Here is a 114,678-nt window from a genome sequence, read left to right on the forward strand (position 1 = left end):
CCTTTCTGGAAAAAAGTACTGCACGACTTCCTGGAAAAATATTCCCACCTTCATAGGCATCAGTTTCAGAGATCTCTCATCTCACCATCGCCAAGATTCCCATTTTGCCTCTCTCTGTGTGTGCGTTTATGTTTGTGGGTGGATGGGTATCTTTTTACCACTCCCCCTCTCCAAAAAAGGAATTGCTTCTTCCTCTTGTCCCTACCCCCAAGCTCTTTGCAATCCCTTCTCTGTTTCTCTTTGCAAAAGTTTCCTGAGGGCAGGGAAGGAAAGGGTTAACCTCACCTTCCCCTGCTGTTGCACTTTCCCATCTTCAAAGCAGCCCTCCCCAGGCTGCTAAGCCCAGAGACCAAAAGCTCAGTAGATGCCCAATCACGGGTCTCCCAGTTCACTGCTTACCTGTGTACTCTCTGCTCTGGGCTTTTCCAAAGACTGGAATGGAAAGAGTAGAATTGCCTAATGAGCATTTGCCCATCATTTAGTTATTTATTTGCTGCCTTTCTGCCCAAATATGCTGCCCATGGGGTGAACAGCATATTAAAACATGATATACAGTAACGAACAATGAAATGAAATGCCTTCAGCAAAGCAATGTAAGAGAGCAGAATCACTGTAGGATAGGGATGGGCGAGAATTGGATTCAGTTTATATTTCAAACTGAATCTATCAAATTTGCACTTTCTGAAACAATATGAGAATTGAAACGCAGCCATCCTTCAAAATTTGCACTTACTTGAATTTTGCAATGCAGTTTGCCAACCAGCCAATGTTTGCAAAAATGCCTATGTTGTAAGGAAGGCTGAATGGATTGCCTTCAAGGTGATTCCAACTTATGGCAACCCTATGAATAGGATTTTCATGGTAAGCGGTTTTCATAGGAGGTTTACCCTATAGGATTGTAGTTTCAGACATCATGCTTCAGGATTCTTTTGGGAGAGGGCACGTGGTATGTAGCACAGCTGGAGGCTGATTACAGGGGGATAACCGGGGCTGTAGCCGGCTCATGATCATGACTTAGAACCAGAGCTTGGAAAAGTTACTTTTTTGAACTACAACTCCCATCAGCCCCAGCCAGCATGGCCACTGGATTGGGCTGATGGGAGTTGTAGTTCAAAAAAGTAACTTTTCCAAGCTCTGCTTAGAACCATAAAATACACAGCTTGTGGAGGGTCTCTGTGTTAATCTTTATTATCTCCAAGACCAGGCTTTAAATCTTGCTGTGAATTCCTGCTACTGCCCCTCCCATCTCTATGCCTCTTCTGGCCCTGAAATAATGCTTTTCCTTTTCCACTCTTCCAACAAAATTACATGCAGTGATGTCTGGTGGCTCCATATCAGTGAGGCAGTGGGATCCACTCCAGGTTTTAGTCTGAACTGTCAAGGATCTGCCCAAGGTGCTGAAGCACTGCCACAGAGCCACCGGCCACCACTGATTACATGCCATAGTTTTTGAGAGGAAGAGGGTATGATTTTTAAAAATAATTTCAGGAAGAATATTTTTAGCATATCACAAGTACACTCTTCACGGCCAGAGACAAGTCAACCATTTTTCCCCAGAAGGTGGCACAGGAGAGTCCTCATTGTCTACTATGGCTCATTTAAAGAAAAATGTTTTACATCTTTGTTATTCAATGAAGTATAACCACTATATGTTACAGCATATATTCAACATTCACAAGTGCACAAGTACATCAGTCGTACATGCTCTGGTAACCTCACGACTGGACTACTGCAATGCGCTCTACGTAGGGCTGCCTTTGAAGACAGTTCGGAAACTACAGCTTGTCCAAAATGCGGCGGCCAGATTAATAACAGGGACCAGGCGGTCGGAACACATAACACCTGTTCTGGCTCGCTTGCACTGGCTGCCAATATGCTTCCGGGCTAGATTCAAAGTGTTGGTTTTGACCTATAAAGCCCTATATGGCACGGGACCACAATACCTATCGGAACGCCTCTCCTGATATGAACCTGCTCGTACACTACGCTCCACATCGAAGGCCCTCCTCCGAGTTCCATCTCATAGGGAGGCTCGGAGGACGGTGACAAGATCTAGGGCCTTCTCAGTGGTGGCCCCCGAACTGTGGAACAGTCTCCCCGAAGAGGTGCGTATGGCGCCGACATTGCTCTCCTTTCGGCGCCAGGTTAAGACTTGCCTCTTTGCTATGGCGTTTTAATATGTAACTCGTTTTAGTTTTAAATTTTGTTGTAATTGTTTTTGATTTCTTGTTTTATATATGTTTATGCTGTATTTATTATGAGATCTGAGATGTTTTGTATTTTTATATTCTGTTGTTCACCGCCCAGAGAGCTAATGCTAGTCGGGCGGTATATAAATCTAATAAAATAAATAAATAAATAAATACCTAAGGTTCATTTAATTTGGGTTACTATTTGGCTGCAATCCTTGAGCTCCTCCAGAGACTCCCTCTTTACTGAGCATTCATCCTGATTTGCTTGCACAAAGCTTTCATGGAGTTTAGAGTATACCCACGTTTTATTGAGCAAATCACTCTGATTTGTCTGCGGGGAGCTTGTACAACAAAGATGCATTCATTCTGCATTCACCCTAGTTTGCTTGTGGGGTGTTTGTAGGTCTTTCCATTAATAATATGTCCATTCCACACTTTTCGATGCATTTTCCTGTTATTTTCCTAAATGCAAAAACTCTGTTATTGTTTTTAAGTACATTTCTTTTACTAGGGCCACAGAGTGCATTAATCCAGTTTAATTGTGCAAACCTTTAATTGTTGCAGAATACACTTACAATAAAACACCAGTCTGGAGGGGCCCTTAAATTTTCCAGTATGTGCTTGAATCTCTCCCACAAAATACTAAAACCTAATCCCCCCCCCATACCCACTCAGCTCAATGGAACTTTCTTCTGAGTGGGCATGAATAGGTAGTTGAAGCTTGTTTGACTACGCATGATACCAGGCAGTAACAAACAGATGTGCAGCATACACTGTGAGTTTTGACAGCTCTGTCATACCAGCTTCACCTTTTTATAAAAAATTTATCACCTATCTCCCAATGTAGTTTACATCTCAGAACTTCTCAAGTTCTTTTTAAATGTGGAGTTGGAAAAAATGTTGTGCAGTTTGAATAATGGGGGGAGGGGGAAATTAGACATGTGAGGCATACGTGTTCACTAAGCACTGAAATGACAGGCATTTAAAATTATATAAGGGAAGAATGCACTCATTCTTTACATACTTAAAGCAAACTGCCCAAGTCATATTAAAACACCTTCTTTTTGGCCACTTTCATCTTTGGCCAGATAATGCTCTATCGTATCCTCGCAAATACCCTCAAAGTCTTCCCTTGTTAGTTACTGAACTACAGCAGATATATAAATGAATTGTTGCTGTATAGTAGATAAGAACTACTACAGAGAAATCACCACTGATAAAGGGTGCAAGCAAGGAGCAAAGCAAGCAATGTGTTCATTTGGCTTTTTTTTACTTTTACTTTTTTGTGTGGGTGTCTGATGGGGAATTTGCATAGGTGGAAAATCTGCTTTTCAAAAAACCCTACAAAAATCTTATCACTTATCTCGAGCTTTTGTTTACTTCAAGGAACTTCTAGAAACTAAATATAGACTATCTGCGCTAAATCAGGACTCAAGAGTGAAGAAACTTCTTTAGCCTGAGGCTGGGGTCACACTGGTCGCTTCAAAAGCAGCCAGAATGGTTTTTCTGGCTGCTTTTTAAAGTGACACAGCCCTCTGCTGGCCACACACCCCTTCTCCACAGCTGACTCCAGACCTTTCAGGTCAGCCCACAACAAAACGGGCCAATCACTGTCTCTGCTTGAGCCTGCAGCAAAGCATTTCCATTGGCCACACCTGGAAGACAAAGAGGTTGATCTATCAATCAGTTGTGAAACCTCCCTGGAGCTGAATTTTTTAAAAAACAACCAAACATTGGAGCTGATCTGACAAGGTTTTGAGAGTAAAAAGGGGTGGCTTTTGACTAGTGCTGTGTGCCCCCATTTTGAGACAAGAGAGGTAGAGACACACTGGAACCAGCACAACAGTATTTATTTATTTAAAATATTTCTATCCCGCCCTTCTACCCTATAATAGGGCACTCAGGGTGGCTTACAAAAATAAAATCAAACATGAACATAATAAAATTGTAAACAGTAAAATCACAAAAACATTAAAATTAATTAAAATACATAAAATACAATTAAAATACATAAAATATTATATATATATATACATACACACACACACACACACACACAAAGACAGTATTGAAAGCAACAAACAGAACTTCACTCAAGCTTGCTCTGGATCACTATAAGGATTCCGTTAATCACCTAAAAATATATATGAACGTAATTGTGATTAACCAAACAGAGGTTTTTATTGTATTAACAAAACGTTTCGGCTTCCGCCTTCATCAGCTGCTAACATACAAATGCTGTTACCAAGGCGGCAGTAATAGAGCTTTGAGGATGGAATGCTCAGAGGGGCTTCATTTGCAGAAGCTAAGTAGTGGTGGTACTGTCATCCAGGTTCAGGCCATGTGGTGCCAATGTGTCCAGAGAGTAAATCCAAAAGTTCTCCCTTTTAGTCAGTGCTGCAGGATCTGCTGGCATCTCTATCGCTGTAATGGATAGACATATATATAGGGACTGGTACTAAAGGGACTACAAAGGTAAAATTTAACGTAGAAGGCATAAAATCAGTGTCAGTAAATGTGTTTCTACCCTGAAAGTTGCATTCCTTTGACAGCAACCTTCTGGGGCTGCATGGCAGTGGCAGTGGGAAGACAGGGGCAAAAGTGGATGAGGCACCAGATGTGACTTTTGCCCTTGCACAGTAGAAACATTTTAATGATGCACAAGCCAGAGGTTTCTATGTGCACACACACCACTCACCATCCTTTTTCTAGGGAAGCAAGGAGCATTATCACAGTCCGATGACACATTTCAGCCAGGAAAAAATGCCAGAGGAGAATGTGGAGCAAGGCCAGTGGAAGACATGGCTTGCAGAGAGGAACTGTGGGCTGAGAGAGTCTCAAGGGCTAGATAGAGAGCCTGGAGGGCCAGAGGTTCCCACCCTTGCGCTAAATCAACTCTTCCCAATTCTCCCTGTGGGTAGTAGTGGGTAGTAGTCCAAAATGTAATGGTACTACAAGCTCCACCCACCACAACTCCTCCTATCTACTTTGCCAGACTCCACCCTGGGAAGCCCCTTCCTGTCAGCCATGATAGCTAAGTGGAGCTTCCATGTTTAGAGGTAGTATACCCTTGAATATTGAATACAAGCTGTTGCAGACAAACAAGACAATGTGGCTGCCATCAAGATTCCCAGATGCATTTGACTGTCCACTATCAGAAACAGAAGCCTGGGCTCAAGGGAGGCAAGTAGTCACTTGGAGACATGGGGTGGTACTCAACTAGCTTTTTGCACTAGTGCTAGAGTTATCACTAGCACAACAGGGTTCCTTCCTCCTCCCCCTGCATGTGCCCCATGCCATCCCTAAATCTGCTCTGGAGGGTTGAGGGAACCCCCAGAACAGATTTGGGGTAGCACCAGGGGAGGGGAAGGGGAGAGCACTCAGTTGCACAAGGAAAAATCCTTGTGCTGACAGAACAATCTACTTAGCGCTACACTGAATACAACCCAAGGTCACAAACTGCACATGGCACAGGCAGTGTCTGAGCCCCAAACACCAAGTGCAGTCACCTGCCTCATATCCGCTGGTGCGATCTCTGTTTTTGCAGTAGACAAAGAGATCTGTGACTTTCTCAATCTAAGTTGCCTTGCCCAAATGGGAGGAGCCATAGCTTAGAGGTAGAACATTGGATCTGTGTGCCGAGGGCTCCAGGTTCAGTCCCCGGCAGCTTCATGTATTAGGCAGAGCTTGGAAAAGTTACTTTCTTGAACTACAACTCCTATCAGCCCAATCCAGTGGCCAAACTGGCTGGGGCTGATGGGAGTTGTAGTTCAAAAAAGTAACTTTCCCAAGCTCTGGTATTAGGTGAGATCCCATTGATACTAGACTAGATTTCTACTGGCTGGGGCTGATGGGAGTAACTGTCCAAAACCTCTGCAGGGCACCAAGTTGGAGAAGACCAGAGTAGGACACAGGAACATAGGAAGGTGTTGATGGTGGCGGTTCTTGCGTGACACAGCATAAGTTACGTTGGAGTTAAGTTGAGCAAGAAACTTCTCAGATGCATTAAATCAGGTTAAGAGTCTTTATTAAGACATTAGGGCCAACAGGCTTAAGAGTAAATACATGTCGAGTTTCTCCAGTCACCCCCCCCTGTCTAGTACATGTCTCTCCAAAGGTAAACACAGAAGACAACCTCTCAGTTCAGAGGCAATATGCAGAAGACACAACTTACAGACTCTGTTAGAACTTTCCCAGTTGCTATCTCACGTTACCATGACAACGGCTGGCCTTGGAGTGTCTGCTCTCAAGCCAGCAAAGACATAACAGTGTTACATCTCCAAACTTGCAGGCTTTATGGAAAACTACTAGAGACAGTAATGCCTATGGGTCAACAGCCCAACATATCTCCTTTATTCCCATCAAGACTGCAAAATACACATGAAGTTTAGCAATACATCTCCACAATACATTGGAATACAGTAATACATTACATTGCATCATACATTTCCAGTTTATAGTTCAGTACATTGCAGTACATTTCAGAACATCTCTGTACATTTAGCTAAAACTTTATTCAATCAAATTTCGGCTGTACACATGTCAAATACAATGTCTCAGGATCCAATTCAACTTGTTTATGCATACCTGGGCTGGTAATTACCCCCACAGTAAATCTTTCAGGCGGTTTTCCTATGTTTGATCTTGTAGAACATCTTAAAGGCACTAGGGCTTCTGCTCTCTCTGCCCCCCCCCATTTGTGCTTGTGCTTGGCACAGCGTGCCCAGGATCTTCCATTTCCTCAGCCTTACGTTTCTTCGATCTTCGTTTCCCACAAATGAGTTCATTTAACGCATCCCTAAGAGGAATTTGTGTGCCTTCCACTTTTATGTCAAGATCTGGTTTAAATGTTTGTGCTTGTGTTTGTGCTTGTGTGTCACTTGACCCTGTGAGAATGACTGTTTGCCTTTGATCCCAAGGCTTCTCTGCAACTTTAATGCTTCTGCTCAGGATTAATTGCTGTGTTTCTGGACACCAAACTCTGAAATATGCATTCTGTTGTGCTCTAGGTGCACGTTTGCCACATCTCTTACCCTGTGGCTTGTAAACTCGGCTGCGATGCACTCTTTCAGGCATCAGCCTGACTGCATTACATGAATACTGTGGCTGTGAGCTTTTAACAGCTGTCTTCTTACAGCTCTGACCATCATTCTCTTTCCGCCTCATTAAACTTAAGGTATCAGCACACTTCACACCCATGGACATTCTAAACTGCCCCTGTGTCATGAATCCCTGGCAGACAATGTTGCCTCTTCTCTGCACAAAACATTTTCCTCTGTCAAACAAGACTGAAAATTGACAACTCACCAGTTTTCTGACTGATAATACGTTATGAGCCAATTCTGGAACAAACAAACAATCTGAAAATATTCCAAGTTTATCAAATCTCACCAGTCCTCAAGCCTCCACATTCTTCTGTGATCCATCCGCAAGTAAAACAAAGTCCTGCACATCTTCTGAATTGTAAAACAAACTCCTGTCTGTGATTAATATATGGCTCGCACCGCTGTCAAGAAACCAGTTAACAGGTCCTAAATCTTGAGACTTCTGTTTACAAACAATGTTCACACTTCCCTGATTCCAGCCTCCGTCCCTGGAGTTTCGCTTGACTGCACAGTCTCTCTGGAGATGCCCACGAGCTCCGCAACCGTAACAAGCCTTTAGCTCCTGCTTGCTCCCGGCTGCCTCCTTCGGCACGGCACTTTTCGCCTCCTTTCTCCGCTGCCATTCCTGGGTCAGCTTTTCTTCAATAAATTCAACGTTCAGGCCTCCATCAGGCATGGCTTCGATTCCCATAACAAAATTATTCCAAGTCCCATCGAGTGAAGCCAGGATCAAATAGGTCTTCTGAAGGACAGAGTGTTCCATGCCTCGATCCTGCAACTCAGCAAATAGGCACCTGAATTCCATGAGATGCTCACTCATTTTGCACTCACCCGTGAAGCGCATCTGGTACAGCTTCCTTGCCAAACACAACTTAGATCCCACGGTCTGTTGCACATGAATGCCTTCCAACCGGTCCCACATCTGTTTGGCGTTTGTAACATCTCTCACGTGTAGAAGTTGAGAGTCTGATAGAGCCAGAATAATAAAAGCTTGAACTCTCTCGTCATTCCTAGTCCAAGCCGCTGTAAGGGGTGCAGGGGGTGTACCTTCAATAGCTTCCCATAAATCTTCCTTTACTAGGAAAGTACGCATCCTTGGCTTCCAACTGCCATAATTCTTTTCATTAAGTCGTTCCATCGGCAAGCCTCCAGACATGTTTACAGCAGCCATCCTGCTCACCTCTGTCTGGCACAATCAATCAAGCTGCCCTCTCTGGAACTCCGTCTGCCGTTCAGACCAGCCACTTACTCCTGTGTAATGTGCTGTGGATCTGGGCCCATAACCCTGTTGATGTTGGCAGTTCTTGCGTGACACAGCATGTTACGTTGGAGTTAAGTTGAGCAAGAAACTTCTCAGATTATCCCGAGTCAGACCGTTGGTACATCTAGCTCTGTATTGTCTATACTGACTGGCAGCAACTCTCCAGGATTTCAGAAAGGGTTCTCTCCCAGCCCTACCTGCAGATGCCGGGGATTGAAGCTGGGACTTTCTGCATGCAAAGCAGATTCTCTACCACTGAGCTACAGCCCTTCCCTAACTAGATGGACTGATGGTCTAAAGCAGAATAAGGCAACGTCAAGTGTTCCAGATCTCAGAATGCAGGGCAGAGGTGGAACCTGAGCCCTGAACACTAAACCTAATGACCACTTCTTTGCTCCCACGTTTGCTGGCATGCCAAGCTCTGAGGGCTCCTCCAGGCATCCTGTGTATTGAGCATTCATCTTAATATGCTTGCACAAAGCTTACATGCAGATTTTTTTTATTGAGCATTCATTCTGATTTGTTGGTAGGGAGGTTAGATGACAATGAACATTCGCCTTGATTTCCTTGCATGGTGCTTACACAGCTTCTCATTACTTATTTGTTCATCCCACACTTGCTAATGCATTTCCCCATCGCTTCCCTGACAAGGGGAAAAAAAGTATGTTGCTTTCTTAAAAGTGGATTTGTTGTGCTATGGCAACAAAGCATTTTAAACCGTTTGAATTGCACAAAACTCAATTTTCTGGTATGCTCTTGTTTGAATCTATCCTGCAAAATAGTGGCAGTCTGGAAGTGCCCTTAATCATGGTTCCTTATACCCATCTGCCCAGAATTCCCATGCTGCACCTCCAGCTGAAACAGGTAGGACTTTGAGAATAAAAGCAGAACATTTAAATCAGGAGAGGGGAACCTCCAGCCCACCTAGGGGTCCAACTTGTCCCATGAGGCCTTATTCCCCAAACACCACACCTACCTGCCCATCAGGTGACATCACTTGTGATGTCATCTTGATGGGCAGAAGGGCTGGGTTATATCTTGTGTTGGCTGCCTACTCTTGTTCCCAGTAGAGAACAGGAATGCACAAGCAAACTGAGCAGGATCTGACCCCCCCACCCCCACTCATAAGTGAACAAAGAGCACAGCCAACCTGAGCAGGATTTAACTCCTGCTCACAGGATTTAGATCCTGCTGATGCAAACCTTCTAGTGTGTGGAACTGCCTGTGAAAATGGAGAGGGGGGACTTTGTGATGTTCCTATATATTAGTGTATATATGGTAAGTGCTGGTTGTTTAGAGTATACATGGTAAGTAGTGAAAGAGGAGGGAGAGTGAATGGGCAATAGAATGCTTGATGATTGGCTGAATGTTTAAAATGGCTGACAGTATAAATGAAAGGATGACAGGTAAATCTGGGTGAATGTGAGGTGGTAAATTGTGGAATAGGGGGGAGAAGAGAAAGAGTGGATTGCTTGGTGGGGTTTAGAGAGTTGTTTACCAGGAGGGAGGTGGAGCTCGGATTAGTACTGAGTAAAACCATATGCTTATGTGCCTTAAGAAGAAATCTTGTTAATCTTGTTAGCTTTGTTATCTGTAATAAATACTTAATTTGGTTTACCAAAGGCCTGATCCTTGGCTGGGGTTTCACAGACCAGAAGGGAGGGTAAGGTAATGACCAAGGCTGAAGGGGGAACTGTAACAAATGGTGGCAGCGGTGAAGAGAATAACAATACCAGTATTCAGAGTCTCTGGGAATACTAGTATTGGGACGTTACTGGTGGTTGCCTAGCAGGGGGATCTGTTGAGATCTGTGCTAGAGCGGATAGGTAAACCATAAGAGAGTGTGGTCCGGACTGGTGGAGTCCCTGGTGGTGCCCAGAGACAGGCAGTAACCACGAGCAGGTAGGAACCTGACAGGGAGAGCCAGGGAAGGACGCATCATAGACTTCCTTTTAGCAGCCCCTTGCAAAGTGCTTTGAAGTCTCAACTTTGGGCCTTCAAAGCACCTTGCACCTGATGTCATTGTGATGTCAGGTGATTGACAGGTGAGCAGCCCCATCCATCTGTCAAATTTGTCCCATGAGGTTGATCGTGACAAACATCTAGCCCATGCAGCCAAAAAGGTTCCCCACACCTGATTTAATAGATAACAGGCTAGCCAGGCAACCACTACAGTGAAGCATTCTGTCTCCTTCCCTATCCTGTCCCTTTTTCACAATCATTGAACAACAGTACAAGTGCTTCTTATGCTACTGCAGCACTCTGGCTTCATTGTTAGATACATGCCAGCTCAGAAATGAACCTTGCATAAACCTTTTGTGCACCATTCCATTAAGCTTGCCCCACCTCTGCAAATCTCACCCCCCCCATTATTTATTCACATCTTTAGGTCCTGCACATGCAAAGTAATGCACACTATGATTTATTTGTTGGTTTAGGATGCACATTGATTTCAATGGTGGTGTAATATTGCACACTGTGCTCTGCATCTCAAGCTGTCAGTGCTCACCCCTGAATCCTTCCTAAAAACAATTCTCCTATGTGTCATCTGCTGTGGGGGTGCAAAGAGGGTTCAGTTGGCAGCTGTTTTGGCTATATCAACAGGATAAAAAAGCCACTATTCTTGCCAGGGGGTGGGCAAGAGAATAAGGGAAGTAGTGCTTTCTGGGCCTACCTCAGCTGACATGAGAGTGTGAAGATTTGAGGATGTGGTGAGGAAAGAAGTGTGGCAATGTGGTATGTATGTGTGGGTATGTGCATGTGCCCCAAGGTTGCCAAAAATATATTGGCCAGAGGTTTTTCTTTCTTTGTGGAGAGTTGTCAGAAGGCTGTCCATTCCCCCTCCCCCACATTTAACTGCTTTTAAAGAAAAACCTGTGTACACACACCATACATTTAAAATACCTGGCTTCCCCCTAAGAATTCTGAGAACTCTAGTATACGGAGCTACAATTCCCAGCGTGCTTAATAAACTACAGCTCCCAGGATTCTTTTGGGGAAGTCATGTGCTTTAAGTGTGCTTTTAATGCATGGCGTGTGTGCAGCCTTTGACTAGGGTGACTAATAGACCACTTTTGTGATGGGCTCCACCCCTAGACCTGTCCCATATCCTGCTGGAATCTTCTGATTTTGCTATATTTTTAGTCTAACCAAATGATGTACAATCAGCAGTGTGATGGCAAATTCAGAAGTGCAGGGTCCCTTCATGATAGTCACAGCCATACCCCTTTTTTTTTTGCTTGCTCTACTTCACACTCAAAAGTGTTCTTGCCTGGCTGGAGGGTGTCCTTGAATGCATCATGCTTGCCGGGATAGAAGACAGAGAGAGATGTGGAGGTAGGAACTTTGCTCTACAAAGGGAAATTTTAAATTCATTGCTGCACTCACTTTTGCCTCTGGTCCTGTCCACCACTGGCAAGTGGCCCTCAGAAGGTTGCTGAGAAGGGAATGCGGCCCTTGGCCTTAAAAAAAAACATTCTTCACCCCTTCTCTTGACTCTAGACTCCAGTGGGATAGAATGTTGGGAACAGCTGCTGAAAGGGATGGGGGGAGAACAACTCCCAACCAAACTCATTTGTCTGTCTACCCCTGTGAACAGCCATCCCGTTCATTCCATTATGCCAGAAGCCTCTGCTGTGCCTTACTGTGAAATCAAAGGAAGCTCAAAGTACATCACAGCACTCAAGTGTTCCCCCCCTTTTTAGTTATTTTTAATATGTACTTCTGAGCTACCCTGAGCATCGTCTTTACAATGGAAGGATGGTGATATAAAATATGGATGCGCCTGGACTGTTAACATACAACCTACTCCAAACCTACAAGTCCCTGTCCCGAGGACCGTACAGTCTAAACTTGGTGGACGGAAAGGTCGCCTGAAAGCAGTTTGTGAGCTAGCATCCCAACGATCAGGGACGACCCTGCCCTGCCTCTTTTGCAGTTTTGAACGTCCCCGATTTCCTCCCCAGTGCAGACGAAATTGGCCGCAGGAAGTAGTGCATCCTATCACCACCACCCCCGCCTCAAATAGCGGGGTGGCTTTTAAAATAATAATAACCCCATCCTTTACACAGCGCCTCCATCTCTTGCAAAGGGGAGACAAGTCCCAAATGCCCAGGATTTGGGAGTAGAAGAAGGAAGGGATGCCTATATGTATATTTGGTGTTGCGCTCGTGTCTCTTTAAACGGGGGCGCGCAGGCAGCTGAGCCCGGCTGCTGGCGCCGGCCATGGGCTTGAGGATGGAGCTGTCCCTGCCTCTGCGGCGGCTCCCCGGCGCTTGGAGCTTCCTCGCCGCCCTCCAGGTCGTGCCATTCCTCCTGCTGCTGCTGCTGCAGGCGCCCGGGTCCTGCCGGGGCAAGTACGTGAAAGGGAACATCAGCACCAAGGAGGTGAGGGCGCATCTTGTTGGGCTGGGGACGCGGGAGGGGGCGGGGGGAAGCGCGCTGTGCCGTCTTGGGTCTTGCAGAACCGAACCGGGCCGCCCCCCTCTCGGGCCCACAAGACGCAGGCCGCCGGTGGCTCCTTCGCCTCGACCACTTCCTTCCTTCTTTCCCTCCCCTCTCCAACCCCCCCGTGCGCTCTCGCTTACGATGCGCCTTATGCGGTACCGGAGCTGGCGCTGGCTGTGGCGGGGCATTGCTGCGGTCGGAGACCAAATGGGACCCCCCCCCTCGCCCGTTCTTCCAGCGCAGGAGCCTCCTTCCTGATTCTCGCCCCTTCCGGATGGGACAACCTCGGAGGTCTCGGTTTGGTCGAGGATCATACATTCTCCCACCCCCGATTTTATTCCCCCGCCCCCATGATGGGCTTCGGACATGGCGAGGTGGTTGCCAAGCCTGCTTCCCTTATGCCTTGACGGGGGGGAGTGAGACTATTTCAGGATGTAGCTGAAATTTGGGATGGAGTTGGGGGTTCCAACTGCCTTCCCCCGCCCCCCAAAAAACGACATAGAAAGCTGCCTTATATCCATAGCTCATTGGTCCATCTAGCTCAGTATTGTCTGCACTGACTGGCAGCAGCTCTCCAGGGTTTCCAGCAGGGGACACTCCCAGCCCTACCTGGAGATTGAACCTGGGACCTTCTGCATGCCAAACAGATGCTCTACCACTGAGCTAGTGTCCTTCCCCGGGGCCCTTCTTAAAGGAGGGAGAAAGACTCAATGAAATGCATTTGTTTGTCTACCCCAGTGAATGGCCATCCCTTCAATTCATTATTCCAGAAGCCTCTGTTATGCCTTTATGTGAAATCAAAGGATGCTCAAAGTACATCACTGGTTAAATAAAGAGTTAAATCCCTTGTTCAAGCTCATCTGGGGATTTTTGATCTGGCTGGAAGGATTGAGGAAAGGGTGCTGGAAGCCTTCTCTTCATTGGTGTGTGAAAACGGAGTCTGATGGTCATAACCCCAAATCCTGCACAGCAAGCACTTTCAGAAACCCACCCATCCCCAGCGTCTAAGGCCGAGGCTTCGTTTGGGATGCATTTCATGATGCTAACATGTTCGCACTCTTGGGCTTCTCCACCAGGCCGGTCTTTTAGAACACAGACTCAAGGCCACGTAAGAGGTCACTTGCCCGGTAGCACATGGTGACCAGCCTTGCGGTTCACAGTTCAGCTGGTAAAAGCAGAGTGGAGTGGGTGGGTGACGGGTGTTTCCATCTCCGATTCAACGCATGCTTATGTGTGGAATGAAAATGAGGAGGAGGGATGGATGTGACAATGACAGCGAGTTATTTTGGATGAACTAATCCAATGTTAGTGGAAGAGGCCGTGGCTCAGTGGGAGAGCATCTGCTTGGCATGCAGAAGGTCCCAGGTTCAATCCCCGACATCTCCAGGTAGGGCTGAGAATGTGCCCAATCAGAGACCTTGGACAGCCGCTGCCAGTCAGTGTAGACCATTATGTGCTAGATGGACCAATGGTCTGACTCAGTACGCAGCAGCTTGCTTATGTTGCTAAGTATTTGGTGTTGTGCCTCTTTGCTGTGTGGGAAAGTGTGATTATGGGCACTTCCAGGCTGCTGCTATTTTCTGGGCGGGATTCATTCACATACCAGCAAATTCAGGTTGTGCAGTTTTAGTTGACTGGGAGGTCTTGCGCAACAAACCCACTTCCCCAAAGGATCAGACTTTTTGCGAAAAGGAAAGTGTAGGGAAATGCCCTGGAAAGCATGGAGTATCACTTGGTTTGACATCTCATCTAACCTCCCTGCAAACAGATCAGAATGAATGCTCGTTAAATAGTCGATGTCATCTAATCTCCCTGCAAACAAATCAGGCTGACTGCTCAATAAACTGGTCGCCTGGATGCACCCTACATAACGGAAACAAACAACTTTTGGAGGGATAGCCATGATGTGATTCTCTTGTGCAATAAATAGCAAAGAGTCTCAGGGCACCTAAATGCCTAATAGATTGATTGTGGCATAATCTTTCACGGACTGGAGTCCACTTCATCAGGCTGCATGAAATGCATCAGTCAAACACACACACCTACACAGTCTAGAAAAAAAGGGGAGGAATGGGGCCCAGGCACAGTCTGTGACAATATCGTAGGAAGCCATGATCTTGCCCTGATACTTCACATAAACTAAGCCACAATAAGCATTAGCCTCTTTCTGTATATTTACAACCAGTGATGCAGTGTTACTGCTGTTGTCAATGATCACTTTACTTATCTTACAGCTTTATATAATATTGTCACAGACTGTCCATCTTACACTTCATTGTCATGTGGCATTTCCTCCCACCTCCCCCCCGTTCCCATATCTAAATATACAACATGCATCTGATGAAGTGGACTCTAGATCAGGAAAGCTTACTCTACAATAAATTTGCTAGTATTTAAGGTGCCACAAGATTTGGGGGCAGGTTAGGGCATAGAAAGGGCAGGTGGGTGGGCTAAGGGTGTTTTGCATTGGGAACAGGGGGACTACTCTCAACCCTCAGAGCCTCCTGAATGTCACTACTTGCTCAGGTGCCCTCTCTGAATACATCAGCAGCACCTCCCCATTTGCCTTTTGTACACCCTCGGGGCTGTTGTGAAGACTGGGCCCAGACGGAGAGGGCAAGTGAATAAATGGGCAATGGGGACATCACTCAGGAAGGAGATGGCTCTGCTTGGCCCCTCCAAAACCCAGAGCTGGCATTGTGTAAGAACTTTGCCAGGAACAAAAAAAGGAAAACCAACAATCTGACCCCACCCTGAGGACAGAAGTGTTCATTTCTAGGTTTGCGGCCTAGAAATAGCCCCAGAGATGAGAAAACTTCTAAAAAATATTTGAAACACCGGAATATCCCTTATATAGAGTCAGGCCATTCGCCCTTTTAAGTCAGTACTGTCTGCTAGCAAATAGGGTTTCAGACAGGAGCCCTACCTGGGGATGCCGGAGATGGATTTATTTATTTTTTTATTAGATTTATATCCCGCCCATCCTCCCAGTAGGAGCCCACTGCATGCAAAACAGATGCTCTGCTACTGCGCCGCAGGCTTTCCCACAACTTTTCCAGGGGGCCTGTTATCGTTGCCTGTCTGCAGGATGTGAGCCAGCAGGCCGCACCGACATTTTTGGGAGGCGGTGTTCCCCAAGCTTTTTATTGGGGGGCTGGGGCGGAGGGAGACTCAAGCCCTCGCAGGGCCACCGGCAACTGCATGAGGCGAAGGACACTGCATGAAATCCAGGGAGTGGGCCTGAATAGGAACCCCCCCCTCTGCCTTTTGTATTCTCCCCCCTGCATTTGCCCCAATTCTCAGATCTTGCTTGTTTCCTCCGCCTTCTTCAGCCTCGGGTACGGTTTCCGTGGAAACCTTGAGCATGGGTTGTTGCCATGGGAACACAAGGGGATTTTAAGGGGAAGGAGGTAGGCCTGAGAGTCGGACAGAGGAGAAAGAGGGGGGAGAAAAGAGGCTTGTTTCCTTAGATATCCATTTCCCAGAGAGCTCTGGAGTCCCTCATCTGACAATAGTTACATATATATTTCTAGACCTAGCAGACATGTCAACATACTGTACAATCTGCCCTTTGTACATCCCAAGTCCTTTGATCAGTCAAACATATCTTTCTTGCCCTCATCCTAAACCTGAATTATTTCCAACCAACCCCCCGCCAGGAAGCCTGAGTCCTCCCCCTTCTCTCTCAACTTAGTCTAGTTGTGGCTGTTGGCTAGTTGCTGTGGGGATGCCATTGACCCAGGAAACTGCAACATGGTGACTTGATATCTTTGGTGTCAGGTGGCTGAGAAGTAACAGTTAACTGCATTTTGGTGTGCTGTTGAGCAATGTAGTGGGAAGAGGATGAACACAGTTCCTTGGGAGAAAAGATAGCCCAATGGTTAGTTCATGGATGTCCACACTTCATTCCAGCATGAAACTCGAACAAACTTTAGGTTCTTCCTTCGCATTTACAACCAGCAAGGCAGATTAGAATTTGTACCATAAGGAATCTGAAAAAATGCTGGCAAGGAGGAATAGGATCTGAGCTTTTTAGGACTCTTTATCTGATTATGAGTATGAGCTCTGTCATATATTTGCCTTTGGGGGGATGCTCCAGGCAATCAAAGCTTAGGGTTTATGACCCAGGAAACTAACTTTTGCCTATTGGTTTTCCCCAAAAGAGGATCACTTAAAACTTTGAAATTTTTATCTTGACATTAATGTGGGTTTGAAAGGCAAAAGTACCTATGTGTAGATCATGCGTGAATAATGTAAAAATCATAATACAGTAGGGCCCCACTTTTCAGTGGCCTGCTTTTCGGTGTTCCAGTAATACAGTGGTTTTCAATTAGAGTAAGGCCCCACTCATACGGCGCTTGTTCCACTTTTATGGCATTTTTCAGGCGTCGGGTGCCATTTTATTTTTTCGGGTGCCATTTTATTGACAGGGTTCCACTTTTCGGCAGGTTTCGCTTTTCAGCAGGGGTCTGGAACATAACCCACTGTATGAGTGGGGCCCTACTGTATGGGTTGTATTCTGTGCTAGTCCTACTCAGAGTAGACCCATTGAAATTAATGGACATGACTAACTTAGATCTATTAATTTCAGTGGGTCTACCCTGAGAAGAACTAAGTTGAATGTAACCCTACATATTTCCATCTCTCTCTCTCTCCTCTCATGCTTTTCTTTCTCTCTGGTAGTCACCATTAAAGTTAAGTTTTTTTAAAAAGTGTCCCTGTTCCATCATAATCTATAACAAAGAAAAAGGGAGGCCCCAGCTTCAATGTTTAAATGAGGGGAGGGTAACCTGCAGCTCTCATAACAGATTCACACTGTACATGTAAAGCACATGGTTTCCCCCAAAGAATCATAGGAATTGTAGTTTTTTAAAGGTTGCTGAGAAGTTGTAGCTCTGTGAGAGGAAAACCACAGTTCCCTGGTTTCTTTGGCAGAAGTCCTGTGCTTTAAGTGTGCATCGGATGTGCTTTAAAGGTATGGTGTGGATACCCCTCAGTCTAATTTCACATGGCCATCAGCACCAACCAGCTCTCCAGATGTTGTAGGGCCACTCTTCTCTGAAAATTAGTTCCTCTTCTGCTCTCTGTGTGTGGGGGTGCCCATGCACAGATGTGCAAGAGAGAGATAAGGAGAGAGAGACTGAAAGAGAGGGAACAGAGAGACAGCTAAGCACTCCTATAATGCTGCAGACTCCACCCTCTTTGGGGTCTGGTTCTACCCACCATAACATCTGGCTCCACCCACTCTTGGTTTCACCCCTTCCTTGACTTTTCCATGGATCAATGGCCCTTCATAGGAAAATGTTCTCCACCTTTGTCTAAAACCCTTTAGTTGAGGGAGCCACTTTCCAGGAAACTGTAACAACACCTTTAACAAATGTGAAATGGTACATAATCTGCATTGAGAATGCATCTCAAGATTCAAGTACTCGACACTTTTAGGTTCTGTTCTCAGATCTGGAAGAGGCCATGCGGTTTAACAGATAGGGCCTATGAATCTGCACTTTTTACTGTTCAGAGAGGGCAGGTAAATGGAAAAGTCAGTTCTGGGACTCATTATTTCTGCCAAGGGCATATCTACACTAAAACCCTACAGTGCAGTGGCTGCTGGTGGTTCAGTACCTTGGAGAGCTCCTTGAAAATTCAAGCTAAAACCCAGAGTGGGTTCCACTGTCCCACTGCCTTGGACCACCAGCCACCACTGCTGCAGTGTAACTATTATAGGCTCCTCAAAAGAAACAAAGTATTGTATTAGCTAGGATATTGAGGATTCTTTATGACAAATCCCTGGCCAGCCCCCTCTGCCGACAATTCCCCGGGTTATTGGAGGAGAGAGAATGACTTAGGGCACTTCCAGATGACCTGTTTATTGAGTATTCATCCTTTGTTTGCAGGGAGGTTTATGATATTGCATCAAAGCAGGTGTTACCTCACATTTTCCAGTGCATTTTCTTTCTTTATTGCAAACAGTCCCATTTTTGCAGAAGGGGGTTTGTTGGGCAAGACCTCCCAATTTATAATTGCACAACCTGCATTTGCTGGTGTGAATCCCACCCCAAAAGAGTGCCACTCTGGAAGCACACTTGGATAGGTATACATTTGGGACACAGAAATGCCCACAGGTCTTTCTATTAGAAATCCCTTTAGAGGATTGCTCAGCCGACTCAGGGCAGCCCATCATTGCCCACCCAAGCCATTTTAATGCCCGCAGAGGAGTTCAAATTGCAAAATAGTGCCCTCCCCCACATTAGTGACAATACTTTATAAAATATTGCTGCACAATTGAGAAACAATTCCTGCCTTCCTCTGTCCCCTCCCCCCATCACCAGCACTGCCATTTGAAACATGCCACTTCACTTGGCTGCATGGCAGAGAGACTGTCCTGTGCCCATCTTTATTTGCAGGTTCTTTTTGAGCCTATACAGAGTTGAAGCCACTGAGGCAGACTTACCAACAAGCAGTTGGCCTATCCTCTTTAGTTGGTGCACTGCGCTCTATTAAATTAATGGGTATGACGTGAACCTCCTGATAGATTTCATTTTATTGGGATTGTTTGGGGTGTTATGTTTTCTTCCTAAAGGCAAGCAGTAAAATTTTATGGTTAACTGGTGGGAGCCAAGTTTAGGCTGCTGACACGTGAATAATTTTAAGGCTGGGTTGGGTGGGCTTACACAAATCTCTTCTGAAATATAATGTTCAGATTGTATTTGGCTCCTTCTTCTTCTCATGGGCTTGCATTGGACTGGATGCAAAGATCCAAACACTGCTGTCTCCGGGATTTGGGGGGGTCCTCATGCGATGGGGACCTTCACCTTTCAAGAGCAACATAGGAAGCTGCTGTGTACTTAGCCAGACCGTTAGTCCATGTAGCTTAATGATGTTTACACTGACTGGTAATGGGTCTCCAGAGTTTCAGACGTGGGTCTTTCCCAGCCTTACCCGGAGATGCCAGGGGTTGAACTTGCGACCTTCAGCATGGAAAGCCTGGATTTTTGCCACTGAGCTATAGTCTTTGATGTGCGGCATGCAAACGGATAATTCTGCCACATTGATCCCAGTCTTCTTAGCTCTTCTGTGCAAACAGAAAATGGTGCCCCACTGAGGATGGTGAGTCCTTTCTAATGCTGGGACCCCAGCCAACCACCTTGCCGACTTTTGGAGTCATCCACGGGCCCACATCCAACATCCAACAAAATATCCCTACATTATTCCTTGGTTCTCCCTTCATCCTTGGTATTCTTGATCCAGTATAGATTGACCACCATAGTCCATGCATCGGTAACCAAGACTCAGTTCCTGCAGTGCACTTTATGTGGGGCTGCCACTGTATCTGGTCCAGAAGCTGCAGCTAATATAGAATGCAGCAGAGCGTTCACAGGAGCTGACTGGTGGCAACGTGTTACTCCTCTGCTGAGAGAGCTGTACTGGTTACCAATCTGCAACAGGGCCCGTTCAAGGTTCTATACATCTGAAACCACCGCCTGAATCCTTATGCTCCGACTCTAGTAGCATAGCAGCAAATTCAGAAGTGCAGGGTCCCTTCATGTTAGTCACAGCCACGCCCCCCCCATTTTGCTCCTGGGTTGAGAATGAGATCCTTGTTAACACCGGTGTTATGTACACCGCCCAGAGAGCCCTTGGGCTTAGGGCGGTATATAAATTAAATTAAATAAATAAAAATAAATAAATAAATTCTCCCACAGCAACAGACATCTCTAGGAGCCAATAAGCATGAAAGGGGGGTAGTGTTAGCTACTGAAAAGAGTCTTCTCAATGGCTGACACCTCCTTTTACTCTGATTGGCTCCAATCAGCAGGAAAGGACAGGGAAGCATGTGGAAGACTCTTCTCAGTGGCTAGCACACTCCCCTTTCATGCTGATTGTCTCATAGGATGCTGGAGACACAGGGGCCCTGCTGGGACCCTGCTCCCCAAAAGGTAAAGGATCTAAGACCCTCCGAGAGCCTGGACGACTACACCCCCATCCACCTCCATCTCTGAGGTCTTCTGATAGGGCCTGACATCCACCATGGTATCCTTCTGGAGAGGCTTGCGAAGTTGGGAGTTGGAGGCACTGCTTTGCAGTGGTTCCGCTCCTACTTGGCGGGCCGTCTCCAAAAGATAGTGCTTGGGGAACATTGCTCGACACTGTGGGTTCTCCAATGTGGGGTCCCGCAGGGTTCGGTTTTGTCTCCCATGCTCTTTAACATCTATATGAAGCCGTTGGGTGCGGTCATCAGGAGTTTTGGAGTGCGTTGTCATCAGTACGCTGATGACACGCAGCTCTACTTCTCCTTTTCATCTTCTTCAGGTGAGGCGGTCGATGTGCTGAACCGTTGCCTGGCTGCGACAATGGACTGGATGAGAACTAACAAGCTGAGACTCAATCCTGATAAGACTGAGATGCTGTTGGTGGATGGTTTCTCCGGTCAGATGGTGGATATATACCCTGTCCTGGACGGGGTTACACTCCCCCTAAAGGAACAGGTTCGTAGTCTGGGAGTCGTTTTAGACTCTTCCCTCTCACTTGAGGCTCATGTAGCCTCGGTGGCACGGAATGCGTTCTACCAACTTCGGTTGGTAGCCCAGCTACGTCCCTACCTGAGTAAGGAGGACCTTACATCAGTAGTACATGCTCTGGTAACCTCGCGTTTGGACTACTGCAACGCGCTTTACATAGGGCTACCTTTGAAGATGGTTCGGAAGCTACAGCTAGTGCAAAATGCGGCGGCCAGACTGCTAACAAGAACTAAGCGGTCTGAGCATATAACACCTGTGCTGGCTCGCCTGCACTGGCTTCCAATACGCTTCCGGGCCAGATTCAAAGTGTTGGTGTTAACCTATAAAGCCTTATACGGCGCGGGACCACGATATCTGTCGGAACGCCTCTCCCGATATGAACCGGCTCGTACACTACGGTCTACTACGAAGGCCCTCCTCTGGGTCCCGACGCATAGGGAGGCCCAGAGGGTGGTGACGAGATCTAGGGCCTTCTCAGTGGGGGCCCCCGAATTGTGGAACAGTCTCCCCGACGAGGTACGCTTGGCGCCGACACTATCATCTTTTCGGCGCCAAGTTAAAACCTTTCTCTTCTCTGAGGCATTTTAATCTTAGTTAAAGGTTTGTAACTTGGTTTTAGATTGTGTAGTTTTTATATGCTTGTTGTATCAGATTCTGTAATTTTATTGTATTTTATGTTAACCGCCCAGAGAGCTATTGCTAGTCAGGCGGTATATAAGTTTAAGAAATAAATAAATAAATACCCCTGACGTTTGGCTGGCCTTTACTAGGGGCTGAGCTTTTAGTGTGGCTGGCCACGCCCTGCAGAGCACCTTGCCAACAAAAGTTCAGCAGGAGTCATTCCTACCTGTTTTTTAGACATCTAAAAACTATTATTCAGACGGGCCTTTCAAATATGAGATGCTTTGCCAAACAACTCTTACTGATGTGGTTGTTGCTTTTATTGTAATACTGCATTTTTAGTCTGTATACTGCCTTGTGATATTTTATATAAAAGTAAAAATTAATAGCACTCTCTCCTATTCTCCCCAGGACTGGGTCTTCTTGACTCGATTCTGCTTCCTTTCCGACTATGGGCGCCTGGACTTCCGGTTCCGCTATCCAGAGGTAATGTTACTACATTTAAATCATATTCTGGGTTATTTAAAAAGCCATCTCTTTTATTATCTCAAAAGCCTAACCCTTTTCTTGTATGTCAAGGATGGGAAACCTCTTGGGCCTCTGGATGTTGTTAGATTCCAAATCCCATCAGCCCCAGCCAGCATGGCCAATGTTCAGGGCTGATGGGAGTTGTAGTCCAGCCCCATCTGGAGGTTCCCTACTCCTATTGTATGGGACGTGTTTGCAATTCTGGGTCTAGACTGTTGCTGTTACTATCCTAACAGCCCTTCTTCTGCTTCCCTTTAAAGGCCAAATGCTGTGAGAACATCCTTCTTTATTTTGATGATCCTTCCCAGTGGCCTGCTGTCTACAAAAAGGGAAATAAGGTCAGTTTCATTGGCCATGCAGCTGCCAACAGACCTTCACTCTCAAGAGGTGTATTTCTCCCTGTGCGACAATTTCTTCTGTAACAGGCAGATATAATAACAGACATTGATGGGTCCATTATTGCAGAAATACATAGAAAACTGAGAGTGAATCAACACTCTAGGCCAGGAGCGTAGAACTTGTGGCCCTAGAGATGTTGTTGGACTCATGCACTCAATCACCCCAGCCAGCATGTTGTGTTATGTTATGGTTTATTTCTGTGCCTCCTTTCGGCCAAAAAGGCCCCTAAGGGTGCTCACAAAGAATACACACAAATACAAAATACAAGTAAGAAAAGCTCATCACAATTTACACAAATTTAAGACAACAAAACCTTAACATTTAAAGAAAGCAACAACAACAAAAAGCCAAATACCTTTATCTTCTTAGTAAAGTCCCCAGAAAGATGTCAGAAAGAGCAGTGAGAGGCAAGGCAGGTGAAAAAGCTTGCCCCTGGATGGTCCCAGCAGAATCTCACCCCAGCCAACATGGTGAATGGTCAGAGGTGATGGGAGTTGTAGGTGAGTAACAGCTGGAGGGCTATAGACTAACACTGGTTTTATACCTGTGAAGCTGTCATGGCTCCTCCCAGAGGATTCTGGGAACTGTAATTTGGTGATGGGATTGATAATTCTCTATTAGAGATACCCAGTTGCCTTACCAACACAGAACAACAGTCCCAAGTTTCACTGGGAGAGGGCATTTGTTAAAGCACATAAAGGAGGCAACCTTTTTCACACTTACGTAGAAACATTGGGGCCTTTGTGTAAAATAAATATCATATTGCATGTCTGTAGGGTAGATATGCCCTGACATTGGAGTATTGTTATTCTGAGAGCTTGCAAACTCAGAAAGCCTATTGGAAGGTAGAGCTATGCTACAAACTTAAACCCAGTTTTATACTGTCATGCCACCTCCTGAATCCTGGGACTTATACATTTTTGTAGGTGTTGAGGATTCTCCTTTAGATCCTTAATCTAACACCTTCTCATAGAATGACAGTTTCCAGGATTCCCTTGGGAGGGAACATGACAATGACTATTCAACCAGTTTAAGTCTAGTGTAGAAATGTTCCTGTTCAGATCTGAACGCACCTGTGATATTACTAGGACTTCAGTCCTATTCACACTTACTTGGGTGTAAGCCCGATTGGACGCAGTGAGACTTGCCTGCTTCTGAACAAGAACTGGACTGTGTGTAGGCAGGCCACTATCTCCCAACACAGCAACTCCCCCTGCCCCCCCTTTGCAGTTTAGGGATAATAATGCAGACCTACCTTGCAGGGTTGGTGTAAGGATTGCCGAAAGAATTTATCTAAAGTGATTTGAGCACTCAAAAAGCTATATGGAAAATGTGCTATTACATGCACGTTGGTAAACATGATTTTTACGGGCAGTGGTTTCTTCCACTCAGCAATCCCTTAGTAACCAAAGCTGCTTTTAAATTTGAAAGGGTCAAGATTTTGAGGTTTCTCTCCAAGATAGTTTAAGTCAGACCTGGCCAGGTTGAGCACTTGCAATTTCTCCAGCACAGAGGGACGTGTGGGGAAAACATTATTAGGATCTATAGAGCTGCAAAATATTTGCATATTTCAGCTGTACATAATTGACATAATTTCCATGATGATAACTTGATGTCAGGGAGCAGCTGGATCCTTTTCATGTGTGCTGTAATTTGTGCACTTTCTGGTGTGAGATTAGATGTGGCAGTTCCGGAGATATGAGCATCGGCTATCAGCAGAGGCTCATTAAGGCTCAGTGATGAAAAGTGTTTGCTCACAAACGTTCCTGCTGCCAGAGAAGTCAATGTAAGGGCTGGTTCTCAATGTGCAAAGAAAGATAGCATAAGGAGGTGGCAGCAGTTACTAGGGGAGACATTCAAGCCCCCTTCTGCCAGCCTAACTTATTTGCATATGTCTCAAAGCTGGGAGCATATTGTGGTGATTTGGCTGGGGAAGGGGAGATGTCAGATACAAGAGATGAGGTTGGTTTATCAATACCCAAACTTCATGTTGAGACATGCCGCTGTGCCATAAGAGAACTGTTAGTGCAGGGAGGTGGAAGCTGTGTAAGCCCAGCAAAATATGGTTAGATATCCTTGCGGTCATATGTCACAGGGCTGATCCATTGGTACCTGTCAGGTTGGAGCCAGGAATCAGAGGGTGGCATTCAATGCTAGTCCTACTCAGAGTAAAACCATTTAAGTTAATAGACACGGCTAACTTAGGTTCATTCATTTCAGTGGTCTACTCTGAGTAGGACTTAGTTAAATACAACCCAGGATTCAGGATTTTCTCCCCAACCTTTTCAAACTCGGAGCCAGCCTTGAAGTCTGTGGCCGGCACCACTCTTATAGTTCAGAATCCTTCACTGTCTACAGATGCTCCAACCTGCAGCTTTGTATACCTTCAGGGTTGTTTTGGATTACCAGAGATGAGATGCAGACAAGAGGTTTGCTTACAAAGAGTTAAAATTTATTGAGTAACTTACAGCATTCAGCCAAGTATTCCCAATAAAAGTGGATCAGTCCCACCGCTCTGCAGTAGCGGACGTCAGAGACTGAACACTCATGCTGGGCACAGATCATGCTTATATAGTATAAATCTTGGCACATATCATTGGCATACACATGGAGTTACATACATGATTAATGAGATTATACACTTTGAAGTAACATATGTTGCATATAATTGGCAGTTCTGACCTTTTCACAGAACACCTTCAAAGCAGACTAATTGCTAAAAACTATAATATCTTTCTTGGAGCACCTTGACATCTTCTTTTGGCAAACTATATGGCTACCATCTTTATCTTCATCTTTACTAACAAGCAAAGTTCTCTTTGACCGTTACTTGACTCGTGTCATTGACCGTCCTTCGACCCATCCATTGAATCTATGCCTATCAGGACTCTCTGAAGTCTAACAAGGTGCTTTCCAACACCATACTAGGCAAGCCAACTATAAACTGCCTACTAATAAACATATACTTGAACCTATGCCTAATTGGGCTCCTTTGATGCCTTTACACTTAACAAGATACATTCCCAGCATCATACTGGGCAAGCCTTCATATTCTCATTAAAACACCTAGATTAGACTGCAGGTGGCTATGAGGTGATCTGACATACCCAAAGATGCTGGGGCCTGAAAGGGGAATACAAGCCTCCAGGCTTTGCTAACAAATACATATTGAATATATATTGATTAACTTAAGGCTATAACAGCTTGCTTTAGGCCTCTACTTGCTGGCTGGAAATACCAAATTGGTACAGGGTATACAAGCTTTGATGGCTCAGCACAGGTTCCTGATATAGTGTATAACAAGAAATAAAGAAATAAAATAACTAAATGCTTGTGTGGGAACAAAGCACCCACCCTCAGAGGAATCTATCTGCTGTATCTCTGTGTGATTTGCTACCTCTTTTTTCTTGAGGTTTGACTGGACCATTTGCCAACTCCTGATTCAGCAGAATTGTGTTTTCTCAGAGGAGACTGCCTGTCACGTCTCTGCATGAGATGCTGTTCTGGGCTGGGACACTTTTCAGTTTGGAGGTTGTCTCAGAACAGTAACGCATGCAAAAACACAGAAGGCAGACTCCTTCGAGGTGTGATAGCTTACTCTTTCATACTCTAAACCAGTGGTGAGGAACCTATGGCCCTCCAGATGCCGTTGGACTCCAGCTCCCATCAGCTATTGCTGCCCAATGATCAGGGATGATGGGAGTTGTAGTCCAGCAACATCTGGAGGGCCACAGGTTCCCCTTCCTTGCACCAAACCTTTCAGGGGAGTAAGAGTGAACCTGCCTCCAGTTTTAATTGTGTGTGGGGGTTGAGGATACACAACTATTAAAGATACAGGATCATTGACTTCCTTTGCATTGGGTCATCCTATTCACTAGGATGCTAGGCCAGAACTCCAGCTCTGTCCCTTCTATCGTATCTCTCCATCTCCTAGGATTGTTTGATGAAGGAGTCTGTGATCCGTCCAGAGAACAATCAGGTGATCAACCTCACAACCCAGTATGCCTGGTCTGGATGCCAGGTAAGCATCTCTCTGAGTTGTAAGGGGTTAGAGAGTTCTGCCAACCTTTTCCCCATGCCATACGATGCTGTTTGTGTCCTTCATCTACCCTTTTTATTTCATTCATTTTTCGACTGACCTATCCCAAAGACTTGGATGTGATAATAATGAGATCAGACAAACATTCATACACAAACTTGGCAGGCACTCAGTGAAGATATAGGATGCTCTGAAGGAAACACAGCACAAACAGGCGAGGTCTCTCAACCTGCCTTTCCACATGAAGGAAGTCTCTTGCTGAGGGAGGAACAGGCCTTTCTGGCCAGGTGTCTAGCATCTTGGAGGCTTTGTCCTCTATTTTCTCCTGTCTCTTTGTAAGAGAAAAGACAGGGAAGTACGATGGGGTCATGTATCTAGGGCTGTGTGTAATCAAAACACCATTCCCAGGGAATCCCAATTCTACAATTCTGCACCAACTAGCTTAATTTTGCAACCCTGAACAACTATTGCAATTGGAGCATATTTGCACGAAGCCTCTTAGTTTCCACATTTTATTCTGTAATGTGATATTTTTGCATTTTTCTGTTTTGGCTAGATGAGGGAGAGGCAAGGACAATGACACCCACCTCTAGTCACTGAAAATCTTATTCAGCCATCACTCTGCCTTCTGAAATTGCATCTGGCCTTTCCCTTGAAGTAAATGCTGGCTACACTGCGGGCACATGCCTGTGGGCACATGCCTCCCTAAGGGGCTAATGCCCCTGCCGCCATCTTGGTTGGTGGCAGGCATGCGCGCACAGCACAGCCAGTATTCACTTCAAGGGAAAGGTAGGTGGAGCATGCAGGTGGATGCTGGGGCCCAGGACAGGCTGGTGTCCAAGGCCCCGGCATGCCTGATGCTGGCCCTGCCTCGGAGGCCTGACCTATAGACTCCTGTTATATTCCCATAGGAATAAAAAGCCCTCCTATAGAGAAAACATCTTGTAACGATCCAGGGGGTAACTGAAAAGGAGAAATACATCCTTCAGCGTTCCTTGTTGCTACACCACAGTTCTCTTTTCTGCATTCTCTTGCCTAGTTGGTGACAGAAAATTCCGTGCGGTATTTGAGCTGTGCAAGCGGCAGGAGTTTCCGCTCGGTCCGTGAGCGTTGGTGGTACGTGGCCCTCAGCAAGTGCGGGGTGAGTCTGTCGATTTCCCCCTGTGGCTCTGCCTTGATCCCTCCCCCCAAGAGCACAATGACTTTTGACTGCTTCTCCTGCAGGGCGATGGGCTAGAACTGGAGTATGAGATGATTCTGACCAACGGTAAATCACTTTGGACGCGTCACTTCTCGGCTGATGAGTTTGGTAGGTTTCCTACAAGGGCTGGTTCCTTGTCAGATTTGTGTGTGTGTGAAATTCAGATTCTGAACATGGTTCCTACAGAATGTTTGTGGAGGCCTGGTAGAGGACACTGTCAACTAGGAGAAAGACAGACAGACAGAATGTGACCCCAGCATAAGTAGAGGGACCTCTCTTGCACAGCCCTGTCACTGGAAGAAAGACACGATGGAGAAGCATTATTAAAGCCCTCCAACAGGTGTCTACGGTTACTGCACCTAGTATAGACCATGCTTGTGTGATTCTTATTAATGGATACACACTGTCCTCCCCAAAATGCTCCCAGGTCCACACTTTTATATCCGTATGTGGCCCTAGCTCCCAGCAGCATCCATGTTATATCCCACAAGAAGAGCCTGCTGGATCAGGCCAATGATCCACCTAGTCCACCATCCTGTTCTCACAGTGGTCAACCAGATGCCTGTTGAAAGCAGGACTTGAGGGCAACAACATTCTCCCCACCTGCGATTCCCAGCAACTGGTGTTCAGAGACATACTGTCTCAGACAGTGGAGGCAGAACATAGACGTTGTGGGTAGTAGCTGTTGTTACCTTTGTCCTCCATGAATTTGTCTAATCCTCTTTTCAAGCCACCCAAGTTGGTAGCCATCACTACTACGTGCTGTGTGAAGAGCTTTCTTTTGTCTGTCCCGAATCTCCCAGCATTTAGCTTTATTGGTTGTCCGGTTCTAGTGTTATGAGAGAGGAAGGACAAACTTTCCTCTCTCCACTTTCTCCTTACCATGTACAACTTTATACACCTCTATTGTGTCTCCTTTTCAGGGCCGGTGCCAGAGGACGGCCAGGTCGGGTCCTGGCCCAGGGCCCCTGAAGGGCTCCTTCTTAGGGTGGGTGGGTAGCACTCCCTTCCACGATCTGTGGCAGCGTCGGCTCCTGACCCTGCCATGGATCTCAGCGAGGGAGCTCCCAGGCACCCCCCTACTACCACGCAGACCCATGACGCACACCCGCACGCACCACCTGGCACCTGGTTGATGGCAGGCATGTGCACACAACATGGCCAGCATTCACTTCAAGGGAAATGTAGATGGGGCATGCAGGCAGGTGTGGGTCCCAGGGAAGGCTGGTGCCCAAGGGCCCTGGCATGCCAGATGCCAGCCCTGCTCCTTTTACTCACTTTTTCTCTCTGAGATCCCAGCATTCCCTGTGGCCCACTAGAAGTCCTGTGAGAGGTGGTTCTACATATGAATTGAAAACAAAATGGAAATGGGCTGCCTTCAAGTCGATTCCGACTTATGGCAACCCTATGAATAGGGTTTTCATGGTAAGCGGAATTAAGAAGGGGTTTCCCACTGCCTTCCTCTGAGGCTGAGAGGCAGCGACTGGCCCAAAGTCACCCAGTGAGCTTCATGGCTATGTGGGGATTCGAATCCTGGTCTCCCAGGTCATAGTCCAACACCTTAACCACTACACCACACTGGCTGTCTCTATATGAATTACCACCACCCAAACCACAAATGACTTGCAGAAGCTGGGGAGGGGGGAGTAACTGTGCTGCACATTTGATCATCTCAGCCTGGGAAGGAGAGTCCTTTCAGCAGCCTTCCCCAACCTGGTGCCCTCCAGATTTTTTTGGACTACAACTCCCATCATCCCTGACCATTGGCCATGCTGGCCGGGGCTAGTGGGAACTGGAGTCCAACAATATCCAAAGGTTACCAGGCTGGGGAAGGTTGCCCTTGAGTGTCTTTCATGTCTTCTGTCATTGTAGTTCTAGGCAGGGAATGGAAGTCAGCATCAACAGAAGCAAGAGAAGAGGCAAAGCAGTGGCCTGGGTTGATTGGAAACTTTGACTGAGGGGAAACTGAGGTTTTGTAAGCACAGACTAGACAACCACCTATCAGGGATGCTATAGCAGCAGATTTCTTCCACTGACAGAGGTTTGGACAGAGGTTTACATTGTTTGGTGCAGAGGGTTTGCCCCTTTGTCCAAAGTGTTGAGCATTCCTGTCGTTTAAAAATGAAATAGAGAATAGACTCTGTCAATGGATATTGCTTCTCACTTCCCCAGGTCAGCTTTAAAGGGTAATTTTCCTTTGGAGGAGAGAGCCTTGGAGACTTATTGTGTTTTGCAGTATTAGCTTGTTTAGAAATATACAGGTTGAGCAGGTGACAGCAGCAATCAAGCAGGCTAGTTCCTCAGCAGCACCAACCCTCGAGCAGCAGCAGTACCCCTGACACTCCAAACTGGAATGGTGCAGGGAGGGGGGGGAACTCCCACCTCCAGTTAATTTCCTGTCCCTTTCCTCCTCTTCTCAGGCATCCTGGAGACAGACATAACTTTCCTGCTTATCTTCATCCTGATCCTCATCATTTCCTGCTACTTTGGCTGTGAGTACCAAAGAGTCCCAGTCCTGATGCACCGTGATCAATGCTTTCTGTTTCTCATGGAATGTGGCTTATCCTGGTGGCAACCAGTGCCAGGCAAATAGTGTATTTCTCTGTAGGGATGTAGGACAGAGTGGCTCTTCCAGTCTCGGTCAGCTTCCCGCCATCCAAATGCAAGGCGTCATAAGAATATATGAACAGCCTGCTGGATCAGGGCAGTGGCCCATCTAGCCCAGCATCCTGTTCTCACAGTGGCCAACCAGTTGCCCACGGGAAGTTCACAAGCAGGACTTGAGCGCAAGAGCAACTGGTATTCGGAAGGAAGAGCCTTTTCCTCCATGGAAACAGGAAGGGAAGGCTGTCTGTTGCTCTTCTTTCTCCCCTCACTCTCTGCAATGGCGAGTAGTGGGCTCTATATCTCTTTAGGGCTAAGAAGCTCCTGTTCTGGAACAGAAATAAAGCCCAAAATGGCTTGGGACCCAAGTCCCTAAAAGCACACCTTCCCCATTATCAACCATCTTGGCCCTTACGATCAGCAGGGCAGGACTTGTCGATGGTGCCGCGGCTGGACATTAATGACAGGGCCTTTTTGGTGGCAGCTCCCCATTTGTGGAATGCCCTCTGTGATGCGTCCTTCCCTGGCTCTCCCTGTCAGGTTCCTACCTGCTCGTGGTTACTGCCTGTCTCTAGGCACCACCAGGGACTCCACCAGTCCGGACCGCACTCTCTTATGGTTTACCTATCCGCTCTAGCACAGATCTCAACAGATCCCCCTGCTAGGCAACCACCAGTAACGTCCCAATACTAGTATTCCCAGAGACTCTGAATACTGGTATTGTTATTCTCTTCACCGCTGCCACCATTTGTTACAGTTCCCCTTCAGCCTTGGTCATTACCTTACCCTCCCTTCTGGTCTGTGAAACCCCAGCCAAGGATCAGGCCTTTGCTAAACCAAATTAAGTATTTATTACAGATAACAAAGCTAACAAGATTAACAAGATTTCTTCTTAAGGCACATAAGCATATGGTTTTACTCAATACTAATCCGAACTCCACCTCCCTCCTTCTTCACGCTCTCCTGGCAAACAACTCTCTCAAATTCACACCACATCCACCTATCAACATCCACCTCTTTCTCTTCTCCCCCCAGATTCCACAATTCACCACCTCACATTCACCCAGATTTACCTGTCATCCTTTCATTTATACTGTCAGCCATTTTAAACATTCAGCCAATCATCAAGCATTCTATTGCCCATTCACTCCCCCTCCTCTTTCACTACTTACCATGTATACTCTAAACAACCAGCACTTACCATATATACACTAATATATAGGAACATCACACCCTCCTTGGTGAAGTGTGTCTTCTTCCCTCATTGTTAACATTCAGGAGGAAGTTAAAAACATTCCTGTTTACCCCCAGGCATTTGATGGCTGAAAAACACTGTTCCTGGCAACCATTATATTATTATTAGCTATGAGGATATGTGACTGTTTTAAACTGTTTTTAGATGTTGTTAATGTTTTGAAATGTTTACTTTAAATGTTTTTAAAGCTTTTTTTTTGTTATTGTATTGTTTTGCAGCATTGTTGTTTGCCGCCCTGGGCTCCTTTGGGAGGAAGGGCAGGATAGAAATTTAAAAGGCAACAACAACCCCCAAGGGGAGGTAATACGATTTCTAAGGAAAGGGGATTGTGCTGGCCCCGGGTTTTGTGGTGCCCTTGTGCAAGGTGCCCCCAGCAGGCTCCCCTCTGCTCCAAGACACTGTTGTCCACTCATCTGCCGACTCCCTCTGGGCCCATTCTGCACAACTGCCCAGAGGAGAGCATGAATAAGGAAGTGGAAGAAGCTGCTGTTATCTCCTCGCTTTTGTCATTGCTTGAAAGCTCAAAGTGGGCAGATGAACAGGCAACGATGGCAAGGAGAGGGAGCTGCAAGTTCAGGAGTCTCCAGAGAATGACAGTGGGCCCTTGGCAGGGTTGTGGGCCTTGGCAGGTGCCCAACAATGCTTACCTCTGGTGCTGGCCCTGGAAGAGGAATTCCTAAGAAACCCAATCTCCAATGTAGTTTAGGTGGCAGAGAGGCATAACGGTTGTATTCCAGTGGCGGAGAGAGTCAGCAGGGACAGTGCCTTTCTGATTTATCATTCCCCCCCTAAACCTCTCTATCTCTTTGTTCCTTCTCAGATCTGTTGAAGGGACGGCAACTTCTCCACACCACATATAAGATGTTCATGACAGCGGCGGGTGTGGAGGGTGAGTCGGGAAAAGGGGAACACATTTTGGAGAGAAAAGGAACCTGCAGCGCTGCCGAGACCAGTGGCTGGGGTTCTTTTTTTATTTGTTTAATAAGTATTTATGGCCCACCCTTTACATGCAGCCTCAGGGTGAGTTATACACAACTGAATACAAGTAAACCATGTAACATCTTCCATCCCCAAAGGCCTAGGGCTGTGCATTAAGGTTTTCAGCTGTTGCAGATTATTTTGGCAAGGAAAGGGGCGCCGGAAGGGATGGAAGGAGGAGCAAAAGATGGGGATTGTTATCCGATGGCCAATAGAGTCAATGGACAGAGAACAGTTGCCAGGGGTGAGGAAGGAGAGCTGTGCAGGGGACTGATACCCCATCCCCATTCCTTTCTGTATGTTACACACTTATCACCTGTTTTCCCCCACCCCTCCTTAGTGCTCAGCCTGATGTTCTTCTGTATATATTGGGGCCAGTATGCAAGTGATGGCATTGGGAACGGCAGCCTCAAGATCTTGGGTAGGTACCCCTTAGAAATGTGGATGATTAAGCAGTATATAAGTCTTAAATACAAACACACAAACACAGTAGTGTAGTGGCAAATTCAGAACTGCAGAGACCCTTCATGATAGTCACAGCCACACTCCCTCCCCCCCTTTTTTATTGCTGGGTTGAGAATGAGATCCTTGTTAATGCCTTCTCCCACAACAACAGACATCCCTAGGAGCCAGTAAGCATGAAAGGAGGAGGGCTAGCTACTGACAAGAGTCTTCTCAGTGGCTGACTAACCTCCTTTTACTCCAATCAGCAGGAAAGGACAAGCAAGCATGTTAGAAGACTCTTCTCAGTGGCTAGCACACTCCTCTTTCATGCAGATTGGCACATAGGATGTTGGGGACATAGGGACCCTGTTCCCAAAAATGTATGAGGTCTAAGACCACCACCCCGATACCCAGCCATGTACAAACATACATACAAAGAGGGAATCTGGAGTGAACATTGCCATTTACAACCTAGCCAGTTGCCATCTTGGCCATTGCTTATTAACTGTAGTCCTTGAGCCATTCAGAATAAATGTTGATGGACATTCAGTGTCATTCTTTCCTGCAAGTGTTCCCTGTCCCCTCCTGGCTGATTCACTCTTTAAACATCTGAATTCCCACATAATGCAGGACACCTGAGCCACATGAGACCCATATTGCAGAAGAGCCGTGTTAATGGCCTGGGCTTACCTCTGTTTCTCCCTCTCCCTATAGCCAAGCTCCTCTTCTCTGTCAGTTTCTTGATCTTCCTCCTGATGCTCATCTTGCTGGGGAAAGGATTCACTGTCACCAGGTACCAGCATGGCTGAAGGGGGATGGATTTTTCAGTGATGCGGGGTGGGACAGGGCTGTTCCTGCGCTGCCTGATAGTGAATTGCATCATGGGAGAGTATACTGAGGTCGTTGGTGGGTGTCCATACGGTCTGTGATGGAGGAGTTAGCTATTTCCTGTTCAAACATATATAACTGAGACTCAATTTTCTTTTTAATATGAAGAGCAGCTTCGAGGGAGGGAAATTTGCTGTGGAGAAGCATCCTGTAGGAGGGATGCTTAATGTTTCTCCTGCCCACTGGTTCTCTGCCCTAAATCACCCCCCCCCGAGGCTTTTTCCCCTGAAGGGTTCCAAAGGTACAATGCACAGTGGCTAACCCCCCCCCAACACCTCTTCTCCATTCTAAATAATCCTCCCTGAAGCAGATTTTCATTTAAAATAAATACCTTCACAGTCATAGTATGCTTCTGAACACTGCTTGCCGCAAACTGCAGGAAGGGAGAGCATTGAATTCTTCTTTCTACCTGGAAAAGAGCACAGGGCAGAAACGAACAGGTGCCCTGTTGCTGTTTATTTTATTTAAATAAGAGCTCTGGAAAAGATTACAGACGTGGGTTGCAGCACAGAGTTGAACTATGGCATTCGCTCCCACAAGAGGCAGTGATGGCCACTAACTCGGGTGGCTTTGAAAGAGGGTTAGGCAAATCATGGAGGAGAAGGCTATCAATGGCTACTAACTCTGTTGGCTTGGCGATGTTCCACCTCCACTGTCGGAGGCAGAATGCTTCAATGCTGACTGCTGGAAACTGCAGGAAGGTAGAGTGCTGTTGCGCTCAGGTCCATAGGCATTTCTGGCTGGCCACTGTGGGAACAGGATGCTGGATTAGATGGGCTATTGGCCTGATCCAGCAAGCTCTTCTTTTGTTCTTAGACAGTTACTATTCAATCACATACCAGCAAATCCAGGTTACACAATTAAAGTTGATTGGGAGCTCTTGTGCAACAAACCCCCCAAAACCAGCCTTTTGCAATAAGGATGCGGAAATGCATTGGAAAGTGTAGGATAACCTTAGCTTTGATGCAATGTCATCTAACCTCCCCACAAACAAATCAAAATGAATGCTCAATAAACTGGTCACCTGGAAACACCTCAAGATTTAAAAAGCATAATAAATTAGGGACTGTAGAAGAGAGACAGGCCTCTAAAATTTAATGTTTTGCCGATTACACCCACCCCCTACTGGCAAAGCCATTGAAAGACAACCAAAGAAGAAAAACTCTTGGAGCTCTCTTGGCTGAACCTCATACTTCATTGCAGGAGTGGGGAACCTTTGGCTCTCCCGGGATGTTGCTGAACTACAACTCCCATCAGTCTTAGCAAGCATGGCCAATGACCTGGAATGATGGGAGTTGTAGTTCAGCGACATCTGGAGGACTAAAGATTTCTCACACCTGCTTTATTGAGTGTACAGCCCAAGGGTATTCTGGTCCCTCTCAGAACAGAACAAACAACGAGAATGTTTTGGTAGGTGTCCTTGCCATGGAATGGTGGTGCAAAGTGTAGATATTCTTGGTTGATAGTAGAGACTGCAATGGAACATAAAGGAGGAGAAAGAAATCATTTAGATGTGCTTGGCCCATTTTGAGGATAAGAGGTATTTGGATGCGGGGGAGAGAAATATGCAGCTGAAGGACTAGACGGGGGCCATGTGACAGGTGCTTAAAAGACTTGGGGTCCAGGCCCATGACACAAATGTGCATCTAGGCAAATTACGCATGGTGGCTGGGACATTACTGGCACTGCACTTTGCAGCCTGCCCAGCCATCCTGTAAGCAAATTTGTGGTGTTTTTTTAAGGTTAAAATGAAAGGGAGAAGGGCCAGGTGATTCAGGGCCCACTGTAAAACACTCAGGATTCAGTCCCCCCCCCTTGCCTACCTTCTACTCACACTCCTGGGCAGGTGAACTTGTGCAGAAGGTTCCTGGGGTGGAAAATGCAAATGGTTTTGTGTATACAAGACATGGGCTTGTTGGCTGGGCTGCTGAAATGTACTATAGATTTGAACGATCTTAGGGTGGAAGTTAATGAAGGGGGAATACTGGGAAGTTGAGCGGTCAGAGGATTTGCAGTTGCAGCTTTTGAGATAAGAAGGTTGCATGCAGACAACTTTTAATGGGAGAAGAAGGGTGTCAGGAACTTGGGAGTGCGAGACAATGGTTCCTTCCCCCCCAAATCCCGGCTCATGGCTCCCTGTTTTGCAGGGGTCGGATCAGCCACACTGGCTCTATCAAGCTTTCTGTGTACATGACGCTGTACACTATCACACACGTTGTACTCTTCATCTATGAGGCTGAGGTGAGTGCCTGCCTATCCTTGCAGCTGCTTATGTCTTTGAGAGCCTCAGGCACTTAGGCCCCATCTGCACAATACATTTGAAGCAGTATCATGCCACTTTAAACAGCCATGGCTTCTGTCAGACCCCTACTCTGGGTCTGGTCTTGTAATGAATCTCTCGCACTGGCCCCAGCACAGGTCTCTCACGATCCCACTACTAGGCGCCACCACCTGACACCCTGTAACGCAATACTGCCCTGAGACTGTGCCTTCATCTCCTCCACAGATTGCTACGTAGTGTCTGGCTGCACTTACAGGCCACAATCCCTGTCTCTTTCTGCCTTTAAAGATGACAGCCCTGGGTTGCTTGGATACCTGCTGCTGTTACATTATCCCTTCACCGGTGCCACCCTTGATACTGTTCCCAGCTTTGGTATTGCTCTGCCCACCCTTCTGGTCTGTAATATCCCAGCCAAGGATCAGGCGTGTTGTTAAACCAAAACTATTTAATAACACAAGGAATAAACAAGATTACTTTAAGTTCAGTCAACATGCATGTGGTTACATAAAATAGTTTTCTCTTTATATCTCTTAGTCCTAAAACCTGCCTCACTACCTGCCTAAACACAAATCCACTCCTCCAAAACCCAGAACCAACCACCACCACCACCACTGTCATTCTCTCATTTATACCTTCAACCACCCAGACACTCAGCCAATCACAACTCAGCATTCCTCAACATTCCAGCACATGTACTCCCCCTTCTCACTCACTCTACTTACCACATTTACCCTACAAGACCAACACTTACCATAATTACTGTGCAACATTTACAGCGGCATTACAGCTTCCTCCAGAGAATCCTGGGAAGTGTAGTTTGTTAAGGGTGCTGAGAGTCATAAGAAGACCCCTGTTGCCTTCACAGAGCTACAATGCTCTGAGAAGAGGGGTTGACTTTTAAACCACTCTGGCAACTGTAGCTCTGTGAAGGGAACAAGGGTTTTCTTATGACTCTCAGCACCCTTAACAAACTACACTTCCCAAGATTCTTTGAGGAAAGAAGGACCAGAAGAGGGGATTGCAAGCAACTGGGGAGAAACTCACCCTCCATGTGCTTAGAGATGTATGGTTCAGCAACCCTGCCCTGAATTGCCAGTGCTACTTTTGGTGTGGCTTGTTGTGCCACTCTAGTAATCGCTTCCCCCAATAACTCACCCACTTCCTTCCTTTTCGGGCTCAGTTCTTTGATCAGGCACAGGTACTGTACACTTACGAGTCACCAGCTGGATATGGCCTGATCGCCTTGCAATTTGTGGCTTACATCTGGTTCTGCTACGCCATCCTTATCACTCTCAAGCAGTTCCCAGAGAAGCAGCCCTTCTATGTGCCATTTTTCGCTGCTTACACCCTCTGGTGAGTGAATTTAGAGGAAGTTATGGGGTTCCTCCACCCCTGGGCTGGGGGAATGTGACCGAGCACCACAATTGCTCCCTCTCTCTTGCTAGTCCGTGGCCACGACACATTTAGCCACTAGTCCAAGGTGCGGAAAGCCGTGCCAGTGGGATGAGACTTGAGGAAGGAAGACAAGCAGTTATGCCAGATGACACAAACGCCTGGCACAATGGAAGCTGTTCTTCCAATTACCCATATAATATGCACTAAATAGAGGGCAGAGTAACCCCCTGGGTCCCAAGAAGAGAAAATGGAGACAAAGATGATTGGGATAAAGCAGTAAAGTGGAAGGTGTTTTCCCTCCAGAACTGAAAGTCAAGCGTTTTATGCGAGGGAAATGAAATGTGTGGGATGTATGTCCTGAGCCCTTTCTCTCTTGCAGGTTCTTTGCTGTCCCGGTCACCGCGCTTATTGCTAACTTTGGCATCCCCAAGTGGGCCCGGGAGAAAATAGTCAACGGCATCCAGTTGGGCATCCACCTGTATGCCCATGCAGTCTTTCTGGTGAGGAACTCCCAGCCGCCTTGAGAAGCTCTCCTTGTCCTGGCATGCGCTTAGCTCTCAGGGCCAAACAACACATTGCAATGGCTGGTCTCCTGACTTTTTATTTTTATATACTAAAGAGCAGCCTGGGGCGGCGGTGGTGATGGGGAGGGGGGGATGGTCTATGAATCTGACCTTTTCCTGTGGGCTGTTTTTGCAGTCAGAGTTATTCCCTGCAAGCGACTTTGTTGCCTGCAGAGGGGAAAATACAGGGACCCTATTTTTCCCCCTGCGGGTGGGGACAAGGAAAGATCACGTCTGCAGGCCTCTTGGGATGCGGTGCAGCTTTCTCTCTCTCTCTGTTTGGAGACAGAATTGTAACTCTCCTGCATATCACATGTAGTTTGGCCCTCACACTAGTGCAGCCTTTGTCAGTCTGGTGCCCACTGCTGTGCCGGCTGGGGCTGATGGGGATTGTACTCCAAAATATCTGGAGGGCACCAGGTTGGCAAAGGCTGTACTAGTAAGAGGCTCTAACTTTCCCTCAGAAGTTTTATTATCCAAAGAAGGTCTGTTTCCTCTTCCATTTATTCAACTTCCCATGGTCTCTTGATTCACTTTTCTGACCCTCTAATACAGGAATGGGGAATCTGTGGCCCTTCAGATTTTTTTTGTTGGACTCCAGCTCCCATTAGCCCTAGCAAGCATTGCCAATAGCTAGAGCTGATGGGAGTTGTAGTTCAGTATCTGGAGGGTACCCACAGATCCCCATCCCTGCTCTCATACTAACAAGAGTCAATGTTGCATATTGATCAATAGAGAGTATGCTTCTGTTTGGGGGTTAGTCTTTGTATAGCCCCCGTTATGGGTCAGTTTTGGCAGTGACTTCCCTTCAAAGTGGGAGTCCCACCATGGGGGTGAGGAGGCAGTGGAAATAGAGATCCCTGTTGAATACAAAACTCTACCTCTGAACTAGTCATTTGCAAACATTGTCGCATGTATTCAATGCCTTTTCACAAATGTTTGTGGACTAGAAACTTGTTTCTTTGTTGAAAAAAATTATCGAGAAATTAAAGAGGAACAGGGTATTTCGCTTAGAGGAAAAGCATACAGCTGAGCTTGTGGGTCCATCCAGGTCCTTGTCCTCCACTCTCCTTCTTTCCTCAGATCATGACACGGCCCTCGGCAGCCAATAAGAACTTCCCGTACCACGTGCGAACATCACAGATTGGGATTGTGGAGGAGGCAGCTTCTGGTGCCAAGTTTCCGCATCATGTGTACGGCAACGTGACTTTCATCAGTGATTCGGTGCCCAACTTCACAGAACTCTTTTCCATCCCTCAGAGCACAGGAAGCAACACTAGCAATGTGAGCACCAGGAAAGGTCCCCTCTGAATTTCCCCTTCCACTTTTGTGTCTCAGTTTTTCCTTCTGCCACTGCTGTTAACAGCCTCCATGGAAGTCTGTGGCACTCTGGAGGAGTGGCAGCTTGATTCCAGAGGTGGATTCCAGAGGTGGATACTACTTAATCTCCATGTGAATCCATCCACTTCTTTGGTAGACACAAACTGGGCTCAGCTTTCAACTGGTGGTGCACAGAGTGATCAAAAAGAGCCACCCTGCATAGTCGTGGCTCCAGTGCATGCTTTGCAGTCAGCTCCCCTCTACCCTTCCTCAGACTGCTAACATTGGGCACTTCCAGACTGTTGCTATTTTTGGGTGGGATTCAACCACACACCTGCAAATCCAAGTTGTGCAACTATAATTGACTGGGAGCTCTTGCGCAACAAACCCGCTTCCCCAACAGATTGCACTTTTTGCAGTAAAGAGTGATGGGAAAATGCACTGGAAAGGAACATTCGCTTTGACGCAATGTCGTCTAAACTTCCCACAAACAAATCAGAATGAATGCTCATTCAGTAACCAACATGGTCTAACCTTCCTGCAAACAAATCAAGGAGAAATGCTCAATAAACTGGTTGTCTGGAAGCGCCTGTTGCCTCAATAGCCCGGCTGCCACTGTCCCACCTATGTGGCCCTGCTGTGTCTTCCTTCTTTAGCCACCTGATGAGGGACTCCAGGAAGCTAAACCTGCTGCTGTGCCCAGATGGTGCACCAGACCTCAGGCAAACAAACCTATCTCACTGCATGAGAAATCCTAAGATTGCCACTTCGATGGAACCACCCCTTCTCCCTGCTGCTTCAGTGTTTTGCCCCTACCTTACAGAATTCACATTTCCCATCAGCCAGGCAGACGATGGTCCTAGAATCCTACCCACCTAATTCCACAGCCTTAGACTACCCTGCCTCCATACCAGAGCTTGGAAAAGTTACTTTTTTGAACTACAACTCCCATCAGCCCAATCCAGTGGCCATGCTGGCTGGGGCTGATGGGAGTTATAGTTCAAAAAAGTAACATTTCCAAACTCTGCTCCATACTCCCTCCAGCTGGCTTATAAAGACTTCCAGGGAGTCTCCCCAGCTGACAAATGTGTGGGTTACCAGGCAGATCAGGCTGACTCCCTTCCTCTTGCACTAGGCTAGGTCTGGGCTACTTATGAACCGCCAAACTGAGTGTGTCTCACCAGCCATGCACTGTGGCTTGCCAGGCGCTTGACAAACCCGGTTCTGTTTTTGCTGTCCCAGACAAGTGGTGAAAACAAAGGCTTATCAGCCACCCTGTGGGCTGCCCTGTGTGGGTTGGGGGCGTTGTGCTAAGCTGTACAGGTAGGGACGGGGGAGACGGTCAATTCAGCTTGCATGTAAAGGCGAACTGACCTAATTTGCACTTTCCATAAGAAGATGCAGACAGAAACACAGCCATCCTTCGAAAGTCACACTTCTCCAAATTTTGCAGTGCAGTTCTCCAGTCAAGCAATGTGTACAAAAATGTGTACATTAGTCTGCAGTGTGTGCATGAAAATGCACATCTAAGTGAAAATGACATGCAAAAATGCATTGTATTTGGGAAAATTGCTTTGCAAAAATGTGTATATTAGGAGACTTTCACACTAAAATTCTGATGAATATTCATGAGGAATTTTTTTAAAAAAATTTTTTTACAAACTTGATGTCAAATTGTGGAGAATTGAATTTCAGATTGGAAAAATGAGAAACCAAAATGGACCTATTTGCCAGTCCCTGTGGGCAGGCCTGCACTATGCCTCATAAACCCCAAGTCTCCCCTTGCCTCTTGCTCCAGTTGCTTATGCTTTGTTTGGGGTAACATTATTTTTTTGTCTAGTATAATTTTATTTGTGTAAAGTACAGATTATTACAAAAAGGTTAAGACAGAGGTAAGCTAAATCAAACCATCACTTTAACAATTGGTAGAGACCGATCTTAGGAACTTTGTCCTGATCTGCTGGGCTGCAATGTTCTTTCGTTCACCCCTGCCGTGTCTCACTTGGCTATGCTTCTGCTTTTCCCATCCAGCCCAGCAAACAGGTGGAGGAGACGTCATCTGCTGACCGTAACCTGACCCCCAGCTGTGTGGTCACCACCTCGGAGCTCAGCGGCACCCCTGTCCTGCTGAAACCTTCCCCGGGGAGCGAGAGCCAGCCACCCCCCTATCAGCTCCACGCGCCTCAGCTTCACCAACATAACGGCTACACTGAGTATTTTAGCATGCACACAACTGGTGCCCGGCCTGTGTAGGGGTTTCCTGACTTTCCGGGTCCTTTGTGGCTTCCTCTCAACACTGTCTGGGGCTCTCTGCTCCAACCCCCCCTCCCCCAGTTTCTCCTCTGTGCCCCGTTCTTCCTTGCCCCCACTGCCATATTCTATTCCATTTGATGTCCTACAGTATCAGAGGGCTATTTCTGTCCCAGGTCTCCCTGGAAAGCTGCAGACCGCTCCTTTAGTGAGAAAATTGAGGCATCGGATGTACGGGGGTGGGATAGAATTGGTTCTTCTCCTCCCGCCTTCTCCCTGCCTACTCAGAATGACAGAGGGAATGACTCTTCTTCTGAACTAGTTAATTACTTATAGGGTGTTTGTAGGCTACATCTCTGTTCTTCCCCATGGGACAGTCTTAAGCTCCCTGCCTCTGGGGCTGGCTCCACTTGGGGAAGCCAGGAACTGGATGAACATGGGCCATGATTCTCTTTCCATTCCTATTTCAGTCCGAGCGACAGGCCTATCCTTGGCTGCCTTTTCCCTGTAGTGAGTGTGAACCCAAAGGAAGGTTGCCATAACCTTTTCACGACCGCCATTGTGGTTGAACGACTCTCGTGTCTGGATACAGATGGGAGGGACTGCAGACATCCCAGCCCAGACTGGCCTCGTAGCAATGTCTTTTTCTGTATTGCCCCCTTCTTAGGCTACCTTTCTGCTGCTACCATGTGGTGGTAGCAGGCATTCCCACCGTCCCTTTTCCTTAACCCCCAGGATGGTGATGTTTGCTCTCTTCCCTCCCTTGATGGTACCGTGGGTTCTGCTTCCTGATGACGGTGAATTTCTGAAATCCACCAGAGTGGTTTTTTTTTGTTGCCAAAATAAAGAGGATTCTCATGTTTTTATCTCACTGGGAAAGGCATGTGGCTATTTTGGGGAAACAGATGTGAAAGAAGGAAGAGGAATCTGGACATGGAAGACTTTAATCATCTACTTTTATCTGGTAAAACAGGTTGTTAACCACAAAGGCTGACACAATAAATCCTTTTGCTCTCCCAGGGCACACGTGCAGTACTGCCAGTTCCACACGGTTTTTAAATGACATGGCTTCTGAACAAGGAACCCTGTGAAATGAAACAAGGAACCCTGGGAACTGAAGCTCCCAGGACCAGGGAATACAGTTATATTGGTTAAAAACAGGTTGAAACTTGTAGCGTAGATGTGCCCAGTTTCACCACACCAGCACTGCTAGTTTTCTTATCATGGGGTTACCAAGTTTGCAATTCGTCCTTGTAGCTGAGCCTTCAACAGCAGCTTGATTTGCAGCAGTTAGCAGGTTATGTTTATCTCCATGCTGTGAAAAGCTTCTGCAGATCAAGCTGCTGTTAAAGGCACATGAGTGGCCAAGCTGTTTTTTTCTTCCTGGTCAGTTGGCACCCTCATATCTAACCCATAGATATACCCACTGGGGAAGGAGGGAAGGGGACAGGATCCAATCAACTTTTTTTCTTCCTGGTTCCCTCAAAATTCTGCACAGCAAAAACCTTCCACAAATGACCGGTTCACAGAAGGGTGCTTATTTTTCTTTGCCCTTAGTTACAACTTATCCATGATTATATGAAGGTTCCTCCAAGGACTTTTGTTGTGGCTGCTGGGTAAGCATTCCCTTTACAAAGCGGCTCTGTCACCATCTAACCTCCAGTCAAAGCAATAATGAGCAAAATGTAGCATGGACCAGAACAAAAGATAGAGACCCATCAAGCTGAACACATCTCGCCAACCAGATGTGATGGTTCACCAGAAGCTCCTGTCTATGTACCTTTCTCCTGTTTGGGGTGACTTCCCAGGCCTGCAAAAAGAAGGGGTGTGTCAATCACCTGGGTAGCAGCCACTATATATGGGTGAATCTCATTCATCTTGGGGAGTCATGAGTAATGCAGATCTCCCCGAGTCTGGATGCATTTCCCCCAAATTTTTGTCAGTGCCTTTTCCTGTGAGTGAAAGATGCATGAGCACCCAGATTCCTTTAGCTAGCACAAGTAGCTCAAATCTTATCACCTCTACTGAGAATGCATTAAAGCATCCAGGTCTAGAACAAGCTCATTAAACTTCAAAAATCCCCACAGCACTGCAACTGAACAGCCTCTTACCACTGCTTATTGGCTAATGCTGTTGGGGAAATTCCTAGGAACTGGTTAATTGCAATAAACAGAAATGTATCTGCAGAGACTTAAGCTCAAATTTCTCCCCTTCTCATGCTGAGCTGCTAATTATTTGTATTAAATCCATTCAATTTGTACTCCACAGTTGGATTCTCCAACTTTTGCCAAGCTTTCAGTCCAACACTGTGTGGTGGGGTGAATGCTGTCAGGAGATCTGCAGTGATCACATTAAGGTGCGGAATAGGTCCTTTCAGCGGTGCAGCACATGTGTTGCTTGAAGAAGTTCCTGGGTCCAATTCCTCACATTTTTTATCTAGAAGGATCTTGGGTAGTTGAGCTGCAAAAAGCTTTACCTGGATCCTTGAAGAGTTGCTACAATTTACAATTCTGTGATAGGTGGATCAATTATTTTATTTATTTATTTGATTTGTATCCTGCCCTTCCTCCCAGTAGGAGCCCAAATTATTTGATTTGGTGTAACGCAGATTCATTTTTATTTCATGGTTGGGTGGGATGGGAGTGAAAATCAATGGAAGGACAGAGTAGCAAGAGCTGAGTTCTTAATCCCTGCAGCTTCTCCTGACTTGGATAGCAGAGGAATGGTTGACGGAGAAGAAGGCAATATCTGGAGAATACCATGTTGGGAATGAATGTATTGCGTGCTATTCACGGTAAGTTTCAGAGTCATTTCCCTCCCCTTCCCCCTGAACAAAGGATGATAGATGGAAACATTATTATTATTATTAAATATGAAACAAAAAGTACAAATGCTAAGAGAAAAGTTACATCATTATCAATAAGAATCTCCAAACAGAGAAAATTAGTACTCCTAGGAGAAGACATTCCCTAACAGGCATTCCAATACTGTACAACAGGATCTCACTTTTCATTAACTTGTCTGAGTTCTGCCATTCCATATGTGTGCCAAGGCCATCAGCTTGTCCATTTCAGCTGTATTCAGAGCTTTTCTCATGGTGGATGGGGACACCTATTTGAAAGAAAAAACGGTTGCATTCTCTGTTTTCAAAAAGAAAAGTAAAAGTATCCCCAGATTCCTGAAATTGGTGGGCATTCAGAAGCATAACAAACCATAAACATATTCATGTCAGTCTGTATCATCCGCCTCTAGAAATAAGGGAGGAAATGCTGCTCTTCTACAAGAGGCAGTGACTTACAGTAAATGCAATATAATAATTAATGCAGGAGCTCAGTCTGGATCTGGACAAGGATAAAAAAAAAACCTCCTTACAATTCTTTTTAAAAAATGGTTACATCTCTAAAATATAGAAAACATCACTAATAACAACAAGAAGCGGCTGAATCCACTATAAGATCCATGTCCCAAAATCCTGTGTGAACAAAAAGACTTCAGCTTGCGTCTAAATGTCATCAGTGTGGAAAACAAGCATACTTTCCCACAGGGGAAAAAAGTGTTTTGATTTTAGTGTGCATGTTTGTGATGTCATACGTATGATACGACACACACGTGCACTAAGGACCTTCAGTGGTACATGTAACGTAGATGCATATATTTCCAGCTTGTTTCTAGAAGTGGGCATAACTAGCAGGGCCTCACAAGGGTAAGTCACTTTGCATATGCTCAAGAGTTCTTGTCCCATCTCTGCATTGTTCCCATGGTGTGTGAGGTACAATCACGAGATGATTGTAAACTATTTGGAACATGGCTTTCGCCCATGTTATTTTATGTACTTAATCATTATCATCATAATTCAGCTTTATGCCCTCTAGGGGGTGGTGGAAACCTTTCTCTCCGTTCAGGAAAAGTGAACTTTGTACATGCTCGGGGTCACTGAGCTCAGAAGGGCAGAACTGCCGAAATGTGACATCAACACCCTCATTGATGTTCTGACTTTCCCTCACGACCACAACTCATGTTCTTTACACACACCCTTCCAGTTGACATTACAACCACCTCGTCGCTCTAGCCTCTCCTTTCCATCAGCCTCTATGGCTGCACTGCCCTTCCCTTCCCATAGATACAGGAAAACTCTATGGTCTATACTCTATCCTACTGTCTATGCGCCACTCCTCCCGTGGCTTCTCTGGCCCCTCGTCTCGCTGGCCTCCTCGGTCCTGGACCGCTCCTCTATATGGGCCGCGGGGGCAGCTGAGTCGCCGGCAGGTGGGTCGTCGTGGGGGGCTTCTCTTGTTGCATGCACTGTGGTTTTCCCTCCGTAACTCCCGTAAAGCATTCCTGATATAAACCTGCCTTTATTCTTACCTTCTCCCTATATGGGTTCTCCTATAGATCACTGGTTAGCAAGTCACAGTCACCACAGCTTGCAAGATTTCTCCAAACCCCCCCCCATCAGCTATAGGGCTTTCCACGTGCATGTTCCTTTAAATATAGGTGCATTTGTTTTCTACAGACATTTCACGCTGTGATTCCTCTGGGCATCCATAGGATAATTCTCATAACCCCAAAGCCATAGTGGGGACCTCCCCACACATACACCTTTTAGGGTCTCCTCCTAAAGGACCTTTGATTCCAAAAGTCACTCTTTTTAATGTTCTGCTTCAGATCTAAGTTCCTTCCTTGGGGTTGTTTTGATTCCCAAAGCGGGACCAATTCCAGGGAATTTCGTACCTCTTGTTACGGGTTTCTTTTACTTTTCCCATTAAGCCTTTTTATGGTGGTCGTGGGAGTGCTGCTTTTATCATAGGTTGCCTCTTTCCATGTGAGTGCGCGCACACACACACGGCTGCTTTGTGGGGAGGGGGTTTGGCATCATTTTAAGGCAGCCTTTGCCAACCTGCTGTGCCAGCTGGGGCCGAAGGGAATTGTTGTACAAGACGTGTTGGCAAAGGCTGTTTTAGGACTTAATATATAAGCTGGTATGAATCTGAAGGCTGGGAGAAAGGATTACATTTCCCAGAACGCGGTGTGGGTGCGGGCTGCAGTTTGGAGGCATTGTCCTCTTTACTGCACATTTCTGTTATCTTTATACCCCACCCTATCCATGAGCTTAAGCTGGATCAAAGTCATTTCAAATCCACACCCCCGCAAAAGGATTTTCGATTTGAAAGTCGCTGGTTAGAATGGGTTGAGGAAACAAAGAAGAGGCCAACTAAAAATGAAACACATAATTTCTTTCCACTCAATATTTTCTAGCTTCCTTTCTCTCTAAATGCAGTTTTCTAAAAATACTCACTCTATTGATTTCCCTCCTTGTTGCCCCTCTCCCATTTTCAGATGTAAAGAGGTTGGGGGGGGGGGGAGGCAGAGACCCTGAGAGGAAGGAACCAATTCCTAATACCTGTGTACAGCAGTCATCAACTGAATAATTTAAATCACATCCAACACATTTAAAGCACATGACTTCCCCCAAAGAATCCTGGGAATTGTGATTTCCCCCTCACGAGGTACAACTTCCCTGCACCTTTAACAAAATACAGTTCCCATGATTCTTTGGGGGAAGTCGTGCGCTTTATATGTGTGTTGGATGCTCTTTAAATGTATGGTGTGGCTCTACGCTAAGCCATGTCTGCATTCAGGGGATGGGATATCTGTCATTCTATACCTCAACTGCAGTCTTTGCCAGGCTGGTGCCCTCCAGTCCAAGACATCTGGAGGGCATCAGGTTGGCAAAGGCTGGTCTACTCAGTAAGAACGTACTGCGCTGAATCATTGCACTACATTTCTCTTACTCTTAGTATACTGCTGAAATAATTTCATTGGCTGCCCATTAGCTACCAAAGCGTACAAAGCTTTGGCGTACAAAGCCCTATGCAGCTTGGGACCAGGATACATGAAAAATTGTCTCACCCCGTATATACCCAGTCAATTACTATGCTGTGCAGGTGAGGGCCTCCTGCGCATCCCATATCATCAAGAGGTCTGTTCTGCACAACATGAGAATTAGGCTTTTAGTGCTGTGGTACATACCCTTTGGAATTCCCTCCCTTTAATTATGAGACAGGTGCTGTCTCTGTTGTCTTTTCGGCACCTGCCAAAGACCTTCCTCTTTCATCCAGCCTTTTAAGTAGAGACTTTAGCTATTCTGCATCTGTGTTGGAATTGTGTTTTAAGCTGTTTTTAAAGCTGCATGTTTTTTTTTAAAAAAAAGCTGTTTTGTTTTAATATGTTTTAAAGTCTTTTGTTTTTAAGATGTTTTAGAGTGCTTTTAGTGTTTTTGTTTGCCGCCCTGGGCTCCTTCTGGGAGGAAGGATAGGTTGATGATGATGATACTAAGTATACTCTCAGGACCAAAGTTCCTCTTTGTTCTTTCAGGCTGGGCTATGGCGTTTCCTTCACATTTTGGATTGTGCTGACTGAGCACACTCTGAGTTGTGAGGGGATCCAGCAAAGATCATGGACCCCGTACCAGCTGGCTGCCTGAGGTTGCTAGTAACGCTGTTTTTAGCCTTGTGGAGGATCCATTGGGCCAACGGTGGTGACTGTAAAGGACACCGGCAGGTGCTGCACAGGGCATCGGGCTACGTGACGGATGGGCCAGGCAACTATTCAGTCAATGGCAACTGCGAGTGGTTGGTGGAAGGTGAGACTTTGAGGTTTACTTACTTATTAGAAGTATCTAAAATCCACCTTTCACCCAGAGGTCCCAGGGTGGAAACGTATAACAATCTACACGAAAAATGAAACAATATAATTGAAACATTATAAACCAAAACACAGACTTCAGTTACAAATAAAACCAGCAACGAAAGTTCAAATGCCCAATACATCAGTGTTGTGGTGAGATGCATCTCAGAAGCGAGGCTGTTCCAAAGGTGAGGGGCTATCATAGAGAAAGCCTGCACCTCACAAATCTCATTAGGAGTGGGGATCACCAGCAGAGCTTCCCATGCAGATCTTAAAACTCAGGCAACCCAGGATGGGATGTTTTTTCACATATTTGGACACGAGGACATTTAGGGCCATAGATGTTAACACCTTAAATTGGACCCAGAAGATAATAGGCAACCACTGCAATTGTTTCAGAACTGATGTTATATGTGAAAACTCCAGGGCAGCAACTAGTACCCTGGCAACAGCATTTTGCATCAGTTGCAACTTCTGGGCCGTTTTCAAGGGCAGCCCTGTGAAGAGTGCATTACAGTAGTCCAACCTAGAAGTTACTAAGCTGTTGCCAAGCTATCTCAGTCCAAGAATGGCCCTAGTTGGTGCATCAGTCAAAGATGGGCATAGGCGCTCCTGGCCACTGCAACCAGCTGTGCTTCAAGTGACAAAGATAACTTGAGGAATATCCCCAGAGTATGCACCTGTGCCTTTAAGGGAAGGGCAACCCATCTTGATGCCCCACCAGTTCCTGGACCCAAGAACCACGCACCCACAGAACCTCTGTATTTTCTGGATTCAGGTTCAATTTGTTGACCAGATGTGCACTGCCTCATCTGATTCAGATAGCACAGAGAGATATTATTCCCTTTCCTTTGGTAGTGGATGGCAGTGATGAGGAGACTCCTGACTTAGGAATGCCACCCTCTATACAAACGACAGGGCTTGGCCACTTATTAAAGCCTTGTTTGGGATCAATAGAGTGGGTTGGGCCTTACACATCACCCTCCTTCCCTCAGGTAAGGGTCGTCTTCATCACACTGTTAGTCCTGTGCCTAGTCGTCTAACGCCACTTTTGTACCCTGCTCAGCTCCCAGCAGCAGCTACCGCATCCTCCTGACCTTCATGTTCATGGACACAGAATGCACCTATGACTACCTCTTCATTTACGATGGAGATTCTCCCAGCAGCCCCTTGCTGGCCAGCCTTAGTGGCAGCACCCTGCCTCCCACCATTGAGGCCACCTCTGGCAAGGTACAGACTGTGGAGGTGGGAATGGGGTCCCGTTGCAGTTGCAGTCAGTAACAGAGGCCTAGATTAAGCCATCGGTGTGGAATGTCTCTCTGTCCTGAAGCTTTTACCCTGGGTTAGGGAGGTGGCAATTCCCCAGTGTTTGTTGAGGTGATGGAATTGGAAGTCGTTTGGAGCTCGTTGCACCACAGAGGGGGGAAACGGAGACTGCAAGGGAGATGCGGGTCATGTAACTGTGATCTTTGTGGGACACGTGGGTAATGTAACTCATCTTGACACCATCCCACCCCTCTTAACCACTTGGCAGATGCTGTTGCACCTGTTCAGTGATGCCAACTACAACCTGTTGGGCTTCAACGCCACCTACACTGTCTCGCTGTGTCCAATGGGGTGCTCAGGACATGGGACCTGCAACAATGACGGGCGCTGTGCTTGCTTCCAAGATTGGGATGGTGAGGATTGCTCGATGCCTGACTGCGTCACCTATTGTCAGAGCCATGGCAGTTGCAGCCTGGTAAGACCTGTGATTCTTTGCTTCTTGCCATTTTTGCCCCTTAATGAGCATTTGTAGCCAAGTGGGATGCGTTTTACCCCAAACCTTCTGCCCTAGACCCACCTTACCTACTGTCTTTCTCCTGTAGCCTCAATCTCATATTGCTAGGGCCAGGATGTGTTTGTTATTCACAGAATACATTAAAAAAATAGAGACTCATTCCAGATTCTGTGCCAGGAAAACCTGAGTTGTGCACAATTCTGTATTCTTAATAAATGTTGCCTTTCTTCTACTTTCTCTATGTATGGATGTGAAAGTTGGACAGTGAAAAAAGCGGATAAGAGAAAAATCAACTCATTTGAAATGTGGTGGTGGAGGAGAGCTTTGCAGATACCGTGGACTGTGAAAAAAACAAATAATTGGGTGTTAGAACAAATTAAACCAGAACTATCACTAGAAGCTAAAATGATGAAACTGAGGTTAGCATACTTTGGACAAATCATGAGAAGACATGATTCACTAGAAAAGACAATAATGCTGGGAAAAACAGAAGGGAGTAGAAAAAGAGGAAGACCAAACAAGAGATGTATTGATGCATAAAGGAAACCACAGACCTGAACTTACAAGATCTGAACAGGGTGGTTTATAACAGATGCTATTGGAGGTTGCTGATTCATAGGGTTGCCATAAGTTAAAATTGACTTGAAGGCACGTAACAACAACAACATTCTTCTACTTTGGCTAATCTTACTCTGCAATGTTTATTAGTTTGCCTAATTTTATTGTGGTTTTGCTTCTCTTGGGGAGTTATCCAGGGGCATCAAATCTCTGCCTGTTCCCCACTCCCAACCTGGAAATCTTGTCCAACCATCTCTCAGATATTTGCAATTTTACTAGCCACTGGCTACATGCCTTTAACCATATATTCACAAGCATAAGGGCTACAATTTCTCCCTGAGATGAGTTTCTCCTCCCATTTGCTGTCCAGGCAAAGCTATGTAAATCAGGAGTGGGAAACCTCTGGCCATCCAGATGTTATAGAACTACAACTCCCACCATCCTTGGTCACTGGCACACTGCCTGGAGCTGATGGGAGTTGGAGTCCATTAATACTTGGAGAGCCACAGGTTCCCCATCCCTGATTTTTGATAAATAAAAGAAACTGGGATTCTAGGAAGCTGAATTCTGCACCATGTTCTGTTCCCCCCCCCATGTTTCTGAAGATTCATCGTGTGCACACAGCACTGTGTATTTTTCTCTGTTCCCTGTAGTGTCAGTTTTGCACCCATATTTCCTCTGCTCCATAAATTCCTTGTGGCCTTACATCAAAGGCAAGGCTTCCTTTGTTATGGTTTACTCCAAGGGTAGCCAACATGGTGCCCTCCAGATGTTGTTGGACTCCATTTGGCCATCTTGGGTGATGTAGTCCAGCAATATCTGGAGGGCACCATATTGGGCAATACCTGCTTTATATAATGACCACCTTCTGCTGTGCCTGGGTTAGTCATTCTTGGAATTTGAATTTAGTAGTTTTTTAATTCTTTTAAGGACAGAATCTGAATGTTTGTTACTCAAATCAAATTCTGAATGAGAAAAATTGCCCTGCCTATGGGTCATTGGTGCTCTGCAGGGAACCTTTTAGCTCAGGTTTCATTGGTCTGATGGGATGTGCCTGTTTCCCTCTTCCCTGCAGGACTCGGAGCATTGCCAGTGTGAGCCTGGCTTTGTGGGTCAGGCCTGTGACTTAGCCCTGAGTGAGAACCAAGGAGCTGGCAAGTGGTACAATGTCAGCGGCCGGGATCCCAGTTTCCGGCCCCGCACAGCTGCCGCTGGCGCTTTCCTGCCCTCCACTGGAGGACTGTACATCTTTGGAGGTCAGAAGTCAGCCAGTGTTGTTGTTGTTTGACATTGTTATTCTCCTGTGAGTGAAATGAAGGGAGCAGATGTGGGCATTTGAGAGAATGATGCCCACTTCTTCAGACTGGCTGAAAGCTGAAACACATGACAGGCAGCAGGATCACGTGGTACAGCTCTTGATGGTCAGAGCCACTACACCAGCCTTTCCCAACCAGTGCGCCTCCAGATGTTGTTGGACCACAACTCCCATCAGCCTCAGCCAGCATTGCCAATGGTCAGGAAAGATGGGAATTGTGGTCCAACAACATCTGGAGGCACACTGCTTGGGAAAGGCTGCACTACACCCTGCAGGTGTGGGGATTGAATGTTCCCTCATATTAAAAACATCAGCAACAACCTAGTCCTGCATTTGGAAAACTAGAATGTTTCGACTCTCTCCCTGACATACTGGTTTTCTGTGTGCAAGGAGGGTTCTGCCGCCCCCCCCCATCTTCCTATAGGGGAGCATTCAAATGGAATCTCCCAGCTGCAGTCTGATTGGTACAGCCTGGGAATAAATGCACCATTTGATTCTCCTGATTACACATTTCAGGTCTAGTTTGTTAAATTATATATGGTGGCCAAGTGGAGAAACTCCTCGGAAGTCACAGGGAGGGGAACAAGCAGGAAGAGGCAAGAACAGAGGAACCCCTGCTAGTTCAGAGCAATGGCCTGTCTAGTCCAGCATCCTGGCCTCACAGTGGCCAACCAGATACCCATGGGAAGCCTGAAAGCCGGGCCTGAGCGCAACAGCAACTCTCCCCACTTGTAATTTCCAGCAACGGGCATTCTGAGGCATGCTGCCTCCAGCAGTGCAGGCCGAACGTAACCGTTGTGGCTAGTACACAGATACCCTTTTCCTCTGCATATTTGTCTGATACTCTTTCGAAGCTGTCCAAATTAGTGGCCATCGCTACTTCTCGTGGTGCAAGAGATGGAGTAGAATCAAGCAGGAGGAGAGTCGGCTGGACCTTCACGGGCCTCATCTCCTCCCTGTCTCTTCGTATCTTTCCTCTGCTGCCCTTGATGGCCAAGCACCAGTTGCCACATCGCCTTTGTGATGCTGCATGCATCGATCATAATGGAATGCTTACATCATAAAGAAGCATGGCAACCAGGACTCTGTGTGTGTGTGTGTCTAGCAGCCATCAAGGGCGGCAGATTTAGTGGACACATTTCAGCCCCCTGAAGGAGCAAGACATGAGTTGGGCTGGCCTCATCCAGCTGTCTGAGGTGTTCTAATGGCCCTGACTTACGTATTTCTCCTGAATATTTATACCCTGCCTTTCAATCAAATGATCTCCAGCGTGCCTTAGAATATGTTACAGCTCTATGAAAATAACTGCCCTGCAGCCCCTGTTCACCCAGCAGATGGTTGAGAGGGGGGTGTCCTTCTTTCTGTTTCTCATTCCCAGGGCATTTCTGCTTCCCTCCCCAGGTTTGGATCTCAACACGGCCCTGGGGGACCTCATCTGCTATAACTTCACTACTAATGTCTGGCATCAGCGAGTGCTCAGCCCCTCCCCGGTAAGTCACTTCTTTCCCTTTTCGCTCAGGATCGCTTTTTTGTTTTATGTGTTTAGAAAATGTATGGACCATTTGGTCAAAAATAAATAAATCTCCAAGTGGTGTACAAATAAAGTTATAGAAAAAACTTGGCTAAAATCCACGAACAAATTAAATACAAATATATGTAAAACCATCTTCATAAAAAAAGATTAAAATCGATAAAACTTTTCAAAACAAATATAGACAAGAAATCATTCAAGGGGCCGTACACCCGAGATGTTTATAGCAGGCGCCTAGAAATGTAATGTGTCAATGCTGACAATGGGTGTCCCACGGATGTGCACCCATCTTGGCTCCTTATTGAACGCATGCTTGACGGCAAACCTTCTTTGCAGATGCACACTGTGTGAAATGACTCTAAGGAGGAGAAAATGAATTAATCTGCCCCACTGTCCATTGATCTCATATCCGCCCCCTTCTTTGTCTTCCCCCTTTACAGTCTGCACGTCACTCCCATGTTGCTGCGGCTTGGGAGGGCTTCCTGGTCCTTTTCGGGGGGGAGCTGGCCAGTGGCTTTCTTTCCAATGATGTCTGGATGTACCTGCCGCAGGAAGGACGCTGGCAGGAGTTGGTGCCCCTCAACACCTCCTGGTTTCCTCCGCCTCCCGGGCTGGCTAGCCATGCATCTGCCGTGGTGGATGAGTGGCTTTATGTATTTGGAGGTGAGTTGCTGTGCATCAGGGCAGTGAGTCACGTTGACCACACTGAGAAGTGTTCCTTGGCTAGTGAAGCGTTTCTGGGTTCTGCAGTAACTGCTCCCTCAGGCCTGTCATTGCCTCCCACCAATCGGGACAGAGCATGAAAGCTCCCAGGTCTGTCTGGAGCATTGCCTCCTTCCACTATACACCAGCCAGAAACAACAGTATATACCAACCTTTCCCAGCCCTCCAGCTGTTCTTGGGCTACAACTCCTGTCAGCCCCAGCCAGCGTGGACAATGGACAGGGATGATGGGAGATGTGGTCCAACTTCTGGAGAGCACCAGATTGTGTCTGCTTTCCAGCACTTACTTAAATCCAGCGCTAAAGCCCAGCACTGAGTCGTTTGCCAAATACCACCTGCAGAATGGTGAAATGGGAATAACCTGAAGTGTAGCTACATTGCATAGGATATTTGATTTATTTATTTATTTATTTATTATTGTGTTTATATCCCACCTTTCCTCCAAGGAGCTCAGGGTGCCGTACATGCTTCTCCTCCTCTCTGTTTTATCCTCACAACAACCCTGTGAGGTAGGTTAGGCTGAGAGGCAGTGCCTCCTCCAAGGTCACCCAGTTAGCTTCATGGCCAAGTGGGGATTTGAACCCGGGTCTCCCAGGTCACACTCCGACACCCTAACCACTTCGCCCCACTGGCTGTCATGGATATGGAAAAGTCCTTGAATACTTTGCCTCTCCCCACTATTTTTATTTATTGGGTTTCTGACATGCCCTTCATCATAAGTTCCCAGGAGGGTTAAATAAATGGAAATGTACTGCCTTCAAGTCATTTCCGACTTATGGTGACCCTATGAATAGGGTTTTCATGAGGCTGAGAGGCAGTGACTGGCCCAAGGTCACCCAGTGCGCTTCGTGGCTATGTGGGGATTCGAACCTTGGGTTACAATAGTATAAACAGTATGAAAATACAAAAATTAGTTAAATCAGTTTGCAATCAATGGAACGGGGTGGGGAAAGGCTGTAGCCCAGTAGCAGAGCATCTGCATGCCGAAGGTCCCAGGTTCCATCTCCAATACATCTCCAGCTAGGGCTGGGAGAAACTCCACACTGAAACCCTGGAGAGTTGCTGCCAGTCAGTGCACGTAATACTGAGCTAGGTGGGCCAATGGTTTGACTCCTTATATAAGGCAACTTCCTATGTCCCTGTGTTACGGGAAGTGCCAGAGCTCAGTGGCAGACCATCTGCTTTGCATGCAGAATGTCCCAGGTTCAATCCCCAGCACCTTCAGGTAGGGCTGGGAGAGACCCCTGCCTGAAACCCTAGAGAGCTGCTGCCAGCCTGTGCAGACACTACTGAACTAGATGGGCCAATTGTCTGACTCGGTGTGAGGCAACTTCCTACGTTCCTATATGCTGCATCTCAAGTGTCAAAGGGCAAGGTAAAGAAATGGGCCTTCAGCACATGACGAAAGCTATACAGGGAAGGTACCAGGAGCTGCCACAAAGAATATCCTCTCCCAGGCCACTGTCACCCCTGACATTCTGAGGGTGGTGGGACTACCAAGAGGGCCTCCTCTGTCGATCTTAGCACCTGAGAGGAAAGGAGATGGTCTTTCCGGTATTTGGGGTCTAACTGTCGAGGGATTTAAACTGACGTGAGCACCTCTCTAATTTGTCCCGAAAATGAGCTGTCAACCAGCACAGCTGTTTTAGAACAGGGCTTATGTGATTTCTAAATGGAAACCCGGCCGGCCATCTAGCTGCTGCATTTTGGACCAGTTGACATTTCTGAATCGCCTTCAAGGGCAACTCCATGTACAGCCCATTACAGTCATTCCACTTGGAAGTTACGCAAGCATGGAGTGGGGGGGGCACGCCATCGCTGTCGAAAAGGGTAAACCAGGCAGAGCTGGTCATACACAACTCCTAGCACTGCTAACTCACGTCTCCACCTTTCCGCAGGCCGCACCTCGGTGGATGTCTTCTCCTCGCAGATGTACCGCTTCCATCTGAGGAAATGGCACTGGGAATTGGTGCAGCCCTCGGGGGGCAAGGCTCCTGCAGCAGCGGGTCACTCCATGGTATTCCATCTGGCCTCCCGCACTCTCCTGGTTTATGGCGGGCACCGCCCCTCCACTGCCCGGTAAAGAGGAAGCAAGGAGTGCTGCGGGCAAACACATGCACATAGCATTTCTTTTTTTAGCAAAAGGAGGTCTGCTTATTGTTCATGTCATCAAGGAAGCTTGGCATGAAAGCCCTTTCCAGGTTTGATTTACAGCTGACCTGCTCTGACGTATTGATACAGGAAGCTGTATTGCTGGTATAGCTAGCCTATAGGCAGAAGGTGGTCCTTGGTGCCCCCGCTCGGTTAGTGCCAGGATTTATGCTTGCGCAATGGACCTTTCCTTCCCCTGAACAAGCCCTGCACCCTCCCCAGATCTGCTCCTGATGGTTGGGGTTACCCCTAGAACAGATTTAGGGGGTGCATGGGGAAAGGAGAGGGGGTGAACGTTTCGCTGTACAAGTGTAAATCCTTGCACTAACGGAAGGAGAGTCCTCGTGCTATGTTGGACATACCTTTCGCTCCTGAGCTCATCCATTCCATACTTACTGTGGGTTTGTCTTCTTTTTTTAATGTATATTTGTATTGCAAACAGTAGCGTAGTGGCAAATTCAGAAGTGCAGGGTCCCTTCATGAAGGTTACAGCCACGCCCCTCTCTCTTTTTTTTTTTGCTGCTGGGTTGAGAATGAAATTCTTGTTAATGCCTTCTCCCACAACAACAGACGGCCCTCGGAGCCAATAAACATGAAAGAGGAGAGTGTTAGCTACTGAAAAGAGTCTTCTCGGTGGCTGACTCACCTCCTTTCACTCTGATTAGCTCCAATCATCAGGAAAGGACAATGAAGCATGTTAGAAGACTCTTCTCGGTGGCTGACACACTCCCCTTTCATGTTGATTGGCTCATAGGATACTGGAGAGATTGGGATCCTGCCCCCCAAAAAGTAAGAGGTCTAAGACCCCCTGAGACCCTGGACGACTACACCACTGATTGCAAATATAAAAGAAAGGAAATAGAAAGAAAAATCTTCAGCGCACATTAACAATAGGAATAATCCATTAATGCTAATTTAAACAAATGTAATATCAGCTGTCCAAACAAGATTGACGCTTCTGCTGTGGGCACACTTGAGGTGATGGTGTCCCAGAGGAAGAACTCACCCAAACTCTTCCTGCTCTCAGGTTCAGTGTGCGAGTGAACACCACCGACCTCTTCCATGTGGACCTGCGCTATTGGAGTACTTTGCGTGCCAAAGATTCGCACCGGGGCCCCCGAGAGCGGGCTTTTCACTCTGCCACAGTCATTGGCAACTACATGGTTGTGTATGGTGAGTGCGGCATCGCTAGCCACAGGGTAGGCGGATGCGGAGCAATGTGAGAATCCAGGGCCGGAATCAAAACTTTTTGTTCTATTCTAAAGCTGATTGTTTTTATCGTTTTCTGGACGATACAAACTAGGGTTGCCACATTTTTTTTCGCCTCGTGACCCTGTGACAGCCTGAGACACAGAACTTAGCATGTGAGGCCTCCCCAATCAGTTGATTTGCATGTCAGGGAAAGCTTCACACGCTACACTGCTGTATGTCAAAGGTGCAGGAGAATCACCGGGTGGGGAAAAAAGTTGGCAACTCTATTACCAAGTTTACTGTTGGTAAGTGAATAGTCCCAATAATTCCATTTTCTCTCAAATTTCCGTTTGTCTCAGTGGGGCAGGGGGGAACAGGGATTGTGGGAAGGAAATGAGTACCACACACGTACACGCGTATATGGGAATTTTACTGTGCCTTTTATATTTTTTTGCCTCCATTCCCCTCCTCTAGGGGGCAACGTCCATATCCATTACCACGAGGAGAAATGTTACGAAGATGAACTCTTCTTCTACCACCTGGGCTGCCATCAGTGGGTCTCAAGCCACGAGCTGGCACCTCCAATCACCCATGGTGAGGGAAGGCTGTCATTCTGGGAAGCACAATCTTTGGGGAATGGGCAAAGCATCCTGGTTTATAGCAGGACCTTGACAGTACTGTGTGAGCACCACTTCCATTTCTTCAAGTCCTCTGGGGAGGAGAGAAGTTCCACAGGTACAGCTTCTCCCTTCACAACATGGAAAGGAAAGGGGCCCTGGACCCGCTGACTCTCTCTTTGCTGCAGAGCTTGTAAAACAGGGATGAGGAACCTGGGATGCTTGCACACCAACTCCCATCAGCCCCATCCAGCCCAACCAGTGGTCAGGACTGATGAGAGTTGTAGTCTAGCAACACCTGGAAGGTCACCGGTTCCTTACCCCTCCTGTGAAGGAACAGGCTGATTGTGGATGGAATATGACAGGATCCTGTGCTTTGAGCCAACTCCTGAGAGCTGTGGCTATCGTTTACTGTTGTTATTAATTTATGTGGCACCCTTTATTTTTGTTTATTTATATATTTATTATCAAACTTCCGTCCTTGATCCCAGAAGGAGCTCAGGGGCAGCAAACAAAGAACAAAACACTAAAAATGTCTTACAACATCTCAAAAACAAAACGTCTTAAAAAGTTTTAAAAATAAAAAATCTTAAAATCATATTTTTAAAAAATCTTTAAAAACATACTGAAAAGCAATTCCGAAACAGACACAAACTGGGATAAGGTCTCTACTTAAAAAGCTTGGTGAAAGAGCAATACTTTCCAAGAAGAGGTTTTGACACGTCTCTACCCCAAGGGGCCTACAATCTAAAAACAGACGTGAGGGCAACAACAGATGGAGCGTAATGGGGCAAAGGTACATCGGAAAGGACTAGGGGTTGTATCCAATTACGTTTTACTCAGAGTAGATCCATTGAAATTAATGGACCTAAGTTAGTCATGGCCATTAATGTCAGTGAGTCTACTCTGAGTAGGACCAGCATTGGACACAACCCTATGGGATTACTTGTTGCCCACACTTTGGCTTAGCTACAGCTGGGATTTGGGACCAGGGCAGTGGCGGCTGGCGGATCCATGTCAGTGGGGCAGTGGAATCCACTCCTGGGGCAGCTCATTGAAAGTCCAGACTAAACCTCAGAGGAGATTCCACTCCGCCACTGACATAGAGCTGCCAGGAAGTTGTTCGAAAGGCTTTTATTTTATTTATTTATTACATTTGTATACCGCCCCATAGCCGAAGCTGTCTTGATGTAAGAGAAGAGTTTTGTGCAGGGATTTGGATGGAAGGAAGGAAGGCAGCTGGTTGTGGGAAGGTATTCTGGGATGCAGTTCTAGGCAAAGGGGGCAGCAATCGGGAAAGGGCAGAGCTGTATTGGAACAGGAGATCTTTGGATGGCTGAAGGGGCTGGGGCTGGACAAGTGAAGGTCACTGGAAGGGATGTGGCAGGATGTAAGAGCGGAAAGGGGAAGGGAAAGCCATGGAGATGTTTGAAGGTAAGGATGAGAAGCTAGCAGACAGAAGCCAGTGCAAGGATTCAGGAAGAGGCCCTGGATGATCAGAGGGATGATATAAGTGAATGGCTTTGAAACCAAGTTTCAATCCCTCATGTATGTGGAGAAAGGTTTTGCAGTGTGTGGGAGCTGGCAGGGTGAATGAATAGCGACCCCTGAAGATCTGTGGAATGAATTGGTGGGGGTGGCAAATAATATAAAATCAGGGTGCGTTTGTGGGGATAGCACAGGAATGAGACATTCAGTTGTCAGTACTGAACCTTAAAGAACACTACTGTGTTTCTATAGGATGTTTAAGAGGAGAGAGGACCAGTCACTGTTGCTCCCCTTGTTTCTGAGAGCATCACTTAGTGATGTCTCTCCCTCTCCACCTGCTGTGTCCCCTTTAAGACAGAATCTGGTGGCAGCCCTTCCCAGGAAGCGTCGGCCAGTTGTTTCATTTTTAGTCACTTGTGTATCCTCTTGCCCACTTCCTCTGAGGCACTTAGGGCAGCGTACAAGATTATCATCCCATTTTATCTTCACAACAACCATGTGAGGTAGGTTAGGCCGGGTGGGGGGAGTTCTCCCAACGTGCTTTGTGGTGGAGCGGGGATTTGAACCTGGGTCTTCCCCACTCCAAGCCCAGCACCCTGCCCCCACACCACGACAGGTTGCCATCGACCTGATCTGTCTCTCCCTCCCTCAGAGCACGAGACAAAGGCCCAAGCCCAGACCCGAGGCCGCTACTCCCACGTGGCCACTGTCATGAACGGGAACGTGCTGCTTGTGGCCGGCGGCTACAGTGGGGTGCCACGGGGCGACCTCTTGGCTTACAAGGTGCCCACCTTTGTCTTCCAGGTGCCTTCTCAGATGGTAAGTGACACCACCTCCCTGCTCCCCTTTCCTTACCCGGAATCTCTTGGGCTTGCCTGAGCGTGTGTCCCCATCAAAACCCTCTCGTCCCAAGAGCTGGCCTGACGCCTGGATTCTACCACAGGCCCTGCTCTTCTTAAGCACCTCCCCCCATGTACACCCCAGCCAGACTCCCCACTGTACCTTTTTAACTGTAAAATAGTAAAACTGGGAAGCTTTACAGAAATTTGACAGCGTGAGATGTAGGCCTCAGTAGAGACTAGGATTGGTTCGCTCACCCCAGAAATTAATTGTCCTTCTTTGGATGTTAATGTACCATCTTCCTTTTGTGTACTATTCTGTGCTTTAAATGCCTGTTGGAAACTCTTATTTTTATGCAGCCCTTCTCCAGCTGTGCTGTTTTAGTTCACAGCCCATGCAATCTATGATAAAGAATTTTTTTTACGGGTTGTAATTTTGTTTTATGATTTATATGTTATGTGTTTTCATGTGCAGTAATACCTCAGTTAACAAAGTAGATGTGTTCCTGGGCATTATTTCTTTAACAGAAACTTTCCTTCTAGAGGTAGGAATAACATGGGAAGAATAGGGATAGGTTCCTTCACCTGCTCCTAGATGGTGTGGGCAGCTTCAACAGGGGCTTTAAAGGGTGCCTACCCAGCACCCACCCACTTCCCCTCCTTCCCACTCCCCTCCTTCTCCTTCTCTGAATCATATTGGATCCTTCCTCACCAGCTCTGGGAGAAAGCAAGAGATCTCTTTACTGCAAAGCAAACACACAGGTTTGTCAGTTTCACCCCAGCAAAGCAAAGGCACAGGCCTATCAGTTTATTGATAGCAAAGCAAAAACACAGGCTAGTGGGTTTCACTTTAAAGCAAAGCTAGGGGCTGGAAAGTTTATCCATAGCAAAGCAAAGCTGGTCAGTTTCACCTTTAAAAAAAGCCTTCATTAAAAGGAGCTTCCTTCCTGTAGGATTGGTTAAATGAAGTAATACTGTATTCTTATTCACCACTTAGATTATTTTCTTTATTAGCTGTTAGTTATTTTATTTATTAGTTACTAGTTTTGTTTATAACTATATTGTTATTTTATATGAAGCGGTTATAGCTTCTTAAGATGATCTGCCATTGGGGAGATCTTATTTGTATTCTGCTATTGGTTATGGCGGGAGGGAGCAATGCATCTCCCATCTTCGTGGGGTGCTTTCTAAGGCAAGAGCCTTTGTGGTTGCAGGACTGATGTGAGGCGTTACTGACTCACTTTTCCCTCTCCCCTCCTGGCCTCAGTACCACCTGGACTACTGCTCCATTTACACAGAAAAAAGCACATGTGCCAAGGACCCTGAATGCGCCTGGTGTATGAGAGGTTGCCAGAGCACCCAGCCGCGCAGCATCGTGAGTAAACCTGGGGGTGCAAGGGGCATCCTTTCCTAGAGATGAGTGGCTGCACCTGGATTAGAACCAGGGTGGGAATCTCGGGCCTGGGTGCCGAATGCAGCCCTCCAGGACTCTTTTGTCTGGTCCTTGGGAATCTCCCCACGCCTCGTCAGCCCTGCTCTGCAGCCTCCTCAGGTGTTTTTGCCTGGCTGGAAAGTGCCCTTGCACTTGAATAATGCCTTTCGCTTGCCTGAATGGAGGATAGAGAGGGATGTGTGAAGGTGTGTGTAGAAACAAGCCAGGGCTAAATGGACTTTTGATCTGATCTGGCAGGACTCGCTCTCGCTCTCTCATTTCATTCAGGCATCTGATTGGCCACTGAGAGAACAGGGCGCTGGACCAGATGGGTCTTTGGGTGTACAGGGGTAGTCATAGCGGTGCCTTGCAGTTATTGTTGGACCATAAGACCACCAGCATGGCCAATGGCCAGGGATGATGGGCATTGTACTTCAACACCATGTAGAGGGCACCATGTTGGCTATCCCTGGTGTAAGACATAGTGAGGCAGGACAGCTGGGTGTGCAAGAGCTTAGGGCTGTAATCTCATGAGGCACAGCACCATCCAGCTTCCTGATTTGTGTCTTTTCCCCCTCTCTGTCTCCTTAGTGCCCCAATACTGGCTGCCTGGGCTTGGCCCGCCTCTTGGTTGACTGCCAATCATGCCTGGCTTTTGGCAGCACCAATGCTTCTCTGCCTCATGCCCCAGGACCTTTTGGCTGGTGTGTGCAAAATGAGACCTGCATGCCCCTCTCAGGTAAGTGAGCCAAAGCGGACCCTTCTGCCTGTGTCACAAACCTACATTAACTTTTAAAGTGTCATTATAAGCATTCTTGCCACTCTCTGCAATACAGGCTTGTGGCAAGCTTGGGAACAAATGGAAATGAATGTGTCCTGTCTTCTTTGTTGTTATGAAGATAAGGTTTATACTGCCTTTTGAGAAGCAATGCCAAGGTGGTTCACAAACAAGGAGAAGCCAAAAGCAAAATAACAAGTATACAGCCGACTATAAAAATATAGCTACCCATAAAGAAAATAAACAGTAAAACAATTTAATCAAAACTTTAAAACATCCATAATTGAAAGGACTAATAAACAAGTCCATGACGCGGACACGAGATAGGGCCTTTTCGGTGGCCGCCCCTAGGCTGTGGAACTCCCTTCTGAGTGAGGTGCGATCAGCTCCCTCCTTGCCGTCTTTCCGGCGACAAGTAAAGACTGTTTTATTTCAACAGGCATTTGGGATAGAGAACGACCAGGATTAATTGTCATAGGTTTGGTGATTACATTATATGATTGTATTATTTTAAATTGTCCGCTGTTTTTAACCTATATTTTATGGTTTTAATTTTTCTCATAGTTTAATTCTTTTTTAATAGTATACTTCTGTATGTTTTAATTGGTGTTGTTTTTAGTTGTAAGCTGCTCTGAGTCCTATTGGAAAAAGGGCGGGGTAGAAATAAAGTTTATTATTATTATTATTATTATTATTATTATTAAAACACCCTAATTGTTAAAACAAAACAGGAGGTTCAGGTCAGGAGGATGCTTGTCTAAACAGGTGTGTCTTCAAGAGCCAGCAGAACGTCAAGACCAGGAGGAACCTCTCGGATTTCAGCAGAAAGTATATTGTGAAGAAATTGCTTCTCCAAAACCTTCCCGATTTCTTTTCCTCTGCAGAGCAGGGCAGGTGCCAGGTGGGGAAAATCTCGGAAGTGTATGGTTGGTGGGGGCCCCAGCCCTTCTTTGTCACTTCCTTGGCGGAATGTCAGCATGAAAACTTCCTGCCTGGCCTTCATCTCATCACCTACCAGCAGCCCCGCAATGACTCCCAGCCTGATAAGGTAAGGGAGTGCCATTGCTGCGATCCACTGCGATAGGATAATGACAAATGCAAAATGTGTGTTTTTTTAAAAAAATTACAGTACTCGAGGAAAGAAAAATATGTAGTACAGTAAAGTCTCAGTTTGTTTTATTTTATTTCTTACATTTATAACCCATCTTTCCCCCAATGAAGATCCTTCCAGAAGTTGGGTGTGACCAATATTTCCCTTTTTAATTTATTACTACATGTATATCCCACCTTTCCTCCAAAGAGCTCAAGGTGGCATACATAGTTCTCCCCCTCCCCATTTTATCCTGACTCAATCTTGTTCAGTAGATGAGACTGGGATTCAGTGAATGGGCCGGGGTCACCTAATGGTTTGATGTTGCTCTGTTTGCTTGCTTTTAAAAAAAACTCCATTCTTTTATGTGTTGTTGTGATACTATTATTGTGATTTTATTATTTGTGTTTTTAATCCATTGAGAGCTCTTGTAAGCAAAAGGTGGGATCATAAATCTTTCAAATAAATAAATAGTAGCTTACTCATTGCCTACCGCCATACTACACTGAACAGCCAGATCTCATCTGATCTCGGAAGCTAAGCAGCGTCAGGCCTGGTTAGTACTTAGGCTTAGAGAAGGCAATGGTAAACCACCTCTGAATAGCTCTTACCATGAAAATCCTATGAATGTATCCAAAAAAGATTCATAGGGTCCCCATAATTTGTAATCGACTTGAAGGCATATAATAACAACAAGCTTACTCATTAAAGTAATAATCCAACAGGCTATAATGTCCCTCTCATTTGTTTCCCGATATGAAAAAAGTACTTTAATAGCCTCTAACTTCACCATTTCTTCTATCTTACTTTGAGTCTGCAGCAGGTATTTGATGGCCTGAATGGTGTCAGGTGGGGATTCAGGCGGGTGTGCCACCCCCCAGCTCTGGGCAATGGAGAGAACTGCAGGGAGACCGGCTGTACAAGTTTGCCTTGCCCCACCCTCGACTCAACAGGAGTTGGGTCTGACAGTTGCATCCTTGCCGTAGGTCTCCATTGTCCGCAGCACCACCATCACCCTTAATCCCAGCACCGAGATGGATGTCTCGCTGGTCTACAAGGGATTCATCCACCCGCTGGTGAGCAGCTCTGGACCTGCAAAGGATATCTCCATCTGGGCACGCATCCAGCGCCTCTTCGTCATTGCCAAGTTGGCTCGAGCCCCTGGTGCATCTGAGCTGGTAAGTGGGGAGGAGTGTTGTGTGTCTGCAGCTCTTGGCAGCAGCACTGTAGCTAAAGATTGAACCCAGGCCCAGCACCAGCAGGTGGCCTGGTCGGGCACTGGCCAAGGGCCCCGTAGCTGTGAGGGGCTGCTGCGGCTAGGGCTGGGACAGTGGAGCTCCTACTCTGTGATCCGTGGTCCATGATAGCAAATCACACCCGCAACTGTTGCTGGCCTGGATCACAGCATGAGGCGGTGCCTCTTCCATGGATTTAATAAGCGGCATGGGCTTATTAAATAAGCACGGCCATGTGACCTGCCACATCGCTGTCCCCACCATCATCAAAGATGGCAGCAGGGGGTGTTTACACCCCTGTCGCCATCTTGGGTGATGGTGTGTGTGCGTGCGCATGTAGTGCACTAGCGAGCTGACATGGGAGGTTGCATGGCCGGGCCTATTTAAGCCCATGCTGCCTGCATTGGAGGGGGGTTGCTGAGGTCCAGCTTCAGTCTGTGCTGGCCTTGATTGAGCCGTATGACCGAAAGATAAGGAGCTGCAGCATATGGAATTGTGGGGAATTTCAGAGAGGGGCATTCTGGGGCAGCCTTCCCCAAACCTGGGTCCCCAGATGTGGTTAGACTTACAATGCCTGTCATCCTCAGCCAGCACGGCCAGTGGTCAGGGGTGACAGAAGTTGTAGTCCCAGCAACCTACTAGAAAGAATATGGGTAGCGTTAAGAACTAAGGAGGAGGCTTCAGAATTTAAGTGAAACAGATTCGGATTAAAGGCATTCAGCAACCATCATCAAATTCAGGCAGCTTCCCAGTCAGCAGAAATTGCCCTGTTTTATTGAGTGTAATTGGGGGGGGGGGGAGAGAGATCAGCTTGCCTAGAGGAAATGCTTGCTCACCTAAAAGGCAGCGGAGCAAGTGTCTATTTACGAAGCTGGCCTAGCTTCTGGCTGGCTTGGAACGTAGGATGCTAAATCAAACAATTGGTCCAGCTAGCTCAGTACTACCCACCCAGACTGGCAGTAGCTCTTCATGGTTTCAGGCTGAAGCACCTTGGACAGCTCCTTGAAAGTTCAGACTAAAACGTGGAGCGGATTCCGCTGCCCCACTGACATGGAGCCACCAGCCGCTACTGGCCACGGCCCTTCGCAGAAGGCAGCCATACACAGCAGACCTTGCTCTTTCTACCCCTCTTGACTTCTCTTTCAGGAGGAAGTGGGCCGCTGGGCGGTGCAAGAAAAAGAGAAACGGTTACTCCAGCACCCCGGGGGGGAGCGCCTCTTCCCCAGCACCGAGAGGGGGAATAAGTACACTGTCCTGGTGGAAGGCCACCTCAACAACTCCGGCAACGGACAGACGAGCGAGCTGACCCTCACTTGGGATCGCACAGGGGTGCCTGGGGGAAGCGTGAGTATCTCGGGGGGGCCCCACAGTGAGAGCTGTAACCTCACTTGTCTGTAAGGGGTGCTGGTGCAGAACCCACAACCTCCGGATTCATGTTCCCATGAACACAGGCTGCTGTCGTTGACAAGAAACGGAGCGTTTTAGGAATACTAGGGATCTTGTGTCTGGGAGGAACAGCATGAGGGTGAAAGAAGTTGTCGCGTCTGAGTCTGGGGCATCCTCATTTCTCCCTCCCAGTTTTTATTAATTTCGAACTCAGATGTTTGTAACATAGTCAGTACAGAAAGAAAAAAAGTAACTAAAATGCACGGACTGTTGCAGAGTGCAATCATTTAAGCACAAGCCGATTTGGGAGGAAAAAAGCCCCCAAGCACAGTTCCTCTTGCATGCTATCAATTTATACCCTTCTCGAGGGCACCAGCCCCCTTCACAATGCAACATATGAGATACAGGTGGGCTGACTAGATGTGAATTCGTCTTCATATTGCCTGAGAAAGGGCACCATGCATTTTCAAAAGAATCGTTTTTAGCTACACCCCTGACTACTCGGGGTTGCTGGTAAGGCATTCAGAAAGCGCAACTGGCCAGACCCAATTCCTCCATCCTTTCAATGTGAAGAGAGTCCCGTGTTTCCAGTGAAGTGCAGTCTCATGCATGCTGCTGCTCAGAAAAAAGCTACAAACTCTCTAAAGGGTATTGAGGAATTTGGGTCAATCTACAAGGGTAAGAGAGCAAGCCCCAGGTAAGGATTCATGTGCTGACCAATCGTGTCAGAAAGGGCAGAGAAGATCAAGTCCCAGAATTCCCAAATATAGACACATTCCTGCCATAGATGTATAAGGGAACCTTGCTCACTGCATCTCCTCCAGCATTGTGGCGATGTAGATGGGCTGGCGTGGTGGAGTTTAACAGGGGCACCCTCATTTCTGAGACTTCTTCCTCCTTCTATTTGCTGAATAGGAGATCTCTTACTTTTTCCTGGAGCCGTATCGCTCGGAGCTCTGCCTTACTTACCGCTCGTGCCTGGCTTGCCTGGCTGACCAGGGTTGCGGCTGGTGCCCACTCAGTGCCACCTGCCACCGACGGCTGGCGCATAAGGACAATGCAGGGGCCTGCGGTGCCGGCAGTGTGCGCCTCATCCTGGCCCCCGGCAACTGCATCTTGTGTGAGGACTATCGAGACTGCCATGCCTGCAGCAAGGTGAGGAATATGGTGTGTCTTTGTGTGATCCTTGGGGCAGAGACTGCATCGGAGGGAAGGAAGGGTATGGTTGGAGCTGCCAGTCGGACAGCTGTGTTTTAAGGAATGCGTTTGCATGTAGGAGGGGAGAGTGTTCTTGCACTCGGGTCCTGCTTGCGGGCTTCCCCCAGGCACCTGGTTGGCCACTGTGAGAACAGGATGCTGGACTAGATGGGCTAGAAGAAGCAGGCTCTTCTTATGTTCTTATGTTCTTATGTATAGGGTAGATTGTTGTAAGTGAAACTCCATACTTATTGGGAGAACACAAAATATAAAAGAAGCAAGGGCTCATGAAAGATGGATTGTCAGCACTCTCTTGCAGCACCGCTATGTCAGAAACCCGTTTTCTTTCCCACGGAATTTCGAGGATGTAGAACAAGTTTAAGATTTTTGTGGTTCACACAGGGACAGAGGAAGCTGCCTTGGGCTGAGTCACACCATTGGTCCATCTAGCTCAGTATTATCTACACTGACTGGCAGCAGCTCTCCAGGGGTTTGGGCAGGGAGTCTCTCCCGGCCCTATTTGGAGAGCTATGGGACTGTTTCTCCATTTAACAGTCCAATAACAACCTATTCAAAGGCCTTCCTGGGTTGGCCTGCTTCAAATTGCAGGAAGGGGACTGCATTTTTGACAGCTTTCCCATGCAAAATATAATTATCTTCATATGGTGTTAACCGACCGTGGGACCTTGTGGTGAAGGGCAGGTAAGGAATCTTTTTAAACAAATCAGTCAATAAGTAGCTCCTTGCATATTGCTAGTTAGCTTGTCAGGAGGAGGGTAAGCTAAAATCCTTCTCCATGACTTGCTAGCTTTCCATGTGCAGGGAATTCTTTTAAAGAAGAGGCCTTCAGACATGCCGCTCTCTGTCTCAAATCTGGAAAGCTGCACTCCAAGCAGGACTGTATCACATGCTATTTTTACATGCTTGAATTGGCTGTTAAACCTTTTTATTTACCCACCAATACTTCTTGCCATTTCAAAAATTAACACTAAGGCGAAAGTACAGCATAGATATACCTTAACGGAAGACAAGGAAAACTCTGGATCTCAAATACGTTCTGCATTTCCAAAGCTTAACACAAAAGCCAGACTGCGATATAGAAAACTATGGTTTATAACTTTTAAGAGTTTCTAGATTTTGTCTTACTGTGATATATATTGATTCAAATTAAAATACTTCTAATGCTGCTGTGCATTGTGATACTACTGGAATGAGAGCTGTGTGCTACTCTGGATACAAGTCTATGTGCCTCCCTTGTTCTCTGCTCTAGGACCCGTTCTGTGAGTGGCAAGTAAACAGCAGCAAGAAGGGAGATTTCCTCTGCAGCCGTCGAGGCCGCCTTCCCGGTGCTATTCTCTCTCCCAAGGACTGCCCAAAACTTTGCAATCAGTGAGTGGCCTCAAGTAGCAGGGAGGTTGGAGATGAGGCCATGATGGAAAGGAACCTTGGTTAGAGACACAAAGGCCACAAACTGGGTTGGATGAGAGCCAGGTCAGCGGGCCAAGGGTGATCCGCACCTGGGAGCAGTGGAGACTGGTGACTCCGCAGTCAGAGGGGAAGGGAATCCACTCCAGGTTTTCGTCCAAACTTTCAAGTAGCTGTCCCAAGGTGTTGAACCTATTTTGGGAATAAGGAACTGCCCCACTGACATTGGAGCCACCAGCGTCCCCTGCCTGGACCTAAGTACCAGCTATCAGTTGGGAGAAATGTGTCCTTGCAGGGAAGCAGGCTGCAAGCACAACCATGGTGGGGCGAGCTGGAAGGATTTGGCGTGTCCTCTAGTTGCTCAGGTCAAAAAACTGCCTCTGATCCAGGAAGCTTCTGGAAGCAGTCACCTGACCACCCTTGGCCAGTCAGGAAGTAGCACCCCTGTCTTCCCCTCCTGCATTTTCTTCTCCTCAACCAGCCTTGGGTGGCGAATGGTCAGCTCAGCCTTGGAGATCCCCAGTTCGTGGTTGGGGATCTGATTTCTGGAGTTTGATTCAGGGAAAGGTGTGGAGGATTCCAGCAGCGCCGAGAGGGTGTCTTCAAGAGTTTGCTTCTCCTCTTCCTTCCAGGCGCACAACCTGCTCTGAGTGTCTCTCCAACTCCAGCCAGTGTGCTTGGTGCCAGTCCACACGCAGCTGCTTCTTCTTTGCCGCCTACCTGGCCAAGTACCCCTACGGTGACTGCCGGGGGTGGTACGACAGGTAAGTTGAGCGTCCGACAGGAAGACTTGGAGCACTTGAAGCCCTTTGTGGTTATTTAGTGGAAAGCAAAAAAAAAACACTCTGCACATGCTCAGAGGAATTTCCCTTTCCAGCCAGGCTGCAGATTGGAAGGGAAACACTTCTGCCTAATAATGGTAGGGAAATCTCAGATTTCCACAACATGTTATCTAACAGGGGTGAGCCCCAGCCTAAATTTAAAGAGGGAGGCATTGCTTTTAGCACACTAAGGATGGGGGGGGGAATTAAGAACGTTGGAAGCTGCCATGCCAGACCTTAGGTCCATCTCGCTCAGTATTGCCTATTCTGACTGGCAGTGGCTCTCCTGGGTTCACATTGGGGACATTCCCAGCCCTACCTAGAGATGCCAGGAGCTGAGCCCGGGATCTTCTTCATGCAAAGCAGATGCCCTGCCACTGGGCTGTGGTCCTTCCCCAAATAAGCCAGCACTCTGATGACATCGGCAGCAGCACTTCCTTCCACCTGGCTCAGAGGAGCTGGTGAGTGTGTCTGTTTCCTATACCAGGGGTTGCCACTGTAATGCCTGCTCCTCTTTCACATTGTTTTTTGGTGTCTTGGCACCCTCCCGCCCACTATGAAGCAGGTGAGGCTGAGACAGTGGCTGGCCCTAATGTCATCCAGTGAGCTTCATGGCTGACTGGGATTTAGAACCTGGGTGGCCCAATGCTCTGAACGCATTCCACATGACACTGGCTCTCCTGTGACATGACGGAACGCCAAGGCAAGTGAAGGGAGGGGTGCAGAATGTTGGGAAACAGGGAGGGGACGAAGAAGGCAGTTGGCGGCAGTTGGAGCAAGACTGGAGCTGAAGAGGAAGAGGTGAAAGGAGACCCTGGGGAAGAGGAGAAGAAAGCAGATTGGCAAGACTTAAAGAGAAGAAGGGCCATAGCTCAGTGGTAGAGCATCAGCTTTGCATGCTGTAGGTCCCAGGTTCAATCCCCAATGGCATCTCCAGGTAGGACTGAGAGAGACTCTGCCCGAAACCCTAGAGAGCCTCTGCCAGTCCGTTTAGGCAATATTGTGCCAGATGGACCAACGGCAGCTTCCAGCGTTCTTAGAAAAGGAAACATGAACTTGGCCGCTGTGAGAACAGGATGCATCCAGCAGGCTCTTAACTTGAAGGAAGTAGGAACTGATAGACTGAAATTGAACGTTCTGTGGCAGAAACTGTTTAGTACAGCCTTCGCCAACGAGGGGCCCTTCGGATGTTGTTGGACTACAACTCCCATCAGTCCCAGCCTGCATGGCTGGTGGTCAAGGATGATTGGAGTTCCAAATCCAAAACTCCTGGAGGGCACCAGTTGGGTTGGGTAAGGTGGGTTTAGTATATTAGGATTCTCCTTTTCAACCAGAGCTCCCAGAGAGCTCACTACACTCATAAAACACAAGAGCTCCAGTAAAGATATTAGATATGTACCAGCCCAGCTGGACTAGGGACAGTAACAGTGTCTTCACGGGTCTGTAGTCCAAAGCTGCCTCTCCTCATCTGTAGCTGAGTCACAGTCAGGGTGGAATAGTATTTTCCAGGTCACAAATTGATCCTTCCTTCACCCTGAACTGCATATGAATATTTGGGAAGGTGCGGGATCAACTGGAACGGAGGCCAAGCTGTTGGGGTTTTGTACCTGCTACTGAGGGTTGAGAAAGAAAGAAAAGAGAGCTAGCAACTTGAGGACCAGTAACTTGATTTTAAAAGTAGTTATTTACCTTCCTCTTTCAACAAGGCTTTTAAGCAGAGACTTTATCCCAGCCTGCGTCTGTGTTGGAATTGTTTTTTTAAATGTTTTTAATTTTTTTAAAAAAAGATATTTTTCTTTTGTTTTAATACATTTTAAAAGTCTTTTGTGTTTCAGATGTTTTAGTGGGCTCCTTCTGGGAGGAAGGGCGGGATATAAATCTAATAAATAAATAAACTATTTATTTAAAGCAAAACCCAGGAGTCACAATTCTGTGGGATAGTCCATACATGCAGGATTTCAGGAGCAGCTGACTGGTTTCTCTTTTTCTCCCCTCCTCAGTGTTCACTCTGTGCCCCAGTGCCTGGACTGCACCCGGTTCAACACCTGCCGGGAATGTTTGCAGAACTTTGAATGTGGTTGGTGTGGCAACTCGGACAACCCTACTTTGGGCAGGTAAGACTAGCATTTGCACTCTGCTTTAATCTGGCCACAGGCTTTGTGGGATGAGGGGAATAACATAGTGTGGGGCTGTTAATGTGTGATTTGGCATGTCACGCCAAATTGGAAATCTCAGGTTTCACTTTAAATTAGTTATTTTAAAATCAAGTTACTAGCCCTTGTGGTTTTGGAGTTACATTTTGAAGGGAAGGTTTCAGGCTGTTGTGCTAGCTGTGCTGGAAGCTTTGCCAGCTTTTTTCTAATGCAGGCTCATAACTTTTTGAGTGACAGGAAGAAATGCAACAGGCATACTTTTCCCCATTGTTGGAGCGTCACTCATGGGAAAACGTGACATTTGGTGAATTTCCGATTGTCTTGCAGGTGTTATGGGCACAGAAGCCTTTGACAGGAAAGGTGACTTCAACCCTGAGACTGTTGTGAGGGCTACAACCTCTCTCCCCTTTCCTTTGCAGGTGCCTCCCTGGGGATTTCTCAGGCCTCAGCACCTTCCTGAACTGCTCAGTGGCACTCTGGGAGTCTCACGGGCTGCCTCCCACCCATCCTGCCCAATGGTCCTACGGGCAGTGCCCTGATGTGGACGAGTGCCGCCTGGGCCTGGCCAACTGCCACCCTTTCGCCAGCTGCAAAAACACGCCAGATGCCTTTGAGTGTCACTGTAACCGGGGCTATGCAGGGGATGGGGTGGCCTACTGCAACCAGACGTGAGTCGAGAGATCACAAGGGGCAGGCGGCATGTTTCTAGAGGGTGTGGGGGTCCCTTGAGTTGGCAACTGCAAAAATCAGAACCTGTAGGCAAGCAAGAAGAGACTTTTTCTCTCTTTTATGTTTTTATTATTGAGATAAACAAATACAAATAGTAACAAAAAGAACAATCCCCCCCTGTTACCGTAACAGATCACCAGTGGTTAACATCCCCTTTCTTTCCACAAAAGTCCAGTGCATTAATCAAGGGAAATTGGAATGGTTCTTGTAATATTTTAGACATTTCAGATCGTATCTTTTCCCAAAACTTCTGTGCTATAATGCTTTCCCATAATGCCCACAACTGCTTAGAAATGCTAATGAGTAAGTGGTATATAAATGCCTTAAATAAATCAAGCTCACCGTCATAATGGTGTAAGGCCTGAGGTCATGCATGAGAGTTGGACCAGGTCCTGTACCATCTGTGCAGGATTTCAATGTGTTTGCCCTGATGTAAACAGATATAGATTTAGCTGGTGCTTAAATCTATGGTGTCACATATTTTTCCACGTCAAATAACACTCCAGACTCATTTAAACCCAACCAACACCCCCATTAACGTCCCAGCTAACTCTTTATAAACTTTTGAAACTATATCGCTACTGCCTGATCTGACAATATAAGGTGAAATTGGTCTTCTCACAACCATCCTAATCCTTGATTGCCAATATCCACTCGTAAGTTCTTGGGAGACCAGGTTGCCGTTTCTAAAGAAATCAGGAAGCCAAAAACAACCTTTTGCTTTTGGGGCTTTCCTCGCAGGCAGAGACATTTTCATACAACGCATACTTAGACTATGGAATTTGCTCCCACAGGATTTAGTGGTGGGCATCTATTTGGATGGCTTTAAAGGAGGATTATTTATTTATTATTTATTTATTTATTGCACTTGTATACCGCCCCATAGCCGAAGCTCTCTGGGTGGTTTACAGCAATCATTAATTAAACAAATTCATGGAGGCTGAGGCTATCAGTGGCAACGATGGCTATGTTCTACCTCCACTGTTGGAGGGGTAATGCCTCTGAATACCAGTGGCTGTTGCAGGCAGGCCCTGCTTGCAGGCTTCCCACAGGCATCTGGTTGGCCACTGTGAGAACAGGATGTGGGACTAGATGCCCTTTCCTTCTAACACAAAAGTGGTAGCTTTTGTTGATTCCACTGTAAATTCTCACCCTCCCTTCAATATCTCAAAGTTACACCAATAAATTGGAGCTTTGGTAACAGACGTAATTGTTGCAGTTTAATCAATTGATGCATTGATTTAATGAATCTACCTTTTAACGAATCAGTCAACTGAAGCACCCATTGACAGCTTTTGTTTTGCATGGAGCCCAGGCTCCTCGGCCCAGGAAGGAAGTGAATGCGGTTGGGCAAGGTCACGTTGCCGTGGCAATGGGCCTGCTTGAGGGTGGCCTAACAGCAGCTCTATGCACTTTCTCTCTTCTTCCCTCCCTCCGTACAGCTGCTATGATGAATGTGCCCACGGAGAATGCAGCGGGGGGCCCAACTTCACCTGCTTGTGCGACTTGGGCTGGACCTCCGAGTTGATCACGGGGGCCACCCCGCCACCTAGCGGGGTGCAATGCAACGTGGACTGCGGCTGCCACTTCCACAGCAGCTGCACCGTCGGGGGGCCAGGTGTTTGCGATGAATGCCAGAGTGCGTCAAATTCTTCTCATCTGCTTTTCGCTGTATTGTTGTTTTGCTGGTGTGTGTGTATCGGATAGCACCGTCCGCATGCATGGCACTTCACAGGAGATAAGACAGCCTTTGCTGGCCTGGTGCCCTCCAGATGTTTTGGACTGCAACTCCCATCAGCAAGTCCGAAACATCTGGAGGGCGCCAGGCTGGCAAAAGTTGTTTGGTATAAGACAGGGGCGGGGAACTTTTTTCAGCCCAAGGACCACACTCCCTCCTGGGCCACATGCCAGTGGCGGGCGGGGTCAGAGGCAAACGTGTGCAGAGCAAGGAAAGCACAGTGTACCTTTTGTACAGTAGGCCACTTTCTGTACCTACGCGCATCCCTCCCTCTGTCTTCCATCCAGGCAAGCGAGCCAGAAGCATGATCAGAATTCAAGGCAAAACCACTCCGGGTGTGAAGCACAGTCAAGGAGGGGTGTGACCTGAAGATAGTTCTGAGGGCCACCTAGAGAGGCCTGGAAGGCCACTTCTGGCTCCCGGGCCTGAGGTCCCCCATTCCTGGTATAAGAGGACAGGCCCTCAGTCCTTCCCTCCTTCTCTGCACCTCTTCAAGTTCCCTGCCTACATTTCTCATCCTCCTTTTGTTCCTTCGCATTTCCCCGCGCAGACTGGACCCACGGCGAGCGCTGCCACCTTTGCCGGCCCGGCAGCTACGGGAATGCCACCAACCAGAGCGGCTGCCGGGAGTGTGCCTGCAATGGGCATGGCCTGGAGGAGATGGGCTATTGCCACGGCACCACCGGAGCCTGTTACTGTGCCCCTCCCACAGAGGGGCTGCACTGTGAGCGCTGTACCCCCGGCTACTACGGAGACCCCAGGTGAGCGGGACCGGCTGGTTCGGCTGAAGTCAGGTTCCCTGAATTCCAGTATTGCCTGCAAAGTCGCGTAAAGAAAGTCCTGTCCAAGACAATGGATTTTGTAAGGCAAAATTGACCCCCCATGTTCAGAAGCAGTCTATCTCTGAATAGCAGCTGTCAGGGACAAGCTAAAGGGATGGCCTTACTGAGGAGCTCCCACAGCCATCTACTCTTGTCGGCTGTCGGTCTGGTCCAGCAAGGCAATTTGTCAGTTGTTCCTTGCAAACTGCTGGCTCCCTTTTCTTGTTCTTTCACTTTTGTTTGAAACTGCCTGGTGGTGGCTGAAGACAATGGGGGAGGGGCCTGCCAGTAGGCAGGGCTATGCAAATTAGCTGTGGAATCTTCATCCCTGACAGTTGGGAGGAGTAACTGCCTCTCCCATTCTGGTCCTGCTGGGCACCTGTTGCCGCTGCTTGCGAGCCAAGCCCTTCATGAGTAGGGTGGAAACAGAGTTGGTGAAATGGCTATTATATAAAAAATGCTGATTGCTGTTTAAGTCTCCTGGCTGATTCCGTCAAAAGTGGCCATGCCGTCTTCGCGGAACTGGTGTTACGTTGGGTCAGGCCTATCCTTCTTTAAGCTCAGAGCGCATACATTCAGACCTTCATGAGAAAACCCAAAGATTTGCTTCGGGAGCTCCGTGGCTCCACTCATTTGCTCTGCTGTTGATTTTTTTCCCTGCCAGAAATGAGGGCATCTGCTACCAGGAGTGTGTGGGGCGCTCCTTGCTTGCCAACCTCTCTTCCTCATCTTCGCTGAGCTCTCAGCGGGCTGGGGGGGCCCCATTGGGTGGGCTCTCTTACTGCGTCTGGGTGTTGTCGACCGGTGAAGACGTGCAGCCCTGTCGCCCTGAGCAGATCTGCCCGACAGTCACCCTCACGATCCAACCTGACACCCTCTGTATGGTGAGCATGGGGGTGGGGCGACACATGGGGGCCGGGGGTTGTAGGCAAGCAGTATTTGCCTTTGGCAGAAGTTTCTCATATTTCATTACTACATTCGTAATGTCAGAAAGAGCAAGAAGAAATGGGTCAGAGGACATGCCTAAGGATTCTCCTGTTTGGTATGGCATCTGGCGTATTTTGCCGAAAAGCATGCTGCTAGCTCTCCAGAGTAAAGATGTGAAGGCCTAGGAATTGTTTTTTAAAAAAAACATTTTTTCCTATTCCTCCCCCCAGATGTTTTCTTCCAGGCCTTCCCATCTCTATTCCAGAACGTTTCTTGGTGTGGGAGGCTATGGTGTGCTTCCTTCCCTCCTCTCTGTGACATTTATTATTATTATTATTATTATTATTATTATTATTATTATTATTATTATTATTATTATTATTATTATTATATCCTGCCCCTCCTCCCAGTAGGAGCCCAGGGCAGCAAACAAAAAACACTAAAAACACTATAAAACATCATAAAAACAGACATTAAAATATATTAAAACAAAACATCTTTTTAAAAAAAGCTTTAAAAACACCTTAAAAATCAATTCCAACAAGGACACGGACTGGGATAAGGTCTCTACTTAAAAGGCTTGTTGAAAGATGAAGGTCTTCAGTAGGCACCAAAAAGATAACAGAGATGGTGCCTGTTTAAGGGGAGGGAATCCCAAACAATAGGTGCCTTCCTCATCCTCCAGTGGTTGGCTGAGAACAATGTGGTGCTAGGGCACTGGGAATTTGAAATCTCTCACCACCTCCACTGGCATGTTACTTTGTGTGCTAAAGATTAGGGTGGCATGTAAGAATTTGAACCACTCTCCTATACTTTCCCCAACTTACTTAATGGAATCCGGCCTTCCTTCTCTTGTCATGAATGTGGAACAAGGTCCAGATAGTGCAGATATACCTCCTTCAGTTTCTTGCCACTGAATCATCCAAACTGCAAAAATGCATGCATACTTCTCTAATTTTATATCTTATGCGAACCCACTTTTAACACAGTAATTGCAGAAAAGGTATATATAAATACATTTGACTTGACTTAACTTGATCCACAGTATCTGTTGAAGTCACAGAATAGGTACCCGGGGGCTAAGTTAAAAAATGAGTAGAATGTTTGATGCATTGCTATTAAACTCATGCTGTTCATCCTTCACTCTCTCCTTAGAATAACTATGTCTATGCCTTTGATGGGCTGCCTGACTTCCTGGACACAGGCCTGATCCAGCAGGATCGCACTCTGATTGGGGCTTTCTGTGGCCACGGCCGCCCCCGTCCTATCACTGTGGAGGCTGTATCAGGTAGGAAGAGGAACGCTGAAGAAAGAGGGAGAACGGAGTTCTGATGCATGCCGTGAACTTAATGACTGGCATGCCTAGTCAGATCTGTGATCCAACTAGCTCCACATTCCGACTCTGATGGCCAGTCAGATGCTACAGATACTTCTGCATTAAAGGCAATATTCTGGTCCTTTTCTATTAGTGAGAGGCAATGAAAGCTCATGAAGGGCCAGGACTGGATTACTGCAGTGCAGTCTGTTCGGGGCTTCCTTTGTGCTTGATCCTGCAACTGCAGCTAGTGCAGAATCCTGCAGCACAGTTGCTGACAGGATTGAGACCCTGTCAGCATGTAACACCTTTGCTCAGAGATCTGCACTGGCTGCCAACTTGTTAATGGGCCACATTCAAGGTGTTACTATTATTATATAAAGCCCTTAAACAGCTTGGGTCTAGTTTACTTTTGGGATCCCCTTATCTGACATATGCCTACTCAGCCACTTCGATCTGCAGAACAGGCGCTGTTGCACGTGCTGCATAATACTTCCACACTTGAAAGAAATCAATATTTAACAGTAGCAGCACCTACGCTTTGGAACTCCCTGCCACTGACACCCTGTACTCTTTTCAGCGCCTGCTTAAAACAGTTTTGTTTAGGCAAGCCTTATTGTTTTTAATTGTCTTTTGCATATTAAATGCCTCTTTTTAACAGTCTTGTATTTATCATTTTAATGTTTTAATTTAAAAAAAACGACTTAGAAGTTTTATTACAATCAAGTGGTATATCAGTGCTGTAAAATAAATAAAATAAGGGCCAGCCTATTGACCATTATGCTCCATTTCATGAGATGATACCTTTGGCTGTGCATTGAAGGTTGATTATGACAGGCAGGTTGACTTTCATGAGAGCTTGTCTGCCATCTTTGCACTGTGGAATGCCTGCAAAGCTTCTGAGGAAACTCAGGGTGCTGTGGAAGAACACAGTTTTAAAAAGCATTATTATAAATTCCTGCTGTGTCTCCCAAAGCCCTCACCTCGATAAAGGGTTCTTTCTTTTTCTGGAGGTCACAGTCCTTCACCACAATGGTACTTCTCTGATTCTTTCTCTCTCTCTCTCTCTCTCCTTGCAGGCCTCCTGGTCATTTACTATGAGGCCAACTCCAGCGAGGCTTCAGGTTTCAACGCTACCTACACGGTGCACCGCTGCCGGCCCAGCTGCCACGCCAACCAGGAGTGCCAGGAAGGGCAGTGCGTCTGCAAGAGTGGCTACATGGGGCCCAGCTGCCAGTTGCAGATCTGCCCGGGCAACTGCAGCGTTGACGCCGGGCAGGGGGTTTGCAACCGGGTGAGCCCCATTTGGTGTGGGTTGGAGGGGCAGAAATATTTGAAGAAGATCAGGGAACAGGTGTGGGCTTGATGTCCAAGGGGATGCTTACCAAGCCATTGGCCTCTGCCCTGAGAGTTTAGGAACTGATATGGATGCCAGGTCAAAAGATAGTGGCAAGTTAGAAGGGCCTAGTCCGTAATCCCGTGACATTTCCAAGCAGCTTAACTTCCTGTTTTGTGCTGTGCAGCTTGACAGAAGCAGCACTTGGATACAGGTAGGGCTGCATGTATTCCACAACTGAACCGTACAAGGGTAGAAATGGGCACTGATTTCCAAATTCAGTGCCTTGAAACTCATTGTTAAGCAGTTTTCTTGCCCTTAAGGCTAAAATGATGCGGGAGGCCTGCACCTTACTGATAAAACAGTCCCAATACAGAAGGAGCCAGCTCCAGTTAAAAGACTTCAGGTAGCTGGTTTGGGAAGGACCTCTGCTTGAAATCCTGGAGCGTCGCTGCCTGTTGGAATAGACGGCATTAGACTAGACAGCACAATACTCCTCTGCTGCAGGATGGATTCATGTGGGAAAGGACATATCGATGATGACCCAATGAAATCTCGGAAATCTCCTGGAGGATAAAAAGCTGTCAGTGGCTGCTAGCAACGATGGCTGTGATCTATCTCCATGGCTGGAGGCGGTAGGCCTCTGAATACCAGTTGCTGGGAACCACAGGAGGGGAACGTGCTGTTGCGCCCAGGTCCTGCTTGTAGGTTTCCTGGAAGAAACATCAAGTTGGCCAGTGGGAGAACAGAATGCCGGAGCAGAAGGGCCACTGGCCTGATCCAGCAGCCAGGCTCGTCCTACTTTCTTAAGATGGGGCTGTGTGAATGTGAGGCAGGATGAGCAGAGCTCCCTGCGCCTAGCAGAAGAAAAATAAGTTATAAAAAGGAAGCAGCAACATGCATATTTGCATAACTGATGCAAGTTGTAGACTCCAGACCGTCTTGATGCAAAACTTTATATATTTTGTGCATGTCCAAAGGTATCTATGCCTTGTTCTGCACCTGTGCTTTTACGGCTTGCCTTTCCTCTCTCCAGTGAGTGTGCAGAGAGATCCCAAAGCCGACAGAATGGTTACAGGGTGGGAAACATGATGCAGGTCAAGTGGACTCTCCTGAGGAAAGAGTAGGCAAAGCAGATTGTGGGTGGGATGGCAGGAACATTTAGCTCTTCAGGAGCCGTATCTGGTTGGTCAACCTGATCAAAGTACAAGAGTTATGGGGTAGAATTTTAATGCGGGTGAGAGCCCTTGCCTCCGGCGTTGCCTTCAGCAACCCTCAAATGGTTTGATCGTGGCCTTTGAGTACCATTCACAGGCCAGTCCCGGTTTCCAAAATTGGTACCTGCTGCACCTACGATTTCTCCTGTGGGTCTCACTGTGTCTCCCCATCCTCCTCTGTCTCCCTGCCCCCTCCCCCTTCTCATCCCTAGAGCCTGGGCCTCTGTGTCTGCAGTGACGGATTTGCTGGCAAAGATTGCTCCATCCGTTTAGATGCTGGCAAGATCATCTGGGACACCTTGATTGACACCCAGCTGACAGCTGTACGTGACCCCTACCCTTGTGAGCTCCTTCTGAGAGTGGACTTTTAGGGTTGTTTATCTGCGAGCTGCCCTGGGGTGTGTTTGAGGCAGGAGGATAGATAATCTATGCTTGTGTGCATACTGCAATAAATAAATAAAAGTTTTGTTGTTCTGGAGCAATGCCAGTCTTGAAAATCTGTCGTTTGGGCTTTGAGAACAATCTCAGGGCATCTAACCCGCTCGTCCTCTCCTGTAAGGGCCTCCATGGCAGCATGAGTGGCTACTAAGTGGGCATAGGTGCAGAAAGCCCCAGGGCACAAGGGGTGCTCCAGAGTTGACTTCAGTACCGGAGAAGGCTGAGTTGAATCTAACCATCACGTGTCTCTATTTTTAAGGACACAGCCAGCCGGTTTCTTCACCGCCTAGGCCACACAATGGTGGAGGGGCCAGACACCACGCTTTGGATGTTTGGGGGCATGTCACTGCGAGAGGGAATGTTGGGTAATGTGTACAGGTAGGAGACACTCCCCTCCCCAAAATACTTTGCCGGACCTCCACTGCCTTTCCTATCATGACCATAGAGGGCGCTGCCTTTCCACAGATACTCCATCGCTGAACGCCGCTGGACCCAGATGCTGGCGGGGACAGAGGACAGAGGCCCCGGCCCCAACCCTCGATATTTCCATGCAGCTGCGTACATTCCCTCCTGTAAGGCAATGTATGTGCTTGGTGGGCTGACCACTGACGGGGTGGCCAATGACTTCTGGTTGCTCAACCTCACAACTTTGCAGTGGAGACTTGTGCAGGTAACCATCGCATTTAGACCATGAGGTGTGGACAGGCCCCTGTTAACATAAGAACTGGAGCCCTCCGGATCAGACCAAAGGTCCATCTAGTGCAGCATTCCATTTCCAACAGCTGCGAGCCAGTTGCTTCTGCCACATTCTGTAGTCGGACAAGAAGTCAAACGTCCTTCCCTTGTCTGTTGGTGAAGGACAGGATGGGGGGGGCAGGCAGTCTCCTCACTCTTGAAAAAGGGCTTGTGCTAATAAGCCAAGCTTGAAGCCTCAGTGGAAAGGAGTCCTCTCCCAATTCAGACCATAAGACACAGCATTCATTGGAGCTGCTCTCCATTGCTGTGGACTCTGTTGCCTTGTTCACCGAGGTCTACATTAATGGCTGTTCCAGTATTATGAGAGAGGGAGAAGGAATGGTTTCCAGTCTTTCTGCACGGTTCAGAATTGAACAAACATCTATAATATCCTCTCCCTTAGTTGTCCGCTTCCTGCTCCACCTCCCATCAAAACTGTTCAGCTGCTCTGGCTTTATCTCAGACTAAGGCTGGATACTAGTGACTTGTGGGCTTCCCAGAGACGTCTGGTTGGCGCCTGTGGGAAGCAGCATGCTCTACTAGATGGGCCTCCGGTCTGATTCAGCAGGGTGCTTCTTATATTCCCAATTTTACCAGTTAGTAACTTCCAGTCCTGCCGAGTGGTGAGGAGAGTCGATCGCACATGTACACCCAGTCAGAAACTGGAGTGTATCACTTGGTAAATGGTGGCAAGACTGGTGGGGAGGGGGCAGAGGTTCAAGGGTAAAAAAGACATGCTGGAATTGATGGTCCTCCTGAAGAAGGTTGGGGTGAATGGTTGGTTCTAAATGCCGCTCCCCCCCCCCATCAGTGGAGGCTGGTGGCTCCAGTGTCAGTGGGGCAGTGAATCCACTTCGGGTTTTAGTCCAAACTTTCTAGGAGCTGTCCAAGGTGTTGAAAGTTCGGATTAAAACCCAGAGTGGACTCACTGCCCCACTGACAACAGCCTCCACTGCCCCAGAGTCTGCCAGTGTCTTTGCAGATGAACCCAGATTGGTGGGAAGAGGAAGGAACCCTATGCCTCACTAGCTCCCTGCCCCTCTTCTTTCAGTCTCCCCGGGTCCCAACAGGTTTTCTTTGATCTTCTTTGCTGCTCCAGGACCCCTTGATCCCAGCCGTAGCCGGTCACACACTCACAGCACGACATGGCTCATCTTTGCTCCTCATTGGTGGCTACTCCCCTGAGAATGGCTTCAACAAAAAACTGCTGGAATATAATGTGGTGTCTGAGAGTTGGCGTGCCGGTAACCAGGCGGGAACACCCCCTACAGGTAGAGGATCCTTTCTCTCCACTGTGGAGTTCTGGGGGGTAATTGGGAGATATAGAACTAAAAAGGTTGGAAGGATGCCCTTGAGAATGCAGGATTTTTCTTGATTTAAGCCAGTCGTCACTGCTTAAAAGCTTCCAGGAAAGGAGATCCTGCAAACCCTTTGGACCACAGCTGCAAAGTATGAATCTTAGAGAATGGTGTAAACGTCCCGCAGTCCTTGCCACCGTATTTCCACTAGTGAGATCCATCAGCCCAGGTGAGGCACAAACCCAGATGCCCCACGCAGCAAACAACCCCCTGACACTGTAATTTCTGTTTCAGGTCTGTACGGACACTCAGCTGTGTACCACGAGGGCACAGATGCCATCTATGTCTTTGGCGGCCACCGCTTTCACGTGGAGATGGTTTCAGCTTCTCCTGAGCTCTACAGCCTTTACTATCCCAACCTGACCTGGAGCCTGCTGGCTCCATCTCAGGGGCCAAAGGTGAGATATTATCAGGCCAGAAGTGACCAGTCGTGACCGGTATGCTGTCACGTATTAGCTTTCCAGCACGATTTGGAGATTCTGATGATACAGGGAAATCGCCAGAGGATTTCTCATTATGAAGACTCGGCCCATGTTGGTGCCACAAAGCAAGCCCTGCACAGTACTGAAACTGGGAATAGGAGATCTTGGCCCCTTTAGTGCAAGGCAGGGGGGCCATGGTCTTTGTGATGGGGAAATGTAGGATAGCGTAAGCTGGAAAATATCTTTTTTAAAGACAGAATAGGAGGAGGTGGGAGGTAGTGAGAAGATGGTGTGTTCTCTATATGAGTGCGGTGTGTATGTATGTATATATATATGTGACAGGATCAATATATGCAGTACTTGTATGCATGTATTTATTTTTATATACATAAAAATGTGTCACGCTGTGAATTGCTGTGAATTGCAGTGTGAACAGCCCCCCCCCCAGCTGCCCACCACTTGCACTGCCTGCCACTGTGTGCCTTGGCAAGCAAGCAAGATGGCAATGGCGGCGGCAGCCTTGGCACACAACTGGCTGGCTTATGTGTGCTGAAGGTTATGTGGTGGTGGCGGCAGCAGCAGCCCGGGCAAGTGCAGCAGGACAGAGGCCAGTGTGTGGCCTATGCAGTAGCAGAGTTTCTCCAGTGGAGGCAGCAGTGTGGGGAAGTGGTAGTAGCAGCCTGGACAGGTGAGCGGGAGTCCAGTGTGCAGCCTAGGTGTACTGCGTGGCGGCAGTATTTGCCCAGGGGAGCAGTGGTGGTGGAACAGGCGAGGCAGGCAGGTTGGCAAGGGGAGTGGGGTTCCCTGGGGGGTGGCGGGAGGTAAGTCGTGGGACAGATCCCCTCTAGTATATGTATATGAATGTGCTTGGACTTGTATTGTAAGTGGCAGGAGAGGAGAGACCACAGGTTATATGGACCAGTTCAGTTCAAGGCATTGTGTTGCTTGAGGTATAAAATCCAATTGGCGCTGCTCCTTCACACTACTTAACATGCAGCACAATTGAACAATAGGTTCAGTTATTGAACTCTTCCTTGCATAAACCACAAGTTGTGGTGGTGGGGACTTCAAAGGAATGAATGAGATATAAAAATGTGAAAGGACTGTACTGTTATTCCTGTGGTGCTCACATTTCATCTAGTATCAACAGACCACTTCCTAGGTGCTAGCCTCACGGAGGACTAGCTAACCTGCTGCCCTCCTGATGTTGCTGAACTATAACCCCATCAGCCTCAGCCAGCATGGCCAGTGGCCAGGAATAATGGGACTTGTGTTTCAGCAACATCTGGAGAGCTACAGGTTAGCCGCCCCTGTCTTAGGGGTGAGTAGAGCATCCAGCTGGAAGAGTTGGCTTGAAAAGGATCCCCATGGAGTATGAGGGTCATCTAGGGGATAAGTATGATATGCTGACATTGAATAGTTCTTTCCTCTCTCTCCTCAATCCCTTTCTCTCACCCTCACCAGCCACTGGCTCACTTCTTCCACGTAGCAGCTGTCCTGAAGGACACTATGGTGGTGATTGGGGGGCGCACGGAGCATGAGAATTTCACCAACCACCTCTTCTTCTACCAGCTAAACTGCAACACCTGGATCCTACCCAACAGCACAGGTAAGAGCTGGGATGGATCCGTGTAGGATTGGGATATGGAATTTAGCATTCCAGGCACACCAGCTTATGGTTTAAAAAAGCAAGTGGTTCAGGGACCTGAGCACCGTCGCAAACGTAACTGTGGTTTGACGTTAACCACGGTTAGTGGAAACACCATTGTAGACGTAAAACTGGCCATACTTAGCTCTGAACTTGAAAGGGAGGGAGAATACCCATGTGAGTGGGGGGAAGAGTGTGCGAGCCTGCAAGGTGCTCTCAATTGTCTAACCAGGATTAGAAGATTGGTCAATGTTACATCTGCTTGGGCCCCTGTACAACTGCCTCAGTTGTAGATATATTCATTTATCTAGAGCAGAGTTGGGAAGCCCTTGGTCCTCCAGATGGTATCTGATTCCAGCTCCCATCATTCCTAAATGATATTAAATAAATAAATGAAAATCCCTCATCATTGGCCATGCTGGCTAGGCTGATTGAAGTTGGAGTCCAACAACATTTGGAGGACCACAAGGTCTCCACCCCAATCTAGATAAGGGCAAACATCTCATCTCCTGGCTTTTGCTTTGCAAATAGCTCCCTGTGAATCAGGACATACTTTTCTGAAATAATTTATTTTATTTTATTTAGACCATTTATATACTGCTTATATTTAAATAAAACTCTAAGCGGTGTACAAGTCAAAACATCTTAAAACAGCAACTACAAAAAACAATAAAATACAATTAACTGAACAAAACATCCTCTTCAGTATCAACGTAATATAAACATTGCATATAAAATCAAGTACAAGAAAAAAAATCATAATATACATAATAAACTAAACAGAATATTCCCTAAGTTTCAAAGAAAAAAGTTAAAACAAGCTTATTTTTAAACACAATAGATTAAACAAATCAGCTCATTTCTTAATCACAGTATAATAAAAAGCAAAACAAAACAGTTGGCCTCCTTTATAACAGAATTTTGTCTAATAATTCTAATACCTTCCATTCTTTATTCTGACTGGGATGGGACAATCATGTGCCTATGGCCACTGGCCTTTTCAACTCGCTCTTTGTCCTCTTCGTTGCTGTTCACCTGCATATTTCCTTTCCTGCTCTGCAGCAGAAGCTGTGGTGGGCGAGCCCATAATGGAGTCCATTGCCCACGCTGTGGCTGCCGTTGGAGACCGCATCTTCCTCTCAGGGGGCTTCAACGGGGTGGCGCTGGGACGCATGGTGGCTCTCTCTGTGCCCTCCGACCCTTGCCTCATATTTCCCAGCCTGGAAGCCTGCCACAGATCTAACGCCAGCTGCACCTGGTGCCATGCCAGCTGCCTCTCTGCTGATGCTGCTGATAGGTGAGGACAAATGGAGGCAGGGCAATGAACAAAGAGGAGGGTGGCCGGATGGTGTTTGGGAAGGAGCAGGACAGTGTGGTCATCAGTTGGGGTGGGACTAGGCCATCAGGAGAGGGAAGAATGGGGAGCTCATTGGTGGTAGGAGAAATGGGAGTGGTTATGGGGGATAAGAAAACGGGGACGTTGCCAAAACACCACCTGGTGTCTTCAGGTTATTGCAACCATTCTGGAGAGTGCACAATGGTTAGCAAATGGATTTTACTTCTGAACGTTCCTGCTCCACAGAACAGCATACATTCTATGAGAAAGACACCCTTAATCGTCTGGCCAGTTCTACCAAATAATTACATTGTGCTCAAAGTCCCAGAATTTTTTCATAAAGTCTGGATTAGCGTTCTCCTTCTTGTCTTTCTCTTGCTAATTCCTTTTCTCTGACATTGCTAAATTTACTCATTAATCAGATTGAACCTTCACACTGTTTTACATCTGATTATCTTTTGGTACTTTCAACAAAAAGATGCCTAGATAATTTATCGGACATACCGTATCGCCTGTTTGTAACCCTTTCATTATGCTGCAGCAGACCAGGTTCTTTGAAGAATCTTTAACTCTTAGTGGTCCTCTTTGGTCTCCAATTTTCTCCTAACATTTCCATATTGGCCACTTTCATAACTCTGAGTATGTAATTGTTTCTTCTTTTCCCATATTATGTTACTTTCCCCCCACTCCTTTTCCCATTTGTTTATAGCAGGGATGGGGAACTCGGTGACCCTCCTGATGTTGTTGGCCTTCAGCTCCCATCAGCCCCAGCCAGCACAGCCAATGGTCAGGGATGATGGGAGTTGTAGTCCCACACAGGCTACCAATTAGTCACCCCTGGTTTACAAGAAGTTTGATGTGTCTTCCTTGACTGTGTGTGTCATCATGATTAGCCTCTCATTTAGAGGATTTCACTCCCATTTTTGAAATCTTGGCTAGGGGGTTGGGTACACAGCATTGAGAGGTATGAGTAAATAGGGTTGGCCCTATAGGTAGGGAGGAGAGGTTGGAAGAGATTTTTTCCCACTGAAGTTCATGGTTTCTTTTTTTCCTTCCTGCAGACAGGGCTGTTCTGGAGGGACTCCCTGCTTCCCCACCCCAAGGTCTGCAGATGAGTGCCGTCGGCTCAGGACCTGTAGCGAGTGCCTTGCGCAGCATCCCCGTGCCATGGCCCACAGTCTGGGTATTCCAGTGAGTAGCAGCCCTACTCGCATCTTCGGAGACAGCCCACTAGCTGTGGAGCACCTCTGGTCCCTTTCGCATGGGAGGGAGGGGCTCCCAAACTTTACACTTCTGTGTTCACTTCCGAGGGAGTAGTGTAGGGAGGTGGCCTTGGGATCACACAGCAGCAGCAGCAGCAGCAGCACATGATCCCAGCCTCTCCATATCCGGCTCCTCCCAGAAATGGGTGCAGGGGAGCGATAGGCAAGTGTGCAATGTGAAGAGTGGCCTGATATTCCAGCATGTCACATGGGGTGAGTTCTGAGAACAGGGATGGGGAAATGACAGATTCAGAGGCTATCTGATTGCAACCTCTGACTCTACCTGGAGATCGATCTTAAGGCAACTCATACTGAGCCCCAGGAAGGTGTTACAGTCCAAAGATATGAGATGCCTTCAAGAAGCCAAACCATGTTGGGGAAAGGGGTTGGGGGAGAAAATGCCTAGGGGCCAGGCTTTGGATGTAAGCAACCAAGCCCCAATAAGAGAGGGTTTGACCGTTGTTTTCTGATCCCCAGGCCTTACCACAGTGTAAATGGTGCACCAACTGCCCCGAAGGCGCCTGCATCGGCAGCACCGGCAGCTGCACCTCGGAGAATGACTGCCGCATTAACCAGCGTGAGATCTTCGTGGCCAGCAACTGTTCGGAGATCTCGTGTGAGGCCTCGGACTGTGCCAAATGCACGGCTTCAGGGAAATGCATGTGGACGCGGCAGTTCAAGCGCACTGGTGAGGGGCTAGATGTGATTTGGAGGTGGGAAGATAACTAGCGGTGGGCCTTGGGGAGGAGAGGGAGATAGGGAGAATCTTGCAGGGAAGAGTCTGCGTAGAGCAGGAGTGGGTGGTGAACTATCTGACCCTCAGGACTCTCAGGCCACACCCCTCTGTTCAGGGCACACCCCCTCACTGGTCTTGCTTCACACCCCAAATGTTTTTGCCTGGCTGGCATGTGCCCTTGGACTCCCCTGTTGCCTTTTGTTTCTCTATATGGAGGAGAGAGAGGGGTGAGCATGTGCAGCAATGAACCTACTGTGCAAAGGTAACATTTACATTCATTGCTCCACCTGCTTTTGCCTCTGGCCCCACCACTGGCATGTGGCCCCACCACTGGCATGTGGCCCCTGGACGGTTGCCCAGAAGGGAATGTGGCCCTTAAGGTGAAAAAGAGGATAGTATGGTGGAGAATTCTTGGAGGATGGAGAGGCAAATGGGAGTCTTTGGGGGCACAGGGGTGGTATGCCACACCGGGTAGATGTTGGCTGACGACGACCTCTATGGAATGAATGATGAAGGCATATGTTGGGGAAGGGCTGATGGAGAGAGAACAGGGCTTGTTGGCGTTTTTCATGGCTGCAAGGATAGGCTCTGATTGGGCTAGTCCAAGATCTTTTGGTGCCTGCAAAGAGAAAACCCAAACAGCCCTTCATGATGGTCAACAACATGTTGCGCACTTCTTCGGTATTCTCTTGCCTAAGCTGTGTGAAGCTTCTCTTTGTTATTTCAGTGGGGCCTTTGTATGTATCCCATGAGGCAGGTCTCTCTACCCTTGAACTCTGCTGCCCATAAACGGGCCTCGGTAACCTACCAAGAAGCGGCCAACATGCCTCCTGGTAGGGCCGCCTCTGAGAAAAAAGAGGAGGAATCTTGGCCACGAAGGCTACCAATATTCACTTTTCTATCTCCCCCACCCCCGGCCCAGGGGAGACACGTCGCATCCTCAGTGTGCAGCCCACGTACGACTGGACGTGCTTCAGCCACTCGCTCCTTAACGTCTCCCCAATGCCGGTGGAATCTTCGCCTCCGCTGGCCTGTCCCACGCCCTGCCACAACCACAGCACCTGTGGGGAGTGCCTGAGCTCCAAGGGGGCCGATGGGGGCTGGCAGCAGTGTGTCTGGAGCATCAGCTTACAGCAGGTAATCCCAGGGGTGGGGGCAGAAGGGAAGGTGAGAGCGGGTAATGATGGAAGGGGCTACCTCTTTGAAGGGTCTTCTTCCTTCTGCTGGGGATGCTCCCATATAGCCTGGGGAGATTCCTGGGAATCTAAGCTTTTTCTCTGAAGAAGAAAAATTGGAATCAGATTGTGGAAATTCAGCTAAAGTTAATTTCAGCTAAATTCAGTTATGAGTGTGGAAATTCAGCTAACGATGTCTGAGCAGTGCACATTGACATTGCAGAATCTGGATTTGCATCCGTGAAGAGTCCAGCGGTGTCAGCCAGCGAGATCTGATGTGCTCCCTTTTCTGTCTCTGTCATTCTGCAGTGTATGAGCCCCACGTACCTGCCCATGTGTTGTGCAGCTGGGATGTGTGGCCGAGTGCTGAGCGGGACCGAGAGCTGCACCCCATCTTGCTCACGCTTCCAGCAGTGTGCCCTCTGCATCCAACAGCCCCGCTGCGGCTGGTGCGGCCTCCGGGGCGAGAACGGCAAAGGGCGCTGCATGGAAGGTGGGCGGAGTGGACCTCGCCACGGTGAGTACCAAGCAGAACCCAAGTCGGGGAGTCCTGTGGCACTTTCTCAGGAAATGGGGTGGCAAGCAGCATGGAACGGGATGTGGCATGTGGCATGTAACCAGAGAGACCAGCAGATTCTTGCTGCAAACAGGAGGTCTCTGACTATAATTCTATTAGAATATTTTTAGAAGCGTAGTAATGCACAGCCCCAGGCCAAACTGTCGATCGGAAGTGCCTTTATCGTCTGGCGGGGCAGTCCTTTGCCCAGAGCTAGGCGGTTACTCCTGGAGAACGTGATCCAGAGGGGATGGCTCCTTCTCAAGCACACTGGTGGTGCTGTGCATTTTTGTCCTCTGTGGCAGCCTTCCGTAACCTGCTGCCCTCCAGATAACCTTCGTCATCCCCAGGCAGCAGAGCTGCACCAGCCATGGCTGATGGGAGATGTCATCCAAAACAGCTAGAGGGCCCTAGGTTGGGAGACAGCTGCTCTGAGTATCCCTAGCGGCTCAGGGCTTCCTGTCCTTCTCGTTCCCCTCCAGGTTTGATAGAGTCATGTGGCCTGAAAGCAGACTGGGCCTTCATGTCATGCCCTCCTGAGAACGAGTGCCTGAATGGGCACCATGACTGCAATGAGACCCAGAACTGTAACGATTTGCCCCATGGCTACAAGTGCACGTGCAAGAATGGCTACACACTGGACAAGTGAGTGCCATGGGGAGGGGGAAGGAGATACAATTGTCAACTTCAGATCTGTGCTACCTGTGGCTGCTTTCTCAGTCTTGACTTCACTAAGAACTGCTCTGTCTCGAATGTCTGTACCGCGGAATGCCTTCTGTCCAGTCTGCACCTTGTGTCTTTAGATATTGCACATTAACCTGCAATCTCTCCGTTGATAGAGGGAGGTATTTGGTGCAGGTGAATCCTCCCACATCAGTGGTTTGTTTATTTATTTTCAGAAGTGTTGCCCACTGGTCTCCCATATCTCTTCTACCCGTTCCCCTCATTTTCCTCAAATCTTGTTTGCCCTGCGGGCCCACTGAACAGTTTTCCCCAATGATTGCTGGTCCTGGATTACAGTGCACCTCCCTTCAGTGGCCCTCTCTCTTCCACGGTGTTTACTGTTAACTGTTGGACACTTGAGCAGATCAATTTCCTCTTTTCCTCACCCTTCTTTTTTCATTCCCCCACTTTTTTCTTTTTGATTTCCACTTCTCAGCTGCTCTCAACCATAGACTTAATTGATTGCGTAGTTTATTTGTGCATTTGCCTGTCACAAAAAACCATTGCTGATGGCTGACCATGAATGTAGAGATTGTTCTCGCTTTGCTCTTCTCCTAGCATAAGCAACAAACCACGATCCCTGGCTTGGCCTCATGTCTGAACTGAGGATCAGGGTTTGTTTTGCTCAAGCGAACCACAATGCGAAGCTAAGGTTTGTTTCTCCAAGCATTCTCTAAACTCACAAGGTTCTTGTCAGGCAGATTTTGTGGGTTTTTAACAGTTCTTTTAATTTGCCAGCGCCTTCTGTGAACCTAGAGAGTCCCCCCAAGTAGCGTCTCTCTTTTCCTTCCAAATGGATAAGACAGTTGGCCACTCAAGCTTGCCTTTAGAGGGATCGACTGCTAAGCTATCCTTATTGTCAGGTGACAAGCATTTGGAAACGGGGGGAAACATTTGCTTCACACTGGTGTGAGGTCACAGACATTGGGTGGATTCCACACTAGTCCTACTCAGAGTAGGCCCATTGAAGTTAATGGACATGGCTAACTTAGGTTCATTCATTTCAGTGGGTCTCCTCTGAGTAGGAATTAGCTGAATGCACCCCACGTGTACAACTTGTGCTGGCGAGCCGCCTTTTGGGAACCAGAGCAGTTCTCTTCATTCTGCCGCCTGCCTCTCTTGACGGTGGCCTTTTCTTCCTTGCAGCGTGACAGGGCTGTGCAAGCCAGTGTGTGAGCAGGGCTGCATCAACGGGACCTGCGTGGAGCCCAACGCCTGCCAATGCCACTTTGGCTACGTGGGGCTGAACTGCTCGGTGGAATGTCAGTGCAACAAGCACAGCAACTGCCAGGGTGTGGAGGCGCAGGACCAATGCTTGCAGTGCTTCAACAACACCATGGTGAGAGCAGGGAGCAGCAGGTAACGGGTGGGCATCTGAGTGGCCCTCGGTAGGCAAGGGCTCACGCGGGTGCCAGCTGGAGGAGAAGATCCGCCTTTGTTAGGCATTGAGGGTCAGTTCATAGATTAAGTGTGTTCTTGCACAGAGTCCCCCTTGCCTCCCTCTAAAGGGCACCTGAAGGAGGAGGCCCCTTCCCTCGGAGGCCAAACATGCCAACGTCCACTTGGTTACTGTCACTTTCCATGTCCCCACCCAACTCTGCCATGTCACCTCTTTCCGTCAGGGGCAACATTGTGAAAAGTGCCAGCCGCTGTTTGTTGGCTCGGCCCTGCATGGGGGCTCCTGTCACCCCTGCCACGCTTTCTGCCGCGGAAACAGCAACGTGTGCATCACGCGGGAAGAGTACGAGCGAGCCCGTCGGGATCCTGCCCGCTTCCCGCTGGAGCCTGCGTTGGTGAGTGGGAGGAATGCAGGGGGTGGGAAGCCAGGGAAGGCATGTTGGTGCAACTGCTAGTGGGCAGTACCTGTCAGATCAAAACAGCAGAGAGGGAATTTGTGTGTCCAGGTTCTTCACATAAGCAAATGGACATGGGAACCTTTATAGTGTGCCATCATGTATATTAGTTATGGGCAGTAGGCTTTGTGGATAATTTTCATGGCTTGAACTGTGTTTTTTTTTTCGGTGTGAATGTGACCGAATAGACAAATAAGCATTTATCACTAGTAATGGTGTACACACGGTGTACAAACTTTACCTTACATGAATGGAATCACAAGTATTGCAAAAAAAGGGCTCTTTGCCTTACTCAGTATATTTTTTCCTCTTTTATTTTGAAATTTGTCTTCTTTGCACCCATGAGGACTAGAAGCTTGCTGCTTTTTTAAAAAAAGGGAATTCTCAAGATTCTAATAAAACACAGGGTATACAGGGACACAGATTACATGAAGCCCACTTCCAGTATAACCAGAAGGCAGCTGCTTTTGAGAGAGAGATCATGGTGTTGCATCACATTTGCTGAGTGATAAGAAGTTACATAATAGGATCGTAAGCCATGTCTACTCACAGGAAAATTGAGAAGCTGGTTGTTGTGGAGTTGTTTTGTTCGATTCCTTGCCTCACCCCTCGCCTCCCTGCAGATCCCAAATTGGGTGGCAGAAGGGCCAGCCGAGGACGCAGCTGTCTGTGTGAACTGTCAGAACAACAGCTTTGGAGAGAAATGCGAGAGCTGCCTGCATGGCTACTTCCTGCTGGAGGGGAAGTGCACCAAGTAAGGCCTTTAGGCAGCAGGAAGAGAAGCCCGAGTTATTTTATTTCAAAAACGTATATACCACTTTTTAGGGCAAAACCTAACTCTGGGCACTTTATATCAAAATCATCATACGCATTTATCAATACAACCAATAAAAACCACAATATAAAACTAAAACCTTGTGACATTAAAGCAGAATGTCGCATATTAAAAAAGCAAGCAAACAAAAAGTTCTTGGGGTCCATTTAAAAGCCAGGTGGGCCATACATCCCTCCTTAGGGAGAGAATTCCACAACCACGGGGCCAGCCTCAAAAACACTTGTTATGACACTTGTCCGGAGGATCCATGGTGCACATGTGGGCAGCCCCTCCGCTGAACCGCTCCACTCCTTATTTGCTCCCTTCTAGCGTTGCTCCTTCTTTTCATAGCTGTCACAAGGTAGAGCCTTAGCCTTGGAGACTGCTGAATTGGGGACGAGGCCTGAAATGATTCTGAACAGGGCAGCAGGACAATAGCTCCCCCACAGGTATTTTGGTGCAGAGGGGAAAGTAAGACAAACCAAAACACATTTATTCCTACATGGCCATCAGTGCCCTTTAAACTCAACCGATGACCTTCCTTCAGGATGGCTCTCTAGCATTGTTGTGCCTATCTTTAAGGAAGGTGACACAGCAGACCCCCGTCATTATAGACCTATTAGCCTTTTAGACGTGACCTCCAAACTCTATTTGCGATATCCACTAAACAAGCTGCTTGAACGGGACAGGAGTCAGTCTATTGTTCATGACAAACAAGGATTTTAGGAAAGGTAGGAACACAATAGACCAGGCTTACGTGTTTTATCATTTAATTTACAAGACCATAAAGGGACCAAATAAGTTTATTTTTGCAGCCTTTGTAGACTTTTCTTCAGCCTTTGATTTAATAGGCAGGAAGTGTCTATGATATAAATTGGCCAAGACAAATATTGACAAAAGATTACTTTATCTTTAAGTGGAGTGTGTTCCTTTGGGGATATTTTTTGGAAGAGGAGGGAACTTTGCAAGAGGAAACTTGTTGTACCTCCTGGGGACTCATCCGTCCCCAAAATTATTTCTTCTGGGGAGGGGGGGCTTTTTTGCCCCATTGGCTTCCCCCAACAATTATTCTGGTTTGCAGGAGATTCTTGTTCTAGTGTCCTCTAGCTTCTTTTGTACAAGTGAGGCTCCCATCATATGCTTCACGTCATATCAAAAGATGGTCCATAGCCCTTGCCCAAGTTTTCTATCCTAGTTGCCACCCTCACAGCCTGAGTTCTGGGACTGGAGCATGATAGAAGCAGAGCAGGCCTCCTCACAGCCCCTTCCCTCCTCCCTCAGGTGCCAGTGCAACGGCCACGCTGACTCTTGCAACGAGCTGGATGGAACTGGCTGTCCCTGCCAGAATAACACGGAGACCGGAGGCTGCCAGAACAGCGCCCAATCCGACAAAAAGGACTGTTACAAGCAACAGGTACGGGTGGGGCTGTGGTTGCAGGAGGCAGGGCTGGAGCTTGCAGAATATGCTGGAAACAGGTAGAATAAATCAAGCAATGTAGGAATAGGATTTAGGATATAAAAGGCAGAGAGTGATCAATAGAAAAAGGCACAACCCATCAGGGAGCCTCCCATGCAAGGCCTATTATGATAAATAGAATAGAAGCCATAGAAGATCATCTGTGCCTTAGAAATAGAACGATTGCTCTCCTAAATGCAGCATCTCCAGGCCATCCAGTGAAACTGATCAGCAGTAAGGTTCAGAGAAAGGAAAAAAAGCAAATAAATATTTATTGGCACAGCACATAATTAACCCATGGAGGTTTTTGCCACAGGTTGTTGTGCTGGCCAGTGACTTTTTTTAATGGATTGAATAAAGCTGTGTAGTTTCTTGATGATGACCAGCCGTGATAGCTACAAGGTCATTCTTTGTTCAGAACTTAAAAGATAGGGATAACAGCATGGTGCCCTTTTTGCCATCCCCTCAGGGCATCTGCCTGGCTAATTTTGGTGGGAAGAAAAATAGGGGACATTTTGTGTTGCGATTCTGTGCAAGCCTAGCACACCAGGTGGTTACAGGACATTTCTGGATCCTGCAGGACACCTTGTGCCATCCGTTGACTAGAAGAAGCAAAATAAATTCAGCAAATTGGTAAAGATTTTGGAATAAGAGGAAACAGTGCAGAGTTTTCTTTGCACCACTTACCCAGAGTGCAGGATTTGGGTAAGCTGAAGAAGGTCCTCTGAAAGCTGGTGTGGCCCCAAACCCTGTTGAACTGACTGCCTTTTCCCTGTCACCCCAACAGTGTGCCAAGTGCCGCGAGTTCTTCCACGGGAATCCGGTGGGTGGGCACCAGTGCTACCGTCTGGTCATCGTGGACCAAGAGAGCTGCTTTGACCCCACCTCACAACTCAACTGCTTCCACGAGCCTAACATCAAGAACCTGCCATTCGGGCGCTCTGTCTTTTTTGGTGTCCAGCCCAAATTCACCAACGTTGACATCCGGATCACCATCGACGTGACCTTTGGCGGCGTGGACGTCTACATTTCCACCTCCTACGAGACATTTATTGTGGATGTCGACCAGGCCACAGGCATCCACTCTGTGCGCATCGTGTCGCCGGGGGACGAAGTGGGTGGGCACAGCAGCATAAACAATGGAAGCCAGTCCTCCCCCCTGGTGCGAGAGGCCCGAACCCATGGCCTCATTACCTACATCACTGTGCGGGAGCAGCAAGCCGTGCTGATTGTGCGGGCTGTCCAAGACAGAGTGGTCATTACCTACCCCCACGAGATCCATGCCCTGAAATCTAGCCGTTTCTATGTCATCCTGCTGGGCATTGGGGGGGCCAGCCCCAACATCACAGAGTCCCAGGGATTGCTCTTTTTCCGCCAAGACCAGGCCCACATTGACCTCTTTGTCTTCTTCTCTGTTTTCTTCTCCTGCTTCTTCCTCTTCCTCTCTGTCTGTGTCCTGCTTTGGAAAGTCAAACAGTTCCTGGATCTGAGGCACGAGCAACGTCGCCACCTGCAGGAAATGACCAAGATGGCCAGCCGGCCCTTTGCTAAAGTGACTATCTACTTTGAGCCAGACACTCTGGGGGCTGCCGCCGAGCTGGTCTTCCTCCCTGCGCGCCCCCATAAGCACCCAGCCCTGACCGCCTCCCAGCCCAGCCGCCTGAAACCCTACCATGAGGTGCCCTACCCTGTTGCCCACTTCCGCCGCTCAGAGCCCTTCCTCTCTCACCTGATGGGTTACTCCTACTCCAGTTTCCGGGTGGGGCCCATTACCCTAGAGCCAACGGACGACAGCATGGCCGGAGTCGCCACTGTCCTCTTCCAGCTGCCCGGAGGGCTGCAGGCCCCCAATCGGGCCTGCCTCGGCTCCGCCCTTGTCACCCTGCGACACAACCTGCAGGACTACTGCAGTAGCAGCAGCCACGGAGTCAGCAGTTCCCGTAAGGGGCTCCTCAGCCACGAGAACCTCACTAGCATGTCCCTCTGAGCTGCCGGGGAACTGTGCCAGGCTTTGCAACGGATGGAACTCATTCCTTCTGCCACCTCCGCACCCAGCGGCCCTTCCTCGCCTCTTGGAGGTGGCTGAGAAGGGGCAGGCAGGAGGCAGCTACTGTACCTCCAGCTGGCTGGCCGGTCAGGTGGACGGAAGGATCGATGCCGTCTCCAGTGATCATGCCATGGAATGCAGACATTGTTGCAACCAGAGAGAGCCACTGTTCTCATGCTTCTCAAACACATAGGCCCCTGTGCTCTGCCCAAGGCTACTGATGGTGCCAGCTCCCTCCCTGTCTTCTTTGCGGAGGTCTTGGAGCTGCACAAGAATGATGGGCAGCACGAGGTGCCCTGTGGGGCAGGCAAAAGAGACAATCGGCCAAGCTCCTCTTCTATGTAAGGTCAGGGACAAGTTGGCCTGAAGGAAACTCCGTGGGTGGAAGTGGGCGTTTGGCATTCTGATTTTTCTCATTGTGATTGCTTTTTTACTTTTCACTTTTCCACCTCCCTCCCTTTGGCCAGACTGCCAACGCCCCACACAAGCCCTTCAAAGGTAATACAGATAGTTCCCTGTCACTGTTGTCTTCCTTAATTAAAAAGCCTGTCTTGAGGCAGTTTGTAAATCCGCAGAATCAAGTGCTTAAATAACTTTCACCAACTGCGTGCTGACTGGGGCTGATGATGGGAGTTGCACCATCAGGAGGGCACAATGTTGGTGAAGGATAGGCCAAAGCTTTTCTTGGGCTGAACCACCTCAGGCTGTTGCGGGGAGGGTTCAGGTATCAATGCTTCCCTATGAAAAATACTCCTTGCACAGGCAAGAGGGAAGGGTTCTTGCCAAATCTTTTCACACATGCAGTCCCCACCACCCCCAGCCTCAAGAGGAAATGCTTTAACCCTCAGTCTGAGGGAAGCAAACTGGTCCCTCCTTTTCGCTCAGCATTTTGAGAGCCGTCTCTGCACTCTCCAAGGCTGTTTCATTGCGTTATTGGCTGAACCGGTAAGCAACCCTTTGCTCTCCCGTGCCAGGCTTCACTTTGCTGCTGGCTGAATCCAGTTCCTTGCTGCTGAATCAATTGTAGAAGGACAGCTATAAGTTTTCCTTTTTATTTAAGATGCTAAATCCAATAAGAGACACTACAGTCCAAACATCCCAGTTCTGAGCAGTCTCTGCTTCCTCGGTCAGCTTGGCCCCAGTACGGCAGCACTTGCCAGCCCGGCCTCATCTTTGCGGCAGGACTTCCCCAGGAAGAAGCGACGAGTGGCTCAGTCCATTCCAGGCATCTGAGCACCGGAGCATTCCCCCTGCGCGCTAAGGAGCAGCCAACCAGCAGAGGGCTCCAGAGGGCATTCAGCACAGAAAGAGGCTAGCACGGGCTCTTCAGCTCTCGTGCCATCTGGCAGAGAGCGCAGGGGCAGCAGCAGCAGAACGCCACCCAATCGCAGCACACACAGCCCTGGGAAAGAGGAGGGGAAGACTGTCAATCAGGGCAAATTTCAGGGTGCAAAATCTTAACATTCATTCATGCTGCTCGGCTGGTACTTATTTCTGCCTCCATGTCCCTCCCTGCTGTCCCAGGTTAAACACTGAAAACAGCCTATGTATCTTGCCAGCTTTAAACCCAGTCTAACAGTCGTTCCGTTTTTAGTTCTGTAGCTGGGGCGTCCGATCCAGCCCCTTAGACAGCTACTTGAAAAGTGTGGACTAAAACCTGGAGCAGATCCCACTGCCTCACTGACATGGAGCCCCCAGCCGGCACTGTTCTGCAGAGTAGGTTTTAGTGGTCTTTACAGAGAACTAAACCAGTTCCTGAGATTAGGGGACAGCGTTGACACGTACTGAGGACATGCCTTCAAGGAGTTCTGACGATGCCCTACTGACCTACATCCCAGTATGCATCTTCCCCGAGGCCTCTCCTCTGGTAAAGCTGTATTTCAACCTGCGATCCCTTCACCTTCTCCAGACTGGGCGTCTGTATATGAGGCTGACATTGGGGAACAAATGCATTTCATCTCTGGGAAGTTGCAAGCGTACATCTGATCAGGGCTAGGGTTCATCGACTGACTCTGTAAGAGGATAGACGGCAACCTACTTCTAGCCACAAAGTGGGGAGCAACGTCAGCTGTTGTAGTAGAGCAGAGCTCCAACGTCTATCCTGTTAATCGCTGAAGAGCTATGTGTGTTTTCCTCTCCCTTGCCTGAGCCTTACCGCTTCACTCTGGGTATAACCGCGCGCACACCAGTTGGGGAGATCAGTTCAGCTATTTTGTATCTCCTGGCAATCATCTCCTGGGTTGTTCACAGAAGTCCCCTTGGGGACCGGTACCTTGATGCGCAGCTGTTCTCGCAGGCCTGTCCGCATGGCCACAAGAGCCCCGGGCAGGAATGGGACACAGCAGCACTCGCCGTAGTCTAAGGCCACCTTGCAAGCAAGGCAGGGAAGGCAGACGCTGCAGGCACCTGGTGGAGGGGGCAGAGAGCAGGGCTTCAGTTTCACACAGAGCTTGCCAGGCTGAGCTCTGGAGCCTTCTTTTGCAATAAGAACACTCGGGACTGGAACAGCAAGGGCTAATACAGGAGAGTGCCTTAGATCCGATTACCCGTAAAAAAGTGAATGGGCATCAAAGGACAGAGCCTCCCTGGGGGAAAGAACTTCGAGGTAGGCTTAACCCTAAGTGGGTGCCAGACAGAGCCGCAGGGTGGCCTTGCTGCAAAATGGGAAAGTGGCAGGTAGTTCCCAGGACACTCTCCTCCCACCCCCACCCACCATGGTCAGTCCCCAACAAAACTCACAGATGGACTTGTCAGCGCAGCAGTCTGTGAGGTCCGTTTTCCAATCCCTGTATGGAAACTGGCAGCATCTGCTGAGGGCCGCAGGCTGAGTGACCACAGGGCAGGGCTGGAAAGCCATGAAGAAAGACTGCACAGGGAAGAGGAAAGCACTCTGAGGACCAAAAGCAGGAGATGTCCAAGCTTCCAGTTCTTAAATGGCTAGCAGCTCCCAGGGCCGGGGATCCAGCAAGCGGCTGCTTTCCGAGTCGGATAGCTCAACGGGCAGGGGAGGGCGTCCCTCAATTTGCTGAGACGCGCGTCTTGTGTTGGACAGCTTGGAGGCATTTGCAGGTGCTTGCAGCAGGAACACAACATGCCTCCGGTGATGGGAGGCAGTGGGTGTGCGTCTTGGCACAAGAACAAGGTTGTTGCAAGGAACCCAGAGGCTCTTCTCCACATTGCTGCTACTGTTCTGTTTTTTCTGTATCTGGATGACAGGTAAAGGGACAGGATTAACAAAGGAGAAGGGAGGCAAAGGGCTGAGTGAGAAGCACTGCCAGAGGAGGAAGCTGTAAAGCCACTGACTCGGGAACACCCTCAGCTGAATCCAATCTATGGAGACTTTCAGTGGCCAAGTTCGTAAAAAAGAGGGGCATGCCAAAGTGTGCAATGCCTTTAAAGCTCCCCCACCCCAAAATATACAGTGGCAAGCTGTACTATTTAGCGGTGATGAGAAAAAGGCACGCTTTCTCAGAGGCACTGTTCCTATCTGCAACGTGCCAGGCTTGTAGGTGACATGAATGTATTCAAGAGGGTAAAATCCCAAGCAGACTGTCCAGGATCTTTCTAAAGATCTAAAATGGGTTTTTACCATTCTGGGCTCCTTTGGGGATGAAGGGCGGGATATAAATTTAATGAAAAATAAAATGAAATAGAAATAAAAGGAGTGGCTGGGAAACAGTGTCAAATGTCATTCAGGATAGGTGCAGAGATGTACACGTGGGGCAGGCTGAATCGTGACTATGTATCTGCTGATGGGGTTCAAGATTGGCTGCAACGTAGACACTAATCATGCATTTGCCTTTCAATGTGTGGAAAAAGCGCTTCTTAAAAAAGAAAGTGGCCCATGCATCAGAAAAACCATAATCTGAAGGAGCAAAGAGCTTTGCACAGGTGCACTGAATTGCAAAAGGGGTGCACATGTATTTTGAAGAAGCAATATTGTAGAAAACTGGTGGGGATGTGGTGGCCCGTGGGCTTCATCTGGCCCACTAGATGATTTCCCAAGACCCCTAACAATTTGGAAGTGGCACACACATCTGCTCTACAGTTGCATGAAGGTGTGCACTGTTACACACGGTGGTTTTTTTCAGGGATTCAAGGATCAGCATTGATTTCTGGGAAGGCGGTGATAGCAGCAGCAGCATAACCGTGTTGGTTCTGCTGCCTGTGCATTATTGAGTGCTTCTGCTTGGTAATGTTCATCTGAGCTCTTCCAGAGCACTTGGCGATTTCTGTCGGCGCTTGTAAGGGCACTTCATGAGCTCAGAGTAGACTGGAGCTGGACGTGACACACTCCAAAAGCCTTCTTCACCAATGGGATCAAGGCAGCGCAGCCCATCCCCCTGTGTAGTTGGCAGCTGACACCTTGCTCTAGTAGCGGAACTTGGCGAGCATCCCGTGCGCAAATCAATTGCTTCTTCAAGAAAGACAGAAATCGATAAGTTAATTATTAATGTATTTGTCACATGTCAGTTTTTTCAATAAAATATAAATTATTTGGGAGCATCCTCTTTATGGGAGTGGGGTGTCTATCTCAACTCAATACAGAGGCATGTCACTGAAATTCTTTCAATTAATCATTTGTGTGCTTTTTAAAAGGTTAAATTATTGAGGGGGTGTAGCTCAGGGGTAGAGCACATGCTTTGCATGCACAAGGTCATCTAGGTAAGGCCTGTCTGAGACTCCAGAGAGCCGCTGCCAGTCAGTGTAGTGACAGTACTGAGCAAGAGGGACCAGTGGCCTGACTGGGTATAAGGCAACGTCCTCTGCCCATGGCACACTTTGGCCACCATCCGCTTTGATATGCAGCCTCTGGAGGGTTTGCCATGAGACTCTGGTGCTCAGATTGCAAAAGGTTTCCCATCGTGCTGTAGAAGGAGCTTGCCCAACAAAGAGGGCAGTGATGTGCAGGGACATTGCCTGTTGGACAACAGAAGCCATCCACTGTGGCAGGTTTCACTGGACATAGAATGTCTCCTCCAATTCGGAGCTGCTGGTGGGCACCAACTCTGGAATCTCACACTGAGGGAAGAGCAACGATGTCACTTTGCCAGATCAGTCTTGCTGTCCAGTGGACTTCTTGCCATTCATTTTGGTTACTGACCCTCTCTGGGTAGTCATTTGTAACCGTGGCCAATGCCATCATTTCAGGTGGTGGTGGCTCACTTTTTTTTCTTTTTAGAGAAAATGAGTCCAATCAGCCATGGATTCACTAACCAAGTCACTTTCATCCTCAGTTCCCCACACGTAAAGGTGAATAGTATCATGACCTACCTATCGGGGGTGTTAATGAGGGCAAACTTGAAAAAGACTGAGCAGCTTCTGTTTTGTGAAGAGAGGGTGGCTTCATTTTCTTTCATGCTGAGAGTTGGAAGGAAAACAGACCACATCTCGAGTTTAGGTGTGGCGAACTGTATGGGGTTCTTTATAAAGTAGATCACATCAAGGTATGTGTGTTTTCTAGTTTTTGGAAACATGCTGATCATGCCAAGTGATATGTGCCTTTTTAAAAAAAACAGTTTGCATTTTATTTGTTTATTTACAGGAGTTTATTTATGGAGCAGAGCAGCAGACCACAGGGATGGAGGAATGGGAAGGGCTTGAGGATAGGTAGAAGACAAGTGGAAGATATGCTGGTTGGGTGGAGCTGTTGCAACCACTGAGCACCCAAAAAGGAGGCATTGGGAGTCGCAGTGAAAGCTGTCTTAGATGTCAGAACAATTGCCATAGATGTAAGGAATGCAAATTCAGTTGGGGAAAATGATTTGGAAAGGGGCTGAAAACATACTTGGCAAGTATAATGCTGCCATTTTAAGAAAATATATATGGTGTAGTGCATCCCAACTTTTGTTGTCCTAGCTCAAAAAGGGTAACTAGAGCTAAAGAAGTAAACTAGAGCTAAAGAAGTAAACTAGAGCTAAAAAAAAGTTATCAGGAGCTGGAGCGTCTTCCTTATGAAGAAAGGCATAAGAAGCTGAAACTTTTCAGCACAGAGAAAAGACAATGGAAGTGAAACAAAGAGTTTTACAGAGATCTAAAAGTGGTAGGATAGAGCTGCCATTAATTTCTATCTCTGCCTTTATGGTTTATCAAATACGCTTTGCAAATTTTTGTAAAAATGTGCAGTACTTATTCATCCAAAGACTACAGTGGAAGAAAGGCAAATGAACACTTACACTGTGGCAGAAAGGTCCTTCTGAATGTTCTGCATAATGAAATTTCACTGTAACAAGATGTGATGGCCATAAATGTATGTTTTTATAAAATGAATTAGAGCAATTTAATGGAGAGTAGGTTAATGGCTAATAGTTATGACTGATTTGTCCCCAGACAGATCTAATTAATCTTTCCATCTTTATACCTGTAGTTCAAAAAAGGACACTTTGACCCTCTCCAACTGAATATAGGTTAGCACTGTGAAGGAAGGAGACCTGATGAAGTTAACTCTTCTCCCATATGATCTAACCTTGTGTCTAGTGTAGATGCAGCCAATCAGAACTAATTTTCACATCATGCAAAATAATTGGGAGGAATTGCAGACTGTGCCACTTGTTTGTAAGGGGGAGGTCCTGTTTTTGAATGCTCCTCCATTTATAAAGCTTGCTCCATGCAATAGTACTACACATATGAGAAAATACTAATACTAAATCTTTTCCCTCCTGATCTCCTAGGTTTCTACATTCTGGCTTAAAAAAATTAGTGGAGCATTAATGTATCATGGTTCAGCCCAAGAACTCTGCCATCTCACTCACCCTTCCACCTCATTCTGCATCATGGATAGATCAGCTCTCAGGTGGTGGCAGAAGTGATGCTGTGACAAGCTCTAAACAGAGAGCACAGCTTAAAAAGAGCCATGAAAAGTTGACACCCAGATTAGTACCAGTTTAATTAAGTAATAACTTTTAGAAGCAGGAGGTTGTGTTTAAATGAAAAAGGGCAAAGGCAGGACACCTAGGTGAAATGGCTTGCTGACAATAACCACATCTGAATGGTAATCATGGTCACTGGAGCTCCCTCGGTATTACAGTCCTGATCTTCCCATGCAAATGTGTCCTCTGTCTTGGGTACTTTTAGCCAGGGGCACAAGCAGTGCCCAGTGAGGAGAGGAAGCTTTTCCCACCACTTCTACTCCCCTTCAGTGTGTGAAGCCAGCCCCCTCTGATGCTCCCATTTTGCTGCCATCCATTATGAAGTCAGGGGGCTTCCAAATTACTGATTTACTGAGCATTCACTCCAGTTTGTTTGCAGGAGGTTAGACGATGTTGTGCCAGAGCAAGCATCCCACACGTTCCATTGCATGTTTCTGTCACTTTATTGGAAAAAAATCCAATCTTTTAGGGAAGTGAGTTTATTGCACAAGGCCTCCCAGTCCACTATAACTGCACAACCTGAATTTGGTGGTAGGTGATCTAATCCTATGCGAATAAAGCGACAGTCTGGAAGCAGAAAGGCCACACCATCACTGGAAGGAGGGCCCTCGGATGGTGCCTCTGTGTCTGTTAGTTGAGTTGCACAAACTGCTAACATATATATCTAATTAACTCTTAATTAGTTTAAGCCATTGAACAATAACAGGTGTTTTACACAAAGCAGAATATATTGTCTATTTGTCACATATGATGAAAGCACGTGCACATAGCAAGGAACCACTGCCATCTGTTGCTTTTGGCCAAATGAAACTATGCTCCTTACATGCAGGGTTCATGCAGGAAAATGGGTTTAATATAGGAAAATTATAAATAAGGAGATGCCCACCTGTGGTGGCCTGCTGGGCAAGTGACTTCCACTCATGCAAACGGTGGATACAAGGAATGGATACAATGTAAATTTTAGCTTGGCAGAGAAACATTACTTGTCTTTCCTGTTTCACTCTGAAAAGGAGTTATGTGTAACCTGGAAATGTTCTTCTAGAATTTTAACACAAGCGGATCAAAAGGAATTGTCTCACTTGCTCTGCTTCTGTATCTAAGCAGGTGATTCCCAAAAAGTAAACAAGATTCTCATGGGGTTAAATGCTCAACATGGGAAGAGGAGTCGCAGCTGCAAAATCACCAAAGCTCTTGTGGCACCAACAGTTCATTCTGGCATAAACTCCTCAAAAGCTTACGCTGTAATAAAATGGTTAGTCTTTAAGATGCTATAAGGCTCTTTGCTGCAATGGACTAAAATGACTGTCCCTCTGGAAATTGCTGCACAACATTTCTCATAGCTGGTGTGCAGTTTCCAGCTCAACTGGAAGCAGGAGGGAGGTCAATCCAAGCTGCTGCCACCTGTTTCAAGTGTCAACTGACCAGAAGCCACTGATATGATCAAAATTCAAACCATAAATTGCTTATCTCTGCCACCAAACCTGTTGACCTGCCCTGCAGCTGTGCTACTCCATGAGGTTGAACATCATTCTGTGCTGCTGGTCAACCTCTATCCACTACCATGAATTTGTCTGATCCTTTTTGTGTTTAACGCCTTCTAAACTAGTGGCTATCACCATAACTTGTGCCAATGAGTTCCATAGAATAACTGCAGGCTATGTGAAGAAATGCATCTCACAAATGTTACCTCAATAACCCCACAATAAATTTTCCAGGATGCAAATGCAAATTGATTCCGTTTTGTCGCATTTTAAAACTTAACAATTGCTATAGAAACCTTTTGGGTAACAAGCAACTAGTAAGTTTGATAAATAACAATATGACAAGTTATGCCACAGGTCCTCCTGCCTCCAACCACAGGATAGTCTGATGACCCTGAGAAGCTCACAGGCAGTGGAAGGAGCCAACCACCTCCCTTTCACCTGGCAATCAGACATACGGTCTCCAAAGATGGAGCAGGAAGTCAAAATGCCATGCATTCCCGCTTATCCTCCCCCTCCAGTTTATTGCCAGTGAACTAGCTGGGGGAGTGTCTTCAAGTAATTAGAGATTAGAAAGATTTGAAATTAAGCACAGTCACGAACACAAAAAAACACAGCATCTCCCTATGGATGCATGAGGCTCTACCCATCAACAGAAATTGTTTATTATTATTAATTAGATTTATATCCTGCCCTTCCAATAGGAGCCCAGGGCGGCAAAGAAAAGTGTTAAAACACTCTAAAACATCATAAAAACAGACTTTAAAATATATTACAACAAAACATCCTTAAAAACATATTAAAACAAAACATGTTTAATTTTTTTTTAAAAAAAAAAGCTGTACAAGCTTATTAAAAAGCAATTCTGACACAGACTGGGATCAAGTCTCTACTTAAAAGGCTTGTTGAAAGAGGAGGGTCTTCAGTAGATGCCGAAAAGATAACAGAGATGGTGCCTGCCTAATATTTAAGGGGAGGGAATTCCACAAGGTAGGTGCCAGTACACTAAAGGTCTGTTTCCTATATTGTGCAGAACAAACCTCCTGATAAGACGGTATCTGCAGGAGGCCTTCACCTGCAGAGCGTAGTGATCGACTGGGTATATAAGGGGTAAGACAGTCTTTCTGGTATCCTGGTCCCAAACTGTGCAGGGCTTTGTACACCAAAACCAAATGAACTTTGCCCACAGGTAGCCAGTCCAATTCGTTCAGCAGTGGGGTGATATGTTGGCGATACCCTGCCCCAATGCCACTGCATTTGCACCAGCTGTAGCTTCTGGACCAACCTCAAGGGCAGCCCACATAGAGCACATTACAGTAATCCAGCCTGGAGGTTACCAGTGCATGGACAACAGTGGTCATGCTATCCTGGTCCAGATATGGCTGCAGCTGTATTATCTATTATGTATATTTTAACCTGGGCCTATTACAAGAGGCTCAGGACCTGTGACAACGTATTTCGGATAGCAGCTTAAACAGGTGATGTGGGTACAATTAGAAAATTTCCTTCCCACAATATTTTGCTGCTATATTTTTCAATGGAAATTTCCCCCATTTTTAGAAATGTTTTTTCTATGAAATTAATTAGTAACATAACAAATGGACGCAATACTAGTTAAAATGAGCAATTGGAGGGTGTGGATAAAATACCACTCAAATCTAAAATTTACTTGTTTCTAGTGACTATAACTAAAATTTCAAATATAAATACAGGGCCTGGCAACCAAGAGGTCTTCTGTATCTTTAAAAGTTGTGCAGAGGGAAGGGAGAATTCCACCTTGTGGTTTTTCCCATTACAGGGTTGCAAGAACACCTGCACTTGGCTGACTTTCTCTTCTCCTAAAGATACAGGATCAGTCTTAGGCCATGAACCTGGCAACCCTAGTCTGTATTCCTCATGGATATAGGGCAAACTCTGAAAATAGGAAGCCTTCCTGATGGGGAACAAGCTCCTCTTCTCTGTTCCTGCTCCTGATTTAAACTGAATTTTTAAAGCTGGCTCTTGTTATCTTGCAATAGTTCTGAAGGTGTACCCAAACAACAGAACTAGAACCATAAATACTGGGAAAGTATCTCACAGAGGAAGCATAACCAAAACACAAGCTTTGGTTGCTGTGCTCCCCTTATTGATCAATTAATCCATTTGGACTAGCAGCAAACAGCAGGGGGATCTGCTCAATGCGCACAGATCATTAAATAGCAGACGCAAAATGTGTGGCAATCATCTCTGGAAATGATTACCTGGAAGTGTGACTCTCACCTTACTGTCCTATTCTGGATTTGCTCACCATTTTGTCTTTTTATCAGAAACTGTTCTACTGCCTAGCGCACTATTTATAGTTTTAAAATTATAAGCCATACCTGTAGAAATCTCCTCTTCTATTTGACTATTAAAGGTGCAGACCTGTTCTCTTGGCAACAGGCCTAGGATCACCTTGGAGGTTGTCCAACAAATCACATCTCCTGATTCATTATGAGCCCTATTATATCTTCAGTGATTTGCAAGAGGATGTTTCAAAAGAGCTTATTTTAATGATGCCGGCCACAGCCCGGTTAGAAATTGCAAAACACTAGAACCCACCTATGGGTAATCTCAGGCTGGTTTATGAGAAGTTACTTCAAAGAGCTAACACACCAAAGTAGTGAGCAAGAGGTACAATAAAATGATTGCTTTATTTAAATATGGCTTCCCTTTCTTACACATGGAAATAATCATCCTTACAGTATTCTTTTTGGAAAGATAATCTATTCTTCCTTAACTATTACCTGACAAACTTCAGGAATGGTATACTTTGCACCCTTCTTCTCTTCTTGCCAAAAGATGCCTCCCTTAATGATCTTGTTCACCTGTTGTTATTGTTATCTGTTGTTTTATGGTGTTTTATCCTAACAAAAATAGTTTAAAAACCCACCCAACCCTTAAGCTGCCTTACCCTTTCTAATGAATGCACAATGGCCAGGAAATGTACACAGCATTCCTTTTCTGTAGAAGAGACTCGCCAATTTCATAAGACACTTAATTTTAATTCTGTTCATTTTATTTTCATACCAAATGACAGCAATTCTTATTCATTACCCTGTTAGGAAAAACATTATTTCGAACTGTACCGCAAAAAATATAAAAAGGAGTAAGAAAAAGAAGAGGGTGGGGAACCTCACTAAGAGATCAATCCGACATCGAGAAGGCTGGCATAGTTTAAGGGCACAATCCTATAGGTCAAGTGAAACTGCCTTAAAGAACACCAGATACTAACTCCATTCAGGAGCCCTTGGCTGAGTCAACAGAGCTTTTCCCCAGCATACCTTATGCCAGGACTGGAGGTCACATGACCAAGCTGAACGGAAGTAGGATATGGAGTAACACCCCCACCTGTCACACTTCCAGAATGCCTCTTTTGGGGGACATTTATTTATTTATTTGTTTGTTTGTTTGTTTGTTTGTTTGTTTGTTTATTTATTTATTTATTTATTTATTGTACTTGTATATCGCCCCATAGCCGAAGCTCTCTGGGCAGTTTACAGCAATCAAAAACATTAAACAAATATACAATTTAAAACATATATTTTAAAAACAATTTAAAACACAATTTTAAAATGTAAAACAATATAAAAACAATTTAAAACACATGCTAAAATGTCTGGGAGAAGGGGAAAGTCTTGACCTGGCGCTGAAAAGATAACAGTGTTGGCGCCAGGCGCACCTCATCAAGGAAATCGTTCGATAATTTGGGGGCCACCACTGAGAAGGACCTCTCCCTTGTTGCCACCCTCTGAGCTTCCCTTGGAGTAGGCACCCGGAGGACGGCCTTTGATCTTGAACGTAGTGTATGGGTGGGTTCATATCGGGAGAGGTGTTCCATCAGGTATTGTGGTCCCAAGCCGTGTAAGGCTTTATAGGTCAAAACCAGCACCTTGAATCGAGCTCGGAAACATACAGGCAGCCAATGCAAGTGGGCCAGAATCGGTTTTATATGTTTGGACCGTCTGGTCCCTGTTACCAATCTGGCTGCTGCATTTTGCACAAGCTGCAGTTTCTGAACCGTCTTCAAAGGCAGCCCCACGTAGAGTGCATTGCAGTAATCTAATTTGGAGGTTACCAGAGCATGGACAACTGAAGCCAGGTTATCCTTGTCCAGATAGGAACATAGTTGGGCCACCAACCGAAGTTGGTAGAAGGCACTCCATGCCACTGAGACTACCTGAGCCTCAAGTGACAGGGTTGGTTCTAGGAGAACCCTCAAACTACGAACCTGCTCCTTCAGGGGGAGCGCAGCCCCATCCAGGACAGGTTGGACATCCACCATCTGGTCAGAAGAACCACCCACTAACAGCATCTCAATCTTGTCTGGATTGAGCCTCAGTTTATTAGCCCTCATCCAGTCCATTGTCGCAGCCAGGCACCGGTTCAGCACATTGACAGCCTCACCTGAAGAAGATGAAAAGGAGAAATAGAGCTGTGTGTCATCAGCATAGTGATGGCAACACATTCCAAAGCTCCGGATGACCACACCCAACAGTCTCATGTAGATGTTGAACAGCATGGGGGACAGAACCAACCCCTGCAGAACCCCATACTGGAGAGTCCAGGGTGCCGAGTAATGTTCCCCAAGCACCACCTTCTGGAGGCGACCTGCCAAGTAGGAGTGGAACCACCGCAGGCCATCTTAATTGACGCCGGTCTTGGCTGAGCCAGGATGAGGGATTTATGCCAGCATCCAGCATAACTACCAGTAGGATGTATGTTAAATCACATCAATGTATATTAAATCACATCCACTATCGCACTGGGATACACAGTCTTGTACTTTTCATCATGTATTCCAAAACATAATAGAAATGCTCCATTTTTCAATAAACTTGTCTGCTTGGCTAACCAAGTTTGTTAATTTATACCATCTCCCAAATTTGTAATAACACATATTAGTGAAACTATTTTTCCATTTATAAGTGACAGAGATTCTTGCTACAGTTATAAGAATAGCAGCTTTTAGTTCCCATAAATTCCTCATTCTTTCCAAGCTGACCCCTGCCTTACTGAAAAAGCTCACAATTTTCCACAAAAGTATTGTTAATATTTAATTTTTAAACAGAACCTTTATAGTGAAATCCTGTTCATGTGAACTATTCATGAGTTCAGTGGGACTTACCATAGGACTGCAGCCTTAATGTCTCTAAATACAGGTGTCCTAGTCTACCCAGGGGACAGGCTCCACTCATACATTGCAGACAGATGCCAATGTGCTCCTTGGCATGTATCAGCCACCACACCTGTCATTCATTTCTAGATCTATAACACCCCATCCCCAAAGACTTGTGGCAAGTAATGAAAGCAACACAAAAGCAGCTTTCATAGAGTAAAACTCCCCATCAGGAATTCAATCAAGTTTCTCCATTGTTTCTTGATAAGACACTGAATTCCCAAAGGACCAGACCACTTAACTGACAGGGGTCTTTTGATACTGGCAGGAATGTGCATCCTCAACCTCATTCAGGGGTGCTATACCTCTTGCATACACTCAGTGCTGGATTGGGCCTGGGATGGCCATGTGCCCTACTGTATGGAGAAGAGTTTAAAGGGCTGTCTAGTCCAAGTCTTGTTTAAAGATCAAGAAGCATAAGGAGGGAGAGCAGGAAGGGGGAGGGCGCTTGAAGTTGTCAGTCAACAATTAGCAACCAGACTGCAGACTGACCAGGCACAGAAGTCACCGTTCTTCCCACTGTGGTGAAATGTACTGTGCGTACATTTCAATCAGGGTAGCGCTATTTATACAGGATTGTATCCAATTAAGCCCTACTCAGAGTAGACCCATTGGTATAGTATAGCCAGCTCAATGTGACTACTCGGAGTAGGACTTAGTTGGCTACAACCCTTGTTCATTCTATTTTATATTCTGCTCTGCCTTCCAAGGTGTTCAAGGCAGCAAACAGAGGGATCTCCACAATAAGCCTGTGAGGTAGGTTACGCATATAAATCAGCATATGCAAATTGGTGATTTCTTTTGTTTTGCAGATGTGCAAGTGACCACCCTAACTGGAGCGTATGGGTGGTAGTCAACACTAGTCTTACTCAGGGAAGTCCCACTGAAGTTAATAAACAAAACTTGGGTACATTCATTTCAATGGGTCTACTCTGAGTAGGACTTAGTTGAATAAAACTCTAGGTATTTTGTCTCTAATGGTTCTTCATTTAGAAGACTGGTGTCACCTCTTTTAATATCCAGGCATTGAGACAGTTTCTCTCCAGTGCTGAAGAGACATTTTGACCATCCCAACCGCTTGCTCTGCATAAACGGAGATCGGCTTCTAGGCCTCCTCAGAGACTTTGCATCTTCTGGATCAGATGTTGCTGCATTGTTACTCAGAAAAATATTGCTGTCCCAGGCAGTTGCTTGAGCTGCTGATCTTGAAGTAAGATTATAAATGAAATAATTATAATAGTGGATCTGGCTTGTCTCAGATGTTAACTTCTTTCCTTCTCTGATGTGGTTGTTGCGTCAGCTATGTTTGGCTACCTTCAAAACCAAACAGCTTTTTAAATAAAAGGCCAAAGAAAAAAGAAAAAAAAGAGGGAGAACAAATTAAGTGTTCCCAAGACATATACATAAAAATTGGGTGAATCCTTTCTCTTGCACCTACCAGCTATTCCACAGAAATTGTCCAGTCTATTGGTGTCATCAGGTTTCCTGGCCAGCCATGAAATAAAGGTGCAGCCGACATGAGAACTGCAGAGCAGCTGGGATTTTTTATTTCGGGAGGGAAGCAATTAGCATGCCTGAGGATTAGGGCCACAACGGAGTGGACAGAAACAAAGCTGTACAAACAGCAGTGTTGCTTACTTCATGCCGCTTAATGTAATAAGAATCTGCAAGCCATTCATGTAAGAACAATAAAAGCACAGAAACGGGGTTATTTTGGCTGATATAATTGTTATATGGTTATTTAATGTATATTTATGTTATTTTGTAAAAGTTGTGAAATGTCATATCGCCTAGTTAAGATACCTTTTGAGGGCGGGATATAAATTTAATAAATAAAATAAATAATAAAATAAAAACAAAGTGTTTTGGCAATTAATAAAAAGCTGAAATTAAAAGAAAAACAATAAAAACGTAAGAGATTCACCAAAATCGCCTAAAAATGTGGTTAAAACAAAGCACAACTGTATCTCACAAATAAAACTGTTATGTGGGAGATGAGTTTGGGAAAGTGAACATGCCTGGTGGGGGCTCCCACTGTTTTATCTGCCGGTGACAAAACATAGCACTCTGTGGTTAACTTTCAAGTAACTGGGGGATCCCTTACAGCAGGGGTGTGCAGAAGGTAGATGGGCATCTACTGGTGGATATTTGGCTAGTTTGCAGTAGATCAGTTTTGCACAGATAGCTCCTCATACAGAATCCTGGCGTTAAGAGTCCATTGTATAACATTTAATCAGTCCTCAGTATCCCTGGTATGGAGCGCAATTATTTCAGTTTCACATGCTGATTTCATGCTCTCTCGCTCTCGCTCTGCTCTGCAGCCGCTCTCCTTACTTCAAAGGCCCGAACAAGCTTCTAGACTAGATAATGAAAGTTGGGTGTTGCCAGCACCTCGAGGGCCAATAGTAGGAAGTTAGCTAGAGAACGACAGTGATGTGATGCTAATTATCAAGAGTCTCATTGACACTCCTGCCTGGAGATACATTTCTCTCACACACAGTCTTCCCCATAATCTCAACTCCTCCATGGCATGCCACATAGTAGAGCAGCTTAGTAACAGGTTAAGGCCAAAATATTTCCTTTCTGTCTACAAGCTGCATGACATAGGTGGGATCTGTATGCATATGGAAGTTTGCACATCACCTAGGAGACACCATCACACAGCTCAGATGCAGTTCTTTTGCAAAACACTGTGAAAGACCCATCAAACTTGGGATAGTCAGTGTCGTTTAATGGTTAAAAGTGTTGGACTGGGACCTGGGAGACCAGGGTTCAAATCCCCACTTAGCCATGAAGCTCACTGGGTGACCTAGGGTCAGTCACAGCCCCTCAGCCTAACTACCTCACAGGGTTGTTGTGAGAATAAAATGGAGGGCAGAAGAAACAAGTTTGCCAACTTGAGCTCCTTGGAGGAACAATGTTTATATAACGGTAAATGTAAAATATTTGTAAAGTATTTGCCACACTGAACTTCCAGAAGCATCTTTGCTGCATGGGTTAGGCAGATAACATCAGTGATGATTTTATTTTCATAGCCAATGTGTGTGACATTGTGGAATCTCCTTCAAATATAGCACAGCCTATTGGCAAACGTTATGCATGTGAAGAAAAGGCATGAATTCAAAAACTGTTATGTGGAATTCTTTTTAAAAGTGATAAATGCAAACAGGCAAAAAGCAAGATCTGTAAACCAAACATGGGAAACAGTTCTTGAGCCACTTATGGGTCCGTTAATAAGCTGGCTGTCTACATCCAGGGCATATATTCCTCTTTCCACAAGCCTTTTAAAAAGATACCTTTATCCCAGTCTGCATCTGTATTGGAATTGTTTTTAAGAAATTCTGCTTTGAAGATGTTTTGATTGATTTATCACTTGTTGTTTGATGTCTTGGCTCCTTTTGGGAGGAAGGGCAGGATACAAATATGATAGATAGATAGATAGATAGATAGATAGATAGATAGATAGATAGATAGATAGATAGATAGATAGATAGATAGATAGATAGATAGATAGATAGATAGATAGATAGATAGATAGATAGATAGATAGATAGATAGATAGATACATACATACATACATACATACATACATACATACATACATAGATAGCTAGATACATAGATAGATAGATAGATAGATAGATAGATAGATAGATAGATAGATAGATAGATAGATAGATAGATAGATAGATAGATAGATAAAAATATTCTTTATCAAACTTTAGCAAATGTATTTTGACAGGGTGCATAGGAACATAGAAAGCTGCAGTATACCGAGACAGACCCTTGGTCCATCTACTTCA

General features: G+C 47.0%; 2 protein-coding genes and 1 long non-coding RNA gene across 4 annotated transcripts; 2 read left to right on the plus strand and 1 right to left on the minus strand.

Annotated features, from left to right (window-relative positions):
* The first annotated feature begins 12,782 nt into the window (after positions 1–12,782).
* TMEM145 (transmembrane protein 145) lies at positions 12,783–43,132 on the plus strand. Its single transcript, XM_061596815.1, has 15 exons — positions 12,783–12,944; positions 22,556–22,630; positions 22,933–23,010; positions 27,006–27,092; positions 28,150–28,251; positions 28,335–28,419; positions 30,732–30,803; positions 32,991–33,059; positions 33,489–33,569; positions 34,307–34,385; positions 36,628–36,721; positions 37,942–38,114; positions 38,536–38,656; positions 39,803–40,003; positions 42,071–43,132. The coding sequence occupies exons 1-15, from the start codon at positions 12,783–12,785 to the stop codon at positions 42,290–42,292; spliced, it is 1,701 nt and encodes a 566-aa protein (XP_061452799.1). The 3' UTR covers positions 42,293–43,132.
* Positions 43,133–43,246: 114 nt separating this feature from the next.
* Positions 43,247–46,374, minus strand: LOC133370968 (uncharacterized). Its single transcript, XR_009759223.1, has 3 exons — positions 46,322–46,374; positions 45,296–45,400; positions 43,247–44,099 (listed from the first exon to the last, which is right to left on the minus strand). It is a non-coding gene; the product is annotated as an uncharacterized LOC133370968 (long non-coding RNA).
* Positions 46,375–46,476: 102 nt separating this feature from the next.
* Positions 46,477–97,849, plus strand: MEGF8 (multiple EGF like domains 8). Of its 2 annotated transcripts, none has more exons than XM_061597965.1 (43): positions 46,477–46,555; positions 48,665–48,932; positions 50,043–50,206; positions 50,511–50,717; positions 52,390–52,570; positions 54,031–54,119; positions 54,601–54,823; positions 56,782–56,962; positions 58,062–58,207; positions 58,700–58,819; positions 60,983–61,149; positions 62,437–62,544; positions 63,193–63,340; positions 64,264–64,427; positions 65,456–65,647; positions 66,851–67,048; positions 68,006–68,245; positions 69,558–69,676; positions 70,345–70,476; positions 72,534–72,647; positions 73,106–73,354; positions 74,858–75,054; positions 75,704–75,914; positions 76,639–76,858; positions 78,057–78,189; positions 79,296–79,510; positions 80,982–81,092; positions 81,467–81,585; positions 81,673–81,877; positions 83,042–83,213; positions 83,535–83,698; positions 85,187–85,331; positions 86,433–86,667; positions 87,768–87,897; positions 88,446–88,656; positions 89,627–89,841; positions 90,189–90,396; positions 90,918–91,080; positions 92,305–92,497; positions 92,781–92,951; positions 93,635–93,765; positions 95,107–95,239; positions 96,069–97,849. In XM_061597965.1, the coding sequence occupies exons 2-43, from the start codon at positions 48,746–48,748 to the stop codon at positions 97,266–97,268; spliced, it is 8,211 nt and encodes a 2,736-aa protein (XP_061453949.1). In that variant the 5' UTR covers positions 46,477–46,555; positions 48,665–48,745; the 3' UTR covers positions 97,269–97,849. The 2 variants fall into 2 exon arrangements, with proteins under 2 accessions (XP_061453949.1, XP_061453948.1); XM_061597964.1 differs by lacking the exon at positions 46,477–46,555 and adding an exon at positions 47,027–47,111.
* Positions 97,850–114,678: the final 16,829 nt, after the last annotated feature.

The sequence above is a fragment of the Rhineura floridana genome, chromosome 15 (genome assembly GCF_030035675.1).
Source record: "Rhineura floridana isolate rRhiFlo1 chromosome 15, rRhiFlo1.hap2, whole genome shotgun sequence".
Taxonomy (NCBI): domain Eukaryota; kingdom Metazoa; phylum Chordata; class Lepidosauria; order Squamata; family Rhineuridae; genus Rhineura; species Rhineura floridana.

Bases quoted from the DNA above. Each gene is read 5' to 3' on its own strand.
- TMEM145 (XM_061596815.1), top strand. From the start codon at position 12,783: ATGGGCTTGAGGATGGAGCTGTCCCTGCCTCTGCGGCGGCTCCCCGGC. The intron at 22,631-22,932 runs GTAATGTTACTA...TTCCCTTTAAAG, and splicing joins TCCGGTTCCGCTATCCAGAG to GCCAAATGCTGTGAGAACAT. The intron at 40,004-42,070 runs GTGAGCACCAGG...TTTCCCATCCAG, and splicing joins CAGGAAGCAACACTAGCAAT to CCCAGCAAACAGGTGGAGGA.
- MEGF8 (XM_061597965.1), top strand. From the start codon at position 48,746: ATGGACCCCGTACCAGCTGGCTGCCTGAGGTTGCTAGTAACGCTGTTT. The intron at 79,511-80,981 runs GTGAGCCCCATT...TCTCATCCCTAG, and splicing joins GGCAGGGGGTTTGCAACCGG to AGCCTGGGCCTCTGTGTCTG. The intron at 81,878-83,041 runs GTAACCATCGCA...TTGCTGCTCCAG, and splicing joins TGCAGTGGAGACTTGTGCAG to GACCCCTTGATCCCAGCCGT.